The following is a 139,251-nucleotide window of genomic DNA, read 5'->3' on the forward strand; positions in this document are numbered from 1 at the left end:
TGTAATTGTTGGTAATTCTTTAAAAGTTTGGCATAATTCTCCAGTGGAAGCCATCTGGGCCTGGAGATTTCTTTTTGGGAGGATTTTTAAGATTAAAAAATTCAATTTTCTTAATAATCATAGGGTTATTCAAATTACATATTTCATATTGGATACATTGTGGAAGTTTGTGTTTTTCAAGGAATTGGTGCATTTCATCTTAGTTGTCAAGTTTTTATATGTAGAATTGTTTGTAGTACTTACTCCCTTAGTATCCTTTCTATGTCTGCAGGGTCCATAGTGATACTTCTTGTTTCTTTCCTGATAGTGGTAGTTTGTGTTCTCTCTCTCCCCATCTCAGGTGATTTCTAAAACATTGAAATGGTTGTTTTTGTCAATTTTATCCAACTTTATTGTTACTTTTCAGGGACATAATTTTCCTTCCATCTTCCCTGAAAATTTTGCCTCCTCTATGTAGTTTTTTTTAATGGATTTTTTTCAAGGTTGGGAAGTTCCCCATTCTAATTATCTTAGGGGTTTTAATTTTGTTTCGTTTTAAACAATGAATAAATGCTCATCATCTTTTCTGTATCTTGTGTGATGATTATATTTTTCCTTTAATCTATAAAATATTACATTGCTAGATTTTCTGATGTTGAACTCGATGCATTCTTCAAAACGTTCTACTTGATTGTGTCACGTTATTTTTTTTAATACAGTGCTTAAGTTAACGGTTGTTATTTTATTTAGAAGATTTGCATACATACTAATAAGTGAGATTGATTAAAATGTTACTTTCTTTTACTATTTAGTGAGTTTGTTATGAAGTTTGAGCTGAGTAACTTTTACACTTCTATTTTTTGAAATATATTGTTTAATATAGAAAGATTAACTTTCCTTGGAAGATTTGATAAATTTTGCAGTAAAACCATGGGATTAATATTTTTCATTTGAGCAACATTTGATTATCAGTTCCTATATTTCTTATATTTCTCTTGAAATCTTTCCATATGTTCTTAGTTTTCAGATGGACTGGAATGAAGTTGTCCATTGTATTCTTATATGTTATTAAAAATTTCTGCTCTTGGGGACAGCTGAGTGGCTCAGGGCATGATGCTGGAGTCCTGGGATCGAGTCCCACATCGGGCTCCTGCGTGGAGCCTGCTTCTCCCTCTGCCTATGTCTCTCTCATGAATAAATAAAATCTTTTAAAAATTTTTCTGCTCTTATTTTTTATTATATATATATTTTTCTGTTCCAAATATTCTCTACCTCTGTCTCTCATTGTCTCTCTTTTTCTCCTAGTTTTCTGACAGTCAGACTTGCTGGAGTTTTTTCTGTTTTAGTAGTTTTGTCAGAGAACACCATTTTTTAAAAGATTTTTATTTATTCATGAGAGACACACAGCAGTATGTGTGTAAGTTTTTGCATGGACATACGTTTTCATTTCTCTTCAGTATAAACCTAGGAAGAGAATTATTGGGTCATATGGTAACTTTCTATTTAATCATTTGAAAAACTGCCAGACTGTATTTCAAAGTGGCTGCATCATTTTAATTCCCACCAGCAGTATATTAGGGTTCCTGTTTCTCCACATCTCACCAAAACCTGTTGCTATGGCCTTTTTTCTCCTTTGGCTATATTCTTTTTTAGTTGACATTGTTTACAACAGGTTTTAAAAAAAACTTAAAGTTCATGATTTATATTAGGATTCACTTTTGTATTGTATATTCTCTGGGTTTTGATAGTTGTATAATTACATATATTCACCATTACACTATCATACAAAATCGTTTCAGTGCCCTAAAAATTGCCTTGCTCTACCTACTCATACCTCCCTTTCTTCCTGCTGTTAAACTCCTGACAACCACTGTTCTTTTTTATTGTCTCCATAGTTTTGCCTTTTCCAGAATGTCATATGGGTGGAATCATACAGTATGTAGCTTTTTCAGGTTGGCTTCTTTAACTCAGCAATATGCATTTAAAATGTTTCAGTGTCTTCCTGGCTTGATATCTCATTTCTTTTTATCACTGAATAATATTCCATTGTATGAATGTACCACTGTTTGTTTGTCTGATAAAACAGCTTAATTGTTTCCAATTCCGGCAGTTAGGATTAAAGCTGTAATAAATATCTGTGGGCAGACTTTGTGTGGACATAAGTTTTCAATTCATTTGAGTAAACACTAAGGACAGTGATTGCAGGATCATACGGTAAGAGTATGTTTAATTTTGTATGAAATGGCCAAACTGTCTTCCAAAGTGGCTGTACATTTTGCATTTTCACCAGTAATGAATGACAGTTCTGCTTGCTTATTATGACTTTTTGATTCTAGGCATCCTGATGTGTTTGAAGTGGTATCTCATTATTGTTTTGATTTGCATTTCCCTGATGGCTAATGGTGCCAAACATCTTTTTGTGTGCTTATTGGCTATTTGTACATCTTCCTTGGAGGAATGTGTATTCAGATCCTTAACTCATTTTTACAATTGAATTGTCTTTCTATTACTGTGTTGTAAGAATTCTTTGTATATTCTGGATACAAATCTCAGATTTATGGTTGGCAAATGTGTTCTCCCATTCTCTGGGTTTTCTGTGCACTTTCTTGATGATGTCTTTTGAAGCCCAAGAGTTTTTCATTTTGATAAAGTCCAGTATGTCTGTTTTCCTTTGTTGCTGGTGCTTTTGGTATTATAACTAAGAATCCTTTGCAAAATTATGATTTTCTCATAAACCCATAAGTAGCTTTTTGTTGTTCTTTTAAAAAAAAATTTACTTATTTGAGAGAGAGAGAACACAAACAGGAGGAGTAGCAGAGGGGGAGGGAGAAGCAGGCTCCCCAGTGAGCAGGGAGCCCAATGTGGGGCTTGAACCCAGGACCCCAAGATCATGACCCGAGCTGAAGGCAGATGCTTAACCGACTGGGCCACCAGGTGCCCCACATTTTATTATTCTAAACATTTTTTAGCTTTACTGAAGTATAATTGACTAAACATTTATTTTTTTTTTATTTTTTTTATTTTTTTTAAGATTTTATTTATTTATTCATAGAGACAGAGAGAGAGGCAGAGACACAGGCAGAGGGAGAAGCAGGCATCATACAGAGAGCCTGACATGGGACTCTATCCAGGGTCTCCGGGATCACGCCCTGGGCTGCAGGCGGCGCTAAACCGCTGTGCCACCAGGGCTGCCCAACATTTATTTTTTTAAAACATCTTTTCATTCTTTTCTATCAGAAACTGAGGTCTGTTTAATACTGATTTTTTTTATATTTGTTGAGACTGTCGCTTATATCTGGTCACTTTTTATTATTGCATCATATATAATTGAGAATAGTGAATACATTTTTCTTGTTGGTGAGTTCATCTTGTTTTGGGTTTGCTGATCTTGACTATAGAGACATGTCTTTCTCCAAATTTGGGAAATTTTCAGCCATTATGTCTTCAAATATTTTTTTCTGCACTAATCTTTTTCTGCTTTCCTGGGACTCTAGTGGTACCAATGGTTGACCATTCGATATTTTTTCACAGGCCTGATGTTCTGTTAAATTTACTCTTCTTTCTTTTTCTTCTTTAGTTTGGATAATTTCCATTGATCTGTCTTCAAGCCCATAATCTGTTTTCCTCTGTCATCTGTGATGGGTTAATTTTATGTGTCAACTTGGCTAGGTTAGGATACCTAGTGTTTGATCAAACAGTGGTCTCTATATTGCTGTGAAGGTATTTTTTAGATGTGATTATAACATTTAAATCAGTAGACGTTGAGTAAAGCAGATTATCCTCTATAAAGTGAGTATGCCTTATCCAATAAGTCGTAGGGCTTAGGAAAAACTATTGACCTGCCGAGAGAAGAGAAGAATTCTGCTTCTAGACTGCCTTTGGACTCAAGACTGCAACATCAGTTTTTCCCTGGGTTTCCAGCCTGCTGGCCTGCCCTGAGGATTTTGAACTTTCCAGCCCTTACAATCATATTAGCCAAATCCTTATAATCTCTCCCATTTTCCCTGCCTCCCTCTGCATATATATTTTTTCTTTATCATCCATGTTTTGCAGTTTCATTCCAATGTGTCCCAAAAAAGTACACACAAACTTCCACAATGCTCCCTAGAGGGCAGTGTTGTTTCTTTTACACCCATAGCACTTCAGAGACTATTGCCATCTCTTGATTAAAGTTGCTGTTTGACCAGAGACTGACTGGGTTGTGAGATCTGGGGTGTACATCTCCAGCTTCTCATGATCGTCAAGACTAAACTATATCCCTTTTTAGAGACAAAATGACACAGATTCCAAAATTTTAAAGTAGGAATTGTGCCTACAGTCCCCATAATCCTCATATTTACATATCATATATAATTATATATCCTATAAAATGATGGTTTTCTGTATATTATGCATACATGTCACACATATAATTCTGCTATTGAGCTCATCTAGTGAATCTTTAATTTCATATATTATAGTGTTATCCTCTAAAAGTTCCATTTGGTTATTTTTCATAGTTTCTTTTTACTCTGTTGAGAACACTCTTTTCACTTATTTAAAGGGTGTGTTTACCTCACAGAGCATAATTATAACAGCCTTGAAGTCTTTGTCTATAAATTTAAGTAGCTGAGTCATCTTGGGTTTGGCATCTGTTGAATGTCTTTTCCCTTGGGAATTAAGCACATTTTCTTGATTCTTTGTATGTCAAGTAATTTTGGATTGTATACTGGATATTTTGTATCTTATGTTGTAAGAATCTGGATCCTGTTATAAAGTCTTCTGATGGATGTGATTTTTTTAAAGCAGGCAGGTGATCAACCTGGTTGGGTTCAGATTACAGATTTTTAGCTCACCTTCAGTATGCATTGGTCTCAATATCAGTTGAGTTTTCAAAGCCTTTGCTCTGATACTTTGGGGTTATCCTACATATTAGCTACACAAGGGCTAGTTTGAGTGGCATTTTATATCATTGTTCAGTTCTCAAAGTCTTTGTTTGCTATATTGCTTTGGAGCTGTCTCATTGCATACTCGGTTCAGAGGTGAGCCTCTGTGGGTTCATATAGAGAATTAAAGGATAGTCTTCTCCAGCTTCCTCCTCTTTTTCAAATATACTTATTCTAACAGCAATGTTTTAAAGATTTTTGTAAAAGAAAAATTGAACCTGACCAGTTGAAAAATCAAGGAAGACTTTATTCAAACCTATTACAGGGTCACATGGGTGGCTCAGTAAGTTGAGACCTCTTTGTTTTGGCTCAGGTCACGAACTCAGGGTTATGAAATCGAGCCCTGCATCAGGCTCAATGGAGAGTCTGCTTGAGATTCTTTCTCTCCCTCTTCCTCTGCCCTGACTTCCCATGCTCACTCTCAAACAAACAAATAATTTTTTTTAAGATTTTATTTATTTATTCATAGAGACAGAGAGAGAGAGGCGCAGAGACACAGGCAGAGGGAGAACAGGCTCCATGCAGGGAGCCTGATGTGGGACTCGATCCAGGGTCTCCAGGATCACACCCTGGGCTGCAGGTGGCGCTAAACCGCTGCACCACCGGGGCTGCCCCCAAATAAATCTTAAAAACAACAACAACAACAACAACAACAAACTATTGGAATGAGGGAGAGAACTCACCTCTAAAGTTTAAGCATTGAGGTGAGCTAGTGGAAAAGTACTGGAGAATGTTAGGAGAAGGTTGGTCTATGTAATTAGGCCAGCTATACTTGCTAATTGGTGCTTATCAAAGTTAAGCTTCAACTCTTTCACCAAGGCTGGGAAATAGGGATGCTATCTTTCTTGATAATTACATTTCTAGAGAGTATAACACTAAGTGAAATAGGTCAGTCAGAGAAAGACAAATACTGTATGATTTCACCCGTGTATAGAATTTCAGAAGAAAAACAAAGGAACAAAATAAAAAGAGACAGGGACGCCTGGGTGGCTCAGCAGTTGAGGGTCTGCCTTCAGCTCGAGGTGTGATCCCAGAGTTCTGGGATCAAGTCCCACATTGGGCTCCCCGTGGGGAGCCTGCTTCTCCCTGTGTTTCTTGCCTCTCCCTCTGTATTTCTCATGAATGAATAAATATTTTAAAAAACTGTACAGTGTGTAAGATAGGAAAATATTTTTAAAAAGAGAGAGAGAAAAGACAAACCATAAAGCAGACTCTTAACTATAGAGAACAAACTGATGGTTACCAGAGGGCTGGTGGTTGGGGGATGAGTGAAATAGGTGATGAGGATTAAGAGTACACTTATCATGATGAGCACTATGCAATGTATAGAATTGTAGAATCACTATAACGTACACCTGAAACTAATATAACACCGTATGTTAACTATACTGGAATTAAACATTTTAAAACACAGTATTTCTTTTAGTCAGAGTCTAAGTGGTAAACTACTTCTCTTTCTGTGACTGTATCTATTTTGTTTTACTCTAGAATGGTAATTTAACCTAGGTATAAAATCCTATGTTGCTAATAATCTCTTTTTCACTTTGAAAATATCATTCCATTATCTTCTGGTGTCAGTTGTTGACCCATGCAAAAATTCTGGTGACAGTCTAATTTTCATTTTTTAGGGGTAATGCCTTTTTTCTCTTGTGGCGTTTAAGATTCCTTTTATAATTGATGTTTTGCAGTTTCACTCCAAGTGTGTCCAAAAAAGTACGCACAAACTTCCAAAGTGCTCCCTAGAGGGCAGTATTGTCCTTGCTACTTCAGATACAATTGCTGTCTATTATGACTGAGATTGCTGCTTGGCCAAAGCCTGGCGGTTGTGAGATCTGTCCTGTAGCTCTCTAAGGGTAGACTAATTCCCCTCCCCCCCTTAAAGATTTTATCTATTAGAAAGAGACAGCTCGCATGCACATGCACATGCATGAGTGAGGGGCAGAGGGAGAAGGAGAAGCAGACTCCCCACTGAGCAGGGAGCCTGAGTGGGACATGATCCAAGGATCCAAGGACCCTAAGATCATGATCTGAGCTGAAGGCAGACACTTAACCCACTGAGCCACCCAGGTGCCCTTAATCCCCATCTTATAGAGAAAATGACATGGACTCCAAAATTTAAAGTAGAGGTTGTACCTGCAGTCAACATAATCCTCATTTCTGGGTTTATAGCCTATTAATAGCCATTTATTGGATTTTTTAAAATTATTACTATTATTTTAATAGAAGTACAGTTGAATACAATATTATATTAATGTTTCAAGTGTACCACATCCTGATTTAATAATTATATACATTACAAAGTGCTCACCACAATGACTATGGTTACCATGTGTTGCCATACTAAGTTATAACACTATTATTGACTATATTTCACATGCTATATTTTTTATCTCCATGACTTATTTATTTCATAGTTAGAAGTTGTACCTCTTAATCCCCTACACTAATTCATCCATCCTCCCAGCTCTCCCCTTTGGCAACTGCCAGTTTGTTCTCTGTATTTATGAATCTCTTTCTGGTTTTGTTTTGTAGATTTCAGATATAGATGAAATCACAGTATTTGTCTTTCTCTGACATATTTTACTTAGCATAAACACCTTCTAGGTCCACTCATGTTGTGATGAATGGCAAGTTTTCATTCCTTTTTATGGCTAGGTAATATTCCATTGCATATATATACTACATCTTCTTGATCTGTTTGTCTATTGATGGACACTAAAGCTGCTTCCATATATTGGCTATTATAAATAATGCTGCAGTAAACACAGAGGTACATATATCTTTTCAAGTTAGTGTTTTCTTTTCCTTTGGGTAAATACCCAGAAGTGGAATTACTGAATTGTATGGTATTTCTATTTTTAATTTTTTGAGGAACCTCCACATTGTTTGCTACAGTGGTTGCAGCAATTTACATTCCCACCAACAGTGCGTGAGTCTTCCCTTTTCTCCACATTTCACCAATAATTATATTTCTTTTTTTTCATTCTAGCCATTCTGAGTAATGTGAGGTGATATCTCATTTTGGTTTTGTTTTGCATTTCCCTGATGATTAGTGATGTTGAGCATGTTTTCACGTGTCTTTTGGCTCTCTGTATGTCTTCTTTGGGAAAGTGTTTATTCGTGTGGTCTGCCCATTTTTTAATTAGATTTTCTGGTGTTGAGTTGAAAAGTTCTTTATATATTTTGGATATTAACTCCTTATCAGATATATCATTTACAAATATCTTCTCCCATTCAATAGGTGGCCTTTTCATTTTGTTGAGGGTTTCCTTCGCTGTGCAAAAGTTTTTTAGTTTGGGATACCTGACTGGCTCAGTTGGTAAAGCATGTGACTCTTGATTTTGGGGTTTAAGTTTGAGCTCCACATTGAATGTAGAAATTACTTAAAAAATTTTTTTTAATCTTTAAAAAAAAAGTTTTTTAGTTTGATGTAATCCCAGTGGTTTATTTTTGCTTTTGTTTCACTTGCTTGCAGAGATAGATTTAAAAAAAACATTACTGCTAAGGCAGATATCCAAGAGTTTACTGCCTGTATTTTCTTTAGGAGTTTTATGGTTTCAGGGCTGAAATTTAGGTCTTTAATCCATTTTGAGTTTATTTTGTATATGGTATAAACTAGTGGTTCACTTTCATTCTTTTGCAAGTAGCTATATGGTTTTCTGCACTGTTTATTAAAGAAATTATCTTTTCCCCATTTTTTTTATCTTTTCCCCATTTTATATGCTTGTTTCCCTTGTCATAAATCATTAACCATATGAGTGTGGGTTTATTTATGGGCTCTATATCCTATCTATATCCTATATCATATTCTATTGATCTATGTGTCCGTTTTTGTGCCAGTACCATACCATTTTGATTACTATAGCTTTGTAGTATAGTTTGATCCTGAGATTGTGATATTCCAGCTTTGTTCTTCTTTCTCAAGATTTCTTTGGCTATCCATAGTCTTTTGTGGTTCCATACAAATTTTAGGATTATTTGTTCTAGTTCTGTGGAAAATGCTGTGGTATTTTGATAGGGATTGCATTGAATCTGTAGATTGCTTTGGGTAATATGGACATGTTAATAATATTAATTCTTCTAATGCATGAGCATGATATATCTTTCCATTTGTGTCATCTTCAGTTTCTTTCAGCAATATCTTATAGTTTTCATTGTACAGGTCTTCTACCTCTTTGTTTTTGTTTTTTCAAATTTTTATTTGAATTCTAGTTAGTTTACATACAGTGCAATATTGGTTTCAGGAGTAGAATTCAGTGATTCATCACTTACATACGACATCCCAGTGCTTATCATAACAAGTGCCCTCCTTAATACCATTATTCATTTAGCCCATCCCCCACTCTCTTCCTTCCATCAACTCTCAGTTATCTATCTTTAAGAGTCTCTTGGTTAGTTTCCCTCTCTTTTTGCCCCCTCCCATATGTTCATCTGTTTTGTTTCTTAAATTCCATACATAAATGAAATCATATAGTATTTGTCTTTCTCTGACTTATTTCACTTACCATAATACACTCTAGCTCCATCCACATCATTGCAAATGGCAAGATTTCATTCTTTTTGGTGGCTGAGTACTATTCCATTGTATATATATACCACATCTTCTTTATCCATTCATCAGTTGGTGGACACTTGAGCTCTTTCCATAGTTTGGCTATTGTTGATAATGCTGCTGTAAACATTGGAGTGCATGTACCTCTTCGAATCTGTATTTTTGTATCCTTTGGGTAAATACCTACTAGTGCAGTTGTTGGGTCATAGGTTAGTTCTATTTTTAACTTTTTGAGGAACCTTCATACTGTTCTTCAGAGTGGCTGCCCCTGTTTGCCTTCCCCTTTCTCCACATTCTCACCAACATGTGTTATTTATTATGTTGTTAATTTTAGCTGTTCTGACACCCATGAGGTGGTATCTCATCGTGGTTTTGATTTGTATTTCCCTGATGATAAGTGATGTTGAGCATCTTTTCATGTGTCTGTTAGCCATCTCGATGTCTTCTTTGGAAAAATGTCTATTCATGTCTTCTGCTCATTTTTAAACTAGATTATTTGTTTTTTTGGGAGTATTGAGTTTGATAAGTTCCTTATAAGTTTTGGATACTAATCCTTTATGCCATTTGCAAATATCTTCTCCCATTCAGAAGGCTGCCTTTTAATTTTGTTGACTGTTTCCTTTGCTATGCAGAAGCTTTTTATCTTTATAAAGTCCCAATAGTTTATTTTTGCTTTTGTTTCCCTTGTCTCCAGAGTAAGAAGTTGCTATGGCTGATGTCAAAGAGGTTGCTGCCTCTGCTCTCCTCTAGGATTTTTATGGTTTCCTGTCTTATATTTAGGTCTTTCATCCATTTTGAATTTATTTTTGTGTATGGTGTAAGAAAGTCATCCAGTTTCATTCTTCTGCATGTTGCTGTCTAGTTTTCCTAACACCATTTGTTGAAGAGACTGTCTTTTTTCCATTGGATATTTCTCCCTGCTTTGTTGAAGATTAGTTGACCATATAGTTGGGTGCATTTCTGGATTTTCTTTTTTTTTAAGATTTTTATTTATTTATTCATAGACTCAGAGAGAGAGGGGCAGAGACACAGGCAGAGGGAGAGGGAGAAGCAGGCTCCATGCAGGGAGCCCGATGTGGGACTCGATCCCAGGTCTCCAGGATCACACCCCAGGCTACAGGCAGCACCAAACCGCTGCACCACTGGGGCTGCCCGATTTCTGGATTTTCTATTCTGCCATTGATCTAACTATATGCCTGTTTTTTAATTATTCATTTTTTAAAGTGAAATTAAAGTGAAATTATTCATTTTTTAAAATGAAAAAATTCATTTATTTATTTATTCATGAGAGACACAGAGAGAGAGAGGAAGAGACACAGGCAGAGGGAGAAGCAGGCTCCATGTAGGGAGCCCAACGTGGGATTCGATCCTGGGTCTCCAGGATCACGCCCTGGGCTGAAGGTAGCGCTAAACTGCTGAGCCACCCAAGCTGCCCTATATGCCTGTTTTTGTGCCAGTACCATACTGTCTTGATGACTACAGCTTTGTAATATAGCTTGAAGTTTGGAATTGTGATTGTGAAATCTTTTCTTTTCCAGGGTTGTTTTGGCTATTCAGGGTCTTTTGTGGTTCCATACAAATTTTAGGTTTGTTTGTTCAAGCTCTTTGAAAAATGCTTGTGGTATTTTGATAGGGATTTTATTAAATATGTAGATTGCTTTGGGTAGTATAGATATTTTTAACATTGTTTGTTCTTCCAATCGATGAGCATGGAATGTTTTTCCATTTCTTTGTGTCCTCTTCAGTTTCTTTCATAAATGTTCTATAGTTTACAGAATACAGGTCAATTTATCTATTTGGTTAGGTTTTTTCCTAGGTATCTTATGGTTTTGGTTGCAATTGTAAATGGGACCAATTCCTTGATTTCTTTTTCTGTTGCTTCATTATTGGTGTATAGAAATGGAACATATTTCTGTACATTGATTTTATATCCTGCGACTTTGGTGAATTCATGTATTAGTTATACCAATTTTTTGGTGGAGTCTTTTAGGTTTACTACATAGAGTATCATGTGGTCAGCAAAGAGTGAAAGTTTGACTTCTTCCTTGCAGATTTGGATGCCTTTTATTTCTTTTTGTTGTCTGATTGCTGAGGCTAAGACTTCCAGTACTATGTTAAATAGTAATGGTGGTCTTCCACCTCTTTGGTTAAATTCATTCCTAGATATTTTATTGTTTTAATGCAATTATAAATGGAATTTTTATTTTTATTTATTTTTTTTAAATTTATTTATTTATTTATTTATGATAGTCACAGAGAGAGAAAGAGAGGCAGAGACACAGGCAGAGGGAGAAGCAGGCTCCATGCACCAGGAGCCTGATGTGGGATTTGATCCCGGGTCTCCAGGATCGCGCCCTGGGCCAAAGGCAGGCGCCAAACCGCTGCGCCACCCAGGGATCCCTAAATGGAATTTTTAAAAATTTCTCTTTCTGCTAGTTTGTTAATCAGGGTATAGAAATGCAACAGATTTCTGTATGTTAATTTTGTATCCTGCAACTTCGCTGAATTCATTTAATTAGTTCTAATATTTTTTTGTGGAGTCTTTAGGGTTTTCTATAGATAGTATCATGTCATCTTCACATAGTGACAATTTTACTTCTTCCTTACCTGTTTGGATGCTTTTCATTTCTTTTTCATGCTTTTCGTTCTGTGGCTAGAATTTCCAGTACTATGTTAAATAGAAGTAGGGAGAGTGGACAGCCTTATCTTTTTTCTGGTTTCAGAGGTAAGGTTTTTGGCTTTTCAATTTTTTTAAGATTATATTTATTTGAGTGAGAGAGAGTGTGAGAGAGAGAGAGAACATGAGAGGGGAGAGGGTCAGAGGGAGAAGCAGACTCCCCACTGAGCGAGGACCCTGATGTGGGGCTCAATCCTGGAACTCTACGATCAGGAGCTGAGCCAAAGGCAGACACTTAACTAACTGAGACACCCAAGCACCCTTAGCTTTTGGCCATTCGTTATGGAGTATGATGTTACCTGTGGGTCATATGTGGCTTTTATTTTGTTTAGGTATGTTCCTTCTATACCTACTTTGGTGAGTTTTTATCGTAAATGGATGTTAAATTTTGTCAAATGCTTTTTCTGCATCTGTTGAGATGATTATATGATTTTTTTAAAATTTTTATTTATGATAGTCACACAGAGAGAGAGAGAGAGAGGCAGAGACACAGGCAGAGGGAGAAGCAGGCTCCATGCACCGGGAGCCCGACATGGGATTCGATCCTGGGTCTCCAGGATCGTGCCCTGGGCCAAAGGCAGGCGCCAAACCGCTGCGCCACCCAGGGATCCCATGATTTTTATCCTACATTTTGTTAATGTGGTGTATCATATGGATTGATTTGTGGATATTGAACCATCCTTGCATCCCACCATAAACCCCACTTGATCATGGTGGATGATTCTTTTAATGTATTGTTGAATTTGATTTGCTAATTTTTAAAAAAAGATTTTATTTATTTATTCATGAGAGACACAGAGAGAGAGAGAGGCAGAGATACAGGCAGAAGGAGAAGCAGGCTCCATGCAGGAAGCCTGATGTGGGACTTGATCCTGGATCTCGGGATCACACCCTGAACCAAAGGCAGACTCTAAACCGCTGAGCCACCCATGTGTCCTGATTTGCTAATATTTTGTTGAGGATTTTTTGCATCTATGTTCATCAGGGATATTCGTCTATATTTGTCTCTTTTTTTGGTATTGTCTTTGTCTGGTTAGGTTATCAGGGCAATGGTGGTCTCATAGAGTGAATTTGGAAGTATTCCTTCCTCTTCTGTTTTTTAGAATAGTTTGAGAAGGATAGATATTAACTCTTCATTAAACATTTGATAGAATTAACCTGTGAATCTGTCTGGTTCTGAACTTTTGTTTGTTGAGAGTTTTTCGATTATTGATTCAATTTTGTTACTAATAATCAGTCGTTTAGATTTTCTATTTCTTCCTGATTCAGTCTTGGAAGATTGTTTCTTTTTTAAAAAAATATTTTATTTATTTATTCATGAGAGACACAGAGAGAGAGGCAGAGACACAGGCAGAGGGAGAAGCAGGTCCACGCAGGGAGCCCGATGTGGGACTTGATCGTGGGACTCGATCCTGGGTCTCCAGGATCACACCCTGGGCTGCAGGTGGCACCAAACCACTGCGCCACTGGGGCTGCCCCTATTTATTTTTTTTTAATTCAATTAGCCAACATAAAGTACATATTTAGTTTTAGATGTAGTGCATAATGATTTATCATTATGTATAACACCCAGATTGTACGTTTCTAGAAATTCATGATATCTTCTAAATTATTCAGTCTGTTAATATATAATTTTTCATAGTAGCCTGTTATAATCCTTTATATTTCTGTAGTATCAGTTGTAACTTCTATTTCTTTCCTGGTTTAATTTATTTGAGTCCCCTCTCTTTTTTTTTCTTGAGGAGTCTGGCAAAGGGTTTATCTATTTTGTTTATCTTTCCAAAGAACCAGGTCTTAATTTCATTGATTTTATCTGCTTTTTAAAAATATCTATTTCATTTCTTTCCATTCTGATCTTTATTATTTTCTTCTTTCTACTAACTTTGAGCTTTGTTTGCTCTTCTTTTTCTAGTTCCTTTAGGTGAAAGGTTAGATTGTGTATTTAAGATTTTTCTTGTTTTTTGCTTATTGCTTTAAACTCTGTTAGAACTGCTTTTGCTATGTCCCAAAGATTTTGAACCATTGTATTTTTTATTTTCATTTGTCTCCAGGTATTTTTTTTATTTCTTTCCTGACCCATTGGTTGTTTAGTACCATGTTGTTTAGCCTCCATATGTTTGTGTTTCTTCCAGTTTTCTACTTGTAATTGATTTCTACTTTCATAGCATTGTAGTTGGAAAAGATGCTTGATATGATTTCATTTTTCTCAAATTTATTGAAACTTGTTTTGTGGCCTAAAATGTGCTCATCCTGAAAAATGTTCCATGTGCACTTTAAAAGAATGTGAATTTTGCTGTTTTTAGATGGAATGTTCTGTAATATATCTTTTAAGTCCATCTGGTCTAATGTGTCATTCAAAGCCACTGTTTACTTACTGATTTTCTCCCTAATGATCTATCCATTGGTGTGAGTGGAGTGTTAAAGTACCCACTATTTTTGTATTATTGTCAGTTTTGCCCTTTGTGTCTGAATATTTGCTTTATGTATTTAGGTAGGCTTCTGTTGGGTGCATAGATATTTACAATTGTTATATCCTCTTGTTGCATTGATCCCTTTATCACTATGTAATGCCCTTCTTTGTTACAGTCTGTTTTAGTGTCTATTTTGCCTAAGTATTTCTACCCCAGCTTTTTTTGCCTTCATTTGCATGGAATATTTTTTTTTACATCTCTTCACTCTTAGTCTGTTTATCTCTTTAGGTCTAAAGTGAGTTTCTTGTAGGAAGCATATATGTGGGTCTTGTTTTTGTTGTTGTTATTGTTTTTATCCATTGAGTTACCCTCTGTCTTTTGATTGCAGCATTTAGTCTTACTTACATGTAAAGTAATTATTATTATTATTATTTTTAAAGATTTTATTTATTTATGCATGAGAGACACAGAGAGAAAGGCAGAGACACAGGCAGGCAGAGGGAGAAGCAGGCTCCATGCAGGGAGCTCGACGCAGGACTCGATCCTCGGACTCCAGGATCACGCCCTGGGCCGAAGGTGGCGCTAAACCGCTGAGCCACCCGGGCTGCCCAAAGTAATTATTGATAGAAATGTACTTACTGCCCTTTTGTTGTTTTTTAGTTGTTTTGTAGCTCTTTTCTATTCTTTTCTTCTTCTCTTGTTCACTTCCCTTATGATCATGTGACTTTCTTTAGTGTTATACTCAGATTCCTTTCTCTAATTTTTTGTGTATTATAGGTTTTTGATATAAACATCCTATTTATATAGCAGTCTATATTAAGTGGATGACTGCTTAAGTTTGAACACATTCTTTTTTTTAAGACTTTTTAAAAATTTATTTTTTTATTCATGAGAGACACACAGAAAGAGGCAGAGACATAGGCAGAGGGAGAAGGAGGCTCCCTGCGGGAAGCCTGATGTGGGACTTGATCTCAGAACTCCGGGATCATGCCCTGAGCCGAAGACAGACGCTCAACCACTGAGCCACCCAGGCATCCCAAGTTTGACCACACTCTAAAAGCACTACATTTTTACTCCTCCCTCCACGTTTTAGTTTTATGATGTCATACTTCACATCTTTATATTTTGTCTCTTTCTTAACTAATTTTTGTAGATAGAAGTGATTTTATTTATTTTGCCTTTTAACCTTTAAAAAAAAGATTTTTATTTATTTGAGGAGGAGGGAGAAAGCACGAGCAGGGGGAGGGGCAGAGGGAGAAGCAAGCTTCCTGTTGAGCAGGGAGCCCAATGCGTTGTTTAATCCCAGGACCTGAGATCATGACCTGAGCTGAAGGCAGACACTTAACAGACTGAGCCATCCAGGCGTCCAGTGTTTTAACCTTTATATTAGCTTTATAACTGATTGATCTACTACCTTTACTATATATTTCCTTTTTTTAAGATTTTATTTATTTATTCATGAGAGACACAGAGAGAGAGAGAGGCAGAGACACAGGCAGAAGGAGAAGCAGGCTCCTCGCAGGGAGCCTGACCTGGGACTCGATCCCAGGTCTCCAGGATCATGCCTGGGCGGAAGGCGGCGCTAAACTGCTGGGCCACCGGGGCTGCCCTATATATTTCCTTTTACCAGTGAAATTTTGTCCTTTCATTAGTCTATCACTTCTAGTTATGGCCTTTTCTTTGTTTATATTTTTAAAAGATTTTTAATATTTATTTGAAAGAGAAAGAGTGAGCAAGAGAGCACAAGCAGGCAGAGCGGTAGAGGGAGAGGAAGTAGGCTTCCCATTGAACAGGGAGCCTGATGCGGGGCTCGATCCCAAGACCCCAAGATCATGACCTGAGCCAAAGGCAGACACTTAACCAACTGAGTCACTCAGTGGCCTCTGGCCTTTCCTTTTCTGCTTTAACATTTCTTGTAAGGACAGTTGAGTGATAATGAACTCCTTTAATTTTTGTTTATCTAGGAAACTCTTTACCTCTTCTTCAAATTTGAATGATAATCTTGCTGGTTGTATGTTTTTTTCCTTTTAGAACTTTGAATATATCATGTCCTTATGTCTTGGCCTACAAAGTTTCTGCTGGAAAGTCAGCTGATAACCCTATAGGGTTTTTCTTGTACATAACTACTTGCTTTTCTCTTGCTGCTTTTGAGATTCTTTATCTTTAATTTTTGATATAATAATTATATGTCTTGGTGTGGACCTCCTTGGGTTCATCTTGTTTGGGGTTTTCTGTGCTTCCTGGACCTGGATGTCTGTTTCCTTTCCCAGATTAGGGAAGTTTTCAGCTATTATTTCTTCAAATACTCTTTTTGACCCTTTTTCTTTCTCTCTTCTCTTCTGGGACCCCTGTAATGTGAATGTTAGTACACTTGATAATATTTTAGAGATCCTTTAATCTATCATCATTTCTTTAAAGATTTTATTTATTTATTTGAGACAGAAAGAGAGAGTTTATGTGAGTGGGGTGAGGGACAGAGGGAGAGGGACAAGCAGACTGCCGGCTGATTGTAAAGCCCAACATGGGGCTTGATCCCAAGATCCTTAGATCATGACCTGAGCCAAAGTCAGATGCTTAATTTACTGAGTCACCCAGGTGCCCTTATCATCATTTTTAAAAATTACTTTTTCTTTTTGCTATTCAGCTTGAATGCTTTCCATTACCTCATCTTCCAGATCACTGATTTGTTCCTCTGCATACACTAATCTGCTATTGCTTCCCTCTAGTGTATTTTTTATTTCAGTTACTGTGTTCTTCAGCTTTGGTTGGTTCTATTTTATATTTTCTATTTCTTTTTTGAAGTTCTCACTCTTCTGTCAATTCTAGTATCTTTATGACCATTACTTTGAATACTTTATTAGGTAGATTGTTTATCTCCATTTTGTTTAGTTCCTTTTCTGAGATTTTCATCTTGTTCTTTTGTTTGGAACATACCTCTTCTGTTTCCTCATTTTGTTTGACTTTCTCTGTTTCTATGTATGAAGAAGGTCAGCTACATCTCCTAGTCTTGATGGTAGTGGCCTTATTTAGAAGGTATTCTTTGGGGCCCAGTAGTCCAGTCTCTCCTTGTTACCAGAACCAGGCCACAACTGCTATGGTTGTGCTGGTGGACAAGACTGATTTCCCAGGGCAGGAGTCACTTTGGAGGGGTACAGTATCACCAAGCCTGCCTGCCAGGTGTAGTTGGGTAGTAGCTGCTTTGGGGGAGATGCCAGTCCCAGCTGAGGCTGCCCACCAGGTATGACGGGGCAGGAGTTGCTTTGGGAGGCACCTGTCATGGCAGGTCTGCAGGTGAATGCGTTGGTGGGGCAATAGGTGCTTGCAAGGTAGGTGGATAGTGTTAGAACTGGCTCCCACAAGCATTTGGCTAGCTACACTGAAGGAGGGCAAGATAAACAGTGCCTCCCAGAACTTCCATTTCCAGAGAAAGCTCCTAAAGATTTTTTTAGGGCACATGCCCTAAAGTTAGTCAATAAATCTTCATGTATAAACCATGTGCTTTTCAAACTGCTCTATCTGTGCTGGGTCTCTTGACCAAGTGTTACAGTGTACCAGCTTTTTAGGAGTGGAGACTCAGTTTCCTATAACCTTCTGTCTTTCACAGAGTTAAGCCCTGCTGATTCTCAAAGTCAGATATTATAGGGGTTCATCTTTGGGACTTGATCCCTCGCTTCTCAGAAATGACTTCTGTGTCTGCAATGTCTCTCCATCTTGTGGATCACTATCAGAGGTCTGGTTCTCAGCTGTGTCTCTGCCTCTCCTCCCCTTCTTGATGTCGCCTTCTCTTTATGTCTTTAGCTATCGAAGATCTGTTCTGCCAGCCTTCAGGCCATTTTCAGAGTGAGTTGCATTATATGCATTTATAGCTTTGTTGTGTCTGTGGGAGGAAGTGAGCTCAGAATCCTTTTACTCTACCATCTTTCTGAGATCTTTCTATTAATACCTATTTCTTTCATTGATTCTTGGAAATCTGTAGCTTTCACTAAAATTTTGGTTAACTTCTTTCAGTTTTTCATTATTTTATATTTTTGTTCATTTAAAGACATTTAAATATATTTCACAGTAACTTAAAGGCACTTAAGACCATCTTTCTAGATCCTTTGCACCCCTTCCTCTTTCTTTCTTTCTTTTTCTTTTCTTCCTTCCTTCCTTCCTCCAATTATTCATTCATTTATTTAACATTAATTGAATTAATATGCTAGGTTTTATACTAGACCTAAGGACAGAGAAATAAATAAAACCTAGATACATTTCTCAAGATTCCTTCAACCTCTTCAATGTGTTACTAATCTAGAAAAAAGAGTTTCATGACATGGAACAGTTTTAAAGAATGTGTGAAGCTGTTCCAGAAAAGTCTTTGATTTAAATAATTTAATTTCTTAGTGGGTATGATATTTTTGGTCAAGAGAACCTACCCATTGTTCCTCAAGCTTCTGAAAACCAGCCTGCTACCTTCTATATAATACATTATAGTAATACTTACTGACTCACGTGCAGGGTGGTTGTGAGAAATTTCATGATATTTATTATCAAGTCTCATTCAGTAGAGAAATTGTTACTGGAAGTAGTACTTGTGGGAAATGTTTTTTTGTCAGGCTGAATTATTTGTTCTATAATATCTTGTGCTAAACCTGAAAGTAACAGACAGTATTCAAAGTGAATCTGAGTATTTTTTCTTTTATCAATATTAATAATATTATTTCTAGTGGACATTTGAAAACATTTAACTTTTTATCATAAATAATAGAAGTATAGATTTATTTGTATAATTTTAAAATTAAATATTTGTTACTAAATATTTAAAGAAGAGGGATCCCTGGGTGGCGCAGCGGTTTGGCGCCTGCCTTTGGCCCAGGGCGCGATCCTGGAGACCCAGGATCGAATCCCACGTCGGGCTCCTGGGGCATGGAGCCTGCTTCTCCCTCTGCCTGTGTCTCTGCCTCTCTCTCTCTCTCTCTCTCTGTGACTATCATAAATAAATAAAAATTAAAAAAATATTTAAAGAAGGAAGTGATTGTTTTAATTAGGGACATCTTTGTTTACCATAAGTGGTTGTCCAGAGCTTGTACTTTGAACTTCTGTTTCATATGTTTCTTGAAAATATGAAGAATGGGGCAGCCCTGGTGGCTCAGCGGTTTAGCGCCGCCTTCAGCCCAGGGCCTGATCCTGGAGTCCCGGGATCGAGTCCCATGTCGGGCTCCCTGCATGGAGCCTGCTTCTCCCTCTGCCTGTGTCTCTGCCTCTCTCTCTCTCTCTCTCTCTCTGTCTCTCATGAATAAATAAATAAAATCTTTAAAAAATATATGAAAAATGAAACTATGTATTATTTTAAAACATATTTTTAAAGCATAAGTGTGCCTTGTTTGGGGAAATAAACATTGTTGGTGGGGAGCAAATAATTTGTATGATAATTTTGCCTAAACTTCTGTTAATTGAATGCCGTTCTAAAATTTATTAGAGAAACTTTGACATGAAAAAATTAGTTTTAAACCATGAAGTACTATATTAATAGGAAATATTATACTTCATAATGACAATTTAAAGGAATTTTAGGGCCAAAATTATTATAAAGTGATTTCGTAGACTTAGTTTACTTAGATGAGACAATATGAATGAATAAATGTTTGCCTTCAAAGAGAGGAAAAATGGAAAAATAGAAGAGATCCCTCATTTTCAGTTTTTTGTTCACCATTTGGTATGCAGTCCTCCAGGGGATAAAACCAATAGTCCCACTATTTGTAAGAATATTAGGATAGGATCCAAGAAATTAAGAAAAACACTGTAATGTTAAAACTGAATTTAAAAAATTCATATAAGCCCTTGGTTAAATAGTGTTAGTTATCTATTGTTACATATTACCACAAAGTTAGAGGCTTAACACAGGACACATTTATTATTTCACACTTTCTGTGGGTTAGGAGTCTGAGCATGACTTAGCTGCATGCTCTGCTTTAGGGACTCACAGAGCTTCAATCAAGGTGTCAGTCAACACTGTGCTCACATCTTCTCCCAAGTTCTTTGGTTGTTGGCAATTTTTCATTCCTTGCAGGCTTCTGGGCTGAGGGTCTCAGTTTGTTGTTGGATGTTAGCTAGGGGCTGCCCTCAGTTCTTTGTCAAGTGGTTCTCTCCCTAAGTGATTCACAGCCTGGCAGCTGGCTTCTTTAAAGCTAGCAAGGGGGATATTCTCCTTCCAAGACTGACATTAATCATAAATCATACACATATAATTATATATATGTAATTGTGTGCATCCTGCGATCTTTGCCAGACACTGATGACTAGAAGCAAATCACGATTCCTTCCACTTTCAGGAGGGAAGCACACAGGAACATGAACACCAAGGGGGCACCCTAGAGTCTGTCTTCCTCAATATGTATATTTTTCTAGTTCTGTCCATTGAAATGGCCTAAAAGCAGTGTCACCCCAGTAATAATGAACACCTCTAGTGTTCAGGTTGTGGTCTCTGAAAACCACTCCCCACTAAAGTACAACTGGACCTTTTGGAGAAATAGCTCATTCCAAGGCTGGAACAGAGAAAATACAAGAAAAGCCAGGGATATTTTTTTGTGCTAGAAATCAGTAAAGTTCTTAAAGATCACTGGGCTTATGTTCCACTGGCCATAGTCATGACATTTCGAGCATTATAAAGACTAACAGTAGCAATGAATTCAAATAGGTGGAATCTATGAAAATTCACCCTTTGAGAAAGCTATTGAATCAACTACTTACTATGAAAGTTGGTAATTAATGGCAAAAAATAAAGCATTTTATCCTGCCTTTCCAGTAGAATTTGTATTTCATGTAACCAAATATCCCCCCGAAATGAGGGAAAGCTTTACTTCACAGGTGAATACTAATTAGTAAATGTAGAAGAGATGATAGACTTTTAAAAACATCACAATCTTTTTTTTAATATTTTATTTACTTATTCATAAGAGACACACACAGTGAGAGGTAGAGACATAGGCAGAGAGAGAAGCAGGCTCCATGCATGGAGCCCGATGTGGGACTCGATCCTGGGACACCAGGATCACACCCTGAGCTGAAGGCAGGCGCTAAACCACTGAGCCACCCAGGGATCCCCAAACATCACAATCTTGAATGAAATTGCCATGAATTATAATGGTCATAACACCATATCAACAGGTGTTAAAATGGTTAATAAGAACTGGATTTTTAAAAAGATTTTATTTTTAAGTAATCTCTACACCCAACATAGGACTTGAACTCACATCCCTGACATCTAGAGTCACATGCTCTACAAGCAAGCCAGCCAGGCATCCTGGAACTGGATATTTTTAAAATGCAAAGGAACAATGGTCACTTTCTAGTTTCAGGGCAAAAATATAACTGTAAAATGGAGGGATTAGGCAGTCATCACCTTAATCCAGTGGTCAGTCTTAACATCCTTAATGGATTAACCATATATTATGTGTTTTCTGATGTGATTCAACATGAATACCCATAACCTATAGAGAATTCTAGCCAAAAATTTTAGTAAAAATGTTACAGCATTTCAAATACAGGAAATAAAAGAACAAACTAAATAGCACCAGAGGTAGCAACTAAATGAACCAAAAGGTGGCACATTCTTCAGAGCAACTGTAGAACCATCTCCTCAATAGTCAACAACATAACCAAAGGGACCTAATAATCAGATGATATGTGTGGTCCTCAAACAGATTCTGTTATGGACCAAACAAGAGTTAAGGGCATTTTTGTTTCATTTGAGAAATTTTTAATGTAGTCTAGATATTTGATGAAATGGACATATGGAGCTTGTAGACTTAAAAAGCAAGTTACAAAATAGCATGTGATCCAACTGTGATCCATTTTTGTAAGAAGTACACACACACGTACATACACACATTTAATGGTATAGGAAAAGATCTGGAAGTACAGGTACCAAGGTGTTAACAATGGTGGATCTCTCAGCAGGGAGAAGGGGCAGAAATGTTTATGAGTTTCCTGTTGTTGTTGTAACAAATTACCACAAATTTAGTGCCCTAAAACAACACGGATTTATTCTCTTACAGTTTTGGAGGTCAGAAGTATGGAGAAGTTTATGGAGCTAAAATTAAGGTGTCTGTAGGGTTGGTTCCTTTTGGAAGTTCTAGGAGAGAATCCATTGCTTGTGTCTTCCATTTTCTTGAGGCTGCCTGCATTCCTTGGCTCTAGTTGCATCACTCCAATATATACTCTTATTGTCACATCACCTTCTCTGTCTTCTGACTCTCCCGCTCCCCTTTCCTAAGGACTCCCGTGATTACATTGAGCCCACTTAGATAATCCAGGATAATCTCCCCATTTCAAGATCCTCGACTTAGTCACATCTGCAAAATCCCTTTTGCCATGTAAGGTAACATTCAAAGGTTTCAAGAAATCAGGTCATGGACATATTTGAGGGGAGCCATTATTCTGTCTGCCATAGTATATAATGTTTTTATTCTATATTTCTGTTTAGGTATTTTATATTTTTATAAAATGTGGATGTTATTACTTAGAATATATTAGTTAAAAGTATGGGGCGCCTGGGTGGCTCAGTCGATTGGGTGTCTGCCTTCGGCTCAGGTCATGATCCTGGGGTCCTGGGATTGAGCTCCATTTGGGGCTCCCTGCTCAGCGGGGAGCCTGCTTCTCCCTCTCCACCCCTGCTTATGCTCTCACTCGCTATCTCTCCACCCCCTCCCTGTCTCAAATGAATAAATAAAATCTTTTTTAAAAACCAAAATTATATTAGTTAAAAGTAGAAAAATGTTATAGTTTAATATCAAGTTACATGAAATGTGGTTATATACAAACTTTTATCTGGCTCCATGTGAAGTTTGAGCTTCATGTTCAGTTATTTTCTTACTTTGTATTTATACTAAATCAGAAAATTCAAATTCACAATTATACATTGCCAGAAATGGCAGCAAGTGTTTGGTAATTGAGTCAGAGACTTTTGTATGTTGGATTGAACAAAAATCCATAAATTGAGAAATCGAGAAGAATCCATAAATTGAATGGTTTCTTCCATTGAATGTTGCCTCCAATTAAGTGGATGAGATATCAAACTCAAATTCTGCAAGGATGAATGTTTCACCTTAGAAGAGTGGGTATCACTAGGGGCAGTACCACCCAAGGGTATGCTTTGAAAACTCCTGTGTGGCTAGTAAGGTTGTTGCAGTGATTGACAGGAACCCCCTGGCCGGGGATTAGTTAGTTGGGCAGAAGCCAAGAATGTCATATGTCCTTCAGTGCATGTGACTTTCTTACAAGGATGAATTTTCCTACGTCTTTTTTTTTTAAGATTTTATTTATTTATTCATGAGAATACACAGAGAGGAGAGAGAGAAGCAGAGACACAGGCAGAGGGAGAAGCAGGCTCCATGCAGGGAGCCCGATGTGGGACTCGATCCCGGGTCTCCAGGATCACACCCTGGGCTGAAGGCGGCGCTAAACCGCTGAGCCACCAGGGCTGCCCATTTTCCTACGTCTTATGTGATTTTCTTTCTTTTTTTAAATTTTTTTATTATTTTTTTTCTTATGTGATTTTCATTTTTTAATTTTTTAATTTTTATTTATTTATGATAGGCACACAGTGAGAGAGAGAGAGAGGCAGAGACACAGGCAGAGGGAGAAGCAGGCTCCATGCACCGGGAGCCTGACGTGGGATTTGATCCTGAGTCTCCAGGATCGCGCCCTGGGCCAAAGGCAGGCGCTAAACCGCTGCGCCACCCAGAGATCCTCTTATGTGATTTTCAAACATCCCCCTGGCCATTCATATGTATGAGAAACTTATTTGTAATTATCTGAACCTAAACCTGACCTCATTTTGCATGTAAATTCAATGTACTTTTTTCTCTTTCTAAAATTTATTTTTTAAAATATGAGATGCTTTTACAAATTTGCATGTCATTCTAGTGCAGGGGCCAAGCTTATCTTTTCTGTATAATTCCAATTTTAGTATATTGCTGCTGAAGTGAGCATAACTCAAAGTATTTTTTGCATGGTTTTAATATCCTGGAATTTTCCAGGAACGGAACTACTGTGTAAGTTGAAAAGAGTGTGTGTTGTTTTGTTTGGAACTTTCCCAAGAATGGCTTAATGTTTTAGAAAATCATGCCAGTGACATCAATGCCATTTATGGGCTGTGCTAGATATCTTCCATTTGCCCTTCCAGATTCACTCCACCCTCTCTACCTGCTCTGTGCCATGGGAGGTGGTATCAATAGGTTTCTTTGCCCTCCAGCTTCTGGTTAGGTTCACTCAATGGAAAGCATGGGCAGGAAACCTGGAAGGTGAAAGGAGAGTGAGGTGTGCCACTTGAAATGACCATCAGGAAGTGAATGTCGTTTCCATGGAAACATAAAATTGGATGTGACAACAGTATTCCAGTAGAAAATGGTAACGTTGTATATACATGATTGGATCCAAGCTGCTCAGAAGGCACAAGTAAAGTGCATGAAGCTATGTTTTAAGCTCACATGGTACTTGCTTCTACTGATTTACTTCTCCCTTTAACCCGCATTTATGACTTCCCAGAGAGTTCTCTATGACTGGTTAACTAGAAAAAGCACAGGCCTGGTTTACACACAGTTTGCTGGCACCAGCTTAAAAATGGATCCATTCTAGTCCCTGAAAGACAGTGGTGAAGGAAAATATTCCTAGCAGCAAAACTTTGAGCAAGACCTCTTATTGTCCACTTCATGCAGAAGGACAGATAGCCTGTTATCTCTCTGGGCACGCTTTTGTTAGAGGATACTATCCATCACAGCCCAGAGCATCATTGTGTGTTCTTGTTTTACATTCCTGGAACACAGGATCCAGACCGCTCTTTACCTGAGCCATTTCTCAGGGCTTTCTTCGTAGGGAGCTGCCTTGAGGGATGAGGCGATGTCTCCTTCTGAACAAATAGGAGGTTTTCTCTAAAAGATGTGAATTCCCTAAGGCCAATATTCCTCGGCAGCAATGCAAAACTACAAGATATAAACAATGTGTCCACTGGGCCCCTCTGCATGGCCCCTGTGGGACTTGGGGAGTGAGGAACCCACATATATATGCTGATGATGCTCATACTGCTTACCATGCTGCTGGCATTCAGGAAATGATAACAGGCTAATTTGTTAGCTTGTAAGTAGGAGAAAAATCTCAAACCCCGACAAATGTTTATTATACACTTTGCAGTTAGTTTTATAAGCCTTTTGGATAGTATGTGACTTGTACCTGATTTGGTATTGAAGAGCATAACTCAGAATTATTCCTCTGTAGTTTTGGTCCCTTAGGGAAAAATTTTGCCACTTTTATGTTTGAATGACGTATTTTTTTGTTTTGTTCAGGCAAAACTCTACTGCCAGAGGTGTCCCTGCACATCTGTTGGAAAAAACAGGTAAGTTTTAATAACTTCATGAAATTATTTAAAAAGGTTACATGGCAACAGTACTAAGGACTAGAGGTAAATGGATTGCCAATATAATAAATCAGAAATTCAGATATTGTCAGTTTCTTCTGTTTGCACTGTAGGATGGATAACATTCCATGCTAATATTCCAATTGTTTATAATTCTATTTTGCCCTTTTCCTTTCCATAGTAAGTTTTAATCTTCCTAGATCTGTCTTTATTTCTTTCAGTTCTAAATAATGGAATTTCAGCATTTGGTCTGGAAAACCACAGGCTGTCCTAACTGCTGGTATAAGAAATCCCAGCAACAGAATAAGACGATTTTCTGGTTTCTTAATATGTCCTTGAAAATATTATTACTAACAAAGGGGTCTTGTAAGACATCTGGAACTCAAAACTTCTGGCTTGTTCTGTGAACGTAACTTTGGCCTTAAAAAGCCTGTAATTCTTTTTGTTTGTATTACCGAATAATGTGTTTCCCTGGTAATGATATTTAAATTGCCATCCCCATGTCCTAAAAGCTATGAATACCTATGAGCTTTCTTTAATAGCCAAGTTAATGGAAAATTTATGTGCACACAAAAACTTGTATGCAAATGTTTATAGCAGCTTTATTCATCAGAAACTATCTAATGTCCTTCAACAGGTGAATGGATAACAAACTGGCACAAGTGTACAGTGGAGTACTAGTCAGTGATAAGAAGGAAAGATCTACTGATTCACTCAACACAAATGAATCTTTTTTCTTAGTGGCAAAATATATATAACATAAACATGGATGAATTGTAAATGTATTTTGCCAAGTGAAGGAAGCCAGATTCTAAGACCCAGAAGTATTGTATAGTGCCATTCATTAAGACATTGTGGAAAAGGCAAAACTATAGGGAGATGTATTAGTTTCCTATTGCTGCTGTAAAAAAATTACCACAAACTTGGTGCCTTACAACAGCACCAATTTATTCTCTTAGAGTTCTGGAGGCCAGAAGTAAAAAAATCAGTTTCATTAGACTAAAGTCAAGGTATTGTAGGACTGGTTCCTATTGGAGGCTCTAAGGGAGGATTCATTTCTATGACTTTTCTGGGTTCTAGAGGCTGCCTGTATTACTTAGCTTGTGACTCCTGCCTCACAACACTCCAACCTCGTGCTTCCATCTTCATGTCTCCTACTACCTCCTTTGTCTTGCTGCTCTCTTTTAAGGACCTCTGTGATTATTTAGGACTCACCTGGATAACCCAAGATGATCTCCCCATCACAAAATTCTTTTTTTTTTTTTTTCATCACAAAATTCTTAATCACATCTGCAAAGTCCCTTTTGCCATGTGATGTAATATTCACAGGTTGGACGGATTAGAACTTGGATATTTTTTCAGGTCATTATTCGGTCTACCATAAGACGGAAAGTAAAGCAGTAATTGCCAGGGATTGTGGGAGAAGGAAGGTTGAAATATACAATGGGCTGTACAAGAGTGGTGTAGATATGTATGACTCCACAGTTGTCAAAAACCCACAGAATGTTACGCCACCAAGAATGAACTTTACTGTTTGCAAAATTTTAAAAATTAATATGATTGTCCGTGATCTTGGGATGGAGTGCAGCGTGTGACAAAAGAACCTAATTGTATTAAAATTGTATGGCATAACTTCACTGAAGAGGGTAGGGGGGAATGTTAAATAACTGTGAAAAATTGTTTTGTTTTTTTTTTAAGTTTATAGACACAGAGATTACATTGGTGGTTGTCAGAGGAGGGGGTGAGGTGTAGGAAAAATGGGTGAAGGGAGTCAAAAGATGCAAACTTCCAGTTATAAAATAAATAAGTCATGATGATGTAATGTACAGCATGGTGACTACAGTTAATAGTACTATATTGCATATTTGAATGTTGCTAAGAGAGGAAGTCTAAAGTTCTCATCACAAGAAATGTGTGTATGGTGGCAGATATTAACTGGACTTATTGTGGTGATCATTTTGCAGGATATACAAATATTGAATCATTATGTTGTACACCTATAACTAATATAATGTTGTATGTCAATTATACCTCAATTTAAAATAAGAAAATGGTATTTTGATAAGATAATATAAGGCTAACAATAAAAAGAACTATACATAAGTGTACTCTAGTTGGTAGATATATACAGAAATATAGATATGTACATATACATAAGGTAGTATACTTACATATATTTTCTGGCTCTGGCTTCTGAAATGGTCTAGAAGCAGTGATACCCCAGTAGCAATGAGTATACCTAGCACCCAGGTCTTTGTTGCTAAGTATTATTCTCCAATAAATGGAACCAGGGTTCCTTAAAGAAATGGCCGATTCTACGGTTGGGGCAAGGAAGATATAGGATGAGTGCAGAACGTCTTCTAGGACTAGAAGAGGACAATAAGAGCCTGCACTTGGCCTCTCCAGACCCCTGCTGTGAATCATATGCTGTGATGTATAATCCGACTTTTGTGCTGTTGATATAGCATGTCCTTTCCCTATAATAAACTGTATATTTGTAAGCCATGTCATTTGGGTTCTGTAAGTCTTCTTTAGCATTTGAACCTACTTACCTGCCACTATTCGTACAGCTATATATATTCAGTTTTTGTAAATGCTACATGATACTAGGGAAAAAAACCAGTATATTATCTAGTATTCAATACATGTTTCTTTGCAGGAAGCTATTAAATAAGATTTATTAATCATATTATTAAGTGATACTCTATCCTTCTTCATATTTTGGCTTTATAAATTCCAATGTCATTTTTTAAATGTCAAATTGTACTAATGTAAGTATTTTCATCTTTGATTTCTCTTCATTTGCATTTATTTTATATATTCTCCTTCCTTTACATTAATCTTTTTGTTTCATTTTGTGTTTCATCTAAATAACATAAAATGGAATTCTTAGTCCAATTTGTGAATCCTAATTTTAGTTTATTTTTATCTTTTTATTTTTTAAGATTTTAGTTTTGAGTAATCTCTACACCCCTTGCTCTACCAACTGAGCTAGCCAGGTGCCCCTGTGAATCTTAATTTTTTTCTTTTTTTTTTTAATTTTTTTCTTTTTGAATCTTAATTTTTAATAGGGGAGTAGATTCCAATGTATTTATCATGATAACTAATACATTTTTTATTATTCATGTCATATTTTTATGCTATTTTAAAAGATTTATTTATTTGAGAGAGAGAGCACAAGGAGGAAGGGTAGAGAGAATGTCAAATGGACTGTGCTGAGTGCGAAGCCCAATGTGGGTCTTTAGTTTCACAATCCTGAGATCACAAGCTAAGCCAAAACCCAGAGTCAGATGCTTAACCAACTATGCCACCCAGGCATTCCTTTTTATTCTATCTTTAATGTTTCCTTATTTTTTTTATTTCTTTTTCCCTTTTGAGTGATTGCTTTTATCTTCTTCATTTCTTTAGAATCCATATATACTCCTTTTGATACTGGAAAGTATGACCTTTCAGTTTTTCAAAAGCATTCTGTAGGTAATGTACACAGTATGTATGTCTGTATTATTTTAATTCCAGTATAGTTAACATAGTGTTATATTAGTTTCAGATATACAATATAATGATTCAGCAATTCTGTACATTACTGAGTGCTCATCATGATAAGTGTACTCTTTTTTTTTTTAAAAAAAGATTTTATTTATTTATTCATGAGAGACAGAGAGGGAGGCAGAGACATAGGCAGAGGGAGAAGCAGGCTCATGCTAGGAGCCCAGTGCACAAGGGAGCCTAATGCAGGACTCGATCCCAGGACTCCAGGATCACGCTTAACCGCTGAGCCACACAGGCGTCCTGATAGGTGTACTCTTAATCCCCTTCACCTATTTCACCCATCTCACCACCCACCTCTCCTCTGGTAACCATCAGTTTGTTCTCTATAGTTAAAAGTCTGCTTTTTGGCTTGTCTCTCTTTTTTTCTTTGTTCCTTTGTTTTCTTAAGTTCTACATATGAGTGAAATCATATGGTATTTAAAAGTTTGGAACGCTTCACGAATTTGTGTGTCATCCTTGCGCAGGGACCATGCTAATTTCTGTATCATTCCAATTTTAGTATTTGTACTGCTGAAGCAACTAGAATGTACACAGTATTTTAACAGCAAGAAAGCTGTCAACAACTGTTAGGGTCATGTCAGAAGGACTTAGGAGCCAACCTAAAGAATTTCCCCCAGTCACAGTTGGCATAATTTGAGCATCAGTAAAAATAATTGCAGTGGATTGAAACACCTGGGGTATGTTTGAATCATGAGTTTACAATGCTATCAAACTTATTTTTCTCCTTAAAAAAAAACCTGATTGAAGTATGGACTTCCAAAATGGTGGGGTGAGATTAGTAGACACTTTCCCCAGAGAAACAAGTATTTAACTGGTGAAAAGTATTTTAGAAACCCAACCATTTAAAGTCTCTGGGATTGTCCTAAGAACAGACAGCAAATACAGAAACATTTATCCAAGAAAATTTACCAGTAAACCTTAGTAAGAGCAATGAACTTGTTACTTAAATGGGAGTCTGTGACATCTGAACCACAAACTGCTTCCTACTTCTCAGCTCAGTCTGATGGAATCTACTTGTGTAAGATGCAGCCAAAGAGATGGGACTCCATTTCCTCTCAGCTCCCAGTCTAGGGCTATGGTTTCACTCCAGGAAGGGCAGGCCATCAGCATCTTTTATCACCTCAACTCCGTGTTGCAGAAGCTATAGCCAGGCAGGTTCAAGGCAGAGGATTGGAGGTCCCATTCCTGTCCAGCCTCCACTGTGGGACAGAAGTTCTACTGCATGTGCAGCAGGCTGTAGTACTGGGACGTCATCACTCCTGCTCCAGCTTGCTCACATGGCAGAGGTTCCATATCCAGAGGAGCAGGACAAGAGGGGTAGGGGCCATTATCCCCAGAAGAGAGACTCTCTCTCTTCCAGGGGGACTGGGCTGCGATGACCTGAGCCCAGAGCTGCCTATACCCATCTAGAAGAAGCCTGTCTCCTCCAGCGTGGGCTGGAAGAGAGCTGAGGCAGCCAGAGAGCAGAGGGGTCCTGACCAAACCGTTGGACTTCCTGAATCCAGTCCACTTGAAGATGGGCATCACCACTTTATTGGGATGCCATGAGGTTTAGATGAGAGAACTCAGGGAAAGCACCAAGTAGCGTGCAGAACACAAGGTGAGCCCTCAATAAATGATGAATTTTCTCCTGTCTTAGTGATCGCAGGGGTTTTTGTAATGAAAAGTTGTCCTTAAAAATCGTTGCCCCACTGTGTCGATGTGCGGGTGGGCGATTTTCCCTGAGGCGGGGTGAGTTCTTTCAGTCTGCAGATAGAGATGTGTCTCAGGCTGAGGAAAACCTTTTTCCAGAAGATCTTTCGTTATGGCCTCTGTTGGCCAGGAGCAGCAAGTACCTGTGTGTTGGTGTTGGCTGTCTGTTCTCCGTGTCTACCATCTCTCTCCTCCCCCTCTGAATGTTGAGCTCCCCGGGGGCGTGGACACAGGTGATGGTATTCATCTCCATAGTGGTTGCCCCTGGCTCTTCCCCCCTGCTCTTGGGCCACAGGAGACCCAGGCAAGGCCTCAGAGCCACTGGCCTGGAGGCGTGGCCTGGGAGCTTGTAGGAAATGCAGAGTCTTGGGCAGTCCTGGCCCTGCTGCCACAGAGGAGTGGGTTCACAGCAATCCTGGGTTGTTGGGGTGGGGGTGGGGGATTGTGTGCACATTAAGTTCCAGAAGCTCCGCTCCAGAGCACAGGAGCTCTGTAACCCTTTTATTCATGATCCATTTTATCTGGCTACTCACAGGGTTGTTCTTTACAGCGAAGGCTGTCCCAGACTCCTCACCAGATCAGACCATGCCATCCATGCTCTGACTCTACTTCTCATTTCATTCTCGTGTGAACTTTCCCTCAACATAGTGTCATTACCGTAAAGTGGGGACTCCATTGCTGGCCACCTGAGTCTTACAGGCACAATTCACACTTGATTGAAACCTTAATTTCACTCAGTCAGATTCCTGCTGTGTCCTTGGCTTCCTTCACCTTTTCAAGAATTACGAAACTTTCCACATTTCTGCCAGCTGCTCCTTCCTGTTTTGTTCTCAATTTGGGGTGTTTGTTTCTATTTGCTTTATGTCTGTGTGCAAAAACAAGCAAAAAACATTTGTGGTTCATATAAACATAGAACACAATTCAAATTTGTTCCATATGAGATTCTCTGATGAGGAATTCTTACATTCTGTAATTGGTGAGAATATTTTTGCTTTAAACTGTAATGTTGAATTATCACTTCTTTTAGCATATTTATTTAATGTATTTTGGGGTGAAAAGTCATTATATCATTAAAAAGGAGTCTTTGTTCAAAATGTGGCAGATTTTTCAAGAGCTGCTTTAGCAAATGTTGCTAACTCAAAGATCGTTCTGTAAGGTAGTTATGTTCTTGGCAAAAATTAAAAAGTATGAGCACATCAAGAGTTAGCCAAGAAATGGAGATTTGGGAATTCTCTTCTTCTGCTGGAAGGAATATATATTAGGATAGTCATTTTGGAGAGTTATATTGAAAATCTGCCATCTCCAGCAATTTTACTTCTTTATACTCCAAGAGAAACTCTTATAAATGTGGGCAAAGAGGTATTTACCAGGATGTACTAATGTTTCTTGAAGTATATTGCTGTGTGGCCCAGTTGTCTATGTATCATGTGGGCTCCTGGTTAAATTGCAGATTCCTTAGCTCTATTCCATACCTACTAAAAATTAGAATTTCTAGGAATTGAGACCCAGCAATCTACATCTTTAGCAAGATATTCCCTTGCAAATTTGAAAAACATTGTTGTTTTCTTAATTATAAGTAGTCTAGTTTTATTTATTTCATTGTTTAATTATGCAAATTGTTTTGAAAATAAGTACTGTTATATGGTCCACAGAAAAGTAGAAGGGAGGCAATTGAATATATTGAATATAATGCTTGCCCCACTCCAAAGATTCTGTGAAATGTAAAGGTAATTTTTTCTTTGTATGTTTATTTTTGTTTGTTTTTTATTTTATTTTTTTAAATATTTTTTATTTATTTATGATAGACAGAGAGAGAGAGAGAGAGAGAGAGAGAGAGAGAGAGAGAGAGAGAGGCAGAGACACAGGAGGAAGGAGAAGCAGGCTCCATGCCGGGAGCCCGATGTGGGACTCGATTCCGGAACTCCAGGATCGCGCCCTGGGCCAAAGGCAGGCGCTAAACCGCTGAGCCACCCAGGGATCCCCTGTTTGTTTTTTAAACTTGCTATGGAAAATTTCAAGTATATACACAATGAGAATAATGCATCAAACCCCAATGTGCCCATCATCCAGAATCAATGTTTGTTCCTTTATGGCCAATTTTGTTTCATTGATATCCCCCACCCACTTCACCCTCAACCCCCATACTTCCCTCAACTTTTCCCTTATTATTTTGAAGGCCATCCCAGGTAGCATACCATTCTCTTTATTGAAGTAAAGTTGACATACAGTATTATATTAGTTTTAGTTGTACAACATAGTGATTCAACAATTCTGTACATTATGAAATGCTCACCACAAAAAGTTTGTCACTACCTACCACCTTACCATATTATTATAGTATTATTGACTGTATTCCTTGTGTTGTACTTTTCATCTCTGTGATTTATTTTATAACTGGAAGTTTTACCTCTTAATCCCCCTTCACCTATTATGCCCATGCCCTGACCCACTTCCTCTCTGGCAACTACCAGTTTGTTCTCTATCATTTATGAGTCTCTTTCTGTTTTTGTTTTGTTCATTTGTTTTGTTCTTAGATTATAAGTGAAATCATGTGGTATTTATTTTTCTCTGTCTCACTTATTTCACTTAATACAATACCCTCTAGGGCAGCCTGGGTGGCTCAGCGGTTTAGCGCCTCCCTTCGGCCCAGGACGTAATCCTGGAGTCCTGGGATCGAGTCCCACATCGGGCTCCTTGCATGGAGCCTGCTTCTCCCTCTGCCTGTGTCTCTGCCTCTCTCTCTCTTTGTGTCTCTCATGAATAAATAAATAAAATCTTTTAAAAAAATACAATACCCTCTAGGTCCATCCATGTTGCTGCAATGGCAAGATCTCATACTTTTTTACGACTAATACTCTGTGATCTATCTATCTCCTACATCTTCTTTATCTTTTGATCTATCAATGGACACTCAGGTTGCTTCCATATCTTGACTATTATAAATAATGCTGCAGGGGCTCCTGGCTGGCTCAGTCAGTGGAGCATATGACTCTTAATCTTGGGGTCATGAATTCAAGCCCCATATTGGCATAGAGCTTACTTAAAACAAATAAGTAAAATGTTTTAAAATTTTTAAATAAATAAATAATGCTACATTAAATATAGAGGTACATATATCTTTTCAAATTAATGTCTTTGTTTTCTTTAGGTAGATACCCAGAAGTGGAATTACTGGATCATATGGCAGTTCTATTTTTATTTTTTTGAGAAACCTCCATCCTGTTTGTCACAGTGGTTGCACTAATTCACATTCCCACCAACAGGGCACAGAAGTGTTCCCTTTTCTCCATGTCCTTACCAACATTCGTTATTTCTTGTCTTTTTGATACTAGCCATTCTGATAGATATAAGGTATCTCATTGTGGTTTTGATTTGCATTTCCCTGATGATTAGTGATGTGGAACATCTTTTCATGTGGCTGTTGGCCATCTGTATGTCTTCTTTGGAAAAATGTCTATTTGGTTCCTCTGTCCATTTTTTAATTGGATTTTTTTTTTTGGTGTTGAGTTGTATAAGTTTTTTTTTTTATCTTTTGGATATTAACCCTTTATCAGGTATATCATTTGCAAGTATCTTCTTTCATTCATTTGGATGCCTTTTTGTTTTGTTGAAGGTTTCCTCTGCTGTGCAAAAATTTTTTATTTTGTTATAGTCCCAATAGTTTATTTTTTATTTTGTTTCCCTTGCCTCAGGAGGTAAATCTGTAAGTATGCTGCTAAAGCTGAGGTCGAAAAACAGAGGTTGAAGAGATTGTTACCTATATTTTCTTTTAAAAGTTTTATTGTTTTAGGTCTTACATTTAGGTCTTTGGCCCATTTTGAGTTTATTTTTTGTGCATGGTGTAAATAGGTGGTCCAGTTTCATTCTTTTGCATGTAGCTGTCCAGTTTTCCCAGCACTGTTTATTGAAGAGATTGTCTTTCCCTCATTTTATATGCTTGCCTCCTTTGTCTTAGATTAATTGACCATATAAGCATGGATTTATTTCTGAGCTCTCTATCCTGTTCCATTGATCTATATGTCTTTTTTTTGGTGCTAGTACCATACTGTTTTGATTACTACAGCTTTGTAGTACAGTTCGAAATCTGGGATTATGATACCTCCAGTTTTGTTCTTTCTCAGAATTGGTTTGGCTATTTAGGATCTTTTGTGGTTCAATACAAATTTTAGGATTATTTGTTCTAGTTCTGTAAAAAATGCTATTGGTTTTTTGGTAGAGATTGCATTGAATTTGTAGATTGCTTTAGGTAGTATCAACATTTTAATATTAATTCTTCCAATCCATAAGTACAATATATCTTTCCATTAGTTTGTATCATCTTCAGTTTCTTTTATCAGTGTCTTCTAGTTTTAGGTCTTTCATCAACGGCCTATCATTTTATCTGTAAATATTTTCATAATGTATCTCTAAAAGATAAGGATTCTTAAGAAATAATCACATCTTCATTACACTTAATCCAATTTAACAATAAATTGTTTATATCAGCATATATCCAGTTCATATTGACAACAATCCAGTGTTCACATATCTCTGTCTCATTTTTTTATACTTGTTTGTTTAAACCAAGATTGAAATAAAGGTCATACATTGTACTCGATTAATAATATCTTTTAAATCTTTTTAAAAAGATTTTATTTATATATTTGACAGAGAAAGAGAGAACAAAAGTAGGCAGAGCGGCAGTCTGAGGGAGAGGCTCCCCACTGAGCAGAGAGCCTGATATGGGGCTCCGTCCCAGGACCCTGGAATCATGACCTGAGCCAAAGGCAGATGCTTACCAGACTAAGCCACCCAGTGCTCCCTTTTAAGTCTTTTCTTATCTATTGGTTTCCCCTCAAATTTTTTGCTATAGTTTATTTGTTGAAGAAAGCAGGTCCTATCGTGTTTCCCATCATCTGAATTTTGTTGATTGCATCTCTGTAGTTTCATTGATATGTTTCTCTGTTCCCTGTATTTCCTGTAAATTGGCAGTTAGAGCTAAAGAGTTGATTAGGTTCAGGTTTGATTTTTTTAGTTGATGGCTTTGTGTACTTTCATCATGAGGCATATGTCTAGTTGTTACTCTGGTTAGCAGCCATTGCTGATTGTTGCTTAGATCCATTAATTCATCTGGGGTTGCAAAATGGTGATATTCTAATTCCATCAAGGCTTCTTCATGTATTTGTGGAATTATTAAAAGAAAATTCCCTTCATCAGCTATTTGTTTAGTCTGAGGAACAGGTCATACAGGATCAGTGCTTCATCTTTCCCTTCACTAGTTTTCAAAACAGTGAGTTGGTTCTCTACCATTTTGCAAAGGTGATCACTTTTAAAATTCAAAATATAATACACATTATAAAATTCACTCAATTGTACAATTCACTAGTTTCTAGTATATTAACAAAGCTGTGCAATCGATCATTTTTAAAAGTGTCATTATAAACTCACAAACATACTTGGTGAGTTTCATTTCACAGCAGTTATTCTTTTGACATTCAAATTTTTTCATCTTTAGCCAACTAGAGCCTCTTTAAACTGGCCCCTGAGACCTTTTGACACACCCCTAGTAATTTTGACATTTTCTTTTCTTGCTTTCTGTTATGAAGAGATATTCCTGGTTCACTATGTACTTTTCTGCTCCAGCCTAGGAATCAGTCATTTCTTCCAGAAACCCTGGTTCTGTTAGTGGAAAATTGTATATAGAGGCTTCAGTCTGGTCACCTGACAGGTCATTGTTTCTAGGCCTCACATATCGATTTTCACCTTTTTAGTGGAGCTAATTTGTTTGCTGTGTTCTATGATTTATAATCCATGAGAATTTGGCTATTGATGACTTTCAGGAACTAAACAATGTCTTATTCAACTAATGACTTGTGTGAAAAAATACTGTTTGAAAATCACCTAATTGTCAGTCACTGTTTATTTTAAAATTATTTCCCTTGGGGAGGGTGTGTGGCTTAAAGGCTCAGATTAAAAATTCTTACTTGACATTAATTATAGCCAGCTGAATTCCAACATGATGCAACTTGCTCATGTTAAGATAAGTATGACTTAAGTATCAAGTATCAGATAAATGGTTCATTTTTATAGGGCATGCTTAGTTCAATAAAACTAGGGCCTTTCTAGGGGAAAATGAATATTTTTCAATCTTTGGGATATGAAATAATGAATTACCACAACTTCATTCAAGAAGGTCTCTATTTTCTAAGGCAGTAATTTATGGTTTCCCATTTGGATTTTCATCAGTCGGTGATGTGGAGTGAAAATAAACAGCTTCTTTTCTTCTTCTTCTTTTTTAACAGCTTCTTTTCTGACTAATCTTTCTCTGGAAAAGTGATTGAAAGGCCTCGTATTATTTCTGGCTCAAGGACCTATAAACATGTCAGAGATTTTAGTTAAGTTATTAAAACACTGTCAAAACCTTGAGTAGATGCTTTTAACTATCTGATATACATTAACAGCTCTGAAGAAACAAATAAATTTTAGCACATAACCCAAACCCATCTAACTGCATTGAAACCATCTATCCTGTATTCACAGCATATACCTTTGAAATATTCTGTTCTCCATCTACCTAAATAAAATTTCCTTTTATTGTGTGCTTATTTAAGCAAGAAAATGAAAGCACTTAAGAATGTTTTTATTCTGCCACACACAGCCTCCTTATTCGCAGTTCCCAAGGGCAAGCACCACATCTTTTGACTCTCTGTGCCCAGAATTCTATAGGTCCCAGATACGAAAACAGTGAACAAAAAGTATCAATGCAAGATAGGCTGTCCTTCAAGTGCCATGTTGTCAGGTCCTGAATCACTCAGTGCTTGATTACCAGATGCTTTCATTGATGTTAGGTGTCCTCTAGCTCCAACTATGAACATTTTCATCAACTATGTTTTGTATGTTATTATAACACTGAACAATTTCTGATCTCTGCTGTTTATACTTTCTTTGCTCCTTCATTTTGAGTATTTTATATTCAGTGTACTTCTAGTAAAATGATTTTTATCATGCAGTGTTGTTTATGGCCTTCTATAAATGGATTTGAAGTACAAGTTACTTTCCCTTTTTTGACAACTTAAAAAAAGTATAGTTGAGCTCATCTGTACAATCATCTGTAGGGTTATTTGTTGTACTGCAATGAAGTTTTATCTAATGTAATTAACAGAACTAGGCCATTGTTTCCTCGTTTCCCAACAATTTAACAGTCTCTTTTGCATGAAAAGTAATGGCACAGGGCTCTTGAAAAGTCTGAAGACCTAAACTACTTCTGGACTTCTAAATTGAGGAAACATCTTTTTCATTTATAATCCTTGATACTCTTTTTTGTAGTGCTTTCTACTGGTGTACTTAGAAGTATTTGAAAAAAAAAAAAAGTATTTGATGGTAATGATGGAAGAACTAACAAGAATGCTGACATTAGGTTTTTGTATTCATGCTGCTTATAGCTACATGGTGATGAGACCCCATTCTTGACATACCATCGCATTAAATGGAGGCCATTGGAAAGTACTTAAAATACTGGTTATCAATTTTTTGAAATTATATTAGTGTGCACACACAAGCTATTTCTCATTTTTTTACTTGAAAGTTAGCTTTATTTACCTTTCTGTATCACAACAACGTAATGCAATTTTCTAGACATGGCAAAGACATGTTGTCATTCTTTCTCAAAAATGAAAGGAAATTTAATCTCTTGCAAAAAAATCAAAGGTAAAGCCTGGGAGGGAAAATTATCATCCAGTACGTCCTTTGAGATTTCTTGTTATTATACCTTTGTTTTTCCTTCTTGAAAGCATTTTATAACTGTAAAATGTCTGAAGGAGTGGACAATTTGCATTCTGGGAGTTTTAAAAAGTTATGACAGGAACCTAAATACATGGCCTCTGTATTTAAAGAGACTTCACATCAATATGCTATTTGCTTTATAACCTTTGTGTTCTTCACTGTTTAAAAATGTTTTTAGTGAATTAAAGAAAGAAAACATGTCAGATTCTGGATTAATATAAGGATTACATCGTTTAAGGTTTAACTAGTAACTTATAGTTTGGGTCCCAAGTTCAGTATGGAAAGAGTGTAAAAATTTAATGGAAACACAAATACACATTTTTGGAGTTGATAGATGCTTGTTTATCAAATATGCATTTTTCTAAGTCTTTTTAAACTTTAAAAGGCTTAGTTTGTAAAAAAAAAAATCCATACCCACTTCTGCTACCTGTCTATATTACAAACTGTGAAAAATTCATTATTTATGAAACAATTACACGAAACTTAAATTTCATAGGCTCCCAAACTCTGAAATACAGATATATAGAAAATATACATTAAAAAATCCTGTTCATTGCAATGTGCGAAACCAGTTTGAAAAGGTAACCCTTTTCCTCATCTTTGTATCCTGCAAACTAATAAAATAAGTTAGGTTCTCTGACTGAATGCTTGTTTAAAAAAAAATTAAACGGTTGGTAGTAGCAGTAGGATAACCCTTCTCCCCCTTCTCTGTGCCCACACACCCATTTAGACTGGCAAGCCTATTTTCATTTATTTCAAAGATTTTTTTTCTTTCTTTTTTTTTAAGCGAAGGCAGGGGACGGCGGGGATTGCTAAATTTATCTTCTCCAGCCACAGGGATGAAGAAAACACATTTACTGCGGGCGGGGGTCTGAGGGCCTGCAAACAACTCGAGCAGGCGCCTCGGCCAAGACAGGCGCGGAGAGGCGGTAGGTCTCCGGGGAGGGCCCGGGGGGCGGCCGAGGCCCGCGGGAGATGGTGGGGGGCGGCCAGGCCGGGTCGGGTGCCGGCCGCCTGCCTCTCCACGGGGTCGACGGACCGCGGCCCCGCGCGGGCTTTACGGCCGAGGCGGCGGCAGCGGCGTGTGTGTAGCGGCGGCGGCTGCGGCGGCGGGCGGGAGCGCGGAGGAGGTGGAAAGAAGGGGGGCGCTGTCACGGAGACTCCGGCCGCCGGAGACCCCGCCACAGCAAGGCCACTGGGCTCCCCGGTCGCGGAGCGTGAGCGGCGCCGACCCGGGGCGCCAAGGGGACACACCGGGCGGAGGAGGGGGCCTATCTACCCTTCCGCATTTTCCTGGGTCTCTCTCCCGGGCGGTGACGTGACGTGCTGACGGCGGGCCCGTGCCGGGGAGCTGGGCCGCTTTTTGTCAGCTCCGAGCTCGGCCCCTCCTCCCTCCCTCCGCCCGCCCCACCAGCCGGAGCCCGGCCCAGTGCTCCAGAGAAAGGCCGGCCTGCAGCACCCGCCACCGTCGCCGACCGCCCGCACGCCCGTCCGGTGAGTTCCGGGCGCCGCCGCGGCCGTGGGGCCTAGCGCGCGCGCAGCGGCCTGGTCCCGGCCTGGTCGGCGGCCCGCGAGGCGCCCTTCCGCGCTAGGCCGGGCGGTGCGGCGCGTGGCGCCGAGCAGGCCCCGAGGAGGCCGCAGTTAGGCCCGGGGAGGAGCCCGGCTGCCCCGAGCGGCGGCGGAGGCGCGCTCCGTGAACGGGCGGGGGTTGGGGGAGGGTCGCCCGGTGGCCCGGGAGGCGGCGGAGGGGCGTCGGGTCGGCGCCGCGGCCTGCCCGGGGCACCGCGCGGGGGCGAGGCCTGGCAAGAAGGCGAAGGCTGCAGGCGTGAGGTGAAGGCCGCAGGCCGGCCGGGCCGATTTTCGCTATGTAAATATCGGCGAGGGGGGGAGGGACGGGGGACAAGATGGCGGCGGCTCGGCGCCTGCTGCAGGGAACGATTGAGGGGGTTGTCGGGAGGGGGAGCCGCCATCTTGAAGGCGGCGTCTGAAGAGAAAATTCCGCTACAGCCCGTGAGGGGGGGTCGGAGAGCGGGCGGCGGCGGCGGCTCCGGTGACGGGCCCCCGAGGCCCGGCACGGCAGCCTGTGCGCGCGGAGGGGGCGTGCTTGCTCCCCACAGCGGCCATTGCCCTTGCCGCCATGATGGGCGCTCAGGCTCTAGGCGCTCGGCGGCAGCGCCACCTTGCTGCCCTGCCTCCCGCAGCCCCGTGACTGGCTGCTGCTTCCGCTGCATTTTAACTGAGCTGCCGCAGGCGGCCATCTCGTCCCTGGGCGTCCCTGGCCCTGCGCCTTTCTCCCGCTCCTGGAGCAACCCGAGGGATGTCGGGACGGGTGGCAGCCCAGGCATCTGGGCTCGCTACGGCAAATGGAACCCCACGACATTTTATTTTTACTCCACGTCGTACGTGGCTATTATGGTGCCCTCGATGCGGTTTTGCAGCACTCTCTGCTTTCTCTAGTACCCGAATAAAGAAATAAAAATAAAATTCGATAGGAACAGTTCTCATCACGCTTTTATCCAACGGAGGGGAAAGTGTAATTTGCACAACACGAAAACAGAGCAGTAAATTTTTTAAGGAGTCTTTTGAACTCATTTATTTGAAAGCAACTTTCTAGAAAAGGTCCATTTAAGCTATTAGTGATCTGTTGGTATTAACTTTTTTTTTTTTTTTGAGGAGTAAGGAGGTCAGAAAGTTTATTTCCTTAGTCGTGCAGTATTTATTCATCTGCTTGCCATGGTTTTTTTAGTTTCTTTATTTGACTTGAAAAATTCTTAGGTGGCATTCCGTCCCTGAGAGGACTTTTGATTGCACACTGCAGAACTCCCCTGTAAACTTGGAACCCAGTGTTAGCGATGCACTGTGCTCGCTGATAAAGAAAGATTAGAAAGGTTCTTGGGATGCAGACGGTGGCTGCAAGAAGTTCGTTGTTCAGAGGCGGAGGAGTCCTGGTGAATTGCACTCAAGTGCTGCTGGGGGGAAAAAGGTACAGCCAATTACGGGGGTTCCAGAGGAAGGCAGAGTTTCCATTTGGAGCGTGAGGAAAGGTTTCCTGAAGTAGGTGACATTTTTGAGGTTACTTAAGGATGGGGAGGGGGGCTTTGTTAAAGCATAGGTAGCCGGTGGGGAAAGGGCATTTCAAGGGTGAAGTTTCTTCACAAAGTAGCAAGTATTTGAGAAAAACAAACCAGCCAGTATTTGTAGTTTGGCAGGAGTCGATGGTGAAGGTAGGGAGGTGATGAGATTTCTTGCTAGAGAAGGTGCAAGGGTTTGCTTGCCAGGTGGAGGGGCTTATACGTTGGAGGTGGCCAGGGCAGCCCTTGCGTAGAAGGATGATAATACACCTGAGCTGGGCTTTATATTCACTTAGCAGTTCCATCGGACTAGGAAAAGTTTCGAAGTTGAGAAATAGAGTGTTTTCACTACCTGAATGATTATCAAAACTGTTCCAGAAGTTCAGCCAGTTTTGCTACCTTTTCAACGACCGGTTTGTACTAAAGAGCTGCTCCTCTTTTCTATCCTAACTTTTCACTCCAAATAACCTTTAGCTCCGAGTTATAATTTCACTAGTAAACAAAGAGTGAGAGGGTTCTAACTTTTCATTTACCATGGTTGAAAATTGCAGCACTAGTGTGTTTCGGATTACTTTATGAAGATGAGCAATGAACCTGTAAGTATTCTCATGGTAATTTTTTAAGAAGTCAGTTTGAAAAGTTAGAAGAAAGATTACTAAAAAGGCAGCAGCCTTCAAATGGTTTTTTGCAATCTCAGTTCTTTACTCTGGTGAGAGTGACTACCCTTTTGTTTGAGAAGGGACTAAGGATGTTAGCTAAGCCAGACCTTCTCATGTTTTGGTTAATATTTGACTGTCCTAGATTCACATGTGGGGAATGTGTTTCTTAGAATTTTATGAACTAAATCTATAGGTAGTATAAGTATTCACTAGAAAGGTGTTTGTTTTTCCATTTTCCTGGACTGCAAGAGGTCAGAGGACTGATGCTCCATGAGAGGACAGGAGGGATCTGAAGATTCTCATGTTTATCGTAAGGGGCCATGGTTTAGAAAAGTTGGAAAAACACTTGCATTTTAGGATGCTGACTAGAAGCAAGTTGCTAAGCTAGTGGGCAGTGGTTGTTGAGATGGTAAGGATAAACATAAACTTAGAAGAACCAGTTGCTTTATATCTTGACAGCTGGGAAGGACGTAGAGCTCTAGAAAAAAAAAAAAAGAATTGAATAGCTGCACACACAGTGCAGCAGCAGTAGATGTTCCATTATAGGAAGAGTAGATGGTTAAGATTGAGACACAGGTTGTATAGTTAAGACTGATAAATGAATGGGTTAGAAGGATTACTATTGAAAACCATTAAATATGAAATGTTATTGCCTGAAAGGGTAGACCTTGATCTGGAAAACTGACTGGTGTAACACCTTATTACCCAATCATTTTGGATAAATGAAGTGTTGGTTCTTAATTTGTGTGTATATTTCTGATAGATGCAAGTTTCCTTTTTAAAAAACATGCCACAGGGCATTAAAAATTTTTTCTTTTCCACATTGCTCTTTGTAAATGCTTCCTCTCTAACCCCATCTGGACAAATAATTGTCATGGATGACCTTGCTTGTGTATTTGTGTTTGTGCACACTGGCCATTCCAGACTTGATTTTTTTACTCAAACTCCTCCACCTGTCCTTGAAACCCCTCAGCCTCACAAAGATTACCTAATCTTTTGCTTAAACCAGAAAGATACACAACAATCTGATCTAAGCATTTGAGTTTCCTTCCTTTCCACTGCACATTCTTCCTCTGTCCCTACCTAGGCTTCCCTCCTGTTCTTTCCCTGTAGGAAGAATTGGCCTCCTTCATGCCCACAACTGCTCTGCCTGTTGGCGGCGCCGCCCCCCCCCCCCCCCCCCCCCCCCCCCCCCCGCCTGGGACAGGGCTCTCAGTGATTTTGCTGTTGAATCATTGCCCTCTAACTCTGCTAGTGCCTTTCCCGCGCTCCTTAGAAACATTCCTAGCTTTCTTTGCTCATCTTACAAAAAACCCTCACTTGTCTTCTCAGTCCCTTCACCATTACTTTTATTTCTTTTCATTGCACTTACTCCTGAATCCACTATTTCAGAAATTGGGAAACCTCCACAACATGTATCAAATAAAAGTGTTCTTTGTTTCAGAAACTGTGCATTGTCTCTGTTTTCTATCATGGAATTTCCCTCAAGGTCAGTCCTCTGTCCTTTTTCTTGAATTTTCACCTTGGTTTTAGTGTCCTTTACCATGCCCACCCTCTTTTCTAGCTTTTCCTGTAGTATTTCCAGTTGTCTACTGACCATCTCGATCCAGGTGTGTTACTGGCTCAACATGGCTGAAACCAAATTTATGTGGCATATTGGAGATGTCCAGTACTATTTGTAGAGAGTCTTTTTTCTTATTTTTTAAATCCTCAAGTCTTGCTGTCTAGCTTTTTTTCTTGTTATTGGCACTATTGTTTTTCCAGGCTCATTCTTTGTCTCGTATCAGTGCGGACAACTTTAATTTAGCATTTAACCTATTCTGTTTTAACTGTATATTTATATTTTTTGTCATCTTTTCTAAACTCTGAATGTAGGGGATCCCTGGGTGGCTTAGTGGTTTGGTGTCTGCCTTTGGCCCAGGGCGTGATCCTGGAATCCCGGGATCAAGTCCCATGTCGGGCTCCCTGAGTGGAGCCTGCTTCTCCCTCTGCCTGTGTCTCTGCCTCTCTCTCTCTCTCTGTGTCTCTCATGAATAAATAAATAAAATCTTAAAAAGAAAAAAAAAAAAACCAACAAAACTGTGAATGTAGAGACAGGGTCTTCTTTATTCTTATCCTCGAGCAGTAGCTGGCACGTGATCATTATCTCTAAAAACAATTATGTCAGTTATTGGTGACAAAACTTCTTGTAGTTTGATTAGTTTTCAAGTATTAAAGCATCTAGTCTGTGTGTCCTTTGACCAAGGAGTGTACATTTTAAGGCACACTACATGAGCTCGGTAACCCCTTCCCCCACTGCTTAACTTTTTGGGGTTATGTGATCAATCTGTTTTTATTCCTGTCAAATTATTTTCCCAAACAACTTTTTAAATGTCCAGGTATCTCGGGGCACCTGAATGGTGCAGTTGGTTAAGTGTCTGGCTTTTGGTTTTGGCTCCAGTCATGATTTCAGTATCCTGGGAACGACTGGTTATGATCTCAGGATCCTGGGACCAATCCCTGCACAAGGCTCTTGAATTCAGTGCAGAGTCAGGTTGAAATTCTCTCTTCTTCCTCTGCCCTTTCCACTAGGGCATGCTGTCTCTCTAAAATAAGTAAATCTTTAAAAATAAATCCGGGGGGATCCCTGGGTGGCGCAGCGGTTTGGCGCCTGCCTTTGGCTCAGGGCGTGATCCTGGAGACCCAAGATCGAATCCCACATCAGGCTCCCGGTGCATGGAGCCTGCTTCTCCCTCTGCCTATGTCTCTGCCTCTCTCTCTCTCTGTGACTATCATAAATAAATAAATAAAAAAACTTTAAAAAAAAAATAAATCCGGGTATCTCATAACTGTACTTTTTTTGGAGGAAGCACACTTTAAGGAATTCTCAATGAGAAGTAGGTATAGGATTTTTTAAAATACATTTAACATTTTTAAATTGTGAAATATTTCAGAACTGAAGAGCAAGTATCACCCAGATTTAACAGAACTTTAATAGCTTATTAAGTATTTCATAACTTTTTTTTTTGAAGAAATAAAATCTTACAGATTGATTTAGAGTGCCCCCCCATCCCATTCCTCTTTTTTGTGCAAGAAGTAACAATTGTTTTAACATGTATGTACCAAAACTATTATCAGGTATTGGTTTTGGTGTTTTAACTTTACATAAATGGCATCCTACTGCATATGTCATCTCGTATTTTTTTCACTTAACATTGTGTATTTGAGATTTATCCATTTTGTATGTGGATCTAGTTCAGGAGTTCTCAGAGTGTGCTCTAGGAATTCCCAGGGTTCTCTAAGATTCTTGCCACATTCCTATGTGCACTGCATGAGTGCTATGCAGAGGCTACATGATACATGATGTCATAATAGGTTGAACACAGAAGCCAGTTATGGGAATCCAGCTGTTCTCTAGTAAGCCTCTCTTTAAAGAGATTGCAGAAATGTAAAATAATGCTACTCTTTTCACTGATTTGTTTTGAAAAATAATTATTTTAAAATAAGTGTTATATTTATGTATAGTTGGTTATTTTTAATGAACTAATATTTTTAAAATGTTTCATCTGATTTGTAATAAAAGTATCTATAGATAGAACCCACATAAAGAAAAATTGTTTGAGGTTCTCAATTTTTAAGAATGTAATAAAGGGTTCCTAAAACCAGTAAGTTTGAAAACTGGTCTAGCTCATTTTACTTGTATTTCAGTGTATAAATATACTGTGGTTTATTTATCTATTCTTATGGAGGGGCCATTATGTTGTTTGTAGTTTTGGGCAGTTTCAAACAATGCTGCTGTGAACATCTTATACAGGGTTCTCTCTTGAGATTATAGATGTAGAGTTGCTACATTCAAGAGTACATTTCTCAACTTTACTGGGAATTGCCGAATCATCAAATCATGTTGTAGCCGACACTCCCACCAGCTGCGTATGAGCCTCTATTTCTGGAGACTACTGCCAAAAGATTAGCCTTTGCAATTTTTTCCAATCTGTTGAGTATAAATTGTATCTCATTGCTATTTTCACTTTGCATTTCTTAGATTACTATTGAGGTTGAGCTTTTTCCTCCATGTATTTATTGGCCATTTGAATTTTCTGTGACTTGCTTGTGCCTATCCTTGGGTCTATTTTTCTATTGGCTTGTTCCTTTTTCTCATTGGTAGATGGATATTCTTTTTATATTCTCAGTACTAATGATTTGTAATTTTACATACTGAAAATACCATTTCCTAGTTTGTGGCTTATCTTTTAGTTTGTGTAGGATTTCTTCATGTGAAGGTAGTCCGTTTTCTCAGTCTTTTTTTTTCCTTGATGGCTTATGTGTTTTTTTTTATCTGTAAGAAATTCTTCCCTTACCCCAAGGTCATACTGATACTGTGCTTTTTCATATTAGGTCATTAATTCATCTGGGATTTTTTTTTTCTCTCATGTGATGTAGGGATCTAGTTTTATTTTTTTAAATATGGATTCATTGAGTAATGCAGTTTTTCTCCCCACTGACTTATAACGAAACTCCTGAGGTTTATTGTAGTCTCATATATACACATCTGTTTCTAGTTTCTCTTCTGATTTCATTGATCTGTTTGAGTCTATATCTGTACCACTCTGATTGAATACTGATTGCTTTATAACCAAATCTTTTTTTTTTTTCTTTATAATATGTTCTTTTTCTTCAGGACTTTTAAAGCTGTTCTCTTTGTTTTTGGATCAGTTTGTCTATGAAAAAGTCAGATTTTTATTGTATTTGTGTCATATTTATAGAATAAATATATAGACACATATAGATGCATGCTAAACAGTGGAGCTGGGATTTGAATCTTAGCATGCACTGCTGCTTTACATAAAGTTCTTGCACAACTTTTGTTAGATGTTTTTTGCTGGATACTATGCAATATTTGTTGTAAATAGGATTTTGTTATTATTTAGTTATTGCTAATGTATAAGGAACACTACCGACTTAGGTATATTCATCATGTAACCTTGCTGATTTTTGTTCTTACTGTAGTTCATAGACTCTGAGATGCACTTTTCCCCCGTACATTTTAGCATTTATAGAATCAAAATAGGTTTTCAATAGGTTGCTTTATAATCATTGTTGTTCAGGCAGTAGTCATGATGTGTATTACATTGCATACACATGCACACAGTTGGTCAAGACTCTTCACTTTGTCATCACCTAAATTTTTTCACTTTGTCATCACCTAAATTTTAAATGAGTATGTGCATTGTTGTGCTGTTTACTTCATGCCAAACAGTACAACTGAGGGCAGAAGAAATTGTGAAGTGGATATCTGACTGAAAAGAAAATCCTGTAGATAATGGAGCATTTTAAGAAAAGCTGTGTCACCAACAATCCTCTTGGCAGAGGACAATATTGTTAAGAAAGATTGAATGAATAGCTTTGAGGAAAAAAGCAGTCCAAGATAGGACCCTGAATGTGAAGTTTTAGGAATTTCCAACCAATTTCCTTTTGCTTCTGTTTTTTTGTCTATATATTTGCAAGATATGATTAACTGTGTAAGTCTAAAAGAATGGCCTCAATCTAAAATGAAAATTCTGGATAAGGTATGGCATCAGTTTAATTGGCAGTGCTTTTTCTTAGTTGTATGTAAACAAGGGTGCATCTTAGAGTTGGTAATATCTTTAGATTGAATGAAATGTGTGAGTAATAACAGTTAATAAATCATTTGTATTTTCTTTTTTTTTTTTTAAGATTTTATTTATTCATGAGAGATACAGAGAGGGAAGCAGAGACATAGGCAGAGGGAGAAGCAGGCTCCATGCAGGGAGCCCGATGTGGGACTTGATCCCAGGACCGCGGGATCACACCCTGATTCGAAGACGTGCGCTCAACTGCTGAGCCACCCAGGTGTTCCTCTTTTGCATTTTCTAAGTAGTTGAGTGTGAATCATGAAGGTTTTATTTTTTATTTTCCATTAGATTTTGCCTCCTGTTTCTTTTTTATTATTTTTTTTGGAACTGCATTAACTAATGCATTTAGCACAGTGTTGAATGGAAGCATTGGTATCAGGCATCCTTCTGTAAGTACTTTAATGGAGTGCTTCTAATATTAAAAATACTGTAGTGGGGTTTTTTGGAGGGGGTAGATATTATTTATTAGTTTATTTTCTATTTATTATTTTAGAGTTTTTGTCTTAAATAGTTGATTTTTCTAGTGCTTTTACTGCCTGTTGGTATGATGAATTGCATTTTTTTTTTTTTTTTTGTAATGTAGGCTCCATGTCCAGCATGGAGCCCAACATGGAGCTTGAACTCACTGGAGATCAAGACCTGAGCTGAGATCAAGAGTTGGACCCTTAACCAACTAAACCACCCAGGCATCCCTAGATTTTCTATTTTAAACTGTTTTTGGATGCCCTGGATATTTGCATCCCTTCATTATTGCCATATACTTTTCCTTTTTTGGTGTAGTCTTTGTTTTGTTTTGATAACAAGTTTATGGTAACTTCATAAGATGAGTTATATTTTGAAACAAGTTATATTTAATAGAGATGCTCTGTTTCTTGAAAGTTAGAATTTATCTGTGAAACTGGTATCTTTTGTGATTTGGTTTTTGATACAGTAATAGTTTCATGGTGATAAGTCTTTTTGGCTTATCTTGAAGGTTTTCTTGTTATTTACACAAAAGGAACAATATTTTAGAAAACTATAAATTTTCAAATATACTGGTATAAAATATAGGCTTCTATAATGACTTTAAAATATTAATTTCATTAATTTCTTTTTTTCTGACCAGTACTACCAGTAACTTGCCAGTATTATTAAGGCTTTCCAAGTAGTTCTTTCATTGATCCTTTCTGTACCTGCTGATATGATTAATATTTCTTTTCTTCTATTTATTGGAATTTATTCTGATATTTAAAATATTTAAGTGGAAAGTTTAGCTCATTGATATTTAATCTTTGCTCTTATACCTTTTAAACTATAATTTTTTCTCTGAACTATAACTAGATGCTGTGATTTTTTTTTAAGATTTTATTTATTTACTCATGAAAGACACAGAGGGGCAGAGACATAGGCAGAGGGAGAAGCAGGCTCCCTGTGGGGAGCCCCATGTGGGACCCAATCCCCAGACCCTGGGATCACGCCCTGAGCCAAAGGCAGATGCTCAACCACTGAACCACCCAGGCATCTCTAGATGCTCTGATTTTGACATTAATTGATTTTTATTATTTCTAAATATACTGTGATTTTCAGTATTTTCTTATTGCCCATTGAATTATTTAGAACTTCATTTTCAAATTTATGGGACTTTTTTTGTTTCTCTGATATTTGTTTCTAATATTATTGTATTATAATTGGTTAGCATTGATATGTAAAAATTAATTGTATTTCTCTATACTAACAACAAATAATTTGAAAATCAAATTAAAGCCAGTACCTATTACTCAGCCATAAAAAAGAATGAAATCTTGTTATTTGCAATGATATGAATGGAGTTAGTATTTTTCCTTTTAAGGATTTTATTTGTTCATGAGAGCACAGAGAGAGAGAGAGAGGCAGAGACACAGACAGGGAGGAGCAGGCTCCATGCAGGAAGCCCAATGCGGGACTCGATCCCAGGACTCTGGCATCATGCCCTGAGCCAAAGGCAGATGCTCAGCTGCTGAGCCACCCAGGTGTCCTGGAGTTAGAGAATATTAAGCTCAGTGAAATAAGTCAGAGAAAGACAAATACCATATGGTTTCACTCATATGTGGAATTTAAGAAACAAAACAAGCAAAGGGGGGAAAAGGAGAGAAGCAAACCGCAAACCAAGAAACAAACAACTATAGAAAACGAACTAGTGGTTACCAGAGGAGAAGTGGATGGAGGGATGGGCTAAATAGGTGATAGGGATTAAGGAGTGCACTTGTGATGCGCACTGGGTGTTGTATGGCAGTGTTGAATCATTGTATTGTGTACCTGAAACTAATACTGCACTATGTGTTAACTGGAATTTAAATAAAAACATACTAAGACCTTTAGTAAAAGCTTTACTAAGAAGTAAAACAACTAAGTTAGTGGGGAGAGTTACAATGTCCATTGATGAAAAGTCTCAATATTATAGAGACATCAGTTATGATATACAGAGATTCAATGCAATACCAAAGAAAACCCCAACAGGACTTCTTTTTTTTTTTTTTTTTTGGATAGACCAATTCTCAAATTTATATGGAAATGCAAAGGGCCAGGAATAGCAAAGGCAATCTTGAAAAAAAAAGTTGGAAGACTTACACTACTATATATCAAAGCTTATTATAAAGTTATAGTGATTAAAACAGTGAACACAAAGCCAGATTGATCAATGGAATAGTCTGAAAGCAGACCTACATATATAAGGTCAACTGATTTACAACAAAAGCATATTGGGATTTCGATTGAATGTAGAGGCTAATTCAGGGAGAATTGAAACTATTCATTCAACATTGAAGAACAAAATTTTTTTAAGGTTTTTATTTAAATTCCAGTTAGTTAACATATAGTGTATTATTCCCAAACACCTATTTAACCCATTCCCTCACCTACCTCCCCTCTGGTAACCATCAGTTTGTTCTCTATAGTTGAGTCTGTTTCTTGGGGTGCCTGAGTGGCTCAGTCGGTTGGATGTCTGACTCTTGGTTTCAGCTCAGGTCATGATCTTAGGATTGTTAGATTGAGCCCTGAATTGGGTTCCACACTCAGCAGGGAGTCTGCTTGAGATTCTCTCCTCCCTCTGCACCCTACCCCACCCTCTGTGCTCATGTTTATTTGCACTTCTCAAAAAAAAATTTTTTTTCTTTAGAGTCTGTTTGTTTGCCTCTCTTACCCCCTCATTTGTTTATTTCTTAAATTCCACATGAGTTAGATCATATGGTATTTGTCTTTCTCTGACTTATTTCGCTTAGCATAATACTCTAGCTCCATCCATGTCATTGCAAATGGCAAGATGTCATACTTTTTTATGGCTGAGTAATATTCCATTGTGTATATATACTACATCTTTTTTTATTTTTATTTTATTTTTTTTTAAAGATTTTATTTATTTATTCATAGACACACAGAGAGAGGCAGAGACACAGGCAGAGGTAGAAGCAGGCTCCATGAAGGGAGCCCGACGTGGGACTCTATCTGGGGTCTCCAGGATCACACCCCAGGCTGCAGGTGGCGCCAAACCGCTGTGCCACCAGGGCTGCCCCAATCTTCTTTTTTTTTTAAAGGTTTTATTTATTTATTCATGAGAGACATACAGGGCGGGGGGGGGGGGGGGGGGGGGGGGGGCAGAGACACAGGCAGAGGGAGAAGCAGACTCCATGCAGGGAGCCTGACGTGGGACTTGATTCCGGGTCTCCAGGATCACGCCCTGGGCCGAAGGCAGGCACCTAACCACTGAGCCACCCAGGGATTCCCTACATCGTCTTTATTCATCAGTTGATGGACACTTGGGCTATTTCCATAATTTGGCTATTGTAGGTAATGCTGCTATAAACATTGGAATGCATGTAACCCTTTGAATTAGTATTTTTGTATTTGGGTAAATACCTAGTAGTGCAACTGCTGGATCATAGAGTAGTTCTATTTTGAACTTTTTGGGGAACCTCCATACTGTTTTCTACCATGACTGTACCAGTTTATATTCCCACCAACAGTGCAAAGAGGGGTCCCCTTTATCCACATCCTCATCAATACCTGGTGTTTCTTCTGTTGATTTTAGCCATTCTGACAGCTGTCAGGTGATACCTCATTGTAGTTTTTTTTTTTCCCCTAAGATTTTGTGTATTTGAGAGAGCAAGAGCACAAGTGTGGGGGAGGGGCAGAGAGAGAAGCAGACTCCCTGCCAAGCAGGGAGCCAGATGCAGGGCTGGATCCCAGGATCCTGAAATCATGACCTGAGCCAAAGGCAGACACTTAACAGGCTGAACCATCCAGGCACCCCTTTCATTGTAGTTTTCATTTGTATTTTCCATAATGATCAGTGATGTTAAACATCTTTTCATGTGTCTATTGGCCATCTGTATGTTTTCTTTGGAAAAATGTCTCTTCACTTCTTCTGCCCATTTTTGATTGGATTATTTATATTTTAGGTGTTGAGGTGTGTAAGTTCTTTATATATTTTGGATATTAATCGTTTATCAAATACGTTATTTGCAAGTATCTTCTCCCATTCTGTAGGTTGCCTTTTAGCTTTATTGATTATTTCCTTTGCCGTCCAGGAGCTTTTTATTATGATCATGTCCCAACAGTTTATTTTTGCTTTTGTTTCTCTGCTCTCAGGAGACATCTAGAAAGAAGTTGCTATAGCCTATGTCAACCAGTTACTGCCTGTGTTCTCTTCTAGGATTTTTATGGTTTCAGGTCTTGCATTAAGGTCTTTCATCGATTTTGAATTTATTTTTGTGTATGGTGTAAGAAAGTGGTCCGGTTTCATTCTTTTACATATAACTGCCCAGTTTTCCCAACACCATTTGTTGAAGAGACCATCTTTTTCCCATTAGATATTCTTTCCTGCTTTGTCCCTATTTGTCAAAAAATATAGTTGTGGGTTTGAAGAGCAAAATTGATTTATCTATACATTTGTGTTTTTTAATCACACTTAGAGTTTTCAGGTATTTTTATCAGTGGAATTTAAATGTATTACATAAGAAAGCTTTTGTCTTCAAGTCTATTTTACACTAGCACACTTTATAAAGTTATACTGATGGTAGTTTTTCAGTTGATTCTTTTAGATTTTCTAGGTAGATCATATATAAATAAGTAAAATTTATTTTAAATAATAATTATATCTTGTATTTTATTATCTTACCTATTTTATTTTATATATTGTATTTTATTATATATTGGCTATAAATTGGCTATAAATTTCCATGTAATCTTAATAGTAGTGTTAATGGGTGTGGTGTCCTTGTCTTTTTTTTTTTTTTTTTTTTGAGAGAAAGAGTGAGAACAAGTGGGGAGTGCAGAGGGAGAGAATCTTACACAGGCTCCACACCCACAATGGAGCCCAATGCGGGGCTCAATCTCACAACCCTGAGATAATGATATGAGCCAAAATCAAGAGTCAATTGCTTAACTGACTGAGCCACACAGCCCCCCGCCCCCCCATTCCTATTGTGTTTTTTAACTCTTAAGAAAATATCTTTCTGGGGAGCCTGGCTGGCCCAGTCAATAACATGTGACTCTTCTTGATCTAGGGATTGTGAATTTGAGCCCCATGTTGGGTGTAGAGATTACTTAAAACCTTTAAAAAAAATATCTATTACAATTTAACTGAGTAGTTTGTTTTGAATATAGATATTCTCAGAGTATGGGAAATCAAAATGGGAAGAAAAAGGAGACATTCTAATTCATTATTAAATTATATCCCTGCCCAAACCTGGAGAGAATACTACCAAAACTAAAATAACAACAGCAGAAATTAATGTTGAATTTCAACTTTTTGGCATCTATTGAGAATATTGGGATTTTCCTTTTTTGACCTGTTAATTTAGGCCATTATTTGATTCCATCTTTGAATTCCAGAATGACCATAGTTTGTCCAGGGGTGTGTGTGTGTGTGTGTGTTTACATGATGGATGGATCACATTTGCAAACATTTCATTTGGGATTCATAATTAATGAAGTTTGTTGTTCGATTACATTTTTTTTTTTTTTTAAGCCAAAATTTTGTAAGAAAAAAAGCTTTTCTGTTCTGGCATAGTTCAGATAGCTTTGGGGAAAACTTAGAGCTTTCTGAAAGGATAAAATTTTCCTTTATTTAAAGAATTTTTTCCCCCAATTTCATGGTGATTGGGTTTTCCTTTATTGAGTTAATAATGGTAACTTACATTTCCCCTCAATGTGCTAGCATAGAATTATAGGCTATTTTCTTACAAGATTTTTAATTTTTTTCTTTATCATTTCAAATTATGTATGTTTGTGCTTTCTCTCAGTCCCCACCCCCCTTCAGATTATTATCTAATAGTATTTTACTGTCTCCCCAAACTTCTGAAAAGAGCCAGGTTTGGATTCTTTTGGTGGGGTATAAATTAGCTGGCTCCCTAACTTTGCTCCAGATAATGATTATGGAATTAATGCTGCTGATACTTAACCTGGAGCTGATTCTCAGTGGAGCATGCCATTATTACTCATATAAGAAGCAGGTGTTCCTCATCACATCTTTCCCCTCCCCTCCCCTTCTCTCCCCTCCCCTCGACACACACACACACACACACACACACACACACACACACACACACACAGAGAGAGAGAGAGAGAGAGAGAGAGAGAGAGAGAGAGAGAGAGGCAGATACATAGGTAGGGGGAGAAGCAGGCTCCCTCCCAGGACCCTGGGATCACAGCCTGAGCTGAAGGCAGACGCTCAACCACTGAGCCACCCAAGTGCCCTTTTTTTAATTATTAAAGAATTTAATAAGTTATAGGTGCAAAACATACTACTAATTGTATTAGTAAAAAATCAATATAAAAACAGTCCATAATTCTGCAACTGTGAATTTAAAAATTTTGTTGTAGTTTTTGAAAAGCCTAGTGTTATATTCTTGCCAGTATTTAACACATACAGAGAATATTGTTAGTGTCAGCACTGAGTTTACAGAACCTTGCAGACCCAAAGTAATGTATTTAGGTAAAACCATAATAAGCATGTGTTCATACAGATGAAGGAAAAAATAGGATCAGTATTAGTTAACGTTATTATGTTGGTGATCTGACAAGACTAATTTTAAGAAGTTTCATAGTTTAAGAATATTTAAAATAGTTTAAAAATTCTAAAGCTGTAACATGTATTACAGATTTATAAACTAGATTTATAAAACTAGTTACTAGAAAACTAAGGAGAGTACTTACTAGCTTGAATGAAGTAACATGACAGAATGCTTTAATCTAAAAGAAAAAAAAACAAAATACAATACACCAGCAGAAATAATACACCAGCAGAAAGATTTTCTAATATAAGGAGACATTAATTACTCATTAAGAAGGAATTTGATAGGTAAAACAGTCAATTAACAACTACAGGAATAATCAGTTCAGAGATGAATTAAAAGCCCAGTTTTGGGAAAGATGGCAAGGGCAAGAAAAAGGAAAAGGGGAGGAAACAGTGTCTGATAATACCAATCTTTCTTCATCATGTACTGTATTTGACAGAAATTTACCTTTTAAAAATGCCTCCCCACACACAGTTTTGTTTAACTATTCCATGTACAATGTAGTTTAATCTCCAGGTTTTGGAAAAATAAGGCTTTGAGAAGACTTACCATATTAGGACCAAATTTTAACAGGTTTTGAAAGTTCAGACTCTTAGACTTTAAACAAAACTGTTAAATTCTTGATTGGCTCAGGATGGTTTTTATGGAAAAAACTAATCTGTAACAAAACCTTGGCATTGAAATTTTGAGCAAGTGTACAGAAGTTCCAAGTAGGACAGGGCTCTGACATTTACAACAGCAAGCATTTTCTCTTCTTATTGTTACAGAAGGCAAGGCTGTTTGAAAACAAAATATTCAATAGGAATGGAATTTAAAATAGAGCTATTAGATTAATATTGCTAATTATATGTATCTCTTTCCTTAGGTTTCTTTCCTTTTTTTTTTTTTTTTTTAAGATGTTATTAAGAGAGAGAGTGTGTGCATGAGAGCAGGGTGAGAGGCAGGGAGAGGGAGAGAGAGAATCCCAAGCAGACTCCAAGCTAAGTGTGGAGCCTGAGGTGGGGCTAGATGTCATGATCCTGAGATTATGACCTGAGCCAAAACCGGGAGTCAGATGTTTGAGCCACCCAGATGCCCCTCTTTCCTTAGTTTTTGAGTATTTGATCTGTTAAATGTTGATAAGAATTATAACTTGTCACTACTACTGATTTTCTTTTATTTCTGTCTTCTAGGTTTTGTTTTTATATATTTCTATGTTTTGACACATGCAAATTCATAATGACTTCAAATTGAAGATAGACTAGAGAACACACACATTTACATTTTTTTTTCTTTTCAAGATTGAGGAAGAAATAGAAAAATAAATCCAGAGAAAAAAAACCCTGAGAGGTATGTCACTTGTAAACCAGAATATGATGAATTTTTGGTTGAATAAAGTACTTGGAAATTATTTAATGGCAGAACCCTAGAAAGCTTAGTGAACCTGTGGCCTTATTTAGAAAGTTGGAAGGACCATCCAAAATTTCATTTTGCATTATCCCTAATGTCAAAAGCAGGGGTGTCCCGGGAGAGAGAGCAAGCCATGGGCATAGCCAAGCAATTAAAGGTATGAAAAAGCTAAGTCCTTTGTTTGTCAGTATAGATATCTTCTAGTGTGACTTTCCTCCTGAGATAATGCTAGAAATTCAGCTCTCTGATTTACAAATTTGTCCGTAGGAAATTCCAAAGTGGGTATACTGTGTGGAGAAAGGGGCAGTGCTTTAGGTGGCTTGTAGCTAACCTGAGGGTTATTGGACCTCCAGTACCTGGAGAATGGAATGCTTATCCACCATTAAAAGAAAGCCTAGCTGGTTACATGGTTCTTTTCTCTCCCTGACTTCATTCTTCTAGACTGTAGACCTCTAAATGTGGTCATAATTTAGGTTTTTTGCTAGACAAACAGGGATTCTCACTTGAACTGAGGAAATACAGCCCAGCTATCAGAATGTAACTCTGGTCTAGACCTTCATCTATAGATATGAATTGACAATCTAGAAGAATCATGCTTTTGAGGAAAATCAACAGCCAGAAAGAGGCACCAAATCCAACTGATTGAGACAACAGAGGAGGCAGTTTAATTTAGAATACAGAGTTAACTTCATATCTTTAGAGATAGTTGGGAAGATCCTGTATCCACCCAAAAAAGGAGAAAAGATGGCTGTGAAAAAGAAATTAAGTTTATTTTGATATTAAAATATGACCTTTTAGATAAAAATTCAGGAGCTGGAGTGAAGATCAAATTAGCTAGTTTAGAAAAAAAATGTTTAGGGGTTTTGAGAATGGAGTAGAAAGAAAATATGAAAGAAAAATTAAAGCAACATGAAGGCTAGATTTAGAAGTCTTTATATCATTTAATAGAAATTCTAATATGAATGAACAGAGAATATGGAAGTATAGAAACAACAGAAGAAAATTTCTTGAGGTCAAGAAGGGCTTGGGTCTTTTATTCATTTATTTATTTGTAGCTTTATGCCCAACATAGGGCTCGAACTCATGACCCTGAGATCAAGAGTTGCATGTTCTTAGGACTGAGCCAGTTCAGTGCCCTCTAGAGGGGCTCAAGTTTTTTAATTGGAAAGGCCCCATTGGGTTCTGGATGTAAGACAACCATAGCTTTTTAGAAATAACAGTGAAAATAAAAAGGACTTGATAAATTCAAGAGTGGGTAGCTTTAGAGACTAATTTAAGGGCTGAATTTGTAAGAGAAGTGAAGCATAATTCCATACTTGAAAATCAGGTATCTGAAGAAGTAATGGCCAACATTGAACATGGGGAAAAATTGGAAAGAAATATAGCTTAGGAGGGAAGATGTTAATTACACTTTAAATGTAAATTTTCACCTGTTCCACTTTTGCTCTAGAAAAATTCTGGGGCACCTGGGTGGCTCAGTTGGTTAAACATCTACCTTCAGCTCAGCTCATGATCCAGGCTCCTGGGATCCAGTCCTGCTTCGGGCTCCCTGCTCATTGGGGCATCTACTTCTCGCTCTCTCACTGCCCCTCTGCCCTGCTTGTGTGTGTGCGCTCTTTTTCAAATAAATTAAGTCTTAAAAAGAAGGAAAGATTCATTGGGGCATTTGGCTGGCTCAGTAGAGCATGCAACTCTTGATCTCAGGGTTGTGAGTTCAAGCCCCACGTTGGGGGTACAATTTACCTAAGAAAAAGGAAAAAGAAGAATTCTGTTAGAGACACATCTGCCTTTTCTGAAGCTTGAGCAATTCGATTTACTGTGAATAGTACAATTTAGTTCTGTGAGTTTGACTTAGGGAGAAGAACTAGACTTGAGTCATAAAATCAAAAGGCAGTGAGTTTTTGGGAGACCAAAATCAGAAAGTAATTCTTGAAGTAATTCTTGCATACGTAATAGCTGCAAAAAGCAAAGTGAATGTGTAAGCACCCTGTTAACTTGCTCAAAAGAAAGATCATCAAAATGTCTAGGTATCAAGAGATCCAAAACGGAAATATATTCGTTAGCCCTAATTTTAGATAGATAAATGCCCTTACTATACCTATTAATTTTGTGTGGTATTTTTATTGCTGCATTTCAAAGAATGGAAGAAAATTTTTGTGAATTTTTTGAGTTTCTCTCAAACCATTATTTCCCTTAAAACTGTATGTTCTTCTTGTGAATTCTTCCACACCGTGTTTAAGATCATGACTTCTGCAACTGGGAAGGAACTGTTTTACTGACCTTGAGGTGAGAGTCGGGTCCCAGAAGTATTTTTTTTTTTTTAAAGATTTTATTTATTTATTCATGATAGTCACACAGAGAGAGACAGAGAGGCAGAGACACAGGCAGAGGGAGAAGCAGGCTCCATGCACCGGGAGCCCGACGTGGGATTCGATCCCGGGTCTCCAGGATCGCGCCCCGGGCCAAAGGCAGGCGCCAAACCGCTGTGCCACCCAGGGATCCCCCAGAAGTATTTTTGAGGACATTTGGTAATCGGACAAAACGTTAGGATGTGTTCATCCACACTATTAGAGTCTCGGTTCTCTGAACTATTCTGCTTATTTGTCTCCACATTCAGCTGATCTCTGTGCTTGGTTCTTGCAGCAAAGACAGGGGCAATTGCAGTTAGTTATTAGTGTGCATTCCCCACTCTTACTTAATGGCAATCCAGAGAACTCTTCTAAGTAGCTTTTGTTTTAAGAACATTGGTTTCATTCTGCTTGTCAGAATTACTTCTAACCCCACAAGGGTTACAAAGTTGAAGGATGGTCACCTCTGCTTGCAAGTACAACGTATGTTTTTTCCTGATTTAAGTTTTTATGGGGACAGGATAGAATGAAAAATAATCAGTCAAAACTGTTTAATAACTACTGCTCACCCAAGTCAAAATAACATGAGTGGATACTCTCCATTTGGGCCAGAATATCTGTTAGAAAATAAATGGATAGGATGTAAAATAGTGGGAATAACAGCAAATAAGTCTGTTGTGGTAGCTGGGGTTAATATTTTAGAGCACCTTGCATATTGGGGAACTACAAGCTTTCTGAGCAAGGGAGTTGGGCCATGATCAAAGTGGTGCTTCAAGGAATCAGTGTGTGGCAGATTGCAGGAATGCCTCCTCAGTGCTTGGCCCCAGCCCTCACTAGTAACAGGCTTCCTTGTCATTTGTTGCGGGAATGGCAGCAAGGAGCAGAAGAGCCAGTGGAGAGGCTGTTTTCATCCCCTGGGCGGCGGAGGGGGGAGATCAGGAAAGAGGAAGCTGAGAGTGAGTGGTGACAGTGGAAATATGAAGAGAGGGACAGATTCCTGAGAGGTTGTGGAGAAGAAATGAAGAAGGTCTGACAACCTGAGTGAATTTAAGCAGGGAAGAAGGAAAAGGCCATAGTGGTCATGTCAGGAGAAAGCAGAGTTCTATTCTGATGAAAATATTCCACAGGCAGTCTGATGGAAGCGTTAGGTGCTACCCCTGAGTATGTGGATTTGGGGACTCATCTTTGTGTAAATGGTAGTTGAAACTGTGGAATAAAAAGCAGAAGAGGGATCCCTGGGTGGCGCAGCGGTTTGGCGCCTGCCTTTGGCCCAGGGCGCGATCCTGGAGACCCGGGATCGAGTCCCGCGTCGGGCTCCCGGTGCGTGGAGCCTGCTTCTCCCTCTGCCTGTGTCTCTGCCCCTCTCTCTCTCTCTCTCTGTGAGACTATCATGGATAAATTAAAAAAAAAAAAAATTAAAAAAAAAAAAAAAGCAGAAGAGAAGAGGGCTGAGTGTACTTCCCTGGGCTGCAGTAAGGAGTGGGAAGACAGAGTAACCCACAGTTGGGAAGGTGAGAAATGAGGGAAGGAGAGAGTTTTAGGATCCGGGGGATTGATTGTCAAACTCTAGTAGAAAAGCCAAGGAGGAAGAATACCTAGCAAAGGAGTTTAGTGTGCAGGTTGAGAATTCTTAGAGCTGATGGGATTGGGGTTATGTAGGGAAATTGGAGAGAGAGAGCCTTAATACATTAACGAATCCTATTTATTGCCCTCCTAATTGGCTTAATTTCAAATAGTGCTGTGGCATTATGCTTAGAAGATTCATTTACTATTATCATTTTGTAATTACACTTTTAAAGAGGTGAGACAAGAAAGAATCATGGCCAAAGGTGATTTTATTTTACTTATTTTTTAAAAGATTTATTTATCTATCAATCAATCAATCATTGAGAGAGAGCACAAGCAGAGGGAACTGCAGGCAGAGGGAGAGGATCAAGGAGCCCCAGTCTCAGGACCCTGGGATCATGACCTGAGCCGAAGACAGACACTTAACTGACTGAACCACCCAGGTGCCCCTGGCCAGAGGTGATTTTAATGGGGAGAGAACAGTTGACAACTTAGAGCATGTATGCTTTCCATTTTCCATAGCTGAAAATCTTTTTGTTGTTTCTTTTAATTTGAAGCAGTTTGAATAAATAACATGAAACATGTCCTTCCTTGAAAATGAAAAGAATATGTCTCAGAGATGACATGTTGAAAATCTATTTATTACATTAATGTTCAAGTTTTTCATGGGTATCTAAGAAGTATTTGTATGTAAGTTTAGTATCTAAAAATAAGACCTATATACATAAGTATTGCAAACAAGTAAAATCAGAAAAAGGATAAAAGTGCTGTAGAAATTCAGAGGAAGGAGAAACTATTTGCAGCTTTTTCTTTTTTTGTAGGGAAGGGGACTTGAGGAAAAGGTCCAAGCAGAGATGATAAGGGAAAGGTGTTCCAGGTAGAAGAAATCCTGAGCTCAGTGTAGAGCTGGGGTCTTATCAGGGAACATGGGATGTTTTTGTTTGGCTGAAGTGTGTACATGTGGTGGTTGGGGAAGATTCTTGAAGGGAAGTTAGGGGAGATAATGATGGAAAGATAGTTTGGGGCCGGAATTTAGAAGATGGCAGGAGTGTGAACTTTATTTGGAAGCAGCAGGGAGCCATTAGATATTTTTTAACAGAAGAATGACATCATCTAGCTGATGCTTTAGAAAAATGACTCTTGGGGCACCTGGCTGGCTCAGTCAGTGGAGCTTGGGACTGAGTTTGAGCTCCATGTTGGTAGAGATTACTAAAATAATACACTAAAAAAAAAAAAAAGAAGTGACACTTTCTATTATTTGAAATTTTAGTAAGCATTCAGCACTTACATCATCAGTGAAAAATGATAAAAGTTAAAGAGAGATGCATCTAATTGTACCATTTAGGCTGGATTAGAAAGAGAGAGAAATAAGGAAACCAACGAGGGAAATGGCTTATGCAGTATTTAGAACAAAAGTAAACCACAATCCCTGATTAGTATTAGTGTATTATTTAATTGGTTAAGTTTTTTGTTGGTTTGTTTTTTAAAGATTTATTTATTTTAGAGCTCATGCGTGCGAGCAAGGGGAGGAACAAAGGGGGAGAGAGAGAAAGAGAGAATCCTCAAGCAGACTGTCTGCTGAGTGCAGAGGAGTTCAATGTGGGGCTCGATGCCAGGACCCCAAGATCATGACCTGAGCAGAAACCAAGAGTCAGCCGCCTAACCCACTGAGCAACCTAGCCTCCAAGGTTTTTTTTTTGTTTTCGTAAGTTTGGGCTTAAGTAGAAAAGGGAGCTTTAAGGTCATTGGGATGTCTTGAAAAAAATCCAGGGCAACAAGGTTCTGGAGCTGGACTTCAGAAAGGTCTGGAGCCAGGAGCTAAAAAGCTATTAGTAAACCTTACCCTCCCTGTTCCCTCTACTTTGTTTCTCTGGACATTCACTGGATTCTTTTTATTTTTTTATTTTTTTATTTATTTTTTTGTTTTTTTTTTTTTTAATTTTTATTTATTTATGATAGTCACAGGGAGAGAGAGAGAGAGAGGCAGAGACATAGGCAGAGGGAGAAGCAGGCTCCATGCACCAGGAGCCCAACATGGGATTCGATCCCGGGTCTCCAGGATCGCGCCCTAGGCCAAAGGCAGGCGCTAAACCGCTGCGCCACCCAGGGATCCCATTTCTTTTTATTTTTTATTTGTAAACTTTATCTCCCGAGTCTAACCTGAAGTTGGAAAATGGCCATCCTCATCTTCTGTGTTAAAACCAAGGGCAGTAGTGGTGGGGAGAAGAGTGATCCTTGCTCCTGGTTTCTGATTCTCAGGGATAGGACTTTGATTTTGTTATGCTCACAGATGAACTTATTTTTACTTTATACCTACTGCCAGTCAGCTGTGGCCAGGAGAGCATACATACACGGTGGGAACTGACTTCTCTAGATTAGAGGGTCAGTTAAGGGAAGTCAATATAAGTTAGGCAGAATTCCCAAAGGGTGTTTACTACAGTTATGCATTTTGAATTTTTACAGTTCAATGTATTGGATGAAAGATAGCAGACTATCTAAATTTAGAGAAGTGATAGGAAAATCATGCAGAGATTTTCCCCTAGTAAGCTATAGAGTGTGTTTAAATTGAACTTTAATAAAACTGGCTACCCTTCTGGGAATATGTGTTATATAGACTGAAAGGAGACAAGAGTGCTAGGGTGCTGGAAACGTTCTAGATCCTGATCTGGGTAGTGTAGTGATTATATGGGTTTATACCTGTGTCAAAATTCAAGGTGTGGGGCACCTAAGTGACACAGTTGATGGGAGTGTCCGACTCCTGATTTCAGCTCAGGTCATGATCTCAGGTTGTAAGATTGAACTTGGGCTCCATGCTCAGTGGGGAGTCTGCTTGAGATTCTCTCTCTGCCCACCCTTGATCTGCATTCTCTCTCTCTGAAGTAAATAAATCTTTAAAAAATTCATCAATATGTGTATACCCAGTGTGTGAAAGCAGTATCTTAATTAAAAAGCTAGGCACAGCTGACTTATTTATCTGCCTTGCCTTGTCATACAGTTGCCCATATATCACTGGACATCAGTTAAGTTCTCTTTCATTTTAGATAAATTTTTGATAGGTGTTCATCTGTCACATAATTTTGAGTGTTTCAGAAATGTAAATATGATGAGATTTTTAGTACATGATATGAAAGTAATGTTTGGTTTATGTGTTTTTCTGATTTAGGAGCTGTGACTGATGAGAATTAAAGGCCATGGATGAAGATGGACTTGAATTACAACCACAAGAGCCAAACTCATTTTTTGATGCAACAGGTATAACTTGGGTCGTTCTGCTTCCCAAAACTACCAAACTTGGAAGTTGGCTATCAAGTGGACGAATTGCTAGACACTCATGTTGATACTCACACTTAGGTATCTTTTATCCTGTCAAGCCTACATTTGTTAAAGGGGGCATATTATTATTCCCATCCTCAAAAATGTGTTACCCTCACAGCCAACATTCACATTTTTCTCCTTAACAGCAGGAGTATCAAAACACCAGTGTTCTCCAGTTCTTCTCATCTTACCCACTTATAGCACTAAGTCCTGTTACTTCTCCCTTTGAAAATGTTCTTGCTTATAACTCTTCATTCTACTGCCTCTCTCATAGACAGGCTCTGTCATCTCATTCTTAGTCTGTGGTTACTTTTAAATTCTTTTCCTTACCCTTAGTCTCTTTTGTCCAGCCCGCCAGTTAGAATACTGATTGTAAACTTTCATGTGGATCGTGTCATGTCTCTGGTTTCCATTACCCAACAGGTAAAGTATAAACTCAGGCCCTCCACATTCTGACCCCATCCTACTCTTAAAACCCTGTCTCTCACAAGGTGACAAAAGGAGCCCTCTGCTTCAGGAAGATGGAGTCTGACCTCACTCTCCAAACTACCAAGACTATTAAATTCATGAAGTTCTAAAAATAGAAAAAAATGTATTTGTAATTTCAGATTATCTATGATTCCAGTTGTCTAACATTATAAAGTGATTATGCTAGGCTTAATAATGTAAAATTTTTTTTTGTCACATTAGCTAGCTACCCTTACAAATAAAACTTTGACTATTTTCCATTGGATTTGAAATGATCTTGCAGTATATTAAAGAAATAATAATTAGCTTTATCAGGAAATAAAATATTGATGATTTAAAATTTTAACTTTTTCTTCAATCTCTAAATCCAGCGGGGTATATGTATTTTTCTTAACAACTTGGAATAGTCTTTTAGTTTACATTTGGTAACTTCAGTTTGATAATAATAAATGCAAAGAAAGGTATAATTCTCTCTTCATTACAACATGGAGTATAATTAACGTGCTTGAAAGACTAAGCTCTTTGGAGAAGAACGCACACTATTTACTAGCTTAATCTTGCCACAAGTGAGCCTGGGTTATGGACTAAGTGGTGGATTGAAGGTTTACTGGATTTTAGCCCTGATTGTTAACACTTATGGTGTTTGTTTATCTTTGAGCAAGTCACTTAATCTGTCAGGGCCTCCATTTTCTTGTCCTAATAATAATGAAACCTCTCATTACAGTTTTTCAGAACACTTCCCATACATTCCCATTTGATCATCACAACAGTCCTGTGAGGTACGCATGGCAGATACTACTGTCCTCATTTTACTGATGAGGAAACTGAAACTCAGAGGTTAAATGACTTGCCCAAGGTCACAAAACGAATAAGTGTCTGAATGGTACTCTCTTAGATTTTGTAACTAGTCTTCTTGCCACCAAATGCTTTCATCTTTATGTCTACAAAATGGAGATTATAATGATCTGTTGCTGATGTTAATATTGAGAATATGGAAAACAAAGGAGTATAAAGCATTTTGTGGAAGTTCCCTAGAAATTAAAGCGAACATATTCTTTATTATTTCTAGATGTAATTAAAATGGATATTAACTGGCTATAAGAATTCCTGTACTTTAAATGAAATTTTGGCCCTTGCTGGTCATTTGTGTTTGTTAAACAAAGCCATATGTCTCTGAGGACCTGGCCAGTGACACAGTCATTGAGTTAGGCAGCTGCTTGGACTCAGCCTGATTTGAGTTATGTCCAGAAGCACTATTCAACAGAATAGCGTTTTCGGTTAAGACTTCTATAAAACTTTCTTTTTTCTAGATCAAAATCCAAGATACTGGATTTGTTTTCTTTTATCTTCTATTTTTGGCAAGGGTATTTGATTTTGATTCCTATTTGTGACATTCATTCAGATTAATATTTACAGAGCACCATAATCTGTGCAAATTGTGTGATCTTGGTGAAGTCATTTAATCTCAATGGGGCTTCAATTGATTCAACCCTCTACCTTTATTCCTTAACTGCAGAGTGCACTAAAGTAAGGTTTCTTATATTCTGAAGAGCAGCCTGGGGATTTGGGATATGGGGGGACAGGAGGAGGCTGGATGGAGATGGAATACCCTGGTGAAGTCAGGGCAGGCCCCATTCCAGCTAACCTTGGCCTCTACCGCCCCGGAGCAGCTGCAGTTTAGGCATCTCATCTATCCACAGAGACTCCTTAGCCGGTTGTCTTTTCTCTGTAACTGTGGCCCTCTTTTCATTTATGCCCCGATCGTTTTATATCCTACATTCAGAGGATAATTTCTAAATTTCCATAGTCATAAATGGAGGATATTGGTGTGATACTGTTCTAGAACAAAGGGGAAAAAAGGGGTATAAATGGAAGGGAAGTAAAAGAGATACATGTGAGAGCTGGAAAGAAGAAAAAGTATGAGTTGAGAAAGAGATGGAGCAAGAAGGAAACAAATGAAAACACATATAATGAAGAAAAATGGCATATTTGTCACCTGAACTTGAGTTACTTATTTTTATGATCATCCCTATGCATATAGGTTTAACTTTAGTGAGCCTGAAATTTTACTTTCATGATGTGTGTGTGTGTGTGAGAGAGAGAGAGAGAGAGACTGGCTCAGTTGCTTTGTTTTTCTGTATTTCCATACCTATCACTTGATTTGGAATGAGAATAAAAGTTCTTGTAGTAAAAATTTTTGTTTCTGATATGATTCAAAAATAGATTCCCTCTTCTTTAATCTGTCTTAATGTTTAAGAAAACTGAGGAGCCAGTCTGTTTTACTGGTAGGAATTAAATAACATTTATATTATTTGAGGTAGTCATGCACATCTAACTGAAATTTGTGATTTTAATTTTTTTTTCTTTTAAGGAGCTGATGCTACACACATGGACGGTGATCAAATTGTTGTGGAAGTACAAGAAACTGTTTTTGTTTCAGATGTTGTGGATTCAGACATAACTGTGCATAACTTTGTTCCTGATGACCCAGACTCAGTTGTAATCCAGGATGTAATTGAGGATGTTGTTATAGAAGATGTTCAGTGCCCCGATATCATGGAAGAAGCAGATGTATCTGAAACGGTCATCATTCCTGAGCAAGTGCTAGACTCAGATGTAACTGAAGAAGTTTCTTTAGCACATTGCACAGTCCCAGATGATGTTTTAGCTTCCGACATTACTTCAGCCTCAATGTCTATGCCAGAACACGTCTTGACGAGTGAATCTATACATGTGTCTGATGTTGGACATGTCGAACACGTGGTTCATGACAGTGTAGTAGAAGCAGAAATCGTCACCGATCCTCTCACAACAGATGTCGTTTCAGAAGAAGTATTGGTAGCAGATTGTGCCTCTGAAGCAGTCATAGATGCCAATGGAATCCCTGTGGACCAGCAAGATGATGACAAAAGCAACTGTGAGGACTACCTTATGATTTCCTGTAAGTCTTGGGGTACAGTGATTGTCAAAGGTATTTTTGAAGGCTGTATTTCCTAACTTACATCAGGGGTGAAATTTTCTTGACTTCTATAAAATTAAACTAAATTTCATAGACCTACCTGCATTGTTGTTTCAGTTTGGAGCCTGTAAGATTACTCAAAATTAAGAGAAGTGAAATGGTGCAGAGTAAAGAGTCGTTTCTCTATAAGGACACACTAGAAAGATGAGATTTCTTCAGTCTAGAAAGACAAAGATGTAAAGGAGTAGAACTGAACTTTCTGAAATCATGAAGGATGTGATTAGGCTGTTATGAGCCTCTATTAGAATTAGGAATCCTCTTAAAAAGGAGTTCAACCTAGAAAAAAATGTATAACCAAACTACTTATGTTCTCGTAAATGGATGTACAGTGCTAACTTATTTACTACCTGTGTACTCTACTTACATGTAAAATGCCATTTATATATCAGATAGCATGGAAAAGAGCTCTGGCATAGTGTTGAAACATTGAATGATTCCAAAACATGATTTCAAGTATGATGGACTCATAGTAGGGTATGGAAGAAAAGTAAGATGTTTTGGAACACACTTGTACATTTTTAACTTAACGTCTGGAAGGATAGCTGTGTCTTCTTACAACATATTTCTTGATGCCACTTTCAGAGATAAAATCCTCAATTGGATAGACCACAGTGCTGACCCAGTATGGGGATTCTTGTGCCTTTAAGAACTAAACTTCAAACAAAGACTCAGACTATTTGCTTACCTAAAACCACAAGACTATTTGGTTTGCTTGAATATCTATTATAATACAGGAATTTCACATAGCATATATTGGAGTCCACCAGCATTTTAGGAAATACCTTTTAAAAGTTCCAGATTTTGGAAATCCAAGAATTCTTTATGTGAAGAGGAAGAAAACGCCTTCATTCAACGCATGTGTTTGGGCTCCCTACTCTGTGTTAGACATTGTTCTAAGTAGTGCAGATATGGATAAGTGATAAAAAGATACAGAAAACCATTGTCTGTAGAGAGCTTACAGTTCACTGCAGGAGATAAAGATAGGTTGCACTGAAATACCGAGGTGTGACCAAGTTGCTGTGGAGACAAGATGGAGTTGCTGACCTTTGTACTGAAGAATGAGTACTAGTTTTACCAGGTGAAGAGGGGCATGAGTTGGGAGGGAGCATTCCAGGCAAATTGTATTAGTATGTTAAAAAAAAGTCCTGGCCTTTGCTGGGAATGATGGGAACTTTAGGATGTACTTGTATATCTTTGTGTACTTTCTGGTTAATTGATTAGAACAAATTTCTTGAAATAGAATTGCTGGATCAAAGGGTATACACATTTATAACTCTGGTGATATTGCCTCAATATTTTGCCTAATGATAACTCCCGCACCAAGTTTATGAGAAGATCCATTTCCGTCCACAACTGACCAACACAGGGTATTTTTTTTTTAAGATTTTATTTATTTATTCATAAGAGACATAGAGAGGCAGAGACACAGGCAGAGGGAGAAGCAGTCTCCATGCAGGGAGCCCAATGCGGGACTCGATCTCTAAACCCTGGGATCAATCCCTGAGCCAAAGGCAGACGCTCAACTGCTGTGCCACCCAGGAGTCCCCCAACACAGGATATTAACTTTCCTTTTTGGTTTTTGCCAGTCTGACAGGGAAAAATAGGGTAGCCATTTGAAGTTTGAATTTATTTTAGCAAGATGATTTCGGTAGTAATACAGAATAAGAAGAGATGGAGAGACTAGTAGTAGAGAGTAGTTGAAATGGTTCATTTATGAGATAAAGAAGATCCTAAGTACTTTCATGGGAATGGGGGCAGAAACGGGAAACTAGATTCAAGAGAGTTTTTAGGAAGTAAAATGGATGAGATTTCATAACAGAATAGGAGTGGGGATCTGAGGGAGAAAGAATTCATGGAGGACCAACCCTAAGCTTTCTACCTGGAGGATTGGGTGCCTGGTCATGCTATTACCTACGAAGTGGAGGAGATTTGGTGGAAAGAATATGATTTAGAACCTGTTAGAAGTTTGAGTTGCTTGCTGGGGACAGTTGATGGATATTTTTTCTCTGCAGTTGATAATACGAATTCGGTGCTTTTGAAAGAGTTGTGGCTCGAGGAAGAAATTTGGGACAAGAGAATATAGATAGTATCCTATGTAGAAGTGGGTGGTGGTTCCTCAGAGAGTGCTTGTAGAATAAGAGTGTCAAGTATGCATCCTTTGGGTATTTAATAAGTATGTGGAGTAGAAGAGCCCATGAAAATCAGGGGGTTTGAGGAAGAGAAGGAGGAAAAAGATCTTTATTTTTTAAAAGATTTTATTTATTCATGAGAGAGACAGAGAGGCAGAGACATAGAGGGAAAAGCAGGCTCCCTGCAGGGAGCCAGATGTAGGACTCCATCCCAGGACCCCGGGATCCTGCCCTGAGCCAAAGGCAGATGCTCAACCACTGAGCCACCCAGGCGCCCCTGAGAAAGATCTTTAGAGAAGTGTTTTTTAACACTGCTAAAGATGAAAAGAATTCCTGGAAGTGTCATCACTGAGTAGAGAGAGTGGAACTGTTTAATTGAGCAATTAGGAGATCATTGGTATCTTAATTAAAATAGTTTGAATAAAGCATGGGCCAATGGAGAAGAAATAGAAGAGATGAACCATAATGGATTGAGAAGTTTGGTGGAAGTAAAGTAGGTGAAGCAGTTTTTATAAGTGGCCATTTTGGTCAGTGAAGGGACAAAAGAGGCAAGAGTACAGCTTTTGATGTTTGGTTGGATAGTGAAAGTGTGTTGAGCATATTTATAGTCTTATTGGTGCAGGCACAAACCGTTGGATGGAGACTAAAGACAAGGGAAAGGTTACCAGATGGAGCAGTTCCAGAGAAGGGGGCAGAGAATGAGGGCAGCAGAGGGGGACTGTCCAATGAGGCCTAGAGAGCAAGAGTGAGTACCCTGTCCAAGACAGGCAGTAAAAGGAGCTTTAGAATGATGGGAGCAGGGTGCCTGGTGTGTAGTCAGTTGATAGAGCATGCGACTCTTGATCGTGGGGTTGTGAATTCGAGCCCCACATTGGGTATAGAGATTACTTAAAAATAAAATCTTAAATTTTTTTTAAATGTTGAGAGTGATTTTCTTTGTGCAGCAAATTCACCTGCCAATATAGAAGGAACTGCAGAGGTTGGGTGGAAAGCTGAAGAATACAGGTGAAAAGGTGAAAAGCCTTATTCTTAAAGGGAGGAACCAGGGCAGGAAGCTTAAGAACTTACAGGATAGATTATTTAGCTGCATTGAGGGGCTGGTTGAGATTCGGAGTCTGAAGTTTATATGTAAGATGCACCATTCAGTATGAAAATACCATTTTAAAATAAGACTGCCAGATTTTCTCTTGCAAAACCAGGCAACCTAGAGGCAAGGCTGGAGAAAGCAAGAAGCTGTGTTCATCATGCTTTATGAGAGCAAGAGGATCTGGAGAAATATTTAGGAGAAAGCACTGTTGGTTCTCCTTGACTTCTCTTTTCACTTAAACTTGTTTGCTGAGGAGTAAAATGCATAGCTTTGGTTTGACCTTTAGCTGCATATTGTCTCTTGCCTTTATTACTCTCTTAGGAAGTCTAGCCCTCCAAGAATGTCATTAAAAAAACACTATAAGTAGATTTAGTAACGGTTGACATAATATACTAGTTTTTTTTAAAATTAAGATTTTATTTATTATTTGAGAGAGAGAACACAAGAGCAGGGTTAGGGGTAGAGGGAGAAGCAGACTCCCTGCTGAGCAGGAAGCTGGCCTCAGGGCCCAGGACCCTGGGATCAGGACCCGAGCCAAAGGCAGATGCTTAAGCTGACTGAGCCACCCAGGTGCGTCATTCCTTTCCTTATAAAATAGAATGTCACATCCAAGCTCAAAGAATACAAAGAACACAGACCTATTACTTAATCCCCCTATTTTACTATAATCAAATGGTTTGATTGCTTTAAAAAAAAATTTTAAAGCTTTATTTATTTTTGAGAGAGAGAGAGAGAGAGAGAGAGAGCAGCATAATGGGAGGGCCAGAGGGAGAGGAAGAGAGAATCCCAAAGCCGACTTCATGCCGAGCACAGAGCACAACAGGGGGCTCAGTCTCACCATCTTGAGATCAAGACCTGAGCCGAAACCAAGAGTAGAATGTTTAACCGACTGTGTTCCTAGGTGCCCCTGATTGCTTTTAAATTGGGTTTAGGGATGGGGAGTTTTGGTAGTATCTTTTGTCCTTTTGCAGGTACTGCTTCATTCATTTTCCTACCTTCCACACCATCATCCCTTTTCCCTTCAAAGTATGGTCATGTTAAAAAATTTAATTTACTTCTGGTTTGGAATCACACCAGTTGAATACTTTAGAATTAATTACCATTTCTCTTGTTTCTGCCTCCCAGTGCTACATTTCAACTTAAAACCTAAATTGATTTCAGAAGTTTAGAATTGACAAAGACTTTGTGATAAGTGTATAGAGGAACTATGGCCTGATTTTCTCCATGATTGAGAATGCAGAGATGCCATTATTAGCACTTAACTTTAACATAGCATGATGAGAGATGGTAGTAGTATCTCTGAATTCCTGTGATATTTATTCATCACCTCATCAGTCAAAGAACATGAACACACATCGAAATACTTGTCAAAAATTTCAGTAAGTCATTGGAACTAAGAGCCTAATAAACAGCTTTTATAAAGTCTTAGTGTCTTGGCAGATTTCTTCCCTCTAAAGGTCTTGTTTAAAATGATGATGGAAAAATAAAATAAAATAAAATAAAATGATGAAGTAGCAATCTTCATTCTTTATAGTGTTCTGATAATGTATATAGACACGAATGTTCTTTGTCACAGTAGAGCTGCCTTTGAGGCCAGGATGACCTCTTTATCTCATCTTTGCAGTCTAGATGTTAAGATTGCTTCTAAATTTGATGGTTGGTTTCTTGAGAATAGGAACTATCTACTACATCTTAGCCATTGATGTATCTTCTCCATCAAACCCTATGCCTATTAAGTGTGAAATAAATATTTGTTGGATATATGAAGGCTATAGCTACAAGTCTTTGATGTTGTGCCACATCGAATGTATTAATATATTTATTCCCTACCGAAACCTATTGGCAGGGATCCCTGGGTGGCGCAGCGGTTTGGCGCCTGCCTTTGGCCCAGGGCGCAATCCTGGAGACCCGGGATCGAGTCCCACGTCGGGCTCCCGGTGCATGGAGCCTGCTTCTCCCTCTGCCTGTGTCTCTGCCTCTCTCTCTCTCTGTGTGTGACTATCATAAATAAATAAAAATTAAAAAAAAAAAAAAAAAAAGAAAGAAACCTATTGGTTCTCACTTGGTTCTGATTAGGCTAGATACGGTGGTACTGCTTTATGGCACTTGAGTTTTCTAAGTCTCTGAGAAGTGGAATGTTTGAGTCATCCATTTGTTAACTAAGTTGTTTTTTAGTTCTCCTTTAATCCAAGACAGCTGCCAGACATCCCTAATTTCTTTGCAGTGGTCTTCAGCCTCCTGGAGTTTCACTTTGCAGCTGTAGAGTCAAGATGCTGTTTTGTCAAACATTAGTTTGTACAATAGGGAAAGTTGGAGAAGCTCTGATGATGATGAGTCAGGCACTGCCTTACAACAGCTGCAGGAAGCAAAATACTCTCCGGGTGCCTCTGATATTAACATGGTCAACAAGAAGTTACTCTTTAGATCTTATTGACATCTCCATGTCTTTTAATTAGAAGTTAGAAGATGAGCAGGAGCTAGGTATTCCTTTCTAATCCTAGATTCAATTTAAGTGTTAATCTTTTTGGTAACAGCTTTAACATAACATAACAGCGTGTGACATTTGTCATACCATTTGTTCATTGAAAGTGTGCAGTCCAGAGGTTTTTAGTGTATTGACTAACTTGTGCAACCATCAAGTTTTAGAAAATTTTAGTTACCTCAAGGAGAAACTTCATACCCTTTAGCTATCACCCCCATCAACCATCCCTGTCCCTTGCAGAGCTAAGCAACCCCTAATCTACTTTCTGCCTAGATAGCTTTGCCTATTAGGGATATTTCCTATCCGTGGAATCCTATAATACATAATCTGTGTGACTGGCTTTTTTCACTTAGAGAATGTTTTCAACATGTTTCATTGCTTCATTCCTTTTTATTCCTGAAGAATATTCCATTTTCTGGGTGTTCAGGGCATATATTTTAGTCCATTTGTAAGTTGTTTCTACTTTTTAGCTATTATATATCTATGATATTAATGGCTGTGTTCAAGTTTTTGTGGACATATGTTTTATATGTGGCATTGCTGGGTCATATGGTAACTCCTATGTTTAATGTTTTAAGGAATGCCAGACTGTTTTCCAAAGGGCCTGCACCATTTTACAATGCCACCAGCAGTGTATGAGAGTTCCAGTGTCTCCATACCCTTTGTAGTACTTGTTAATACTGTCTTTTTTTTTTTTTTTTTTTTTTTCTTAATCATAGCTATCCTAGTGGATGTGAAACAATATCCTGTTGTGGTTTTGATTTACATTTCCCTGATGGTTAATGATGTGAAGTGGTTTTTCGTGTGCTTACTGACCATTTGTACATGATCTTTGGAGAAATGTTTCTTCGGATGCCTTGCCCATTTTTAAATTGAGTTACTTGCCTTTTTATTATTGAGTTGAAAGAATTCTTTATATATTCTAGATAAATCCCTTAGCAGATACATGATTTACAGATATTTTCTCCCATTCTGTCAGTAGTCTCCACTTCTCTGAGTGTCCTTTGATGCTCAAAAGTTTTAAATCTTGGAGTCCAATTTATATATTTTGTTGTTGCTGTGGCTTTGGTGTCCTATTGAAGAAACTGTTGCTTCATGCAAGGTTACAAAGATTTACACCTGTGTTTCCTTTTAAAGTTTTATATAAAGCTTTGGTTCTTATATTTAGGCCTTTGATCCATTTTGAGTTTATTTTTATATATGGTGTGAGGTAGATAAGGAGCGAACTTCATTCTTTGGCATGTGGATATTCAGTTGTCCCAGCACCATTTGTTGAAAAAAAACTATACCCATTGGATGTTCTTGGCACTCTTGTTGAAAATAATTGACTATAAATGTGAGGAGTTTATTTTTTTGGACTCTTAACTCCGTTTCATTGATTATCCTTACACTAGTTCTATGCTATCAGAGTACTTAGTGAATTTGCAAAATTTACTACCCTAAATATTAAAGTCTAAATTTTTAAGCCTAGGCGAAAATGCATAATTCAGTTTTAAAAGGTATAACACAATAAGTGATGGCAACATAAAATGTTCTTATGGAAAAAAGGATACTTGGGTATGTTTGTCTATCTTTTATAGTAACATCAAAGGAAACAACTAATATGCCTCTGGAACATGGGATCCTTCCTGTCAAAAACTGAACACTTAGCCATAGAGTCTCTTTTCTAATGTAAACCTATATGATGCTTCATTTCTAATATACATTTGAATAAAATATGTGCTGTCAGTTATGTTAAGCAGTTTTAAAATACATGAATTAAGAAAAATTATAGCAAAGAATTTAAACTTAGAACTCTTTAAACTAGTTTGGTTAAATAAAAGTATGACAGATTTTAACACATTGATTATAAAATTGGAAATTTTACTTTGTGCGAACCATAACTTTAATAAAAGTATTTTATGACAGTGAGTGTGGAGTAATAATATAGCTATGTTCTATCCATTTAGTTGTTTTTATATTCTAAGGCTAAGGATATTTTCACTAAGATAAAGTTGATTTCAAAATACTATTTTCTATAATATGCAACTGCTTGTATAAAAGCTGAATGTTAATCATTAGATCGGTTCTTAGCTAAGATTATTTAAGCTCTTTTGGTCGGGTGGCATTTAGAGAATTTAAGTCCATTTGAATTAGTATTTCAAGGAAGAGCTCAGGTGCTAATGCATGCAAAATGCTTTCACACTCATCAGACCTATTTTCTAATGAGTCAGTTTGCATTTCCATCAGAAGATGGAATTAAGTTTGGTGAAGTTTGTTGTTAGTAAAGCTTATTTTTCAGGGGGAAAATGTTTATGACTATATTTGTAGTTTGATTGTTAAATCAATATGGACAACGTCAAAAAACATTTTTTTTTAACTTTGTTATCCCAGGAAAGATTATTTAATTGGAGATTTGTAGCAAGTTGGTAACAATAAAAATAGGTAATAGTAAACCTTCAATAAATAGTATCTGTGGGCCAGAACTTTGTATATATTATTTTCTTTATGCAACCTTATAATGTTGGTGTTATCACTGTTCTTTACATACTAGGTAACACGACCAGTTTAAGTAATAACATGACCAAAGTTACACATCCAGCTAGCATTAGGTTGAGGATGTGAAATCAAGTGTGTTTTATTCCAAAGTGTTTATCTTCCTCTCTCATATTGTCTTTCTTCGTGTGTGTGTGTGTGTGTATTTATATACATAGGTGTATAAAACTCATACTACAAAGTAGTAGGGTTTGGCTTAAATAGTGCTTAGTGGTGGATGAAGGAAGCAAATAGAATTCAGTGATTATTAAAATTTACAATATTATTTTAAACTTTTAAAAAAAATTTGCAATGTTACTGAATACCCAATTTCAGCAGTATTAGGAAATAATTTAAGGGTTTAAACATTTTCATAGTTAATTTATAGCAGAAGCAACCCAGACAGCTTCCAAACCCTATTCCATTGTTTTGCTACCTAAGGAATAGGTTTTTTTCCCCAAATTTATGGTTAAATGAGAAGAAGAAATCACACATAAACTATCATTTTTACTTTTGCCTGTGTTTACTTCCTTGTGTCTTCATTCATTCAAAAACATTTATTGGCCACCACGATAAGTAGCTGTTAAACAGTGAAAGTCTCTGGCTTTTTAGAGTCCACAGTCCTGGAGGGAAGACAAGCAGATCATTATAGTTGATTATGAAAAGATAAATAACTGGAAATACAAAGTATTTTGGAAGCACTAAGGGAGGAAATGGTGGGGGAATTTTTGGTATACTTGAGTGAGCTACATGCCGTGAAAGCATTACAAACCAGAGTTCAATGGAAACTGAATATTTCATCTCTACTCCTATATTTCATCTCTATATTTTATCTCTACTCCGATTCCTTCCCTCCCATATTGTTTTGAAGCAAATTCCACACATACTTCATATATAGGTATTTCAGTATATATATATCTGAAAGACCAGGATTTTTTTTTTAATTTTTATTTATTTATGATAGTCACACACACACACACACACACACACACACACACACACACAGAGGCAGAGACACAGGCAGAGGGAGAAGCAGGCTCCATGCACCAGGAGCCCGACGTGGGATTCGATCCCGGGTCTCCAGGATCGCGCCCTGGGCCAAAGGCAGGTGCCAAACCGCTGCGCCACCCAGGGATCCCCAAGACCAGGATTTTTTAAAAAGTGAAACAATCTCATGGTCACATCTTTAAAAAAACAGTTTGAAAAAAATAAAAAATAAAAAAATAAAAATAAAAATAAAAAAACAATTTGAGGCGAACTCAGTTTGAAGGATGAGTGGACGGCTAAGGCAGGAGGAATGGCAGAGAGGAGGGAAAAAGGCCTGTTTAAAGGCAAGGAGATGTGAAAGATCTTGGAGTGTTCAGAGTGCAAATAACATCTTTGGTGAAGAAAATGGAGGAAATGGTGAGAAATAGGACAAAATAGGCAGGGCCCAAATCGTAAAGGCCCTTGAATGCACTAAGAAGCCTATTTTACCTTGTAAAGTAGGGGAGCTGTTAAAGGGTTGTAAGCTGATTAATAATAACACAGTTAGGGACGCCTGGGTGGCTTAGCGGTTGAGCGTCTGCCTTTGGCTCAGGGTATGATCCTGGGGTCCCGGGATCAAGTCCCACGTCGGGCTCCCTGCATGGAGCCTGCTTCTCCCTCTGCCTGTGTTGTGTCTCTGCCTCTCTCTGTGTTTCTCATGAATAAATAAATAAAATCTTAAAAAAAAAATAACACAGATTGGTAGTTTGGAAAGATCATCCTCATGGCAATGTTGAGAGCAGACAAGGTAAGAGTAAAATCAAACAAAAAATACACTATGGGAGATTTTAGTAGTTCAGGTAAGAAACAGATGATGACAGTTTGAAAAAAAGGTTTTATCAGTAGAGTTTGGCAGAAACGGCTTCATGACATATTTAGGAAGTAGGATTTGGATTAAATTTAGACCTGAGGAAGAAGGAGAGTTCAAAGCTCTCTTCCTGATTTATGGCTTGTGGAGCTGGGCAGATGACGAAACCATTACCAGATGAGGAGCACGTTTGGACATGCTGAAGATCTGTCCACAGGGTTGCTGCCTACAGCTGTCCACATGATGCCCCTGGCCGCCTAGGTGAGGTATCCTGACCAGTTGGACTGATGTTAGTTCCTAGTTTAACACAATGTTTGGTCATAGTAGACATCTAATAAAAAATGGTTCGGTGTAAGGGGGTGTGGGCGGAGAAGGGTGGGCCTGGGTGGCTCAGTCAGTTAAGCATCCTACTAGATTTCTGCTCAGGTTATGATCTCAGGGTTGTGAGATCAAGCACCATGTCAGGGCTTAAGATTCTCTCCCTCTGCCCTTCTGCTTCCCACCCAAAAGTGGTTCCGGGAATGAATGAATAAATAAATCCAAACTTCTATGTTTAATGCATAAACTCTGAGGGTTAATACAATCTAATGGTTTATTGATTCTCAGGGCTATTAGCACAGGAGACATGGTAAAATATTTGTTTATTTTGTTCTGTGGGCAGATTGTTGAATGTTTATGCATCTTACCATTATTTTTATACATGTACTCTATCAGTTTTGTTTCTTAACCATTTGGTAAACCACAGAATAAAATTTTAGAATTTTAAAAATATATATCCTCCTGGGAATGTTACTGAAATGTGAGAAAAGTCTTAGAGAAGACATGGAAGAAGCTTTGAGCTTGTTTTGATAAAATTCAAAAAGTTTCCTGTTAATCCATCTGAAGTTATTGTCTTTACTGTGGGCACTCCAAAACTTATTTAGAAATCAACTCTAAAATTGGGGCGCCTGAGTGGTTCTGTCGGTTAAGCTTCTGCCTTCAGCTCAGGTCATGATCCCAGGGTCATGTTGGGCTTCTTCCTGCTCAGCAGGGAGCCTGCTTTTCCCTCTCCCTCTGCTCTTCCCCACTGTGTTCTCTCTCTTTCAAATAAGTAAATAAAATCTTAAAAAAAAAAAAAAAAAACACTAAAATCAGTGAATTAAGAGTTTTTGGTTTAATGTTTAGCCTGTATGTCAGATTTGTAGCAAGAATAAAGCACTCAAGGCACATTTATTGTTGTCTTCCCCTCTCCCCACCAAAAATAAGATTGGATAAAAAGTCTGTATCTCAAAAGCCTTAGAAGCAGTTGGAGCTTCAGATTAGCCTTGTGACTCATATTTGCTATTTATCTGCTTGTGACCTAGACAAAATTGTCCAACAGCTTGGCCTTTGAACAGATCCATGATTACTTTGTGGGATAATGGGAGTTGGGCAGGGGAAATTGAGAGGAGGAGAGATGGGGAGAGAGAAAACACGTCTCCTTTCAGGATCTTTGAGAAGCTGTTTGGTGTATGGAAACAGTGCCTGCGGTTTAGTCAGCCAGCGTTCCATTTGGATGCCAGCCCAGCTGCCTACTAGCTGTATGATTTTGAGCAAATTATTGACTTCTTTTTGGCTTTCGTTTTTTTATTTGTAAGATGGCAGGCCTACTACCTGTCTTGTGGGCTGGTTTGGGATAATTAGAGATCACATGCAGCAGGTGCCCAGCTCAGAGCCTGCCTGTCAGTAACAGCTAGCTAGTCGTCCACTAGAGTTTCTCTGTGGCATCATCTGGACCAGCAGGACTAACTCTGGACTGGCTTCACTTAAGACCTTGCTGTTGTCTGGAGAATTTTTGGGTAAAGACAGGCACAAGTTGGGATTGTAATGGTCATTCCTTTCTTTTCCTCTTGAATTTATAGTATTAAGAAATCCTTTTTTGGTTAACTAAGTTTAGTTATGTTTTAGACAATTCAGTGCAATTTGGCAAATATTTTTTGTATATTCTGTCTCTTAACATTATGCTGGATATCACTGTAACTTAGGCACTTGAATGACTCTGATCCTTAATTCCCTTTGTACAAAATAAGGCTATTTTCATTAAATCTTTGAAGCTCTCCAGGAAAGTTCCAAGAAGTAAAGGAGATCAGAGTATAACTAATTCTCAGATTTTTTTTATAGGCTATATAATAAAAATAAGATGGAATTTTAACTACAGAAAGGGGATTCCTAAGGAGGAAGCTAAGAAAGGGAGGTCCAGAAGTGAACTACAAAATGTATTTATCTACTGGAACATCTGCTTACTCAGCAGAATGCTTCTTGTAAGTTACTTAGTTTTTTAGGTGCTCCGGTTTCACATCTGTAAAGTGGAGATAAAACACCTAGGTCATGGAGCTGTTGTCATTGATTTCATGATAAAATAGAGAGACGGACACCACTTACCACAATGTCTAGGACATAACAATTGCTCATGAGCTCAGGTATCCTTTTAAGGGGAACTGCCCATCTATGGTATATTTTACTATTAAGTAGCCACCTGCCCACACAGGAAATCTTAAGACATTGAATAATAACAAGTTTTTACTCTGTAGTTTTTCTTTTGATTGGATTTTGTGTTTAGAAGTTTAAAAAATGTGAAGTGAGTAAGTAGTAAGACTATTGGACTTGTCAGAGTAAGTTAGAACAGGCTCTTGGTTCAGGGAACCAAATTCTTTCTTGAATGCTATACTGACTGTATGGTCTTCTGGAAAGGCCTGATTTCCCTCCTTGATGTCAATCCTAACATTCAAACCTGGGGCTCTTGTTAAACTTTAGAAAAGATATGTGTATTCAGACTGTCCTTGAAATAAATTATTTAGGATGTAAAATCATCTTTATTTTTCTTTCAAAATTAGCCTGTTTTTTAAGATCTTTCAGATAACTAGCTTCTGATTCTGGAAGGCTGGAATTTAGTGACTGAATCTATGTCCTCCTTGTGAGTACTGGTCATAGTTTATAGACTTCAAGCTTAATCAGTCTTTGAGACTGATTCCATCCTCATAGCATGGATTTTCCTTCTTAAGTGTCTGTGCTTTCTGAGAAATCTGTCCTTAAGTTTGACTGACTTCTCCGTCCACTTAGGTTTTTCTTTGAATCCTCCTTTTCCCAGTGACTCCCTTCTTGAAGCTTTTTATGTTTCTGCTCCATTCTGAAGTAGTTGCTTTCTAGGCTTAATGTCACAGAGACCTTTTTCTGAAAATTTCCTTTTCTCATTTCCTGAGATTTATCTACTGTTTTTTGGATTCCCATGCCACCTTTTTTCTTGATTTACTCTTATTGTACTGGACCACATATTGACATAACTTCCTAAGGAGTATAGATTGTATACTAAAACTATTTTTATTCTATCCTTAAGCATGATTATTTGGTGAGGTACAGAATTCTAGGTTAAAGAGAACTTTCCCTGAGAACTTGTGATGCCATGTTTCACTGTCACCTAGCATCTAATATTATAGTTTAGAAGCCTGATGTCATTTTGACTCTCATTCCTTTGTAGGTGTTTCTTTTTCTTCTGAAAGCTTTTAAGATCTTCCTTTACCCTGCTGGTCTGAAATATACAATTGTGTTTAGTTAGGTGTAGGTCTTTGTCATGCATTATATTTTCATGCATGATGAGCTCTTTGAATCTAAGGATTCATGTTCTTCAGCTCTCTAAAATATTTTTATTTATTAATACAATATATTAATTGCAAGAAGAATCTCTGAAAGAAACAGAGTAAGTGTATCCCAACAATTGTCTGAGCCTGTGTATTCCAATATGGTAGTTATTAGCTACATGTGGCTAAATTTAGTTAAATGAAAAATAAAATTAAATCTATAGCTTCTGAATTGCACCAACCATATTTCAAGTGCTCAATAACCACATATGTCTAGTGCAGATATAGGACATTTCCAACATCTCTTTTTTATTTTTATTATTATTTTTAACGATTTTATTTATTTATTCATGAGAGAAACAGAGAGAGAGAGGCAGAGACACAGGCAGAGAGACAAGCAGACTCCACGCAGGAAGCCCGACATGGGACTTGATCCCAGGTCTCCAGGATCACGCCCTGGGCCGAAGGTGGCACTAAATCGCTGAGCCACCCGGGCTGCCCATGGTCTCTTTTTTAAAAGTCAAAAAGGAGATGCAGAAGTTCAAAGAATATAAGACAATAGAAGCAGATAGAAACAGAATTCAGAAAGAAATTGAAGAGAAGGGGATCCCTGGGTGGCGCAGCGGTTTGGCGCCTGCCTTTGGCCCAGGGCGCGATCCTGGAGACCCGGGATCGAATCCCACGTCGGGCTCCCAGTGCATGGAGCCTGCTTCTCCCTCTGCCTATGTCTCTGCCTCTCTCTCTCTCTCTCTGTGACTATCATAAATTAAAAATTAAAAAAAAAAAAAAGAAATTGAAGAGAAAAATAAAACTATCAAGATAAAAGCCAGCCTAGAAGCAACCGTAAGAATAAATATGCCTCAGTAAATAAGCACAGACAGAGGATCCAGCTTTAGGAAATCACAAAAATGAAATGACTAAGAAAAAAAAGTACAAAAATAATTATGGAGGAGATGGCTAGATACAGGAGACAGATAAAGGAGACAGACACATAAGGGGAATTCTAAAAGAAGGAAACAATGAATGAACTACAAAAATATTTATAACGGAAGAAACTGCCCTAAGATAAAAATTGGAATCTTTCAGGGAATTTTCCTGAAATATAAAATCTTTCTTGTTTCAAGAAATTGACAGGATGATAAAAACAGCAAGTCATAATCCTAGTGATGTTTAGTGAAATTTAAGGGTTAAGAGTTATAAGGACATCAACACAGAGATACTCAGTGTTTGAAGATAGTGGAACAACTCTTCAAAGTTCTGAGAAAATGTAACTTAAAAATTTTATTCCCAGCCAAATTGTTTTGGAAATGAAGGCCACAGACTGACATTTTCAAATATTCAAGAACTCAGGAACTGTAACATCCATTTGCCCTCTTGACAGCCCTATTTGGTAAGGAATCTAGCAAACCAAAGGATCAGTCAGTATAGAGAGATATAGACTGGAGAAATCATGGTAAAAGGGTTGGTAGTGAGCATTGGCATTCATTTAATATCAAAGTAACTATAAAATATTTGGGACAGGGAGGGGCACCTGGGTTGTCAGTGGGTTGAGGGCCCTACTGTTGATTTTGGCTCAGGTCATGGTTTCAGGGTCTTGAGATTGAACCCATCATTGGGCTCTGGGCTAATCGTGAAGCCTATTTAAGATTCTCCCTCTCCCTCTGCTGACCTCCATTCCCCATGTGTGTGCACTCTCAAAAAAAAAAAAAGGTGGAAGGGAAGGTATGTTGATGTGTTCGTTTCCGTATCTTTCATAGTAGGATGACAGTAGATACAGACTTTTTTTTAAAAGATTTTATTTATTCATGAGAGATACAGATTGAGAGGCAGAGACATAGGCAGAGGGAGAAGCAGGCTCCTCATGGGAAGCCTGATCCCAGGACCCAAGCCGAAGACAGACGCTCAACCACTGAGTCACCCAGGTGCCCAGATATTGGGTTTAAAATTGATTCATGGGGCACCTGGGTGGCTCAGTCGGTTAAGTGTCCAATTCTTGGATTTGGCTCAGGTCATGATCTCAGGGTCATGAGATCGAGCCCTGCATCAGGCTTTGCACCTGGGCATGGAGCCTGGTCAAGATTCTTTGTGTCCCTCTCTTGCACAGATGTTCTCTTTAAAAAAAAAGATTAATTCATGTGTTATGAGCAAACTATGACTAAATGTTTTTGTAATATATTTACTTTAGAGGGTTAAGAACTAGTAAGATAATGACTAGACATTTATTTACTTGAAGATCAGCATTTAAGAAATGAATGTTGTATCTTTATGTCAGTGTATTGTAGACATTTGGGATACATCAGTGAACAATGATACATACAATGGAACATACATGCCAGTGCTTTTCCCTCCCTTATGTTATGTTCTAACAGAGTTACACAGACAAATAAGTGATGTAGTATGAGTGATACCTTCTTGGGTAGAAGACAAGAGTATAAGGAGAATTTTGGGTTACAGATGTGGTCAGGGTTTGCTGAGATGACATTTGAGCACAGAATTTAATTTTGAGATACCTGATAGACATCAAAGACATGTACAAATCTGAGTTGGGGAAATAGGACTAGAACGGAGATACAAAATTGGGAGTTGTTGGCATACAGATAAAATTTAAGCTATAAAACAGAATGACATTGTCAAAGGAGTGATTGTAAATAAACCAAGACCAAAGACTAAGCCCTGAGGTTTGCAACATTAAGAGGCTAAGTAAGAGGCAGCTCCTGCAAAGGACTGAGGAGGCATGGCCAGTGAGAGAGGAGGAAACCAAGAACTTGCATCCTGGAAGCCAAGTGAGGAAAGTGAATTAGAGTCAAGTGATGAGCAGTTTTGGTGAAGTCATGGGCCCGATTGAAGTGAGTTTAGAGGATATGGAATGACAAGAATTGGAGAAATGAGGTCAAGAGTTTTTGTTTTAAAGGGGGAAAGAGAATAGTTTATATACTGATAAAAACAATCCAGTATGGGGGAGAGAATGTTGGAGCAATAAAGAGGGGGGCAGGCTTTAGCTAGGAATGCAGGTGATTTGTCTTTGGTAACAGGCTGGGTTTGGTTGCTGGTAGGTGTGTAGATCTGGCTATCAGTGAATCTTCCAATCATTTCACTTGTTCTCCGTGAAATAAGATCATCAACTGAGAATGAGGATGGGGAGGTGAAATTAGAGATTTGAGGAGAGAGGATACTAGTAAATAAGAGAGAGGGAAAGTAGCAGAAAAGCTTTGCTTCAGGTTCAGGGTCATGAATTTAAAGTGAAGCCATCAGTGTGCGTGTGTGTTTCCTATCAGATTAGTGACATAGATGCTGGTGCAGAGGCAGAGAGGAAAGTTGAAATTAGGCAAGTTTATGGTTCTACCAAGCCAGTATGATGGAATGAAAGGAGGCGGGGGAGGGCAGGGGATTGGAGAGCAAGGGAATGAGATTGACTGTGGAATTAAAGTTGTTTGAGTTCAAGTAAATTATAATGTAATAATTTTTGTTTAAAAATGACATATTACAGTATCTAGTTTTCATTAAAATATCTGTTCACTCTTTAATTTATAAATATGCCTAGGCAAATGTCTGAATAATCTGTAAATTGGTAGTTCTGGGTGGTAGGATTTTGATCACATTTTAATTTACTTTTATACTTTAAAAATACTTTTTTCAAACAGTAAGATGTACAATTCCTACAATGAATTATATATAAGTACAATAAGCATAAAGGCATGGAAATAAAAATGTATTGTTTAAGCTCAGGGCACATGGGGTCGTCTAGGGCCTGATAGGGGAGGCAAGGCCGAAGGCACAAGGCACCTTGGTCAAAGGTTGGATGCTAGACTATGCAGTTTGTATTTTATTTGGTAGGAAATAGGGTACCATTCTGGGCCAGAGAGTAATGCAACTGGGTCTTTGTTATAGGAAAGCTGACTGAGGGCTGTGTAAGTGAGATTAAGTGAGAATAACAAAACAGTATTACCTATTCTTTTTTTTTTTTTTTAAGCCTTCTGTGTTTGTGGCTCAACGGTTTAGCACCGCCTTCGGCCCAGGGCGTGATCCTGGAGACCCGGGATCGAATCCCACGTCGGGCTCCTGGTGCATGGAGTCTGCTTCTCCCTCTGCCTGTGTCTCTGCCTCTCTCTCTCTGTGTGTGACTATCATAAATTTAAAAAAAAAAAAAACAAAAAAACACCCAATGCTCATTCCATCATGTGCCCTCAGTACTGTTCATCACCCAGTTACCCCATCCCCCTACCTACACCCCCCCTTCAGCAACCTTCAGTTTACTTCCTATGATTAAGAGTCTCTTATAGCTTGTCAGTCTCTCTGATTTCATCTTTTTTTTCTTTCCTCTCTTCCCCTTGATCCTGTTTTGCTTCTTAAATTCCACATGAGTGAGATTATATTATCTTTCTCTGATTGACTTATTTTGCTTAGCATCATATTCTTTAGTTCCATCCATGTCGTTACAAGTGGCAAGATTTAATTTTTTTTTTCACGGCTGAGTAATAGTCCATTGTATAGATATCCATTCATCTGTCAGTAGACATCTGGGTTCTTTCCATAGTTTGGCTATTGTGGACATTGCTGCTGTGAACATAGGGGTGCAGGTGCCCCTTTGGGTCACTACATTTGTACCTTGGGGGTAAGTACCCAGTAGTGTATTACCTATTTCATAAGGTTTTTATGAGGAGTAAATGGTTACATTTTAAGGGCTTATCATCATGCTTAGTGCAAGGTATGTGGTCAGTAAATGTTACATTATCCATCATGACCACCATCCTTCCTTATTACATAGATTCTCCATCAGCTTAGTTTGACTGATCTTCTAATTAGATCAGCATTTAACAGTTTACTTGAGGGGCACCTGGGGGGGCTCAGTTGGTTAATCATTCAACTCTGGATTTCAGCTCAGGTCTTGATGTCAGGGTCATGATTCAAGCCTGGCATGTGGAGACTTCATAAAGAAGAAGAAGAAGAAAAAAACAAAACAAAACGAGCGCTGTGTGGCTCAGACAGTTAAGTGACTGACTTGTGTTTTGGGCTCAGGTCCTGCTCTCAGGATGGTGAGATTGAGCCTTGTGTTGGGCTCTGCGCTGGACCTGGAACCTGCTTAAGATTTATATTCTCTCTCTCCTTCTTTCCCTCCCCCCTCCTTCTGTCCCTCCCCCCCATAAGTGCTCTTTTTCTCTCTAACCCCAAAACCAAAAAAAAAAAAAAAAAACAATTTACTTGAAGTGGTTTATTTCCTACCTCCACTCCAGTAATTTTTCTTTTCCAGAAACTACTGGATTTTTTGAGATCTTAATGAGCTATGTTTTTTAGGCACAGTGATATCTATTACCATTGCAAATAAGTATCCCTCAATTTTTGGTCTTTAGGAGAGTTTACTGAAGCTTCCTTCAAGCAGTATAAAGTATTGCCTATATTTTGCTATAGTTTTGCTCTTACTAATGAGATCATTGATAAGTCCAGTGTTTCTCAGTTTTGAAGTTTAAAATGCTGGCTGAGTTGTAAAGGTTATTATATAAGGCTTGAGGACACTGATGCCGATTTAACAAAAATAGAAAAACTGGGAAGAAAATTTACTAACATGATGGAGTCTCTGGTTGGTGGGACTATTGGTGTTTTTTTAAATAATAAGTCTTATACAGTAAATTAAAAAATCAGAAGATGAAAATAAAGATCTGGGTTCTATTTTTTTAAGTTTTTTTTTTTTTTTAAGATTTTATTTATTCATGAGAGATCCAGAGAGAGAGGCAGAGACATAGACAGAGGGAGAAGCAGGCTCCCTGTGGGGAGCCTGATGTGGGACTCGATCCCAGGATACTGGGATTATGACCTGAGCCAAAGGCAGATGCTCAACCACTGAGCCACCCAGGTACCCTAAGATCTGGGTTCTAAAGACAGGCACCTCTTTTCTCTCCCATCTCTTATTTATTAGTTCATTGACTTTGGGCAAATCACATACCATCTCAGAGCCTTTGTTTCTTTATCTGGAGAAGGTAAGGATCAAATAAAATAAAAGTACATAGAAATGATAAGGAAATAGCAAAATGCCATGCAAATGGTAGTTATTATTAGAAGTAGTCTTAATTTACAGAAATTATGCTCTTCTATTTTGGAGAGGCCTTGTTCCAGACCTCTAGTTCTTCATCACTACATTAGAAGAAGGCACTTAGGTGGAAATCATACGTATGATGACTCAGTTTTATCCAGGATTTCTTTGTCTATTTTTAGAAATTCATTTTTTTTTTTTTTAATTTTATTTATTTATGATAGTCACATAGAGAGAGAGAGAGAGAGGCAGAGACATAGGCAGAGGGAGAAGCAGGCTCCATGCACCGGGAGCCTGACGTGGGATTCGATCCGGGGTCTCCAGGATCGCGCCCTGGGCCAAAGGCAGGCGCCAAACCGCTGCGCCACCCAGGGATCCCAGAAATTCATTTTTAATGGTAGCTTTAAAATCAGAGAAATTTTGAGTACTTAACAGGACCATCAAAGTGGTTTTAAAAAAATCACTTCTGTAATATTTCATATTCAGAATAATTTCATAAGTTGAGTTAGTGGGGCAAATTTTCAAGGCAAAAACCTGAAGGTGAATTCTACTTTTGTCTAACAATAGAATGGCTTTGCTTGGCTCAGGTGAACCTGTATACTTGAAATGTGTTTTCCTAGACAATAATGAAAGCAAAGAGAAAAAGGTCTTTTACTCCGAATTATAGATAAATACATGACATTTGGCAAGCTCCAAAATGATGAGGTTTTTCAGTCATCAAAGGTTTTATCTTATGGGTACTAACAAAGTAACATATGCTAAAACAGCTAGCCTGACCCTGTTCTTTGTGCACACAAGGACACTTGATTTTCTAGTATCTGTTAGAATCAGTTTGACAAGCCTTGCTCAATAATATCAAACTGTTCAGAGATGAGTTTTCTGAAGATGTAACAGATTTATTCAGAACTCTCTGACTCATTTGATGAGATCTTCATCCTTGTAACTGCTACCTCACTTTGAAATTCCAGGGCTGCTTTTAACAAAATGGCCTTGGCTCAGTCAGCCGGCTATGTCATAAAAATATTGAGCTTTGAGAAGGGGGTAAATACACGTCAGGCTGGATGTTGAAGCCACCAGCCACAAACTCCTCCAGCTTCTAGCATTACAGTCTTCCCCCTTTACACACTGTAGCTTTGTTCACATCCAGGTTTACCACCTCAGGTCTCAGAAGGATAGCATATTGCTTCCCCTGTCTAAGGAAAATTTCTTCATCTTTGCCTCTCATGTCATCTTCCTCTTTTCCTCTGACATCTCAATCCAGAGGTGTCCACCATGTCCTCTGGCTTCAGCTTCTTCCTGTCTGTTGTATTTGCTCCCACAGACTGAATATGCTTGAGTATTCTTATCAGCTAAACAGAAAAGTCCTTGACTCTGCACTTCATTCTAGTTACTGCCCCTTTGTTGTCCAGTTTAAAGTTAGACCTCTTGAAGAAACACACACCTTCCAGTGAATCCTCACCCCATTTTAATCTGACCCTGTGTAGCCTTCACTATGCTGCTTTTCACCAGGAGCATCAGCAACTTCCAGTACAGACATTACAGTCAGTACAGACATTCCTCCTTGACTTGGATGTGCACTGCATTATTGCCGTGGGCCTTAATGGGCTTCTTGGGATTTATAACTCCCTAGCTAGCCTCCTTCCGGATTTCCCACCAGCCTCTCTAGCTTTCCTCTCTTGGGTTCCTTTGTGAATTCTTTTTGTCCCTCCCTTAAACTGTGACAGTCCGCAGGATAGCCTTACCCCACTCTTTCCTCATGCTGTAGGTCCTCACTGTGATCTCAGGGCTAGTTAACACAGATCTGATGGCTCCCAAATCTGTGTGTCAGCCTTCAGCTTTCAGACTCAAATATCCAGCCACTGACTTCACATCTCATTCACTGAATCATTGGCTCATCAGTATTCCAAGCGTCTGCCATCACCGGACGCTTGCCTTAAGAGAATGACTTATAAAATGACAGGTTCTCTCTCCTCTATCAATGAGAAAGTGGAGGGAAATCCATGATAGTGACAATATAGAGTGACTAGTACACTCGGAGAGAAACAAGCAGAGGGTGCTGTGAATATAAAAGGATAAGGACAGGGACACCTGGGTAGCTCAGCAGTTAAGCGTCTGCCTTCAGCCCAGGGCGTGATCCTGGAGTCCAGGGATCGAGTCCCACTTTGGGCTCCCTGCATGGAGCCCGCTTCTCTCTCTGCCTATGTCTCTGCCTCTGTGTGTGTGTGTCTTTCATGAATAAATAAAATTAAATAAATAAGTAAACATATAAATAAGAGGATAGGGACAGGCACCAGTGTGAGAGCTTTCAGGGATGTTACCTCCCAGACCCTAAGTTTATTCACCATGCAGGAAGAGATCCTTTTCCTCATTTCTCTTCTTAGCATTTCTTCCCCTAGATACTCAGTCACCTAAATCAGAAACCCCAAAGTTATCCTTGGCTCCTTTGTCCTGCCTGTTCAGTTTTCATTCTTAGGTCCTGCCATTTCAGTCCTAAGACAGGGCTCCAGTCTAGCGTCCTTCCCCATCCATCCTACTTCTGTTCTGATGTGAGGCCTTGGCATCTGCTGCCCACATTTTTGCAGTAGACTCACAAGTGCTATCCTTACTTTATGCCTTGATCCCTTTGCATCCACTTTCCTAAAGGCCAGTATGGTGTTTGGGAAACGGTGATCTGCTGTTACCGCTGCTCTGCTGAATAGTCTCTGCGCAGAATCTCTAAATCTCTCCACATAGCTGGCCTCCCCCTACAGATTCTGACTCTGTTAGTGCTGCTGGGCTGGAAACTGTGTTCTTACATTCCCTAAGAGATAATGACACCTGACCAGATTGAGAAACCTCTGACCTACCATTGTCAAATCTGAACCCCTCTGCCGGGTTGCACAAGGCCCTCCATGACCCCTGCTTTGACGTAGCAGTCAGCCACATTTCCCACTGTGCCACACGTGTCTACTTGTCTAGGGAAAAATCCTCCGATTTTGTATGAAGCCTCTTAGAGATTATATTTGTAAAAAGGACTTTTAGAAACTAACATTTTATTAAAGGGTCTGCTATTGTTATTTGTAATGTATTTCCTGCCTTTTCAGTGGATGATGCTGGCAAAATAGAACACGATGGTTCCTCTGGAATGACCATGGATGCAGAGTCGGAAATTGACCCTTGTAAGGTGGATGGCACTTGCCCAGAAGTCATCAAGGTGTACATTTTTAAAGCTGACCCTGGAGAGGATGACTTAGGTAAGAGGAAAACTTCTGCATATTATACATCCTGATCTGACCCTTCACCCTGATTTCTTTTGGGTGGTTTAGATTGAGAACATTTGAAATCTTTTCTGAAGATAACTTTTAAACAAGGATTTCCATGTAGCAGTAGAAAAGTATATGAAATGTATAAGTCAGATGGGGAGAAATGGAGTTTTCAGATAAATTCTCGGAGCTGTCCTCTTCCCTGATAGGTGGCACCGTAGACATTGTGGAAAGTGAGCCTGAGAATGATCATGGAGTTGAATTACTTGATCAGAGTAGCAGTATTCGTGTGCCAAGGGAAAAGATGGTTTATATGACTGTCAACGACTCTCAGCAAGAAGATGAAGATTTAAGTAAGTAGGTGGCCTTTTTGTGGGAGAAAATTTTATGTTTTTGTAGCTCTCTGTTTTTAAATATGGTCAGTGTTTAAAGGAAAACAACTAGCATTATTGTAGAGATTATATTGCTGCCATATCCCAAGGGAAGTCTCAGTGACTCTTGACGGATGTGTAAAATGTTGCTTTAAAAACGAGTTTAAAAAAAAAAAAAAAAACGAGTTTAAGGGGATCCCTGGGTGGCTCAGCGGTTTAGCGCCTGCCTTTGGCCCAGGGCGCGATCCTGGAGTCCCGGGATCGAGTCCCATGTAGGGCTCCCAGCATGGAGCCTGCTTCTCCCTCCTCCTGTGTCTCTGCCTCTTTCTCTTTCTCTCTCTCTCTATATATATATATCATAAAAAATAAATAAATAAATAAATAAATAAATAAATAATCAATCTTAAAAAAAAAGTTTAAGGTGAAAACCAAGAAATCAATGATTCGTTCAACAAATATGCATTACCTGCTTAGGACTGTGTGAAAGCTGTGTTCTAGATGTATAATGAACCTTCTTTCTACTTGTCTGTTAACTGAATTCAAATAAAAACATCTTTCTTGTGATCTCTGTAAACCTGGTCACAAAAGTTGATATAATTTCCTACTTAGATGTTGCGGAAATCGCCGACGAAGTTTATATGGAGGTGATCGTAGGGGAGGAGGATGCTGCGGCAGCTGCAGCGGCCGCTGCAGCACACGAGCAACAGATTGATGACAATGAAATAAAAACCTTCATGCCAATCGCTTGGGCGGCAGCTTACGGTAAGTCACTTGGCAGCTCTTTGGATGGAGTTGGCTTGCGAACATGAATTCATGATTGAGAACGGTGTCTATGGTCTTAGGTTTCCAAAATAGGAAACACCACTACCCTGTATGGGTTACTTGATATGAACAAGAGTAGAGGAAGATTATAAAGTCTACCTTTTGTCTTTATTTTTAACAGGAATTTCCTTCATGTGTATATTACGTAGCAGGAAGTACTGCAAGAAGTACACAGGCTCTCAAGCTGAAACTTTTCATCTTGATTGTATCTGGCCCATGACTTTACAATTTTGGGAGACAAGGGAGTTCATGGGGCACAATGATGACGTGTTTTTTAGATTTGGAAGCTAGGCATTTCCTACTGTCTCACTATAATAAATGTGGTCATAAAGCCCATTACCTAGAATGGGGGCTCTGTCATTCATGAGTATCATGGCTTACTTTTTGTTGTTGTAGTAAATAAAGAATCCCTAATTTTTTATAATTTATAATACTGTATAATTTTGTTTTTTAATACGCATTGTTAGGTAATAATTCTGATGGAATTGAAACCCGGAATGGCACTGCAAGTGCCCTCTTGCACATAGATGAGTCTGCTGGGCTCGGCAGACTGGCTAAACAAAAACCAAAGAAAAGGAGAAGACCTGATTCCAGGCAGTACCAAACAGGTGAGGGCACAAGAGTTCCACAGCGCAGCGTGCTTTGCGAGCTCTCAGATGAAACTCTAGTATGTATCCACGGAGGTGTTGTGATGGCATTTTAGCTGCTAGACCACATGTAGCTTTTGTGTATTGAATTTGAAAATATAATTTTAAGAATTCAGTGATATTCATGAATGATTTCCTGGGATAAAAAGAAACAGGGAACGGATCCATTGTGGATGAGGAAAAAAAATTCAAAACTCGGGTGGTTTTTATGTGGAAATAAAAAGAAATCCCTCAAATTATTGCAAGCATTAACTGTTTTAAAAACAAAATTAATACAAAGAATCTGATTATGTTCCCTTAAGGCAGGCATAATTTACAGAGCAGTAGGACAAGTACTTCAGTTCGTGTGACCCTGTCTATTCGTGGATGGCAATTTGCATATTAAAATTTCCATAGGTGGATTTAAGCTTTACTGTAAATTGACACAAAATTATGTTTTTTGGAATAACCAAAGCAGGAATTGTGATTATAAAACTTTATTTTTATGAGTGATTTTCTAAATTGACATAGCTTTGATCACTAGTTGGTAGAAGTTACATATTTATTGATTTAGTTTTTAAACTGGAGGGACTGAGGTTGGTACAGTCATACTGAATGAAGTTTTCAGACCAGGGTTCTTTTTATGACAGGTTGCTATATCTCTTATACCAAAAAAATGGCAAAAGGAATGTTAAGTAGCATATAGCTTAACATAGGCATACATCCCTAATAACGTTCAGAACACACACTTTAACTGCTTGAAGAAACCAACGTGGAACTTGGTTTGATCACTCATGCTCCTTTTTTTTCCTTTCTTAGCAATAATTATTGGCCCTGATGGACATCCCTTGACTGTCTATCCTTGCATGATTTGTGGGAAAAAATTTAAGTCGAGAGGTTTTTTGAAAAGGCACATGAAAAACCATCCTGAACACCTTACCAAGAAGAAGTACCGCTGTACTGACTGTGATTACACTACCAACAAGAAGATAAGTTTACACAACCACCTGGAGAGCCACAAGCTGACCAGCAAAGCAGAGAAGGCCATTGAATGCGACGAGTGTGGGAAGCATTTCTCTCATGCTGGGGCTTTGTTTACGCACAAAATGGTGCATAAGGAGAAAGGAGCCAACAAAATGCACAAGTGTAAATTCTGTGAATACGAGACAGCTGAACAAGGGTTATTGAATCGCCACCTTTTGGCGGTCCACAGCAAGAACTTTCCTCATATTTGTGTGGAGTGCGGCAAAGGTTTTCGTCACCCATCAGAGCTCAAAAAGCACATGCGAATCCACACTGGGGAGAAGCCGTACCAGTGCCAGTACTGCGAATATAGGTCTGCAGACTCTTCTAACTTGAAAACACATGTAAAAACTAAGCATAGTAAAGAGATGCCATTCAAGTGTGACATCTGTCTTCTGACTTTCTCAGATACCAAAGAGGTGCAGCAACATGCTCTTATCCACCAAGAAAGCAAAACACACCAGTGTTTGCACTGCGACCACAAGAGTTCGAACTCAAGTGATTTGAAACGACACATAATTTCGGTTCACACGAAGGACTACCCCCATAAGTGTGACATGTGTGATAAAGGCTTTCACAGGCCTTCTGAACTCAAGAAACACGTGGCTGCCCACAAGGGTAAAAAAATGCACCAGTGTAGACATTGTGACTTTAAGATTGCAGATCCATTTGTTCTAAGTCGCCATATTCTCTCAGTCCACACAAAAGATCTTCCATTTAGGTGTAAGAGATGTAGAAAGGGATTTAGGCAACAGAATGAGCTTAAAAAGCATATGAAGACACACAGTGGCAGGAAAGTGTATCAGTGTGAGTACTGTGAGTATAGCACTACAGATGCCTCAGGCTTTAAACGGCACGTTATCTCCATTCATACAAAAGACTATCCTCACCGTTGTGAGTACTGCAAGAAAGGGTTCCGTAGACCTTCAGAAAAGAACCAGCACATAATGCGACATCATAAAGAAGTTGGCCTGCCCTAACAGTACTTCTATAGACATTTGTAGAGATGTTGGCCTTGAAACAGAAATTTCATTTGAAGCCAATCAGTCTCGTTCACATACAATACTGTATATTGATTTATGCTGTGTACAAATAGAATTATTGCTTCTAGTTGAGTTGGTTTTTTTTTTTTTTACATTTTGTTGAATAGTGTGTTCTGAATTCTATTCAGTTTGTTTAATAAATGGGGGAAAGCAGCAACAAGTAAGTTGCTTTTAATAAAGTAATCCCTGATTCTATACTGAATTTTTCTATCTTAGAAGTTTTATATTTATTTAAATATTTACCTTGCTTACCTTGATGGTACTCTTCTAAGACCATTTAACTTAAAGTTAAGGTAACTTTAGATTGGTAACTCGGAAAGTATTCATGTTGACTCATTTTTTTTTTCCCATAAATTTCTCACAATAAAATTGTCAGAGACATCGACTAACATAAATGGGAGATTTTACAGTCAGATCTAATTATCCTAATATGGAAATCATTTACTTGTCTTGCTTACTATTTTCAGACCATATGACAATGAAAGTTTCCATTTGAGCTTTTGCGTCCCTGGCATCGCTGAGGAAAGAACAGTGGCTGGGTTCGTGTTTACTTTTCATTTTGTTTAGCAGACAAACTGTACTTCTTTGGGGGCTTTCTTTGATGTATTTACATCTTTTGTCAGCATAGCAAACTTAGAAAACTTTCTTGACAAATTTTGCTTGATGCTGTTGTATTTTGATTATTCCGTCTGTGCTGCTTTGTCTTGGAATGGTTGTGTGCTACAAATGAGATTATTGAGGACTGCATTTTGGAATCTCCTAGAGGTAATTCGTGGCTCGTAGGATCTTTTGCGACTTTATATATGTAAATGTACCCTGAATTATATATATGCACATATATAGAGAACATGTATCTGTGTGTATTGCTTATTTTACATATTTATACACACAACCCCAGTAGTAGTTAAGATCTATAATGAAAAGTATTAAATTTACAATAACATGAAAGATGCAGGGATGCATGAGAGAGCATTTTATAAATCATGCTCTTCAGAGAGACTACTCAGGTGAAGAATTAGAAGGAAAATAAGGACACTAGTATTTTTAAAGAGTAAAGGTATTTTCTTTTAAATATCTTTGGTAATTGAAAAATAGACATTAAGATGTTTCTAGATAGAATGTTTTCATACAACTTCAGCTCCATGCCTTTATATTTTTCTGAAAAGCTAATGAATATCTGGACTTAACTCCCTCAGTTCTCTCTGAGAAGCCCACGAGGGAGCTGTGCGTCACCCAGTGAGGGGGATCAAGGAAGCCACAGCGCCATGTACCAGGGATTGGGTGCTAATTATGACTTACACCTGGCAGGTCCAGCCTGCTCTGTTCTTTCTTAGTTGCAGTTAGCAAACTTTAAAAAAACTGAACGCTTAAATTGGCTTCGGTTAGAAGATAAAGGTGTGTTTAAGTGCATGAGGAAAATCTGAGGCCTTATTTGGAACGTCACCAAGTCTTTTACAGTCTTGTTTTTCTTTGAGAGCTGACAGTTTTTAAACAAACAGTTTGGAATCAGAGTCAGAGATGCATAAAATATACTTGGTTAATTAGAATTTGGTTATGTGAAGATGGATTTTGGGAAATGGGAAAACAGTTTTTGGGGTCCTTTGAATTGACTGTCAGCATATGAGTATCTGGCACGTTATAGGAGATTTAGGAACTTTCTTCCCACTTGATAGCTGCCTTGCCACTTCATTATGGTGCTCCTCCATCCCTTTCGTGCTGTTAGGTTTTTACCTCTCCTCTTTCTCTGTGCCATTGATATTTGTATTCAAGAATTATATTTATAGGGTTAGAAATCTAAATATTTGGTGGTTGGCAAGCCTCTGAAGTGCTAGATTGATTTTGTCCAGTTGTAAATCAAGTGCTTTAGGCTGGTATGGACTCCAACCTGAATGCCAGTTAAAGCCAAGGCATGGGCCTGTCCCAGTGGGAGCTTCTGTGCCCTCTTGGCTCTCATAACATGCTTTTTTTTTTTTTTTTTTAAAGTAACTTACAGTTGTGTGATTCATTGCCCTGCAGTACTATCCTTGAAAGCTCTGTCTGTTTTTTTGTGAGAACCTTTAAAATCTCCCTTAATTTTTTTTTTCCCCAGAAATCACGTAAAAGACACTTAAATGAAAGCGGAAATTTATTGACTTTAAAACACGCTGTAAAATTAGTACAGAAAATATAAATAATTGGTCATTTAACTATATTTTTTTAAATAAACTGAAAGATAAAGAACACAACACTTTACACACTTTATATTTCTCTTACATAGTCTGGAATCATACACAGTTATTTTCTTTTTAAAGCACAATATTGAAACCTTTAAAAGGTATTTAAGGGTTTGGTCAAGTGAATATGATAAAATGTGTCTGTATAAAGAGAAAATGAAATTGTAGTCACTGTTATGTACTGACATTAGTTACAACCTAGTTTTAATTCTTAAAACGATTTTGATTAGCAAAGCTAAAAAAAATGGATGTTTCAGTTAAATGTTTTAAAGAGGTACAGATTTTTACAAGGACATAATATAAGTTATTGTTCTGTAGAAATATCCTATTAAATATTGTATGTCCCTCCCTCTGTACACTTTGTAAAAAAAGTAAAATACATAAAAAGAAAATCATATAGGGATGTGTGACATTATTGTAATTGTGTACTTGAGAATAACGTGCAAAAATAAAAATCAGAATATTTTCCTGTTAATGGATGTTTAGTCTATTTGATACCAGTACTAAGTTAATGCTTTTTCTTAAGGAAAAAAATGTACAGTTTTTGTAAACCTAATAAACATCAAAAGCAGTGGATTATTTTCATTTCCCCATTTCTTAATTCCTTTTATGCAGCATTGGATTGCAAAATGCTTGATTGCTTTGAATTTTGTGACTCGATGCAAATACTCATAATAGTTGAGCCGTGCGAATTTGCAAGTAATATATCAGAGAACTTAAGAGATGATTGGTGAGTCCTTTGATGAGCATGTCCTTGAAGTTCATTTTTTTTCTTTTATCTTCATAAGGGATTTGTTTTATTAGCATCTCCAGTTCCCCTGAGATGAATCTGCCACGCATAAAGTGGTTTTTGAGAGCACTTAAAGTTCATTTCAGTATCAGTCCACAGCATACTTAATCACTGGGTGTTGTCCCCACCTCCACAGCAGAAGCCTTGCCTTAGTGTGACACCTTTGTGTCACGTTTGGAGGGTTTGATTTGTAGACAATAACATGCTAGATAGAGAATGGGCATCGTTACAAAAATGAGAAGTTAGATAAAAGTTACCAGGAGTCCAAAGAGAGTAACAGATGGATTTGAGACATCTTTCATTTTTAAAGATGAGATCCTTCAGATCTTTATGTAGGAACAAGTGTTGGCCTGAAATAGTAAATAATTAAAACTTGGGGTCATTGGTCAAGAGAACATGGTGTCACTGCCCAGAGCCATGAATCACATAAAACCATAGCATGTGAAAAATTTAGTTGTAGTACAGTGCCTGGTAGACAGCATTTTACCGGTCTGATCCCACGCAGTCACATAATGTATTGCTCTATTCTCTGGGAATCTCAGTGTTAACAATTTTGCTGCCCACAAATTCTAGGATCCATGAAGGAAAAGCCTGGACTGGCCAAAATCTTAAAGGGGTGATATTTTAGAGCAATAGTTTTCAAAGTGTGATCTGGCAACAGTGACAGCATCATAATCACCTGGGACTTTGTTAAAGATAAAAATTCTTGGCTGCATGTCCCACCCACTGAATCAGAAAACTGGGCATGAGACCCAGTGATCTGTGTCCTAACATCCTCCAAGTGATTCTGATGCATGCTCAAGATTGGGAAACTTTTAGAGCACCCAAGGAACGAAAAAAATCACTGGTGCAAATTTTGTGTGGTAGATGAGAAAACACACAGACACACACAATCCAAGAAATAAGCAGTGAGGTTTTGTTTTTTTTTTTTTTTTTTTTTTTTAGCAGTGAGGTTTCAAGGGGACTTAGTTGACATCTTTGGTTTACCTTTTTGAAGTGTGAGTCCACCAGACAGTGTGTATCCTTTTCAGTACACACGTAAGTAGCCTATACTTCATAAATCTTGTATAGTCTCCCTTAAGTTCCATTTTCTCAAAAGGTTAATAGAAGGAAGATTCCTTGTATTCCTTCTGAGATTCCAAGGAAGGTTAATCCGAGGAAGATTCAGCAAATAGAAGAGAAAAGCTGAGGTGTGTGTGTTTAATTGGCCCAACATTACTTAAATAATTCATATATGAAAAATGATTTTGCCACATTCTGCAGCTGTTTTAGAGCAAGTCAAAATTAAATTTTGCCCTTTTGGATTTTGTTTTATCGTGTATATATTGTTTGCCTTTTTCATGAAATAATTCTTGGGTTTGTTATATATTGTTGCTGTTATTTTTGACATCTTTGCTATTGTAAATAAATTCCTATTTTGTTTTAAGTTATTCTAGTGGAGTGTTGGCTATAGACAAGGCATACACACACACGGTAACGATGAGACTGAAATCACAAAATTAATAAATCTCCAACATCATATAAACTGGAAGTGATATGACCCCCTCCCCTTCAGCACTTCTAGCATCAGTGAAAATATCACTGTAGCAACTGCACCTAACTGATTTTAAAATCATTTTCATGACTTCTGAGGGAAATTCTTAAGTTTGCCAAGTTTGAGGTCAACATCAAGAATTATTTTCTTGGGGGATCCCTGGGTGGCACAGCGGTTTAGCGCCTGCCTTTGGGGCAGGGCATGATCCTGGAGTCCCGGGATCAAGTCCCACATCGGGCTCCCTGCATGGAGCCTGCTCCCTCCGCCTGTGTCTCTGCCTCTCTCTCTCATGAATAGATAAATAAAATCTTTAAAAAAAAAAAAAAAGAATTATTTTCTTTTACTTGGTTTTTCCTGATCTTTTGGTCTCGTGTTACTTGTATTGCTGGTACTGGTGAACACAAAGGCTCTGGCGCTGTGACCTGCTGCTGTAAAGCCACTGTGGTACTTTGCTACAGAAACCCAGCTGAGGTTTTTATTCTTCCGTGTTTATTCTTCCGTGATATGAATTACCACACAAATAGCTAAACCCATCGATGAAAATAGGATAGTTAACGAGACCCATGTTATTTTGCTTTCCAAGAGAGGCAAGTTTCTGCTTTTCCTTAATGATTGTATTTGGCTTTAAATTCAGCAGCCATTTCCTCTTGCCCAAGCAACTTCAAAATAAGGAAAGAGATTGCAGAGAGCCATCTTCGGTGGTTTGGGAGGTTCTGTTACATCCATTCTCCTCTTTGGGTTCTAACCACATTAGAAATAGACATAAACCACCAGTTGAACGTGTGAACTTCTAATAAAGTTGAATTGGGAAAGCAAGAAGCCAAATCTCTCTCCCCTCAGTCGAGGCCTTGACTGATGTGGCCAGTCACTCGAAGGCACTTGGAGCCGAGACCGCTCTGTCCTCCACCAGAGAAATGGAGCAAGTGGGAGAGAATGGCTGCAGCATCCTCACCAGCCCTCCCAGGCCCGGACTCCGGGAAGGCAGGGAAGAGTTCCTCATGCCAGGTTCGTAAAATAGTAAGGATGAGTCCACTTCTGGGCTGCCCTCTGGCATTAGCCCGCTAGCAAACTGTGAGGTTCTTACTTTCAGCTTTCTTTTCTTTTTTTTTTTTTTTAAAGATTTTATTTATTTATTCATGATAGTCACACACAGAGAGAGAGAGAGGCAGAGACACAGGCAGAGGGAGAAGCAGGCTCCATGCACCGGGAGCCCGATGCGGGACTCGATCCCAGGTCTCCAGGATCACGCCCCAGGCCAAAGGCAGGCGCCAAACCGCTGTGCCACCCAGGGATCCCTACTTTCAGCTTTCAATACTGGTGGTTTCCCCCTAGCTGACTTCTGTTTCTCCCCTCTTGAAGTGGTGGTTGTGTGACTGACCTAAAGGTTCAGTTCCTGGGGCACCTGGGTGGTGCAGTCAGTTAAGCGGCTGACTCTTGGTTTCGGCTCAGGTCGTGATCTCAAGGTCGCGGGATTGAGCCCGGCATCAGGCTCTGCATTAAGTGCAGAGTCAGCTTAAGACTATCTCCCCCTCCCTGTGCTCTTCCCCTCTCTTAGATAAATCTTTAAAAAATGATTTTAAAAAAATAAAGGTTTATTTAGTTCCTGTTTCTTTTAGGGAGGTATGCTTTAGTTTTTCTTCAGAAAAGTAACTTTTCAAGGGAATTAACTTACTATCCAAAGCTGATAACTTTGCAAGTTATTTTTATTACATATTTTTGTAACAATATTTAGAAAAATTGTCACCCACAATGCCAGTTGCTTTATTCAAGGGGTTCATCTTTGTTCATCTTCCGGTCTTAGCCCATACACATAAATCTTTTATCTGTCTTGTTACCACAGCATTAATTCTGTGTTCAGGAGTTTTCATTTCAAACATCAACTATTTCCATACCGATTGGTTGTCTTTAAACTGTTTTAATGCACATTTTTTTTGGAGAGAATATAGAAAATTCAGAATGGTACTGAGAAGAAAGTAAAATGCTTTCTGTTTTCAATCCCATTACCTAGAACATACTATCTTTTTTCTTTCTTTCTTCTAGTTTTTACTTAAATTCCAGTTAGTTAACATACAGTATTATATTAGCTTCAAGTGTACAACATAGTGATTCAACACTTCCATACAATACCCAGTGCTCATCATAAGAAGTGCCTCCTCAATCCCCATCAACTATTTAAGCCCATTCCTCCAGCCACCTCCCCTCTGGTAACCAACAGTGTGTTTTCTAGAGTTCAGAATCTGTTTCTTGGTTTGTCTTTTTTTTCCCCGTTTGCTCGTTTGTTTCTTAAATTCAACATATGGGTGAAATCATATGGTATTTATCTTTCTCTATTTCCCTTAGCATAATACTCTCTAGCTCTATCCATGTCGTTGCAAATGGCAAGATTTCATCCTTTTTATGGCTAATTTTCCATTGTGTACACACACACACACACACACACACACCATCTTTTCTATTCATTCATCAATTGATGGACACTTGGGTTGCTTCCATATCTTGGCTATTGTAAATAATGCTGCTATAAACATTAGGGTGCATTATCCCTTTGAATTAGTATTTTTTGTATTCTTTGAGTAAATACCTAGTAGTGCAATTGCTGGATCATAGGGTAGTTTTGTTTTTAACTTTTTGAGGAACCTCCATATTGTTTTCCACAGTGGCTGCCCCAGCTTGCATTCCCACCAATAGGTGTGTGAGGGTTCCCCTTTCTCCGCATCCTCACCAACACCTGTTGTTTCTTGTATTGTTGATTTTGGCCATTGTAACAGGTGTGAGGTGGTATCTCATTGTGGTTTTGATTTGCATTTCCCTGATGGTAATTGATAGCAAGCATCTTTTCATGTATCTTTTGGCCATCTGCATGTCTTCTTTGGAAAAATGTTCATATCTTCTGCCCATTTTTATTTTTTTTTAACTTTAAAAATTTATTTTAGAGAGTGCACACGAGTGGAGTGGGGAGGGTCAGAGGGAAGAGGGAGAAGCAGACTCCCCGCTGAGCAGGAAGCCGACTCAGGGCTCCATCCCAGGACCCTGGGATCATGACCTGAGCTGAAGGTAGACACTTAACTGACTGAACCACCTCGATGCCCCATCTGCCCATTTTTTAATTGGATTATTTGATTTCTGTGTGTTAAATTTGATAAGTTCTTTATAGATTTTGGACTAACCATTTATCAGATATGTTATTTGCAAATATCTTCTCCCATTCCATAGGTTGCCTTTTATTTTTGTTGATTATTTCCTTCGCTGTGCTTTTTATTATGATGAAGTCCAAGTAGTTTATTTTTGCTTTGTTTCCCTTCCCTCAGGAAACCTATCTAATGAATATACTATCCTTTTAAGAATCTTTACTGAGTTTTAATTTTTTTAGATTTTTTAGTTGCAAAATATGTGTTTTTATAACAAGTGTTGTACAAATAAGTATAAAGACAAGTTTGAGCTCACCCTCATGCTTCCTGCAAGCCATTTTCTTGTGGTCACCATATTTAACAGACTGTGTTTTCCCTCTATACTCATACAGACCTGTACAAAGATAGATAATAAAAAGTATGAGGAAGTTGGGGGAGCAGAGGAGGCAGAGATTTCACAGTTTTTGACCAAAGTCCAATTACGTATCTTTGCAAGTCACTTAATATATTATGTCCAAAAAAAATAAATATATATATATATATATTATGTCCATCTCTCTGGGACAGGAGACCGAGCTCTATCACATTTATTCTCTTTAATAGCCGAATAACTTTCCAGAGATTGAACCCACCATAATTTGATCAACCATTCCCCTTTTATTTTTTTTAAGATTTTTATTTTATTTATTCATGAGAGAGAGAGAGAGAGGCAGAGACACAGGCAGAGGGAGAAGCAGGCTTCACGCAAGGAGCCCGACGTGGGACTCAATCCCAGGACCCTAGGATCAGGCCCTGGACCGAAGGCAGGCACCAAACCACTGAGCCACCCAGGGATCCCCAACCATTCCCCCTTTAGTGGACATTTAGATTTCTGGTTTTCTGCCACTATAAGAATGTTGAAATCAGTGTCCTTGTGCATATAATCCTTACATACTTGGGCTTTGATTTCTGTAGGATGGATTCCCTTATGACGTAATTGCTAAATGAGAGGGTATGTACTATTTTTTAAATGTCACTAGATGTTAGCAAATTATTTTTTGTTAGAATGTAAATTCCAGGAGTGCAGGGATATTTGTCTGTTTTGTTCATTGCAGTTCACCTGTAACAACATGGTGTATAGCAGATACTAAAGAAACACTTGTTGGATGTTGAGGTTTTCTGGGTTATAGCCACTCCCCTCAGTCTTTAAATAGTGACTGTTTAGGCCAGTATCACAGATAAAATTATATATATATATATATATCCATCATTGTTTCAATCTGCCTTGACCTGACTGCTGGTGGAGTTAAGTAATACTTTAACGTGGCTAATAGCCATTTGAGTTTTCTCTTATGAATCACCTGTTCAAATGCTGTGCCCCATTTCCTATTTAGTCCTTTGAACATCTGGCCGATTAGCTTTTTAATACACTTGCTGCACAGTTTTTCAGTCTATGGTTTACCTTGTTATTGTTTACGTTATCTCTGCATACATAAAAATCTCCTATTTGTATAATCAGTTATATTTATTTTCCCCTTTATGATTCCTAGGGTGTCTTGTCCTACTTAAAAAGGTCTTTTCTCCCCCCCAAGATTCTACAAATACACACATAGATTTTCTAATGATGTTTTGATTTTGTTTGGATTTATATACAGTTCAAGTTATTTTGGTGTATGTTATTTGGCAGGGGCTCTAATTTCCCTTTTCTCTTGGATAGAGAGCCAGTTATAGTAAGTCATCCTTGACCCTGATGAACTGAAATTACACTTTATGTACTAGGATTATAACTTGGAGCACCTGGATGGCTCAGTCGGTTAGGCGTCTGCCTTCTTCAGCTCAGGTCATGATCCCGGAGTCCGGGGATTGAGCCCTGCACTGGGCTCCCTGCTCAGCAGAGAGTCTCCTTCTCCCTCTGTCTCTGTGTGCGCACGCTTGCTTGCTTGCTCACTCTCTCTCTCTCTCATACAAATAAATAAATACTAATTTCATAACTTAACCTTGGATTTATATATGAAGTGCATTCTGTTTTACTGCTCTACTTATTATTCTTGTGCCAACAGCATATTGTTTTACTCACAGTACTTTATGCTGAACTTGAATATCAAAAGGCAAGTCTTTTCCTTTTTCACTGTTTTCTCGACATTTATTCTTCCATAGGAACAGTAAGAGCATTTTAACCTGGTTTCCCTTAAAAGGCCATTGGGACTTTTTTATTCCAAATTGCATGAATTTTTAATATTAAATTGAGCCTGATACTTGTATCATACTGTCTTCACAGCCATGTTCCTCCTTTATTCTGGTTTTGTTTTACATTCTTTAATAAAATATTACTGCTTCCTTCATATAGGTCATATTTGTCGTAAGTACATTATAATTATTTAGCTACCTAGATGCTGCTAGAGTATAGAGAAAAGCTATTGGTTTTTATATATTTTTTACATACCCAGCTAATTTACCAGATTGTCTTCCCAATTCCAATTGTGCTTTTGTAGTCTCTTGAATTTCTGTGTGTGTGGTCACCACAAAAAGATGTCAATTATTTCCCTTTTGCGTCTTAGCTAGAACTTCTAAAACGATGCCAAATAATATATATTATAGCAGGCATTTCTGTGTTACTCCTTTGGATGGCAATACTTCTGGGATGCCTGGGTAGCTCAGTGGTTGAGCATCTGCCTTTGGCTTAGGTCGTGATCCCAGGGTCCTGGGATCGAGTCCCTCCTCCATGCAAGGAGCCTGCTTCTCCCTCTGCCTATGTCTCTGCCTCTCTCTGTGTCTCTCAGGAATAAATAAATAAAAATCTTAAAAAAAAAAAAAAGGTGGGGGGGATGCCTGGGTGGCTCAGTGGATGGCAATACTTCAGTAGTTAACTACTTAATATAATGTTGGTTTTGGAAAGTAGTATTTACCAAGGTTAGATAGTTTCTCTCCATTATTATTTGACTTAGAGATTTTATTAGGAATGTCTAATAATATCACATACTTTTTAGCCACCTATTGATATAATTACTTGATTTTTCTCTTTGTATTTGTTAATGTCATGAAGGATACTGAATTAGATTGATAGATTTTTTAAAGTTAAACCATTCTCGAATTTCTAGAGTGAAAGTACCCTACTTAGGCAATATTTATTGTTCTTTGCTTACATTGGCTAGTATTTAGAGTTTTTGTATCTGTGTTCGTAATTGTGGCATTTTCTTGTTTTATACTATGGTCATCAGGTTTGAATGTTAATGTAACACTAGCTGCATAAGATAAACATGGAAACTTTTCTATAGTCGAGAATGGTTTAAAACCTGGTGGCATTATCTGATTTTTAAGGATTAGGTAGAAATCAATTGTGAAAAAAATCAATTGTGAAAGCATTTGGATCTGATGCCTCTTTTTTTATTTTAGTGTTCACCATTTTTTAAAACGATTTTTTTAATTTATTTATTTATTTATTTATTTATTTATTTATTTATTTATTTATGGCAGCGAGCAAGCAGGTGGAGGGGGAGAAGGGGAGGGAGAGGGAGAGTCTGAAGCAGAATCCCCACTGAGCATGGTGCCTGAAACTGGACTCGATTTCACGACCCTGAGATCATAACCTGAGCTAAAATGAAGAGTTGGACACTCAACTGAGCCACCCAGGTGCCCTGGGTCTAATGCCTCTTTATAAATGGTAGGTCTTTACTTTTCTGATATCTTCTGTGTTAATTAATCCATCAGGTTTTCTTCTTAAATACATTTTAGTGTCTTTATTTCCCTTGGAAATTGTCCATTTTCTCTAGATCAGTACAGCTCATATGTTAATGTGCATACACATCAACCTGGAGGTTGCCATGCAAATGCTCATCCTGATTCTGTAGGTCTGGGGCCCAAGATTCTGCATTTCTTACAAGCTCCCTGGAGATGTTGATGCTGCTGGTTCATGGACCACATGGCTGAAGCCCTGTAAGGATTTAGTGCTTCTAGATTTTGGTTGGACATCAGACTCATGTGACCTACCCTTTGTCTTCCTCATACCCAGACCAATTAAATTAGAACCTCTGGGAGTGGGGCTCAGGCATCAGTAACTTTGCAAGCTCATCAGGTGATTATAATGCATAGTTAAGGTTGGAAGCTAGTCTAGATTTTCAATTTATTGTCCAAAAGTCGTACACAGTATTCTGATAATGATTTTATTCTCTTTCATTAAGGGTTTTATCTCCTTTTGCATCCTGAATATTGTATATTTTGTTTTCTCTATTTTTAAAAAGATTTTAAGTAATGTCTACACCCAATGTGGGGTTCAAACCCACAACCCCAAGATCAGGAGTCGCATACTCCACTGACTGAGCCAGCCTGGCTACCCCTCTCTGATTTTCTTTAAGCAGGCTTTCAGAGGTTTAGCTATTTGTAGATATTATCAAAGAACTTGTAATTTCTTAATTTTGTTTATTCCTTGTATGTTTTGGTTTTCTATTTAATTTCCTCTTGCATCTTTATTAGTTTTCCTATTCTGGTTTATTTTGTTATCTAGTTGAAATGTCTTATGTTTCATATTTCATTTATTTTCATTTCTTATTAAATGAACTCCTTGAAAGCTGTGCATTTTATTTGGTATACAACTTTAGTTGTGCCCACTGAATAGCATTGTTCTTTTTTGTAGTTTTCTAAATAGTTCTACACATCAGTTTTTATTTCCTCTTTACAGTAGATAGTGTTTAACTTCTAAATAGTGAAAGCTTTTATTAATTTCTCCAGTGTTGATCTCTAGTTTTATTGGTTTGAGCTCAAAGTACGGCCTGTATAACTTCTACATTTTTGAGGAATGTTCGAAGTTTTACTTTTGGGAGAAGCACAAGAATTTTTTGGAAATATAACAGACATATTAGTATAATGTTAACTCTTCCATATCTGCTATAAATTTATAAATAAAATTGAGCTTGTTTATATTTTCAAATCCTTTATATCCTTGCTAATTTTTGACTACTTTTTAAATTTTTAAATAAATATAAAAATCTCTTCCCAGGGATCCCTGGGTGGCGCAGCGGTTTAGCGCCTGCCTTTGGCCCAGGGCGCGATCCTGGAGACCCGGGATCGAATCCCACGTCAAGCTCCCTGCATGGAGCCTGCTTCTCCCTCCGCCTATGTCTCTGCCTCTCTCTCTCTCTCTCTGTGACTATCATGAATGAATAAATAAAATCTTTAAAAAAAAATCTCTCCCCATAAGGATGTTTTATGTGATTTTCTTGTATTTCAAGTTTTGCTTTATATATTTGGTGTCTATATAGATTTTTGTTATATAGATGTGTGACATCTTCATGATTGTGTCTTTTCCAGAGCATCATTTTTGTCCTCTTCAACATATTTGATCTTGAATTCTGCTTTGTTTGATATGTTTTCTATTTCAACAATCTTTTCTTATCTCCTGTATTACAAATCTCAGTCATGTTATCATGATCTAGTTAGATGTAAGTGTACACCACAGGATTTATTGTCACTGCTGTTTCTTAGTCATTTTATCTCTTTCCCCATTTGACATCTGTGCACTGAAGAAATTGTCATTTGACTGATGTATACTTCATGTTTGTTCCCTCATCTCTGCTGTGCGGGCGTATATTCTTCCTGAGGCCCTGACTGCCCCAAAATATCTCCTTTGCCTTGACAAACAATATCTTAGTGGGGAGGTCACCACTTCAGGTCATAGACCCTTTTCTTTTACAGTTCATAGATGTCTCACTGTTTCCCAAACGTCAGTATTCTGAGAGATTAGATGCTAGTGTGATGGGTTTTTTTTTTTTAATGTATTGCCTGTTCCTTTGTTGCCTGAAGGTTATATGATTTTTTTCCTTATCTTTGGAATTCAGAAAGTTCACCAGGATCTATCTTGTGTGTGTGTGTGTGTGTGTGTGTGTGTGTGTGTTCTAATCATGTCTGGGATTTATTTGTCGAACCCTTTCTTCCTGATGAGTCAAGTCCCTACTCAGCTGAGGGAAATTTGCTTATGTTTGTATTTATTATCTGATTGGTACTTTGCTTCTTTGGGCATTCCTATAATTCACGTATAAGATCCCTGGGATTTGTCTCATCATCATAAAATGGCACCGACAAGAAAAATCCCTTTATTCCCACATCCCAGTGTGTGATCGTTATTGTACCGAAAAATTGAAATGTTTGAAAACAACGTCTCTTGAAGGAAGACGCCAGAGAACGGTAATATTTGTAAATGTGTAGCTTGTCCTGGTGGAGTAAGAGTGCTCCTGAGATATTTTTCTTTAGGTGAAGAAATTTCAGCCGGAAGCTTCCTGTTGTAGAATAACAGCTTCCTGGGCACCCCTTGAGCCTCAACTTTAAAGAGGCATGTGAAAAAGTCTTAACTTAATGCTTAGCATATAGTTAGTACTGGATCAGAGTTCCCCACATCTTTCTCTCCCGGAATGCTGTAAGTCTTGTTAAGCTGGCAAGAATGAGAGCATTATGATAGCAGGCAGCACCATCGTCTCTGGTTATTTTATCTCACCTTATTCAAATTGAACATGCCAGGCTGAACGAACGCCAGGCTTTGTTTCAAAACAGACCAATTTACACTCCCACCAGCAAAATCTGAAAACATGGTTTTGGTGAAGATGTGCAGCATTGTTTGAGAATTCTCATTGCTATGCACTCTCACCAGAGAATGATATTTTCAGACTATTTAAGTTTGCCAATTTTGTGCATGTTAAAAAAATTTCATTGAGGCTTTAATTAGCATATCCCAACAATGAATAACATTGAGTATCTTCTCACATGTTTATTGATTATCTCTTTCCTCTTTTGTGACATGCCTGTAGAGGGGTGTGTTCGTCCATTTGCTGTTAGATTGTTTGCCTTTTTCTTGTTGATTTATAAACATCCTTTGTATATTTTTAGTATTGATCTTTTTTTTTTATTAGTCCTTGATATTTAACAATCCCAGCAAATATTTTCTCTGGGATCTGTAGCTTGCCATTCAACTCTTCTATTGTGTTTCTTGATGAACAGTTCTTTATTTTATTTATTTTTTTTAAAGATTTATTTATTTATTCAGAGAGAGAGAGAGAGAGAGAGAGAGAGAGAGAGAGAGAGAGGCAGAGACACAGGCAGAGGGAGAAGCAGACTCCATGCAGGGAGCCCGACATGGGATTCGATCTCAGGTCTCCAGGATCATGCCCTGGGCTGCAGGTGGCGCTAAACCTGTGCGCCACCGGGGCTGCCCAACAGTTCTTTATTTAAAGTAGTAAAATTGGGACACCTGGGTGGCACAGCAATTGAGGGTCTGCCTTTGGCTCAGGACGTGATCCTGGTCCTGAGATCGAGTCCCGCATCGGGCTTCCTGCGAGGAGCCTGCTTCTCCCTCTGCCTGTGACTCTGCCTCTCTCTGTGTGTCTCTCATGAATAAATAAATAAAATATTTTAAAAAAATAAAGTAGTAAAATTGAAGGGCACCTGGCTGGCTCAGTCAGTGAGGCATGTGACTCTTGATCTCCGGGTTGAATTTGAGCCCCACGTTGGGTATAGAGATTACTTAAAAATAAAATATTTAAAAAATAAAGTAGTAAAATTGAGATATTTTCATTATGATCAGTGCTTTATGTGTCTTAGGAAAGGCTTCCCTTCCCTATAATAAAGAAGATACTCTCTAATATCATCTTCTAAAAGCTCTATAGTTTGACTTTCCTTACTGAATTCCTTAATTCACATTTGGTTTTTAGGAAATATATGAGTTAGGCATCCAATTTAGGTTTTTTCAATTTCAAACTGGTACAATTTGAATTCCATCAAAAAACCAATACGCTCCCCACTGATTTGCAGAGTCAGCTGAGTCAGCTCTGTAATATGTATGTTTCTACATATGTGAGTCTTTTTCTCTGTTTTGTTCCATTTGTCACTTGTCTTTTTCTGTAAACATACCACACTGTTTGTTTGTTTGTTTGTTTGTTTGTTTTTTAAAACATCTTTATTGGGATATAATTCACATGCCATAAAATCTACCATTTAAAGAATACAATTCAATACTTTCAGTATCATCAAAGAGTTGTGCAACCATCACCAAGATCTAAATTTAGAATATTTCATCACTTCAAAAGAAATCTCATACCCATTAGCAGTCACTGCATAGTCTCTGCCCTCCTTCCAGCCTCTGGCAACCAGTAATCTCTTTTCAATCTCCATAAGTTTGCTATTCTGGTCATTTCAAAGAAATGGAATTTTACCATATGTCTTCTATCCCTATATCTTCTTGGTTTTAGTGTCAGTTAATGCATTTTGTCCATTTTTAATGGAATTGTTGTTTACTTACTGTTGAGTTCTGAGTTTCTTTATATATTCTCTGGACACAAGACCTTTGTTGGGCATGTGAGTTTCAAATATTTTCTTCTGGTCTGTAACTTACCTTTTTAGTTGACATATTAACATCATGTTCTGCAGATCAGAAGTTTTGAGTTTTGGGACGCCTGAGTGGCTCAGCAGTTGAGCATCTGCCTTTGGCCCAGGGTGTTATCCTGAAGTTCTGGGATCGAGTCCCACATCAGGCTCCTGCGAGGAGTCTGCTTCTCCCTCTGCCTATGTCTCTGCCTTCTCTCTGTGTCTCTCGTGAATAAATAAATAATTTTTTATAAATAAATAAATGACTTTTTTTTACAGAGTCCAGTATTTCAACTTTCTTCTTTTTATAGATTATGCTTTTGATATCATATCATACCTGTCTAACCCTAGGTCAAGAAGATTTTTCACCTATTTTATTTATAGTTTTGCAATTTAGATTTAGATTTATGATCAATTTTGAGTTAATTTTTGTATATTAGCCTTGAAACTTGCTACCTTTATAAATTTGCTTATTAGTTCTAGGAGTTTTTGTTGTTGATTCATTGGGATTTTCTACATAGACAATCATGTCATTGTGACATGTTTTTACTTGTTACATTCTCATCTTAGGAAATTTATTTTCCTGGCCTTATTGGAAATTTTTGCCTTGTTCTGCTCTTTGAGATAAAGCATTCAGTCTTTCAGTAATAAGTATTATTTTAGCTATGGAGTTTTTTTGTAGATGCCCTTTCCTTTTTACATATTGTTGGATTCAATTTACCAAATTTTTGTTTAGAATTTTTTTAAAGATTTTATTTATTATTTTGAGGGAGAGCAAGAAAGCATGAGCATGGGGAAGGGCAGAAAGAGAAGCAGACTCCCCACTGAGCAGGGAGCCCAATGCAAAGCTCCATCCCCAGACCCTGGGATCATGACCGGAGCTTTACTGACTGAGCCACCCAAACTCCTGAATATTCTTTTGAACTACGGTACCCCTTCATATGCATAAAAAAACTCCTGGAGTATTTACAGTTAACATCAATCTTGTGGCGCTTCTGTTGCCTTGGCTTTCTAACGCCAGAGTCTAGCTTTGGGTCCTGGGGACACAAACATTTCCAAAAAATATGACTTGCATCAACCCTGGATTACTACTCTTCTCTGCAATTTGGGGGAATCCTATGTTAATGACAAAAGGAAACAAAGAGGAAGTCATAGCAGTGAAAGGCTCAGGAAGCAGTCCTCTGGTGCAGGTCCCTGATATTCAGCACACGAATGCGCAAGTTATCTCTGGCCATCAGCAACTCTGATGTTCTTCTTTGACAGGAAGGAAATAGTTTTCACTTGCATGGGAAGGGAAGTATTGTCAGGTAAAAATGTCTTTCTTACTGGGTAGAAATTGCTGTGTGGTATTATTGAGCACCTCCCTCCACCTGCACCTCAGGTTGAGCAGTTCTGCCCTTTAGTCCTTATCATGCACCAGGGGATTAGCCATTGAAGCTGCTTTAGATAGAGCTGCTGTCTTCACACACACCGGGCCCGGGATTGCAGACTCCAGGATTTGCCTCAAGCACCTATCAATTACTCCCCCACCGCTCCCCATCATCTCTGATTCTTCAGCTTCCACTTAACTTTGTGCATATTTCCCCCTGAGATCTGGCCTCAGACACCTTGGGATGCCAAGGCCCACTGTGAACCCACTGGCTCAATTGATCCTGTTTTTGATATTTAGCCCTTCTAGTTACACAAGCCAATAAATTTCTTTTTTATGCATAAATTCTTTAGAATTGGACTTCTAATTTCTCAAGAACATAAAGAGCCCTAATACAGAAATATTATATCAAGTGTATTGAATGCCAGACTAAGCAGTGTACATCAATATTCACTAGGGAGAGGGAACCCTTGGAAATTTTTGAACAGACAAAGGGCATCCTTTTATTTATTCAGTCACTCAAACATTTATTGAGTGCTACCATGTACACTGTGCTGGATCGTGAGTATCCAGTGGTAAACAACAGCATGATCCCTGCCCTGAGGACCTAACTGCTCATTCCATTCAGTAAATAATGGTTGGGTGCTGATTATGTATAATACACTGTGGTTAGTGCTTGTTGACACAAGGCACTTTGTTCAAGGTGGTACCAAAAATGGTGCTGTTGGAAGGTTGAACTGGTTTGTACCAGTGTACAAGTGTTCTGGATGGACTGGACCCAGATGGGGATGCCATTCAAGGGCTACTGCAAGTGCCTAGCTGTGGGTTAGGAAGGACCTGAGCTACAGCAGGGATGAGAGGGAGGGAAAGCAGGAGCAGCCTTGAAACCAGTCTGTGGGGAAGGAAAGCTGAAGACAAGTTGATTGATTGCATGTGGGAGAAGAGAAGAAGAGAAGTAGAAAATGGATTTTGAGGATGACTCGAATGGTGATGCGTGAACATTGGCAGAGATACGGGAAAGAGAAGCTGGTCTGAACGATAGTGAGAACTTTTTTATCTATGTTCATGACGGATGTTGGTTTGTGGTTTTCATATCTTGTGATGATTTCTTTTCTTTCTCTTTTTCCCTAATCAGTCTGGCTAGAGGTTCATCAGATTTATTAAAATTCTCCAAGGGGCAGTATTTGGTTTCATTTGTTTTCTTGGGTGTTTTTTGTTGTTGTTGTTTCATTGATTTCTGCTCTGATCTTTGCATTATCTTTCTTCTGATTAATTTGGACTTAATCTTCTTTTTCTAGTTTTTTTTTTTAAAGATTTCATTTATTCATTCATGAGAGAGAGAGAGAGAGAGAGAGAGGCAGAGAGAGAAGCAGGCTCCATGCAGGGAGCCCGACGTGGGACTCGATCCCGGGTCTCCAGGATCACACCCTGGGCAGAAGGCAAGTGCTAGACTGCTGAGTCATCCGGGCTGCCCCTTTTTCTAGTTTTTTTTAAAGATGGAAGCTGAAGTAATTGATTTGAGTCCTTCTTATTTTCTAATTTAGTTATTTGGTCCTAAGTATTTCCCCTCTCGGTACTACTTTATTGTCATCTTACAAATTTTGAGATGCTGTGTTTTCTTTTTCATTTAGTTCAGTTTGCTTTCTAATTTCCTTTTTGACCCATGAGTTATATATAAGTGTGTTATTTAGTTACCAAATATTTGAAAAGAAAATGTACTCTGCCCTAGTTGGGGGAGTGTTCTGTAAATGTCAATTAATTAGGTTTAGGTGGTTGGTAGTTTTATTCAAATTTTTTATTTGAAAAATATAAAGCTTTTCAAATTTTATATTTGCCCCTGCTCCTGGGGCAGCCCCGGTGGCTCAGCAGTTTAGCGCTGCCTTTAGCCCAGGGCATGATCCTGGAGACCTGGGATCAAGTCCCACGTCAGGCTCCCTGCATGGACCCTGCTTCTCCCTCAGCCTGTGTCTCTCATGAATAAATAAATAAAATCTTTTAAAAAAAACCACAAATTTTTTATAACTGTCCTGATTTTCTGCCTATTCTATATATTATTGAGGGGGATATTGAAGTCTCTGATCACAGTGTGGATTTGTCTTTTTCTCCTTTCAGTTCTATTAGTTTTTGCTTCATGTATTTTGGAGTCCTATTATTAGATGCATAAATGTTTAGGATCTTCCTGCCATTTGATTAGCTCATCCTTTTATCATTATGAAATGCTCTTCTTTATTCCTTATAATAGTCTTTGCTGTGAAATAGGCTTAGTCTGAAATTAATGTAGCCACTCCAGCTTTCTTATTAGTATTAGAATGGTATCTTTTCCATCCTTTTATTTTTAACCAGGTATCTTTATATTTAAAGTTCCTTTCTTATAGGCAACATATAGTTAAGTCTTCCTTGTTGGTAATTTAAACTGACAATCTCTTCCTTTTTAATGAGGTGTTTAGACCATTTACATTTAACGTGAGTATTGATGTTATTAGGTTTAAGTCTATCATCTTTTGCTAGTTTTCTGTCTGTCCCATCTGTTCTTTGTTCCCTTCATTCTCTACCCCCAGTTTTATTGAGGTGTAGCTGACAAATAAAAATTATACATGTATTGTTTTGATCTACATGTACATTGTGTTACCACAATCAGGCTAATTTACATATTCATTGCCTCACATAGTTAACCTTTTTATTTGTGTGTGGTGAAAACACTTAAGATCTATACTATCTTAGCAAATTTCAAGTATTCAATGCAGTATTATTTTTTTTTTAAGATTATTTATTTATTTATTTATTCATAGACACACAGAGAGAGGCAGAGACACAGGAAGAGGGAGAAGCAGGCTCCACGCAGGGAGCCCAATGTGGGACTTGATCCCGGGTCTCCAGGATCACACCCCAGGCTGTGGGTGGCGCCAAACCCCTGCGCCACCAGGGCTGCCCTCGATGCAGTATTATTAACTGTAGTCACTATGTTGTACATTAAATCTTCAGAACTTATTCACCCTACGTAACTGACACTTTGTACCCTATGACCAAAATCTTCCTATTTCCTCTACCTCTCAGTCCCTGAAAATCACCATTCTACTCTCTGCTTTAATGAGTTCAACTTTTTTAGATTACACACATAAGTGAAATCATGCAGTATCTGTTTTTCTGTGTCTGGCTTATTTCACTTAGCATAATGTCCTCCAGGTTCATCTGTGTTGTTGCAAATAGCAAGATTCCTTTTTTTTTAAAGGTTGAATAATGTTCCATTGTGTGCGTGTGTGTGTATGTGTGCGTGTACATGTATGTGCTACATTTTCTTTAGTCATTAATTCATTACAGGCACATAAGATGCTTCCGTATCTTGACTGTTGTGACTAATGCTGTAGTGAACGTGGGAATACAGGTATGTCTTTGAGATCCAGTTTTCCCAACATCATTTATGAAGAGACTGTCCTTTCCCCATTGTGTGATGACTTCTTTCAGCTTTTGTGAGTTTGAAAAAGTCTTTATTTCCCTTCATTTTTTAAAGATTTTCACTTGGCATAGAATTCTAGATGGACCTTTATTCTTTTAATACACTGAAGATGTTTCTTCACTGCTCTTTTGCTTGTGTTGTTCCAAAGAAAAATATGCTGTATTATCTGGCTGCTTTTAGATTTTCTCTTTATCCTTGGTTTTGAGCAATATGATTATGATGTGCCTTGTAATGGTTTCCTTCATGTTTTTTGTGCCTAGGAGTCACTGAGTTTCCTGGATCTGTGAATTTATAGTTTTTATCATATTCGGGAAAAGTTTGGCTATTATTAATCTGTTATTAATCTTATCCAGTGTAATTTCATGTCAGACATTGTAATTTTTATCTCTCGAAGCTTGATTGGGTCTTTTAAAAAATACATCTTCCACGTCTTAACTTTTTGAGCGTATGAAATACTGTTATAACTCTTCTAATGTTCTTGTCTACTAATTCTCACATCTGTGTCATTTTAGGTTGGTTTGGTTGATTTATCACCCCCTCCCCACCTCATTTTAGGCTGTATTTTCCTGCTTCTTTGCATGCCTAGTAATTTTTTAATTGGACACCAGACATTGCGAATTTTACCTTGTTGAGTACTGGATAATTTTGTGTTCCTATAAACACTCTTGAGTTTTATTCTGTGATACAGTTAAGTCACTTGGAAACAATTTTATTCTTTCAGGTCTTGCTTTTAAGATTTGTTAGACAGGACCAGAACACTGTTTAGTCTAGGGTTAATTATCTCCCCAACTGACCCAAGATTCTTCTGAGTACTCTGCCAAATTGCCTGTGAATTTTGAAGTTGTCCAGTCTGGTTAGTGGGAACAGGCAGTATTGTTGGCCTTGTGTAAGCTTGAGTACTGTTCCCTCTTCATTTAGTTTTTCCCTTGGCCTTGGACAGCTTGCTAACATGCTTGTGCTGATTAGCACTCTGCTGAATACTCAGGGGGGCCCTCTGTAGATAGTTGGAGTTCTCTCTGTGTCTTTGCAGTTTTTTCCTCTCTGGAACTCATTCCTGCAGATTCTCGCCATTTTGATCTCCCTAGATTTTCGGCTCTGTCTCTTCAACTTGGGGAGGTTGCCAGGCTATTCCTGAATTCTTTCCTGCACAATGAGCTCAAAACTCAAGGTAGTAACGTGGGGCAGTCCCAGGGATCACCTTGTTTGATTCTCAGTTCTCCTCATCACTGTCATTTGTTGCTTAAAGATCTGTGTTGTGTAACCTAGTTTTTCCCTCCCACTCCCACCCCACTATCTTTTGGTTGTTTCAGATGAGAAGGTAAATTCGGTCCTCTTACTCCATCTTGGCCAGAATCCTTCAAATAATTTTGGATGGTATGTTTGACATTGTGTATGAAAAATTATAGAGATAACTCGATTCACTGTGAATTGTTATTTTCTTAGAGAATTTTTTTTTTTTTTTTTTTTTTTTTTAGCTTCAGGCTAGAAGCTGAAAGAGAAGCAATTCTCCTTAATATAATCAGGGATTAAACTGATTTGAAGCTGAGAGTTAAGTCTTTTTGAGGGCTTATTCGTTTCTGATTCATTCTTATCCCTAATATATGGCCCTACAGAGATTTCAGCTGAAAACATGCAGTGTTTATCAGTGTCTCTTTTCCTTAGTGGACCCTAAACTTTTTAACTTCCCCCCTATCCCTTTGAGACCTTTGGAAGCACTGCTCAGTTCCACAGCTTATGAGTCATCACTTTTGCTGAGCTTCTCAGCCTTTCAGCTGCTTTTTTAGAATCAGTAAATGCCTCTGAGGGAAAAGAAGACAGCAGTGAATGTTGGTCTCATCTTTGTATGTTTCTCATCTCTGTTTTATCTTGGTCTTCGTAGCATTGGCCCTGATGCCTTCAAACTGATTTTGAAAAATGTCAAAAAAAAAAAAAAAAAAAAGAAAAGAAAAATGTCTTACCTGCTGTTTCTTGTTGTACTTTGTGAAAGAATTTATATACAAGTTAATTACTATTGCCCAAAATAGAAAATATATATTCCATTTTTATGGGTTACTTTTTTCTTCCACTTCATCAAGGTGTTTGACATTTGCATTCTATTCTATAAACATAATTTCTAGTTTAATGTTAATTCTAAATTTACAGTTAATACTCCTCACCCATCATTTTACCACTGCAATGCCATCTTTGGGCTCTTTATTTTGATTCAGCATTTGGGTGGTTGCGTTTATTCACAATTTTTTTCTCTGGGATCCTCCTTCCCCTGTTTCAACTGGCTTGATTTCTCTCCAGGTCTATTTGTGTAGCTGCTACCCTTGAATTATTTCTACTTATTTTCCTGGCTATATTTACCGTTTCTTTAATATTCTGTCTTTCTCTTTCTAGGCTTACACAATCACATATTGGAACACATCCTCTAAATTCCTGAAAAGGGTTTGGGAAGGTAAACTTTGAGTCCTTGCATGTCTGGATATGTCTATTCTGTTCTCACTCTTGATAGTTGAAGCTATATTATTTCCTTTCTTAAAGTATTTAGAGGCTGTGATGAGAATCTGACAATAATGTTATTCTAGTTCTTTTGAAGGCAATATGTTTTTCCTCTTTGGGAATTTAAAGGACTCTTTTTCTTTATTCTCGGTGTTCTGATACTTCATCATAATAGATGATCCAGATAAATATTTTAAAAATTATCCTCCTTGGCATTTGATTGACTTTTGAAATATGAGAGCTAGTGTCTCTTTTTCACAGCTGGGGAATTTTCATCTCATTTCTTTTATTATATTTTCCCTCTCTTCCCTGTAGCTACTTTGGAATTTTCATTAGATCAGTGCTGCTACTTCTAAATTTGTCCTTGGTCTCTTAACTTTTCTTTCACATTTTTACCTCTTTTGTTCCCCTTTTTGCACCGTGTCCTGAGAAGATCACTCAGAAAAGCTTGTTCTTGGGGCACCTGAGTGGCTCAGTCAGTTAAGCATCTGCCTTCAGCTCAGGTCATGATCCCGGGGTCCTGGGACTGAGCCCCATGTTGGGCTCCCTCTCCTTCTGCAGGCCACTCCCCCTGCTTGTGCTCTCTTTCTCTCTCTGTCAAATAAATAAATAAAATCTTTTAAAAAGAAAAGAAAAACTTGCTCTTCAGCTAGAGTGTTTTTTGATATTCAAATTTTTATTTTCCAATTTTAATTGGTTTATTTCTTAACAGCCAATTCTTGTTTTATGAGTATGATAGCCTCTCTAATCTTTCTCCTGATATTAATAATTAATTCTAAGTCATTTTCTTTCTTTTTTTTTTTGTATATTTTTTATTGGAGTTTGATTTGCCAACATATAGCATAACACCCAGTGCTCATCCTGTCAAGTGCCCCCTTCAGTGCCCATCACCCAGTCACCCCATCCACCCCGCCCGCCTCCCCTTCCACTACCCCTTGTTCGTTTCCCAGAGTTAGGAGTCTCATGTTCTGTCTCCCTCACTGATATTTCCCACTCATTTTCTCTCCTTTCCCCTTTAATCCCTTTCACTGTTTTTTATATTCCCCGTATGAATGAGACCATATAATGTTTGTCCTCCGATTGAATTCTAAGTCATTTTCTGTGTGCTATATCTACTCTTAATAATTTTAATTTGTCAGGACTTCATGTGATCCATTTATTGCAAGGCATCTATCCAAAGAAATCTAGGTCAGCAGCCAACATTCATTCATGATGAGTAATTTACAGCTTTACTTGGTCCCCTGAGAAAAACCAAAGAGAAAATGTATTTTTAATGCCTATCTAACATCTTAAATATTCCTTCTCCCTGCTGCTTCTCCAATAAAATTTACCCTGCTGGTTTCAGATCTCTGAAAATCTCTTCCACTATCACTTTCCAACCTCCTCAAATCCCCTCAAATATCTAGCCCTTATAGCTTCTTATTTTTCCCCACTCAGCTCTTCTTCTTCCAACTTGGAATCTCTATGTTCTTTATTTTCTTTTTCTTATCTCTTTGTGCATTACCTGTGGATTCTCCACAATGAAGGAAAACCCAAGAGCTGCAACATGAAAAAGACTCTTTCCCCCTTAGAAACTGAACATAGTGAGGGAAGATTATGAATGTTCATATTATAAAATTGTTGTCCCTGTTACACCTTTCCTGAGGAAGTAGTTGAAAGTTTCTGTAAAGAGAGTCCCAGTGTTTGATAGTGGCACCCAAAGAATACTTCTCCAGTTCAGTCTCCATCCTTCTCCTGTTGACATGAGTTTAACTACTTTTTTGGCATTGTGGAGGCCAGACTAGACTGCGCCTGCCTGAGTTCATCATGATTTCTTCTCACATACCTTAGAGCCAGAGAGAGGCACACTCCACAGTTTCTGCCCTATGTAATGAGAAAATGAGAGATGTTCACCAAGTAGATATCTTTCTGTTTGCAGGCCACTTGCTGGATGGCAGTCTTCCTTAACAACTTGACATAAACCCAGGCCATATAGAACATCCCAATGTTTGGAGGTAGCATTTTAGGTCTCATTTATCTACATTTGTCTGTGTTTCCAAAATGCTAGGGTATGAGTGGCTGAAAACTCACTGCCAGCCCTGATATGATTCATCCTGTTCAACTGAAAGCAAATTAATGTGTATATTCTCCCAACTGAACTTTTGGGAGGGAGGGGCCCTACTCAGGTTTCAGACCCTGCTTTATCTAAACCACTGGGATCTTGCTTATCTTGGGTTCAATTTTGTATTTTGGATCACTTCTCTCCCCTAGATCTACACCAGAATCTTCAGGCTGAGCTTGATTATTGATTCTTGCTTTTGGAGAATAGATATGATGACCTTTTTCTCGTCCTCAGATTAGCTTCACCAACAGTGAGAATTCTGAAGATTGTGCTGAAGTCTAAGATGGTGCAATAAATCTTGACTATAAATTAGGATGACAGGCTTTTAATCTGGATCAGAGGTTCTCAACTCTAGTTGCACATGAGACTCACCTGGGATCATTTGAAAAAAGTCCTCTGCACAGGACTCACCCCAGGCCAGTAGAATGTGAATCTCTGAGAGAGGAGTCAAGACATTGGTATTTTTTTTTTTAAAGATTTTTTTTTTTAATTTTTATTTATGATAGTCACACACAGAGAGAGAGAGAGAGGCAGAGACACAGGCAGAGGGAGAAGCAGGCTCCATGCACCGGGAGCCCGATGTGGGATTCGATCCCAGGTCTCCAGGATCGCGCCCTGGGCCAAAGGCAGGCGCCAAACTGCCGCGCCACCCAGGGATCCCTAGACATTGGTATTTTTAAAAAGCTCCCTAGATGACTCAATATGTAGCCAAGGTTGAAAAACTCTGCTCCTGGTGCTTCTGGCCCTTCCAGACTTGTTGTCTTCTCCCCCCCGAGATGCCTGCTGTAACAGTCTAGAGAAGTAGGCAGTGCTCTGTCCCCTTTCTCACCAACATGTGCTAATGGATTGAGCCTATGAATTGCAGCCATTGTCCATTCTGTTATTCTCTCAAGGGCTGTGAGGTGGCTCTCAAAGACAAACAAAAAACCATTTCGGTGACCTAGAGTCCATGAACAGCCCTAACATGGGAGTCACTTGTAGTTACTCTGTTCTTGTGGCTTCAATTCTTGTCCCATTTCTTTGGCATCTCTAGTCACAGATCAAAGTCTTTTATCTGGTACCTCAAGAAATACTTCCCACATTTTAGCAATAAAATTATCTGTGATAACAGTGGCCTAATAGTGATAGGCCAGTTCTGTTCATTACTGGAATAGAAGGATCTTTTATGGTCCAGAATAAATTATATACTCATCAAAAAAAAAATAGTTCCCACAAATTGATCATGTTTCTGGTAGCAAGTATTCTTTTTTTTTGGTAGCAAGTATTCTATATCAATGACTCTAAAAGCCCACATTCACCAGCCTCACAGAGGCTGCTAAGTACCAGGGGGCTGTGGCACCGGTGGAGTTTAGGAGGGTTCTCAGTGAATGCAAGCATGTTGGTCACAAGACCTCTGTCCCCATCCAGGAACAACTTTAATTTCTTCAGAGTCTAGATATCTGCAGAGGTTATGTTTTAAGTGACATCTGATTTTAACTTCAGACTTACTCAATTTGGTAGACATACATAATGCTGCATATGTTTGGTTTTGCTCTAATATATGTAGTTCCAACAGCATATTCTCCCCAAAATTTGCCACCTTGACTTCATACCTCACAATGTCCCTTTTTGGGGGGCTACCTGGGGTGAATGTCAAAGTTATTAATGTTTGTGTCTGGGCAACTCCTTTTAAAAAAAAAAAACAAAAAACCGACTTATTTATTTATTTGAGAAACAGTGGGGGGAGGGACAGAGGGAGAGAATCTCAAGCAGACTCCCCTCTGAGCACCAAGCCCCCGGGGCTCTCTCACAACCCATGAGATCATGAACTGAGTTGGATGTTTAACTGACTGAGCCACCCAGGCACCCCAACTCTTGTTCTTTTTTTTTTTAATTTTTTTTTTTATTTATGATAGTCACACACAGAGAGAGAGGCAGAGACACAGGCAGAGGGAGAAGCAGGCTCCATGCACCGGGAGCCCGACGTGGGATTTGATCCCGGGTCTCCAGGATCGCACCCTGGGCCAAAGGCAGGCGCCAACCTGCTGCGCCACCCAGGGATCCCCCCAACTCTTGTTCTTTAACATCGCTGTTCTGATAGTCTGACATTTATGGTGAATATGTTTTCTTGTTCAGGTTTAACACAAGTTATCATCTGAAGTCCAGCTGAATATTACACCTTTAAACACAAAGATGGCTTATGGTACCTCAGAAAGCAGTCTGGGATTAATGACTTTTGCCTTATTAGGGGAGAGATGGGATGGTTGATAACTACCCCACGCATGACCTTTTCCTCTTTATCTTCCATTTGAGAGAAAGCAAACCTTTGTGAGTAACTGGAGAGGTAAAAGATGTAGCATATCCACACCTCAGCCAAGCAGACACACAAAATTGGTTCTTTACTTCATAATCCAAGCTATATGGAATCTAAAGAAGAACTTGGCATGTTGTCGTTAGCCATTCAACCCATCCTGTGCACGTGTGTCCACTTGTTGCACTGCTAGAGAGCAACATCCTTGAACCATTTTCAACATCATTTCTTCCCCATATCCCTTGATCTTTTTATTACCTTTGCCAATAGCTGTCGGTTATACTGCTCTCCACCTAGCTCTCCTCTTGGATGGAGGAGGAGGAGCTTTAGGTCCTGCAGGTGGAAGAGGATGGTGGAAGAGTTCATTGTGGTGAGGTGACCCTCAGGAGAAATAGTTACAAAGCAGTCAGACATTTCTGTGGAGGATAACTTCCTGTTGGTGTATATTTTGGTGCTAATTATGCTGAAAGAGCTCGTGGCTCCTTCCTAGCTTTTATTTACATTTTTTAAAAAGTCTACTCCTATTATCCCAGCTTTGAGATGTTTCAGACTCCTCCAGGTGGAGTGAAAAGAAGACACACACATACACACACACACATACACAAAACCGTCCCTCCATAAATACCAGAAGCAACTCTGATATTTCTTATGTTGGTTGAGCTTGGTGCCTGTCTTTCATGGCAATGGATTCCCTCAAATGTTCTCTGAGTTTTGTGTGTTCATATTTGTGTTTGAGAATTCCTGTTGTATGGCGGTGGTAATTGTTCTGATTATGGAGTTTGTTTTGAGGATTATAGGGCCGGAGTGGAGTGAGGGATGCTTTGCTGCCTCTGTGTCCATTGGTGATTGCTGGCATCATGGGGTAGTTTGGGGCAGAGAGTACATGTTGCTGCTGTCCACTGCTCAGCACAAGCCCCTGGAGGACACAGGATGAGAGAAACAGAGACAGACAGAGACAGAGACAGAGAGAGAAAGTGAGAACTCCCCATGTAGTCTTCAAATCAACCACCTAGAAGACTGCTCAGCCCTCATGGGAATGTCCCTTCTGATACAATAGTAAGTTACGTACTATAGATTGAAAAACACTGCTGGATAACCTTTAATATTTATAATTACCCAGAGATTTTTAAAGTGCACAGCTGAAGGAGAAATGAGGGCGCAAGAAGGCTACATTGAGAAACTTTCCCAGAACACGGCACCAAAAGATAAAGGAACAGAACAGAGGATTGTAAATGCACAAGGAAGAAAGATTCAGTAGTTACAAGGTTCCTCTTAAAGTTATTTCCAAAAGGAGATAAAGCAACGTTCAAAAAAATTGTAATAATAGTCAAGAAATTTCCAGAATTGAACCTAAACACAAGTCCCTAGATTGAGAGAGACTGAGTGCATATCAGTATTTTAAAAAGGGCCACTTTTCCGGGGATACAATATTTTGTTAGGCACAAATGGCCACATATTGCTGAGTTTATCAGTTGTGATGCTGAACTGAGGTACTTTTAGTTTAAAATGACTGCTTGCTTAGTACTAGTCAGATCCTGGCTTACAGGCAAAAACTTTACGTGCTCTTATGATGTAATTTGTCACCATATGTGTCAAAATCTACAACAAAATTTTAAAAAGACAGTCACAGAAATCACTTTGAATTATAGCAGAATTGTATTATTTTTCTTTGAAAATTGATCATCAATAGGTATATATCATAAATCCCTATTAACAAGATTATTTAATTGGCCGCTTAAATCTCTTTATTCCCAGGGTAGGCTGTGTCAGAAGATGCTATTCTCAGGGGAGTCGGTACCAGCTCATAGTGAAGGCTGCCATCTACTGGATTTACTAATATTCTAACACCAGGAATTGTCTTTCAGGACTCTGGGATACTAGTATTGCCTTCATGCTTGCCCCTTCCCCTTACTGACCCCATTCTAACACAGCATAAACACAACCCCAAATTCACATGGGACGATTATAGCAGCTTCTAATCTGGATCCTAATGATGCTTGTCTCTCCTTGAGTGTGCTGCACTCATCACTTGCTTCTAATGAATAGAATATGACAAAAGCAATGGGTTGTCCCTTTTAAAATTGGGTCACAAAAGACTATGACTTCTGTCTGGGTCACAGTTGACCCAGTTCTGTCTGGTGCCTCTTGCTTGCTTGTTCTGATGAAGCCAGCTGCCATGTTGTGATCTACACCATGGGGAGGTCCACATGGCAAGGAACTGAGGGCAGTCTCTGGCCAACAGCCAGTGAGAAACTGAGGCCCTCACTGGAACCAAGATTCTTAGTCCAACAGCTTGTGAGGAACACAGTCCGGCCAACAGCCCCCTGAGTGAGCTTGGAAGCAGAGCCTTCTCCCATAGAGCCTTCAGATGAGACTGCAGCCCTGGTCAACACCTTGCTTGCAGCACTATGGGAGACCCTGGTTCCTGACCCACGGAAACTGTGAGGAAATAAATATTTTGAGCCATTACGTTTTGGGATAATTTGTTAGGTAGATAAGTCATTCAAGAGCCAAAGCTGGCTCACTGATTTTGGTGGATTTTCAAAAGCTTTAGAAGCTTTCTATTTAAATTTGGCCTAAGCCTCATAAAAAAGTTCTGCTGTGCCTGCTTGGTTAGCTGTTTAGACCTTACGTTTGTTTCCAAGGGAGTACTCCCGGAAGCTTCTGGGGCCACTTGGTCTATGGTCCTGCAAAAAAGGGTGTTACCAAAGGCAGATCTTTATCATACACCAGGCGAGTGAATATTTTAAGGTAAGTATACTTTCCAGAGCACTATGTGTTATTTTTATTATTAATTTTCATTTGTAAGAGGAAAACATCCTCCTGGTGAAAATAAGTACCTTATAAATAAAGTCCTCTTTGACAGCAACCTGGTCTAGGTTCCTCTCCTCCCTACCTCCTCACTCTTTATTATGACTTTGAAGTAAATCTTTTGAGAACTTAAAAGATATGTATATAAACATGCATGTGCCTGTTTTTACAAAAATAATACTCTCCTGCAGCATCATTCACCTGTTTCCAATCCTCCTTGCTTTTTTTTATTCAACCATCTCATCCGGTTCTGAATTCCCTGTGAGTACATGTGCATCTAGTTCATTCTTAGCCATGAAATGATGAAAACACCACATTTTACTTATCTTGTACTGATGACCATTAGGTTGTACCCAGAATTTCACTCTTACACACAATGCAAAGACGAACATCTCCCACCTATCTATTCCAATGTGTTTTCTAGAGCAGATACTGAATCATATAATATGTACAAATTTAGTCTTAGCTACTCCACCAAATTGCTTGACAAAATGGCTGTGCCAATTTATACTTCCTGCAGTAATGAAAGTGCCTCTTTGTCCTAAGCTTTGCCAAAATGTCATATTTTCCAGTCTGGTGGGTGAAAAATGATTTCTTGTTGTTTCAGTTGCATTCCCCTGGTTATTAGCGAGGTTGAAAATCCTTTCATATATTTATTGGCAGTTTTTCCCCTTTTTCATAGGGTTTCTATGAGAGCAGTTGTGTGTGTGTGGGGGGTGAGGAGGGTGTGGATTTGAACTTTGTTGCCAACTACGGAGGGGAGTTGCACTCCAGTTCTGAGAACATCAGCTGCCCATTGCTGATAGCACTGGGAGAGCCTGTGAGAAACGGAGATCACGTGGAGCCTCTCCCTTTGTGGGGAGGAAAAGTCACTGGTTTTAGCTGGGACGTTAATCTAGAGAGCCACTGGGCTTATCTGGTACACGAACTGCTTGTCTCTTCTTGATATTACTGTGTGAAGGCAAAATAAGGGGCTTATGATACTGGCTTGATTAACTGCTTCTGATCAAGACGAAATTGGTTGCTGCCACACTATGGGGGTAGGGTAGGGGATGGATGCAACACAGGGCTCCCCTGGGTGAAAGTTAATGGAAGACTACTAGAAGCCTAAACAGGCAGGATTGACCAGGGCATAGACTGTCAGAAATTGGAGGTTGGAACACCTCATGCCAACAAGGCAGGAGGAATTAGGGTTCTATGATGGAGGAGGGAAACCTCAGATCTAGTTGCAAAAACAAGACTGTTTCTGATTCTCAAATTGTCTTCCTTGCCAAATATGTGTATTTATGAATTTGAAAGAATTTCTTGTTTCTTTGACTGACCCCGTTCTCAACATAGATGAAGATGGATAAACCTGCTCTTTAGACCGTGGGTTACAGAATGTCGCTGGAATTAGAAGAGGAACAGACTTGACCCAAAGATCTTGATCTTGCAGCTGGATACAGAAACCGAGGAGACTTCAGTGCATCTCTCTTTGGGAAGTGTGAGCACATCTTATGTTGTGAGGGATAAAATCACATTATTTCAGACAACAACATTTTGGGGAGTGTATATACGGGCAGATGGGTTATGTGACTGATGAGTGACCAAAAGGATGGATTGATTTGTGAGGGGAGAGGGGCACCACTGCACATTGACCCATCCTTCCTATAACAGCAAGCACGATTACTTCTGGGCAATACCCTAGGTGTATAAAATCTTGGTGGAATGATAAATTGAGATGTTGGCTGAAGTCCTGCTACAGAAACTAAAGAGGCCCCTGAAGGCTCCATCTGCCAGATTCTTCCTCTCAAGTCTGCAGCCGAGCCAAAGTGTCAGCGTGTTGCCTAAAGTATGTGAGGGTGACTCATTCTCCTGGAACTTTTAATCCTTTAATCCTAAACGGGGGTGAAGCAAATCAATTCATTCATTCCAGGGGCTGTGCTGGGAAAGATCATCAAGCTACTCCAGTTACAGACTCTCTGGAACTCCCTGGTTCTGTTTGTTCTATTGGATGAATATACTTCACTGTATTGATCCATTCTCCATCCACATCTCAAATACTGCTTCTTTTTTTTTTTTTAAGATTTATTTATTTATTCATTCAGAGAGAGCGAGAGAGAGGCAGAGACACAGGCAGAGGGAGAAGCAAGCTCCATGCAGGAAGCCCGATGTGGGACTCGATCCCGGGTTTCCAGGATCACACCCCGGGCTGCAGGCGGCGCTAAACCACTGCGCCACCGGGGCTGCCCTCAAATACTGCTTCTGTGAACACTCTTGCCCTTCTCTTTTGGTGTACACGTTTGCACATTTCTCTTGGGCCTAAACCCAAGAGTACAATTGCTGGGTGGTAGTTGTAAATAGAGATTAAATAGGCGTCTTTATTAAGATCTAATGTTAAATGGTATTTTTGCCTACCTCCAGGACCACGCGAGGACCTCAGAACATTCCATTTGTACCCCCTCCTGACCTGTATGTCATCGTAGTTGTGTATGTTAGGCCTCCCCAAAGTATTATTACTCTATCGAGCAGTCAATATCGGACCTACCCACATCTTTAGCCTTTCGCTTATACATCCTTCCTTCCTGCCAATCCAAACTTCCATCTGGGATCATTTGCCTTTGGCTTTGAATGACATTCCTTACTATTTCCTTTAAGGAAATTCTGCTGGTGAGGAATTCCATCAGCCTACTGTCTGAAACTATTCTTTTTCTCCTTCATTTTGCTTTTTGTTTTTTTTTAAAAGATAATTTATTTATTCATTAGAGACACACACACAGAGAGGGAGGCAGAGACACAGGCAGAGGGAGAAGCAGGCTCCACGCAGGGAGCCCGACGTGGGACTTGATCCTGGGTCTCCAGGATCACGCCCTGGGCTGAAGGCAGCGCTAAACCACTGAGCCACCCGGGCTGCCCTGTCATGGAAATTTTTTCTCCTGCTTATCTTCTAGTTCATCAATTATCTCTTTAGTTGTGTATAATGATGCTGTTAAGCTCATGGATCAAGTTATTAATTTCAATTACTGTATTTTTTTGTTCTGGATTCCCATTTGATTTTATTTACCATTTCTAATTTTGTTGCTAAAATTTTAAGTCTTCTCTTAATATTTTGAGCATATTAAACAGTTATTTAATTTAATTTAATTAGAGATAGAAAGTGAGCATGAGCCAGGGGAGGGGCAGAGGGCGAGGGAAAAGTTCCCACTGAGCAGGGAGCCCGATGTGGGGCTTGATCCCAGGACCCTGACATCATGACCTGAACCGAAGGTAGACGCTCAACCAACTGAGCCACCTAGGCACCCCATTAACCAATTATTATTATTATTTATAATAAATGTATTTTTTATTGATGTTCAATTTGCCAACATACAGAATAACACCCAGTGCTCATCCAGTCAAGTGCCCCCCTCAGTGCCTGTCATCCATTCACCCCCACCCCCCGCCCTCCTCCCCTTCCACCACCCCTAGTTCGTTTCCCAGAGTTAGGAGTCTTTATGTTCTGTCTCCCTTTCTGATATTTCCCACACATTTCTTCTCCCTTCCCTTATATTCCCTTTCACTATTATTTATATTCCCCAAATGAATGAGAACATATAATGTTTGTCCTTCTCCGATTGACTTACTTCACTCAGCATAATACCCTCCAGTTCCATCCACCTTGAAGCAAATGGTGGGTATTTGTCATTTCTAATGGCTGAGGAATATTCCATTGTATACATAGACCACAGCTTCTTTATCCATTCATCTTTCGATGGACACCGAGGCTCCTTCCACAGTTTGGCTATTGTGGACACTGCTGCTAGAAACATCGGGGTGCAGGTGTCCCGGCGTTTCATTGCATTGGTATCTTTGGGGTAAATCCCCAACAGTGCAATTGCTGGGTCATAGGGCAGGTCTATTTTTAACTCTTGTAGGAACCTCCACACAGTTTTCCAGAGTGGCTGCACCAGTTCACATTCCCACCAACAGTGTATGAGGGTTCCCTTTTCTCCACATCCTCTCCAACATTTGTGGTTTCCTGCCTTGTTAATTTGCCCCATTCTCACTGGTGTGAGGTGGTATCTCATTGTGGTTTTGATTTGTATTTCCCTGATGGCAAGTGATGCAGAGCATTTTCTCATGTGCGTGTTGGCCATGTCCATGTCTTCCTCTGTGAGATTTCTGTTCATGTCTTTTGCCCATTTCATGATTGGATTGTTTGTTTCTTTGGTGTTGAGTTTAATGAGTTCTTTATAGATCTTGGAAACTAGCCCTTTATCTGATAGGTCATTTGCAAATATCTTCTCCCATTCTGTAGGTTGTCTTTTAGTTTTGTGGACTGTATCTTTTGCTGTGCAAAAGCTTCTTATCTTGATGAAGTCCCAAAAGCAAAAATGAACTATTGGGACTTCATCAAGATAAGAAGCTTTTGCATAACCAATTATTTTTGAATCAGAATCTAAAAACTTCATTATCTGGATTGCTGTAGTTCTGCTTCTCTTTCTCTGTTATTTCACATTTATTCTTGAAGGTTATTTTCAAGGAGTGGGGTTTGTTGAGTTGGCTGTTATTCTCTTTCAGCTCACTCACTGAAATTCTCTATTTTCTTCTGGCCTCCGTTCTCTTTGCAGTAGAGTCCACCATCGGCCTCTTTCTTCTTTGCAGGCAATAGATCTTTCTGCAATTTCTCTGCCATGTCGACCTTGGTCACCTGGCTGAGGTAGTGCTTACTAGCATTTTCCATGGTCATGTGACTTTCCTTCCTTTCCACAGTGTCCTCTTTGGAAGCAAGACTCAAAGCACCGCCCATAAGTAAGGGGTAGGGAGTTAAGCTTCACCTCCTCGAGGGGAGTATGTATGGAAATTATTTGGAATTCTTCTGTAGAGGAGATTTGTCTATTCTCTCTCATTAGTTTTTCCTCAATTGTTTATTTCATTACGGACTCATGGAAGTTTACTTTATAAACAAAACTTTAGGTTATAGTTCAATACTTGATGTATTTTGTTTCTCTTGCTCAAACTGTCTCAGCTTTGGCCATTTTTAGCTCCTTCAGGTTGTGTGTGTCCTGTACTCCTTTGAGATGTTCCTATCATTTTGTTTTTTGAGCACTTCCTTACTTCCTGGCACTTCAAGGACGCTCTGGGCTCATCATGTATTTTTCCTGCCCCAGTTCTAGAAACAATCATTTCTCCAAGGAGCCCTGATTCTTTTTATTGGACAATAACATTAGAAACCAAGAAGGATCACTTTTTATAGTTTTTTCTTCTTGCGGATATTTTCAATCACGTATTTTATTTCTTTAAATGCAGTAAGGAATTTTTCTTTGCTTGATATCTGTCTGACATTTTGCTAAATTTGATTCTGCAGTCTGTTGTTTTCTCTGGTTCCCACTCGTGGTGACTAGTTCTTCTATACGTTTGGTTTTTTACTTGATGCTGATTACTATATACTTGAAAAATTGTCTTGTTGGAGATTCAGTGAAGCCCAAGGTGAAGTTGCTTTTCTTTACAAAAAGTTCTGCATTTGCTTTTTCTTCTTGGATTAGTCCCAATCTGGAACCACTTTAAATCAGGTACATAGCTCTAATTTCCCAGAACTACTCAGGCAGCGTGAACCTGAGCTGCAAGTTCATGGTCACAACTTCACAGGGAAGGATTTTTTTTTTTTCTTTTTCTGCTGCTCGAAATATCCCCAAGCCAATGGGGTCTCAGCTGAACGTGGGAAAGGCCTCCTGTTACTTTCTCTACCTTGGGCTGGCCCTGGCATTGTTTTATGCCCAAAATTTCTCATTAAGCTGCTAAAATCAAAGCACAAGTGTTACTTATTAGCAAATCCCTTGGGGTAAAAGTGATTCTGTGCTTTGAAACTCTGATTTCTTTCTATAGGCTTCTGCTTTCTCTTGGATTTTGGCCTGGTAGTTCCTCACTTTTTCATTAGTTTTTTTAATGCTGTTAAGATTTTAAAAATTTTATTCATACTTTTAGTTGTTTTCAGTGGGATGCATGATACAAATAATACAGCTGATCTGCCCTGGAAATCGCTTTTTCAATCTAGGGACTGTCTTTCTTCAGTTCTGGAAAATTCTCAGACAGTATCTCCTTAAATATTGCCACTTCCAGATTCTTTCTAGTTTCACTCTCTGGAACTTTAATTAAATGTGTGTTGGTGCCTCTCAATCTATCTCCCTTGCTCTTAATTACTTTTTCATATTTTCAATCTTATTAACTGTGCTGCCTCTGAGTGATGTCCTCAGCTCTGTCTTCTAAATCACGAATCATCAAAAGATGAATGGATAAAGAAGATGTGGTCTATGTATACAATGGAATATTACTCAGCCATTAGAAACGACAAATACCCACCATTTGCTTCGAAGTGGATGGAACTGGAGGGTATTATGCTGAGTGAAGTAAGTCAACCGGAGGACAAACATTATATGGTCTCATTCATATGGGGAATATAAAATTAGTGAAAGGGAATAAAGGGAAAGAAGAGAAAATGAGTGAAAATATCAGTGAGGGTGCCAGAACATGAGAGACTCCTAACTCTGGGAAACGAACAAGGGGTAGTGGAAAGGGAGGTGGGCGGGGGGTTGGGGTGACTGGGTGATGGACACTGAGGGGGGACTTGGCGGGATGAGCACTGGGTGTTATGCTAAATGTTGGCAAATTGAACTCCAATAAAAAATTTTTAATAAAATAAAATAAAATGGTTAATTTTCAAAAAAAATCAATAAATCACGAATCCACTTTTTGCCCCCACTCTCGTTGATCTCATTGTGTTGGGCATTTGTCGATTTGTTCTCTGATTCATTCCCCACCCTACGCTGCCCTGTTCCATGTTGCAAGGAACTATGTATCCCCTGATCCCTTCTGGGTAGGTGTGGCCCATGGGAGGTATTGGCGGAGTGGCTTGAGAGAGAGATGGGGAAAAACTAGGGTACTTCTCTCCTGTTTCCGTTTTGGGCAGTGTCTCCATAAGTGGCTGTGTCTCCTCTGTGCCTCCGTCGTCCGCCAGATTGCCGCACCTTGCGCAGTGGCAGCTCCTGCTATGGCTCTGGCTCCCATCAGGTGCCTCTAAATGCTGGGTTCTGATAGCACAGCCGCCCCTGCTGGCCCTGGAGCCACGGGGGGCGGGGGGGTAGCGGCCTCCTGGACTTTGATCACTGTCCCCTCTTGGCTTCTCAGTTCCTCTACTACCTGCGTGATGCATCCCTTATATTAAGTTCCCTCTGTTGGAAAGGTCTAGAGAGATTTTTCTTTTCCTGCCTGGACTTCAGCTGATAAACCGAAAAATTGTTCTGGTGGTTTTATCTTTTTTTTTTTTTTTAATTTTCAAGCTTTTCATCTGTTCTTGATTCATAACCACCTGCTTTTGTTTGTTGATTTTAAATACACATTTGAAAATCCTTTCCAGATTGTTCTCTCATTTCTGCTTTGTTTTATATGACTCTTCTTAAATATGGGCTTCCTTTTGTGGTGCTGGGTTTCATTGTGGCCTTTGTAAATTTTTTTTTGAATGTTCATCTTTATGGAGGCTTTTTTGTTTTGTTTTGTTTTCTCTCCCACTCAGTGCCCCCCGAAAAGTAGTGTTAAGATTGCTTCAGCCCAGTGCCTTGAGGACCAAAGTCAGTGGCTCAGGGCTTTTGCCCTGTAGGCCTATCAGAGTTCCAAACCGGGAGCTCACACCCAATGCACAGCTGCTGGCTGGTTGTGTAGATCTCGGCTTTCTTGTCCTGTCCCGAGTGAGTGGGTTGTTTCCCTGCTCTGCTCCCAAGCAGCTTCGGAGGACTTGGTCAGCCTGCAGACGGAGCAGGGGTGCGGGGGCTCGGTGTGCATCCGTTCCCCTACTGTGAATGGTGGAGGGAGGGGGGTGGGTCCTTATTCCTTGGTTGGAGTTGAAATCCCAGACTTTACTGTCCGGATCAGGTCCTTCCTGGTCTTCCAGGGCCCACACTTACAGCTGTGTGTTTCCATTTCATTTTTGGTCCGTGATTTAAAAAATCATGTTCCCTGAATATTTTCTGAAACACTCATCTATCATTTTTACATTTTTGAAACAGAATGAAGTTTAGCCTATACCCATCCTGAGTCAACACCATCCTTAACCACAAAATAGTCTAAAGCCTTGCTGATCAAAATGTGGTTGATGTTTTAAATGCAGAATCCCAGGCCCACCTGAGCCCTGCTGAATCAGAAAAATACTCCTTAACAAAATCCCCGGATGATTCATGTATGTATTAAAGTTTGAGCAGCACTCGGCTAAAGGTCAGTTTGCTTCTGTATGACCAGCCTGGACAAAATTAGACCCTTAGAAGGTTTTACTGCCCTAAACTCTACCCTTTCCTTGCTCTCCTGTGACTTCCATGTTTTTGTATCTTGAATTTAATTATGGTTTGGTGTTAAAGACTGTGATTTTTAAAAAATTTTTTTTAAATTTTTATTTATTTATGATAGTCACAGAGGGAGAGAGAGAGAGAGAGAGAGAGAGAGAGAGAGAGAGGGGCAGAGACACAGGCAGAGGGAGAAGCAGGCTCCATGCACCAGGAGCCTGACGTGGGATTCGATCCCGGGTCTCTAGGATTGCGCCCTGGGCCAAAGGCAGGCGCCTGCGCCACCCAGGGATCCCCAAAGACCGTGATTTTTATAAGCAATCATAATTTAGTTTTACCACATATTTTACCGACTTCTTTGTTTGCTATTGTTCCTTTTGTCCCATTACTTGCTATAGTCCCATTTTTCTCCTTGTTGGAGTTCTCTTGGAACATCCAGTATGATATTTTTAAGTCCTTATAATCTGAAGATGTTCTCATTTCGCCTTCATCTTCCACAATATGAATGGATATCGGATTCAAAGTTCAAGTTTATTTCCCCTCTGTTAAACAACAAAAGGAAAAGTAACAAAAGAAACTTTTTTATTATGTAAAAAGTTGAATCTTAGAGAAAAGCAGAGAAAATGACATAAGGATCTCCCAAGTATCAATAACTTCATGTCCATCAGCAATTATCAGTGGTTTGGGCCCTGTTTTGCTGATGGCACATCTGACTCTTGTTCTTGTCACGTCTTTTTGTTCTAGCAGCTCCAGGTGGCACTCCGTCCTTCTGTTCTGAAAATTTGTCACAGTGCCTAGATGTGGGTGGTGAGGTGTTTTTTTTTTTAGATTTTATTTATTTATTCATGAGAGACAGAGAGAGAGAGAGACAGAACACAGGCAGAGGGAGAAGCAGGATCTCCACGGGGAGCCTAATGCAGGACTCGATTCCACAACCCCGGGATCATGAACTGAGCCGAAGGCAGGTGCTCAACCACTGAGCCACCCAGTTCCCCCTCTCTTTTATTTTTTTAAGATTTTATTAATTTATTCATGAGAGAGAGAGAGAGAGAGAGAGAGAGGCAGAGACACATGCAGAGGGAGAAGCAGGCTCCATGCAGGGAGCCCAACGTGGGACTTGATCCCGGGTCTCCAGGATCAGGCCCTGGGCTGAAGGCAGCACTAAACCGCTGAGCCACCTAAGGATACCCCCGTCCTTTTTAAAATACTGATATGCACTCAGAGTCTCTCTCAATCTAGGGACTTGTGTTTAGGTTCAATTCTGGAAATTTCTTGACTATTATTACAAATTTTTTTGAACATTGCTTTATCTCCTTTTGGAAATAACTTTAAGAGGAACCTTGTAACTACTGAATCTTTCCTCCCTGTGCATTTATAATCCTGTTTTGTCCCTTTATCTTTTGGTGCCGTGTTCTGGGAAAGTTTCTCAATGTAGCCTTCTCGCGCCCTCATTTCTCCTTCAGCTGTGTACAGGCCATTATCAACGATATGTTCAACAGCAACATAGTTTTGCTCCTCAGTTTTTAATTTTTGGAGGGGTTGCAGTGCTTGGTTGTGGACTTCTATAGGAATATTCTCCTGGTGCTGCTGAGCACAGATGGTTTCCCAGTGGGCTGCATGGGCAGAGGGTCTGGCCACCCAGGAACATGGTGGCTGCACGTGAGGCGCGACCTTCCAGTGGTGAGGGCCACATTGTCACTGACACAATCCAATGGCTACTTTAAGCAGAACAGGAATTTTACTTCTTTTTTTTTTTTTAAAAAAAACATTTTATTTATTTATTCGAGAGACCCAGAGAGAGAGAGGCAGAGACATAGGCAGAGGGAGAAGTAGGCTCCCTGGGGGAACCTCATGAGGGACTTGATTCCAGGACCCCGGGATCATGCCCTGAGCCGAAGGCAGACCCTCAACCACTGAGCCACCCAGGCGTCCTTTCTGTCTCCTTTTTATTGAGAGATGGAATAAAGAGCTTACAGGGCACTAATACACTAATCAAAGTATCTCGATTAACTTCCATCTGTATCCACTTGTGTAATCAGCACCCAGATCGAAATATAGATGATCCCCAGCCTTGTGGAAGTTCTTTGTGTCTCTTTCCAGTTGCTATTTGTCCCCTCCCCCCACTAGAGGTAACCATTTCCTCTGATTTCCATCAGCACTGACTAGCTTTTCCTGTTTGGGGACATTATATAAATGGAATTACACCATGTGTATGTGTCTGACTTCCTTTGCTGAGCGTAATGCCTATGAAATTCATCCTTGTGGAGTATATAAGTTGTCCTTTTATATTGTGGTGTAACATTCTATTGGATGAGTAGATCACAATTTATATATGCATTTTCCTGACGGACTTTTTTTCCCCAGTTTTTAAAAAAAGATTTTGTTTATTAATCATGAGAGACACAGAGAGAGGGGCAGAGACATAGGTAGAGGGAGAAGCAGGCTCCCTGCGGGAAGCCTGACATGGGACTCGATCCTGGGACTCTGGGATCATGATCTGAGCCGAAGGCAGACGCTCAACCACTGAACCACCCAGGTGCCCTTATTATTTCCAGTTTTTAATTATGCTGAATAAAGCTTTTACAAACACCCTTGATTGTGCCTTTTGTTGAGCATACACATTCATTTCCCTTGGGTTCCAAACGTCGGAAAGTGATTTCTGGGTCATAGACTGGGCATATGTTTAGCTTTAGTGGATACAGACAACTTTTCCAAAGTTGGTTGTACCAATTTACATTCCTGTCAGTAATGTCTGAAACAGTTCCAGTTGCTCCATATCCTTGTAAAAACCTAGTGCCATGAATCCTTTTATTTTTAGCCATTCTGGTGGGTATGCAGTGGTGTCTCACTGTGGGTTTCAGCTGCATTTTGCTGATGAGTAATGTTGTAGAGCACTGTGACAGATTATGTTTTTCAGATAAAGTTTCCAACGTCTCCCATCCCACATGATCTTACAGTGTAACTCTGGCACTCTTGCCATCAAGAGGCAGAGTCTCTGTCCCCTCCCCTTAAATCTTGTGACCATGGTGGAAGTGGTACAATGTGATTTCTGAAGCTAGATCATAAAAGGCATTACCCAGTTCTTTTGGGACACCCACTTGGAGCCCTAAGATTCCACATAAGCGGTTCAAATAGTTTGAGGTCATCGGGTGGTGAAAAGCCCAAACTAGCCTATATAAAGAAACCACGTGCAGAGGCCCTGAGACTACATGAGAAGGGAAAGATTCCCAGCCCGCCCCTAGCTCTAACCACCATCCGCCTGCAACTGCAGTAGACTCCCCAAGCCAGAACTTCCCAGCCAAGACATTCTCTAATACTCTTTTCTTTTAAGCCAGTGAATCTCAGCGAGGGGAGATTTTGCCGCCAGAGGACATTTGGCAACGTCTGAAGACATTATTTTTGGTTGTCACAACTTGGAGGGAGGTGTTCCTGGCATCCGGTGGGTAGAGACCAAGAGTGCTGCTAAACATCCAACAGGACACAGAACAGCTCCCCACAGCAAAGATGTATCTGGCCCCAAATGTTGCCTGTGCTGAGACTGAGAAATTCCACTTTAAGCCACCAAATCCACCACGTTTTAGGGTGATTTGTTCCATAGTGGAAGTACTAAAGCAAGCACAGAAGCAGAGAGGGAATTTATTAAAGAAAATCAAGTAGTTCCCAGATCTCTGACAGGGCCAGAGTGTTGGGCTTAAAAGCTACTCAGCCAGGGGCGGTAGTTAAAGCATCCGGCCGGGTGTTGAGTGAAGGCCACCAGGCAAGCACCCACAGCTCGCCCCTGCGATGGGGAGGACCAGGTACGGGACCTCTGAATGCTGGAGGCCATGCTCCCCTCACCAGAAAGCGGATTCCACATGTTTCCCGACCCTTTACATTGCTCATGTTTGAATCACAGTCTTACTTCTGTATGTCGGATGGGGGAACCCTAAGTCACGTGTGAACCTCAATTCGAGGGAAGCTGAGAAAGCAAGTTTCCCGGCTTCCACCAGGGAGGCAGGACCCACGTAGGAAGGGTGTTCCCATGACACTGGGAAGCCTGAACATTGACAAAATTCCCTGACACTGTGTTATAAGCTTGGTGTAAGCATGATTTATGACAGCTGCAGAGAAGCCCGTGTGATGACTGCACCATGACTTAATGATTCTTTTGTTAACACATTTGGAGATTTTTCTAGATATTCTTTTAATGTACTTCGGATGATGTTCTGACATTATCATACCTTTTGGGCTAGAAATTTTACTTTATGGATATAACCCCAAAGAAATAACTTTCAGAAACCAGTTTATTATACAAAGGTACTTATTATTTGTAACTCTTAAAAACTGTAAGGAGATCAAGGGCCTAAAACCATAGAAATGATGGATTCATTTGTGATATAGTAACAAACTTCTGAGATTTCCCAGGATGGTATTAATCCAAATACTAGGTCACGTTGTCTCCATCTGTTTATTTATGCTCAGTCGGACCATACGTCCAGTTTATCACATTCGAAAAATGTCACTGTGATTCTAATTTTATTATGATGGAATATTAGAATAAAAATAACGACTATATGTTTTACTGGGCTAATACACGGAAAGGGAATACAAAATGTTTTATGAAAAAGTAAAACAGGGATCCCTGGGTGGTGCAGCTGTTTAGCACCTGCCTTTGGCGCAGGGCGCGATCCTGGAGACCCGGGATCGAATCCCACGTCGGGCTCCTGGTGCATGGAGCCTGCTTCTCCCTCTGCCTGTGTCTCTGCCTCTCTCTCTCTCTGTGTGTGTGACTATCATAAATAAATAAAAATGTTTAAAAAAGTAAAACAAAATATAAGAGTCTCAATATATTCATCACAGCCATGTAAAAGTAGTGTTTACATAATGCCAAGGATCGTAACATCACTTTTTGGTTTTGGTTTATAAAGTTGTTTAAATGAGAAGAAAAAGGACACTCTCCAGTGTTTATATTAACCTCCCAGCATCTGAAGAGCTTGCCCAATAGGTGGCACTAGTGGATAAGAGCAGAGAAAACTTCCAGGCTGCTTTCAGGCAGTGTTTCTCGAACTTTGGTGGGCATAGAGGATCTGGTTAGAATACAGCTTGTTGGGCCCTTTCCTCGGGGGCTCCCATGTAGCAGGTGTCAAGTGGGAGCCTGAGAATTTGCATTCCTAACAGTTTCCCGGGTGAAACTCATGCTGCTGCACCAGAGTCCACATTGGTGAACGGCTGCCTTCATGCAGGAAACTTCTCAGGAGTGCAGGGAGTTGGAATGGGGCCTCCCCCACCCCCTCCCCCTAACAGTCCCCTGGCCACCCCCGTGTTCAGTGTCCACAGAGGGGCTGTGGCTGTCACTCAGAGGTGCAGGCAGGAGGGCCCCCGCTTGACCCTCTACCTCCGTCTTCCCTTTGTTTTTGTTTTTTTAAAGATTTTATTTATTTATTCATAGACACACAGAGAGAGGCAGAGACAGAGGCAGAGGGAGAAGCAGGTTCCATGCAGGGAGCCTGATGTGGGACTCGATCCCAGGTCTCCAGGATCACACCCCAGGCTGCAGGCGGCGCCAAACCGCTGCGCCACCGGGGCTGCCCCCGTCTTCCCTTTGAAGGGAGCAAATGTTCAAGATGAAGGGAATGCTCTTCATCTGTTATTTTCTGGAGGCATTGAGAGACCTTAAAATGGGGTCTAACACTAGCCAACACAGTGAATCACTGGTATCCCCCATTGTTACCCGATGTACCCTTTGTCCATTCTGGGGTGCCTTCTGTATCGCAGCAGGCATCTTAGGGTCCTTTGTGCTCTACCTTCCCTCCATTCTGTGGACACTGTTTCTATAAACTTAAGCCTTCGGGTTAGCTCACTCTAGGCTCTATGTGTCCTGTGCTCTGACTACTGGTCAATGGGCTTTCCTCCAACTCATAGAAATTACAGCAAAATTCAGTATTGGTTTTTGTTTTATTTTTTTTTTCATTTTTAAAAAAGATTTATTTATTTATGATAGACCTAGACAGAGAGAGAGAGAGAGGCAGAGACACAGGTGGAGGGAGAAGCAGGCTCCATGCAGGGAGCCTGAGGGTGGGGGGGAACTCGACCCCGGGTCTCCAGGATCACGCCCTGGGCTGAAGGCGGTGCTAAACCGCTGAGCCACCGGGGCTGCCCCCTGTTTTTGTTTTAAAAAACAACTCTGTGAGGGGCACCTGGGTGGCTCAGTCAGTTAAGCATCTGCCTTTGTCTCAGGTCATGATCTCAGGGTCCTG

General features: G+C 39.0%; 1 protein-coding gene, 1 non-coding gene and 1 pseudogene across 12 annotated transcripts; 1 reads left to right on the forward strand and 2 right to left on the reverse strand.

The window, feature by feature from the left end:
• Window positions 1-2,176: 2,176 nt before the first annotated feature.
• Window positions 2,177-97,017, forward strand: ZFX (zinc finger protein X-linked). 11 transcript variants are annotated; one of them, XM_038587091.1, is made up of 9 exons: window positions 2,177-2,193; window positions 25,866-25,915; window positions 63,799-63,887; window positions 66,790-67,359; window positions 90,185-90,334; window positions 90,553-90,696; window positions 91,324-91,476; window positions 92,004-92,144; window positions 92,982-94,165. In XM_038587091.1, exons 3-9 carry the CDS (start codon window positions 63,827-63,829, stop codon window positions 94,163-94,165), a joined length of 2,403 nt encoding a protein of 800 aa, XP_038443019.1. In that variant the 5' UTR covers window positions 2,177-2,193; window positions 25,866-25,915; window positions 63,799-63,826. The 11 variants fall into 11 exon arrangements, with proteins under 11 accessions (XP_038443019.1, XP_038443021.1, XP_038443017.1 ...); XM_038587089.1 differs by lacking the exons at window positions 2,177-2,193; window positions 25,866-25,915 and adding exons at window positions 40,125-40,432; window positions 56,613-56,661; XM_038587098.1 differs by lacking the exons at window positions 2,177-2,193; window positions 25,866-25,915 and adding exons at window positions 40,125-40,432; window positions 65,143-65,197.
• LOC119868591 lies at window positions 24,410-24,515 on the reverse strand. Its single transcript, XR_005386583.1, has one exon. It is a non-coding gene; the product is annotated as a U6 spliceosomal RNA (small nuclear RNA).
• LOC119868589 lies at window positions 29,905-30,004 on the reverse strand (annotated as a pseudogene).
• Window positions 97,018-139,251: the final 42,234 nt, after the last annotated feature.

Source organism: Canis lupus, chromosome X (assembly GCF_011100685.1).
Source record: "Canis lupus familiaris isolate Mischka breed German Shepherd chromosome X, alternate assembly UU_Cfam_GSD_1.0, whole genome shotgun sequence".
In the NCBI taxonomy this organism is placed as follows: Eukaryota; Metazoa; Chordata; class Mammalia; order Carnivora; family Canidae; genus Canis; species Canis lupus.

Bases quoted from the DNA above. Each gene is read 5' to 3' on its own strand.
- ZFX (XM_038587091.1), top strand. From the start codon at position 63,827: ATGGATGAAGATGGACTTGAATTACAACCACAAGAGCCAAACTCATTT. The intron at 67,360-90,184 runs GTAAGTCTTGGG...CTGCCTTTTCAG, and splicing joins GGACTACCTTATGATTTCCT to TGGATGATGCTGGCAAAATA. The intron at 90,335-90,552 runs GTAAGAGGAAAA...CTTCCCTGATAG, and splicing joins CCCTGGAGAGGATGACTTAG to GTGGCACCGTAGACATTGTG.